Source organism: Salmo salar, chromosome 10 (assembly GCF_965601325.2).
Source record: "Salmo salar chromosome 10, fSalSal1, whole genome shotgun sequence".
Taxonomy (NCBI): domain Eukaryota; kingdom Metazoa; phylum Chordata; class Actinopteri; order Salmoniformes; family Salmonidae; genus Salmo; species Salmo salar.
The window spans coordinates 24,489,963-24,634,141 of record NC_138300.1 but is presented as its reverse complement, the minus strand read 5'-3'; the positions used below and the strand labels follow the sequence as shown (position 1 = coordinate 24,634,141).

The window sequence follows — 144,179 nt, the reverse complement described above, 5'->3', positions numbered from 1 at the left end:
CCTACCCACCTCCCCTCTCTCCTCCTACCCACCTCCACTCTCTCCTCTCTTCTCCTACCCACCTCCACTCTCTCCTCTCTTCTCCTACCCACCTCCTCTCTCTCCTCTCTCCTCCTACCCACCTCCTCTCTCTCCTCTCTCCTCCTACCCACCTCCTCTCTCTCCTCTCTCCTCCTACCCACCTCCACTCTCTCCTCTCTCCTCCTACCCACCTCCACTCTCTCCTCTCTCCTCCTACCCACCTCCACTCTCCTCTATCCGTCTCTAGGTGAGAGTGCGATGAGGAGAGGAGCCAGAGAGTGAGGCGATGGGCTGCACCTCTGCTAAGCAGGTGTCGGCCGTGCCCAGCGATGAGGAGGGCCGGGGCAAGGCCTACAGCAACGGAGACCTCTTCACCGGTCAGTACACAGTACCATAAAGTACACAGTACCATAAAGTACACCCTCTACATTCCAGCCGCACCTGTAGCCCTCTCTATATACACCTTCCTGTCTAATCTCTCTCCACTCTATGGCAGCTGCTGACCAGGCTTCCTTTACCTGTAGAACATCTTCCCCATCTGTAGCGTGTCCCGTAGAAATAGAATTACACGTCTGTAGCGTGTCCCGTAGAAATAGAATTACACGTCTGTAGCGTGTCCCGTAGAAATAGAATTACACGTCTGTAGCGTGTCCCGTAGAAATAGAATTACACGTCTGTAGCGTGTCCCGTAGAAATAGAATTACACGTCTGTAGCGTGTCCCGTAGAAATAGAATTACACGTCTGTAGCGTGTCCCGTAGAAATAGAATTACACGTCTGTAGCGTGTCCCGTAGAAATAGAATTACACGTCTGTAGCGTGTCCCGTAGAAATAGAATTACACGTCTGTAGCGTGTCCCGTAGAAATAGAATTACACGTCTGTAGCGTGTCCCGTAGAAATAGAATTACACGTCTGTAGCGTGTCCCGTAGAAATAGAATTACACGTCTGTAGCGTGTCCCGTAGAATTACACGTCTGTAGCGTGTCCCGTAGAATTACACGTCTGTAGCGTGTCCCGTAGAATTACACGTCTGTAGCGTGTCCCGTAGAATTACACGTCTGTAGCGTGTCCACTCCACACACACTGGCCTGTTGGCTATGTTATCTGTGTTACCTCTCCTCTGGTCTCGCTCTATACCCAATCTCTATTCTACAAGGGCAGCTTAACTATTCCACCTTTTAGTCTGACTGTTTTTAAATGAGTACATCAGGCTATAGATTTTATAAATGAATGCCAAGTTGCTGACACAGAAAACATCAATATGTGTCATGTTACCCATCCTCTTCCTCCCTCCTACCCTGTGTGAATACTACTTGGTGCAGTAGCATCTAGGATAGCTGAGTGGTTTTGGTGTTCTGTCCTCTTAGTACTTCATGTTTTACATTTTACATTTACATTTTAGTCATTTAGCAGACGTTCTTATCCAGAGCGACTTACAGTAGTGAATGCATACATTTCATTTCATACATTTATTTATTAAATTTTTTTCTGTGCTGGCTCCCCGTGGGAATCAAACCCACAACCCTGGCGTTGCAAACACCATGCTCTACCAACTGAGCTACAGGGAAGGCCCAAAACAATAATGGTACAATTGTGCAACACATGAATACTGTATTTATGTGTTTGTTTATTTTCACACATTGGCCATAGATTAACACTACTATTAACTTTTTGAAAATGTGTTTCCGCCTGGTCTCGAACCGGGGACCTTTCGCATGTTAGGCGAACGTGATAACCACTACACTACGGACACTAGAGCTTGGACATGGAGAGAGAGGGTTAAGAAAGTGTATCTAGTTAACAGCATCAATTATAGCTGCTTGCTGGGCAGGCTGGGTGCTGTGGCTAGGATTAGAGAGATGGGATGAGGGATTAGAGACAGATTAAGAATTAGGAGCAACACGCTGGAATACCCACACCGGAAATGGCAGATGACGAGCCACGGGAGGCATCGGTCTGTTCTCCATCACTATATTCCTCCCTCCCTCGCTCTCTATCACTCTTTCCCTCCCTCTATTACTCTCTCTACGCCCTCCCTCTCTCTGTTGGACCCATAGTCATTGGTCTGACCTTTGTGCCTCTCTCTCTCCTTTTGACTTTCTTTCTGACCCTCCCCCTGTCACTGACCCTCCCCCTTGTCACTCTGACCCTCCCCCTTGTCACTCTGACACTCCCCCTTGTCACTCTGACCCTCCCCCTTGTCACTCTGACCCTCCCCCTTGTCACTCTGACCCTCCCCCTTGTCACTCTGACACTCCCCCTTGTCACTCTGACCCTCCCCCTTGTCACTCTGACACTCCCCCTTGTCACTCTGACCCTCCCCCTTGTCACTCTGACCCTCCCCCTATTAGTCACTCCTATTTTTCTTTTAAGGAATGGCTGCATCGTGACACTTGATTGGAGGAGGAAGGGAAATATTCTTTGAGAGAGGACGATGACGTGAATGAAAGATTCTCTTTTTCCCTTCTCGGTTCATCTATCTCCTCCTCCCTTTCCTCTCCAGGGCCTCACTTTCTTGTCTTCCTTCCTTCCTCTCCTTCTCTGTATTAAAACATCTCCCTTCTTCTTCTCCATGTCCTTCCCGGCTGTTCAACGACTCCCTCCATTCCGCTCCCCCTCCCTTTCCTTCCTCTCTCCCTTATCGCAGCATTGGGTCACGGCTCCCTGCCCTCCTCCATCCATCAATACCTTACTCACACAACAGGAAAGGCTGAGCTCCTTTACACAAACACTGGGGGAATGAGAGAAAATAGCAACACTTTCTGATTAAGTGTGTTGCCTTGTTTGTTTTAGCACGTCACTTGTTGTCTAGTTGCAGTTGTACGATTTGATTTGTAGTGGGCCAGACTGTTGTGAGTGGGTGTATTGGTTGTGTTGTAGTTTATATATAGTCGCTATGGGGCTATTGTTGAATGGACATTCAGAACTGCGACTGCAATATGAATCCTCACGCAGCTCACTACATCATGTAATTCAGGACGTATCTAACTGATTTTACACTGAACAAAAATAGAAACGCAACAATTTCAAAGATTTTACTGAGGTACAGTTCATCTAATGAAATGACTGAACTTAAATAAACTAATTAGGTCCTAATCTATGGATTTCACATGACTGGGAATACAGATATGCATCTGATGGTGTATTCAGATCCCTTCCCTTTCTCCACATTTTGTTACGTTACAGCCTTATTCTAAAACTGATTAAATACATTGTTTTCTTCATCAGTCTACACACAAATACCCCATACAGTGAAAACAGGTTTTTAGAAATGTTTGCTAATTTATTACAAATAAAATACCCCTTAATGACAGTGATAACAGAAATACCTTATGTAAATAAGTATTCAGACCCTTTGCTAGGAGAAAAGAAATTGAGCTCAGGTTCATCCTCTTTCCATTGATCATCCTTGATGTTTCTACACCTTGATTGGCGTCCACCTGTGGTAAATTAAATTGATTGGACATGATTTGGAAAGGCACACCCAGTTGACAGTGCATGTCAGAACAAAAACCAAGACATGATGTCGAAGGAATTGTCTGTAAAGCTCTGAGACAGGATTGTGTCAAGGCACAGATCTGGGGAAGTGTACCAAAACATTTCTGCAACATTGAAGCTCCCCAAGAACACAGTGGCCTCCACCATTCTTAAATGGAAGAAGTTTGGAACCACCAAGACTCTTCCTAGAGCTGGCCTCCAGGCCAAACTGAGCAATCTAGGAAGAATGGCCTTGGTCAGGGAGGTGACCAAGAACCCAATGGTCACTTTGTCAGAGTTCCTCTGTGGAGATGGGAGAACCTTTCAGAAAGTCAACCATCTCTGCAGCACTCCACCAATCAGGCCTTTATTGTAGAGTAGCCAGACGGAAGCCACTCCTCAGTAGAAGGCACACAACAGTCCGCTTGGATTTTTCCAAAAGGCACCTAAAAGACTCTGACCATGAGAAACAAGATTCTCTGGTCTGATGAAACCAAGATTGAACTCTTTGGCCTGAATGCCAAGTGTCATGTCTGGAGGAAACATGGCACCATCCCTATGGTGAAGCATGGTGGTGGCAGCATCATGATGTGGGAATGTTTTTCAGTGGTAGGGACTGGAAGAATAGTCAGGATTGAGGATAAGATGAGTACAGAGGGATCCTTGATGAAAACCTGCTCCAGAGCACTCAGGATCTCAGACTGGGGTGAAGGTTCACCTTCTAACAGGACAACAACCCTAAGCACACAGCCTAGACAACACAGGAGTGGCTTCGGGACAAGTCTCTGAATGTCCTTCATAGAGGTCGACCGATTTAATCGGAATGGCCGATTAATTAGGGCCGATTTCAAGTTTTCATAACAATCGGTAATCGGTATTTTTGGGTACCGATTTGCCGAATATTTTATTTTTTATAATGCTTTTTATTTTTTATTTTTTTTACACACCTTTATTTAACTAGGCAAGTCAGATTAAGAACACATTCTTATTTTCAATGACGTCCTAGGAACGGGGGTTAACTGCCTTGTTCAGGGGGGATTAATTTTTGCAACCTTGGTTACTAGTCCAACGCTCTAACCACCTGCCTTACATTGCACTCCACGAGATGAGATGATAGTTTCCGGATTCGACCATATTAATGACCAAAGGCTCGTATTTCTGTGTGTTTATTATGTTATAATTAAGTCTATGATTTGATAGAGCAGTCTGACTGAGCGATGGTAGGCACCAGCAGGCTCGTAAGCATTCATTCAGACAGCACTTTCGTGCTAATGTATTTGAGGCTAAATTGATTTTATTGATGTATTATATTAAGTTAAAATAAGTGTTCATTCAGTATTGTTGTAATTGTCATTATCACAAATAAATTCAAAAAGAAATCGGCCGATTAATCGGCAGCGGCTCTTTTTTTGGTCCTGCAATAATCGGTATCGGCGTTGAAAATCATAATCGGTCGACCTCTAGTCGTTCAGTGGCCCAGTCAGAACCCAGCCTTGAACCCGATTGAACATCTCTAGAGAGACCTGAAAATAGCTGTGCAGCAACACTCCCCATCCAACCTGACAGAGCTTCAGAGGATCCGCAGAGAAGGTGTGCCAAGTTTGTAGCATCATACCCAAGAAGACTCAACGCTGTAATCACTGCCAAAGGTGCTTCGACACAGTACCTTTTTTTCTTTTATACATTTGCAAAAATGTCTTAACCTCTTTTTGCTTTGTCATTATGGGGTATTGTGTGTAGATTGATGAGAGGGGTAACGATTTAATCCATTTTAGAATAAGGCTGCAATGTAACAAAATGTGGAAAAAGTCAAAGGGTCTGAATACATCCCAAACGCACTCTACCTTAAAAAAAAAGATGGGTGTGTGCATAAACAAAGTCACTATCTGGTGACCGTGCAGCACAACACATCTCCTTCACATAGACTTGATCAGGCTGTTGATTGTCGCCTGTGGAATTTTGTCCCACTCCTCTTCAATGGCTGTACGAAGTTTCTGGATATTGGCGGCAACTGGAACACGCTGTTGTACACGTCGCTTCAGAGCTATCTGGCCGGTACAGTTGAAAACGGGATTCATCCGTGAAGAGCACACTTCTCCAGCGTGCCAGTGGCCATCGAAGGTGAGCATTTGCCCACTGAAGTCGGTTACAACGCCGAATTGTAGTCAGGTCAAGACCCTGCTGAGGACGACGGGCGTGCAGATTTGCTGACAGTTTGTGCACAAATTCTTCAGTTTTGCAAACCCACAATTTCATCAGATGTCCGAGTGGCTGCTCTCAGATGATCCAGCAGGTGAAGAAGCCGGATGTGGAGGTCCTTGGCTGGCGTGGTTACATGCGGTCTGCGGTTGAGGCCAGTTGATCGTACTGCGAAATTCTCTAAAACAATGTTAGGGGAAGCTTATGGTAGAGAAATGAACATTTAATTGTCTGGTGGACATTCCTACAGTCAGCATGCCAATTGCACGCTCCCTCAACTTGAGACATCTGTGGCATTGTGTTGTGGCACAACTGCACATTTTATAGTGGACTTTTATTGTCCCCAGCACAAGGTGCACCTGTGTCATGATCATGCTGTTTAATCAGCTTCATGATATGCCACACCTGTCAGGGGGATGGATTATCTTGGAAAAGAAGAAATGCTCACTAATAGGGATGTAAACAAATGTGTGCAAAATGTTAAGCTAAATAATAAGCTTTTGCGCATATGTAAAATCTCTGGCTTCGTTTATTTCAGCATATGAAACATGTAATCAACAATTTACATGGTGCGTTTTATATTTTTGTACAGTATAGATTACGTGTGCATAAGAAACATCCTCTTTAGTCTTAAGCTGTAAGTAAAATGAGAGTAATAGTCTCTTCTAGTATGAGATCACATAAGCCCCTTTCATTTCGAAGTGGCTAGGAAAATAGTGGAGTACAGTGTTGTTACCTGGCCAGGCGGGCTTGCAGGGCAGTAATGATTCCTGGTCCGACATAGTATATTGTTAGGTAACCAACCCATTTTATTTATTTGAATGATACATCTCTTGATAAACTGGGTACATTTAAGATGGCATTAGCCTACTCACAATACAGGTGATTGCATATTCAATAGGAGTGTGTGCATTACATTGAGTTATTGAGCTTATTCTGACTGATCAGTTGAGTCAATGGTGCTACAGATGACAAACAATCTGTTTTGTCTTCCATGTGGGACTTACACTGAGTGGACAAAACTTTAGGAACCCCTTTCCATGATAGACTGACTAGGTTAAAGCTATGAACCCTTATTGATGTCACCTGTTACATCCACTTCAGTCAGTGTAGATGAAGGGGAGGCGACCATTTGAAGAAGGATTTTTAAGCCTTGAGACAATTGAGACATGGCTTGGGTGTGTGCCAGTCAGATGGTTAATGGGCATGACTAAATATTTTAAGTGCCTTTGAACAGGGTATGGTAGTAGGAGCCAGACGTACTGGTTTGAGTGTCAAGAACTGCAACGCTGCTGGGTTGTTCACACTCAACAGTTTCCTGTGTGTATCAAGAATGGTCCACCACCCAAAGGACATCCAGCCTTCTGGACACAACAGTGGGAAGCATTGGAGTCAACATGGGTCAGCATCCCTGTGGAACGTTTTCGACACCTTGAAGTCCGTGCTCCGACGAATATAGGCTGTTCTGAGGGCAAAAGGGGGTGCAACTCAATATTAGCAAAGTGCTCCTACTGTTTTATACGCTCTTGTGTATATTAGCGTACTGATCAACAACATTTGCATAGAAGCATCACTCCAGCATGTCACAACTGTATGGAAGGACATCATATAGGCACTGTTAGTTTGACAATCTAAATGAACATCTATTCAAGTGGGTCCAATGTCATGATTTGTGATCACAGATGCTTATTTTCAGTCATCTGTGATCTGGAAAAAGTATCAGCCAGGATGAAATTCAAAACAACTAATCTAGCCAGCTTGCTAGCATAGTAGCTAACACATCAGATGAAAGGGTTAGTTATCTGTAATCTTTGCTAACAGGTCACATAGCTTTCTGCTTAGCTAGCTAGCTTGCTTATTGCATGCATGTCCAGGCACGTCAGCACGAGCCTTATTATCACTGGATTAAACTAAACTGATACTTGCAACAGGAGTTGGATTTTGGTCAGTCTGTTAATCCGTTTCTCAGTACTGCACCTTTCTATTGGAGAACGAGCTAGCATGCTGCTGCTGGTCTTTCTATTGGAGAACGAGCTAGCATGCTGCTGCTGGTCTTTCTATTGGAGAACGAGCTAGCATGCTGCTGCTGGTTTTTCCCAAATCAAAGTTTATGTCGCCTGCGCCCAATACAACAGGTGTAGACCTTACAGTGAAATGCTTACTGACAGGCTCTAACCAACGGTGCAATTTTTAAGTAAAAAATAGGTATTAGGTGAACAATGGGTAAGTAAAGAAATAAAGGCAGTGAAAAATAACAGTAGCAAGGCTATATACAGTAGCAAGGCTATATACAATAGCGAGGCTATATACAATAGCGAGGCTATAAAAGTAGCGAGGCTATATACAGGCACCGGTTAGTTGGGCTGATTTGAGGTAGTATGTACTTGTAGATATGGTTAAAGTGACTATGCATATATGATAAACAGACAGTAGCAGTAGTGTAAAAGTGGGGGCGGGACAAAATGTAAATAGTCCGGATAGCCATTTGATTACCTGTTCAGGAGTCTTGTGACTTGGGGGTAAAAGCTGTTGAGAAGCCTTTTGGTCCCAGACCCAGCTAGACATTCCACGGCATCGTGCAGTGCTCGTGGCTCAGGCGGTGAGTGGTGACTGGCATAGCAGCAGTTTTGCTATGTAGATGGTCGATCGGCAAAGCCGATAGAGAAGGCCTGATAGACAAAAGGCCAATAGCGGCCCGATATATCGGCTCGGACCATAATCGGTCGTTCTCTATCAGACAGGGCAGGGTTAGTGTAAATGTTATGTCTGCTTCAGTCCTGTGGAGACAGAGTTTGAGCAGGGAGGGAGGGAGGGAGCCAGGCAGCCTGACCTGGCAGGGGCTCTGACTGGCAGACTGCAGAAAGGACAGAGTGACAGCCTGCCCTGACCACTCCACTCAGCCTGACTGGGAATGGACACACACTCCTGCTCAAACTGACACACACACTAGTTCCAACTGACACACAGCCACTCAGTCAGCTCTTAAAGGTCGACACAGAGCTCCAGCTCCTAATGAGAAACATGTCCACATTAGAGAATCAGTTTTTCTCAAAATAGAATCGCTTTCTCTGTCATTGTCCCTAAAATGGCCCTATCATCATCAAGACAAAGCAAGCAGCCCTGTCGCCTCTGTTTTCACCCCACCGTCTGTCACAGTCCGTGCCAGTGGAGACGCACACTCACTGACACACATCCACTTCAATATGGACAAATGTAGGCAACCTGGTCCCAGATCTATGTGCTTTAGCCAACTGCCTGTTATTGTTATTGTCATGCCATACAAGGACATACCTGGACAGATCTGGGATCAGGCTAAAAGAAGACAGATGAGAATAGATTTTTTTTTTTTTAATATCCATGCAATATAGTCATTTTCCTCTGTCCTTATAGGTTCATTCTTAATGTATTCATGTGCCCTTAATGTCTGCTCAGTGTTAGTCATGTTTCCTCCTGTTACCTGTCTCTGTTACTAAGCCACAGTGACTGATGGTTGATTCACGGTGTTGTTTGAGGTAGTGTGTGTAGGCGTGATCAGGCGGGCTGCTTCGCTCTGGCATGTTTACATTCCCCAGGCAGGAAGCAAAAGAGAACTACGCTTTCTTTCTCCTCCCTCTATCTCCATCCCCCGTCTCTCCTCATAGTTAGGCCTGTCTGCCCTCTAGGGTGTCTGATCTGATGTTGTCTTTCACACTGATGACGCACAGTGTGACACACACACACACAGGTGATACAGGTGTCAGGGAGGATGCTGCGTCTGAGGGACTGAAGCAGAGACAGATGAAGAGGATGGAGTGAGTGAGACCGTGTGAGGAGAGAGCGATGAATAGTGTGTGGGACGGTGAGAGGAGAAGGACTAGAACAGCATACAGACTGCAGAGACAATTCAAATAGACTGACTGTACATCCCAACCTCCCACTCCTTCCTATCAGTCTTATGAGTCTATTTCAGAGAGGGGGCCAAATACACAGAATCCAGCTGATGTGCGTGTGCTGCTTTATCAGAACTGTGGATATCTTCTCAGGAATATAGTTGCCTGTTTTTCTGTCCACTGTTGGGTGGGGTTTCTCTGTGTATGTGCAGGGCCACTCGTATGCAGGAGTAGTTTTATTTATCTAACTGTTCTCTCTGTTTTTCTCTCCGTACAGACGAGTACAAGATGAAGGGAGTGGAGGAGGTGAAGTACATGCGTGGAGAGGAGGACCGGGTGAACGCACGCAACCAGGAGAACCTGGTGAGAGAGGAGCGACCACACACACACACACACACACACGTAGTCTGACTGTTCATCAACACACAGAAAACACACCGTCCTCTTTGACATTCAATCAACACATGCAAACAGACAGCGTTTGTGCTAAATGCACCCGTCCACAGAAGCCCCCCCCCACCCAACACACACAGCCACGGTGCCTCCCGAGCAGGTAGAGACAACATGTAGGCCTGTATGGAATGTGGGAGTTTCACTAAAGGCTGTTTTAACCCCTTCCTTCATGGCCTATATTTTGTGAGCAATAGCTACGATTTATTCTTTCCTACAAACAATAAAATAACCCGGGGAAAAAGTGCACACCCTTTTGGATGAGGTAACGATTGAAGGAAAGGAATCAAAAGTCGAGAGGAATGAAAGTCCTACCCAACTATTGATTGATTTGTCATTTCAGTGTCTCTCTATTCCACCATTGTTGTGAATGTGCTGCCGTCGTCATAGTCACATTAGTTTCAACATATGCGACAGCTGGCTTAAAACATGCAGCAGAACAAATGTCATTTTCAGAAGTGACTTTTACTCTTTTTAGAAAGCTTAACGGGAACTACTCACAGGGGACTGTTTCTCACAGACGCACATTTTAATCCTGCCGAGTCAAAGTGCACACACACCAACAAATAGATTTATATCCATGAAATGCATGTAGTGAACATCCGCAGTAGCAGAGTGATCTGACGGCTGTGGAGAAGGCAGCTCCTAGTTTAAAACATGCTAGACCCTTGGCATGCCGTGCTCCTCCAACGCACAGCCAGCACCTCTAATGATCCAGGCCTGTGAGGAGGTTTTTCCCCTGGTCAGTCCCTTTTAGCATCCCAGCCAGCGTCTGGGTCCAGGCAAGAGCAGGGCAAACCAGGCTCTCATGCATGAGGCCTACATCTACATGGCAGCCTGTCTCTTCCCAGCACCAAGGCTCCAGCAGCAGGGGTAGGCAGCCTGTCTCTTCCCAGCACCAAGGCTCCTGCAGCAGGGGTAGGCAGCCTGTCTCTTCCCAGCACCAAGGCTCCAGCAGCAGGGGTAGGCAGCCTGTCTCTTCCCAGCACCAAGACTCCAGCAGCAGGGGTAGGCAGCCTGTCTCTTCCCAGCACCAAGGCTCCAGCAGCAGGGGTAGGCAGCCTGTCTCTTCCCAGCACCAAGACTCCAGCAGCAGGGGTAGGCAGCCTGTCTCTTCCCAGCACCAAGACTCCAGCAGCAGGGGTAGGCAGCCTGTCTCTTCCCAGCACCAAGGCTCCAGCAGCAGGGGTAGGCAGCCTGTCTCTTCCCAGCACCAGGGCTCCAGCAGCAGGGGTAGGCAGCCTGTCTCTTCCCAGCACCAAGGCTCCAGCAGCAGGGGTAGGCAGCCTGTCTCTTCCCAGCACCAAGGCTCCAGCAGCAGGGGTAGGCAGCCTGTCTCTTCCCAGCCTTAGGGCCACAGCTGGGCCTGGTAACTCTTACCTCCCGCCACAGACCTGTCAGTCCCCTTAACCATAAGGACACACAACACAGCAGGGGACGGATGTTTCCAACCTTAGGGCCCTGGCTGGTAGGGCAGGGAGATGTTCTCCCCCCAGGCCTGCTACATGGGCAGATTGGGGTTCGGGGGGCTCTGTGTATAGTGTCGGGGGTCAGAACTATGAGCTGATCTGTGTGTTTCAGGAGAAGACCTCTTTACAGTACAGGGGGAAACCGCACAAAGAAGGCTCTGGAGCCAACGCCAACAGGACAAAGTGAGTAATAATGAAATGTGGTATTGATGTTACCAGCTAGTCATTGGTGTTACTTAACAATCACTGCTGCGCTTTTTATATGTATTCATAAATGGTATCAGGCAGTGTGACTAAATCAGTGTGTTATCGCTGTAGTGGAGCTGGGAGCTGAGTGGCTAGTGTCTTTTGTTTCCAGACATGTATTGTGGCTCTGTTTCTGTTTGGTGACATTGTGAGTGGATTAGCATGGGTGCTGGAGCTGTATTTAGTTTGCATTTGGATTATAGACCTTTGTTGGGAGTACTCCATAAAATGATTATTCAAATTCCTCCACAACCACGAAGGCTCTTGCCGAAGCTGGGGTTTAGAACTGTGTGTGTGTGTCCTGTGTGGGGGGTGTAATGGAAAATTCTAGTGGTGTGTTTGTTGCCTCCCGTTTCCTCCCCCTCTAACTTCCTCCTTCCTTTTCTTTCTCCCTCCCTCGTTCTCACTTTCTCTCCCTCCCTCCCTCGTTCTCACTCTCTCCCTTTCTTTCACAGTATCCACACATCAGAGAGCCAGCAGGAGTTCTTCAGGATGTTGGATGAGAAGATTGAGAAGGTGAGGGGGGGTAGAGCGGGAGGGACCAGCCAGCAGGACCTGAACATTTTAAAGAGACAGTCTCCTGTGAGATTGGGGGCTGCTAAAAGCCAACTCTGACAGGAAGGAAATACTTCAAATTGAGATACATTCAGATTAGGACTTTAAAAGACTACTTTAGTCCTATCAACTCACCCTTGTCTTATCTAACGTCTCCATTTATCCTACGGCGATGCTATCTGTCCTGCCTCATCACTCTCTTCTGTCTCATCTGTGGTGTGCCCACAGGGACTGGACTACTGTTCAGAGGAAGAAGAGGCAGAGGATGGGACATAGCAAACAAGGCCTGACTCAACCCCCTACAGAGAGCCTCCCAGAGTGTGTGCGAGTGCATGTTCGTCTGAATCAGTGTGTGTATGTTCCACTGCCTTTGTATGTGATTCTGTATGTGTCTGTGTGAGCATGTAGGTTTTTGGTGTGTGAAAGAGCGATGGATAGCTATTCTCAAAGACTGTTGCCCCCCTCTTGGCTGTCGTCCCATTGGGCCCCTGAGTGGATTACTGGAGGGAGAGACGAACGAGGAGACATACAGACAGACATGTGGACTCACTACCCTGCAGGACTATGGAGAGATGCACATGGAGACAGACAAACGGACATGTGGACTCACTGCCCTGCAGGACTATGGAGAGACCCTCCCCTCTATCCCAACTACCACCCCAGTGAACTGTACTGTGGTCCCTGGTCCAGCTTTGTGTATACCACCCCCTCATCACTACAACATGGAGAAGGAGGACGGACAGAGGAAGAATGAGCCTTACGGCAGTCTGGGAGACACCCTCCTGGCTTCCACCCTCCATGGCCCTGACTACTGTGCTTTGCCTGTGAGGAGCAGAGATGTGGATAGAGAAAGAGGGGTGCTGGGGAGGGGGTGGTACTTCCATAACCCCCATCACGGAGGCTCGCTGCTGCAGTGGGCCAGAGAGGATCCGAGAGAGGGAAGGGGTAGGGGGAGGGAGGGAGGGAGGGAAAGAAAAATCTAGATATTTTAATAAGAGAAAGAAGAGTCAGTGAGTGGCTTATTTTGAAATTCTGAACTCCTGCCTTTTTGAAGGACTTTTTTATTATGTTGATCCAGTTCATTATTTTTGGTTTATTTTAATGTTTTTTTTTTTAAATTATTATTATTTGGCTTCTATCATAGTGCATCACCTCCTGCAGGCTACAGCTCTATAGGTCAGAGTTCCTGTGTCACTACACCTGTCCTCTTAAATATACCCTCAACGCTAATATACCAGACCCTGGCTATGTGAAACACACTCCACTTCATATTCATAGATGCAGACACAGAAGTGCACACTCATACTTTCAGATACACACAGACAAATGCAGATAGACTCATACACACACATATGCCATTGTATTCCTGTCGTTCTTTAGCCGCGTGTTATGTAAGTATGTTAATAGGCTGTGATGTTGAGGGTTTTGGGTGAATGTTGGAACCAGCAGCTGTGGGTTTCTGCTGCTGGACTTCTTCATGTTCACTTGTTGTGTTTATTACTCTTTCCTCTGCATTGGTAGCCCAGCCTCCACTTCTCTTCAACTCAGCAGTATTGATGCTTACTGGCAGCGTGGAGTCACCCTCTGTTGACACACACACACACACACACCGCCTTTTCATGGAAGTGAGAAGTGAGATTTAAAGGAAAAGAGGTGTGGTTGCCTGGGAGACAAAGCCCTGAACGTTCTTCTGTCATCATTACTGGATCGTTCCTTTTTCATTTGATTTTCAGTACTTTTTGTTTTTCTATTAAAAATAAAAACACAGGAGCTGTTCATCTGCTGTGTGTATCTATCAGTGGTGGAAAAAGTACCCAATTGTCATACTTGAGTAAAAGTAAAGATACCTTAATAGAAAATGACTCAAGTCAAAGTCACCCAGTAAATTACTACTTGAGTAAAAGTCTAAAAGTATTCGGTTTGAAATATACTTAAGTATCAAAAGTAAAAGTATGAATAATTAAAAAATTATTAAGCAATTATTAAGCAACCCAGACTGCACAGTTTTTTATTTACAGATAGCTAGGGGCACACTCCCAACAGTCAGACATCATTTACAAACGATGCATTTGTTTAGTGAGTCCGCCAGATCAGAGGCAGTAGGGATGACCAGGGAGGTTCTGTTGACAAGTGTGAATTTTACAATTTTCTGTCCTGCTAAGCATCCCAAATGTAAGAAATACTTTTGGGTGTCAGGGGAAAATGTAAGGAGTAAAAAGTACATTATTTCCTTCAGGAATGTAGTGAAGTAAATGTTGTCAAAAATATAAATCGTTAAGTACCGATACCCCAAAAACCTACTTAGGTAGTACTTTAAAGTATTTTTACTTAAGTACTTTACACCACTGGTGTCTATCTGTGTGACTCAGAGGTGGTATGTGGTTAACAGTTAGAATAAGGAAAGTCGTTTCATGCTGACATCACTGTTGGATTGAAGAGTCAGTAGATTTTCCTCTGGTACTGTTCCCAAAGCCATGTTGCAGTTTACACAAGTGGAGTGTAGACACGTTCTGGTCAAGACTGATGCTTTGTGCCATCTGGTGGTTGAATATCAGAATTACACCTGAGGCGTCATGAATTACAAAGCCTATTCAATAGGGCTGGGGGACCTCACGATACGATATTATCACAGATACTTAGTTGCCGATACGATATGTATTGGGATTCTCATGATTCTATATGTATTGTGATTTGATACTGTGATTTTTATTGCGATTTGATGTTCCAAAAATATGGCTTATGTCTGCTGCAGAGAGGCGAGAGACCCATGCGCAAACGAGTTTTGATCAATCATTGAAATAAAAGTGCTGAAAAACGTTTGGAGAACAAGCTATGAAGGAAAACTACTGGAATTTTCGTGCAGGTACAGCCAACTAGCGCAAAATGAATGTGATTGTCAAGACGATACGATATACAGTGGCAAGAAAACGTATGTGACCCTTTGGAATTACCTGGATTTCTGCATAAATTGGTCATCAAATTTGATCTGATCTTTATCTAGGTCACAACAATAGACAAAGTGCTTAAACTAATAACACACATTGTTTTTCTTGTCTATATTGAATACATAATTTAAACATTTACACTGTAGGTTAGAAAAAGTATGTGAACCCGTAGGCTAATGACTTCTCCAAAAGCTAATTGTCAGGAGTCAGTTAACCTTGAGTCCAATCAATGAGACGAGATTGGAGATGTTGGTTAGAGCTGCCTTGCCCTATAAAAACACTCACAAAATTTGAGTTTACTATTTACTAGAACCATTGCCTGATGTGAACCATGCCTCGAACAAAAGAGATGGAAGAATTGTTGACTTGCATAAAGCTGGAAAGGGGTTACAAAAGTATCTCTAAAAGCCTTGATGTTCATCAGTCCACGGTAAGACAAATTGTCTATAAATGGAGAAAGTTCAGCACTGTTGCTACTCTCCCTAGGAGTGGCCGTCCTGCAACGATGACTGCAAGAGCAAAGCGCAGAATGCTCAATGAGGTTAAGAAGAATCCTAGAGTGTCAGCTAAAGACTTACAAAAATCTCTGGAACACATTAACATCTCTGTTGACAAGTCTATGATACATAAAACACTAAACAAGAATGGTGTTCATGGGAGGACACCACGGAAGAAGCCACTACAGTCCAAAAAAAACATTGCTGCTTGTCTGAAGTTTGCAAAAGTGCACCTGGATGTTCCACAGCGCTACTGGTAGAATATTCTGTGGACAGATGAAACTACGGTTGAGTTGTTTGGAAGGAACACACAACACTATGTGTGGAGAAGAAAAGGCACAGCACACCAACATCAAAACCATCCCAACGGTAAAGTTTGGTGGAGGGAGCATCATGGTTTGGGGCTGCTTTTCTGCCTCAGTGCCTGGACTGCTTGCTATCATTAACGGAAAAATGAATTCCCAAGTTTATCAAGACATTTTTCAGGAGGCTGTTAGGCTGTCTGTCTGCCAATTGAAGCTCAACAGAATTTGGGTGATGCAACAGGACAACGACCCAAAACACAGAAGTAAATCAACAACAGAAGAAAATACACCTTCTGGAGTCCTGACCTCAACCCGATTTTGAGATGCTGTGGCATGACCTCAAGAGAGCAGTTCACACCAGACATCCCAAGTATATTGCTGAACTGAAACAGTTTTGTAAAGAGGAATGGTCCAAAATTCCTCCTGACCGTTCTGCAGGTCTGATCCGCAACTACAGAAAATGTTTGGTTGAGGTTATTGCTGCCAAAGGAGGGTCAACCAGTTATTAAATGCAAGGGTTCACATACTTTTCCCACCCTGCACTGTGAATGTTTACACGGTGTGTTCAATAAAAACATGAAAACGTATCATTGTTTGTCTTATTAGTTAAAGCAGACTGTGTTTGTCTGTTGTTGTGACCTAGATGAAGATCACATTTTATGACCAATTTATGCAGAAATCCAGGTATTGCCAAAGGGTTCACATACTTTTTCTTGCCACTGTATATTGTCAAAAATAATTCCCCCCCATCACCACTATTCTCACAACTATCGATAGCTAATAACATTATGTTAGAGATCTGAGGCCTTACCTTGAGTCATTAGTGGGTCACTGGGATGGATTTGTTTAATTTGGAAACCAGTTCAGGCTTTGAGTGTTAGTTTATAGTGCTACTGTTCTTCATAAGGAGCTGGAGCGGATCACTCTCTCACACACACACACACACACACTCACACTCACATTCTCGCTCACAGGGGCACATATAATAATAATAATAATCAGCAGCCACTGTACAGCAGCACAGAGAGAGTCCCAGTGGGCCAGGTTCTCACAGCCAGCCAAGGGAGAGAGGGGGAGTGACAGAGGCTGATGTTGCCTGTTAACCTCAGACAGGAATATGGGCAAGACAATGTTATTTCCACAATGAGGTAAGGACCCAATAAACCCCTCCCTTCCCTTGTGAGTGTGCACTCATTAGGGTACAGCATGTTCTAGCAGTCTGGCTGAGAGGTTTAAGCCCCAGTTTGCAGTGTGTTGCACACCTCTCTCTCTCTCTCTCACACACACACACACACACACACACACACAGTTACTGGAGGTTTATCATCTGGAACTGTGTGTGGACAAGGGGCTACTGGTTCTGTGAGCCACTGTGAGATCCTAGTGGAAGTAAGTGATGGAGCGGTGCCTGGCTAGGGGAGGGGCTTTATGATGATTGGCAGGCTCTAGCTCTGCCCCCATTGGCTGGTCTCTCTCCCAGTGAGACTGCTGGCTCCGTCTAGTCAACGCTCTGCTCTGCCAGCATGACTTCACTCAGCTATTACTCTTAACCTAATCCAGCAGCTTCTAACTCTCTGCCTTTCTCTCCATTTCTCTCCTTCAACCCAACTTACACACCCGCAGACAGCTCTTAGTTCCTGGCTCCATCTCCACTGCAGTAGCTGTCTCTGCCTCTCCAACTGTCTCCCAATTTGTTTGTAAAGCTTTGTGATGCTGATCCATATGATTACCAAGGCCAACACCCTTCCGATCAGAGGAGCCACAGTTACAGATGCACTATAATGGATTAAAATGCATTGTCATTCAATGCTCTTCACATGGGATGTCGGAGAACTTGCGTCATACACTTCCAGTATGTATCAGTAGCGTTCTCCTGGGAATAGTGCCTGTCATACAAGTACTGTATCTGCTTTACATGATTAGGGAGGGAGCCGTAACATCCACTTTAGTATAGTGCACATAGCCCCTACTGTATGTACAGCTGTGAGAGGAGAGGAGGCTGTACGTGACAGGCTACTTGTGTCTGAGTCTCTCCTCTACCCTCTGACCACATGGAGTGTTTTCTTCCACCATCTGTGGCTGAGAGCCCCGGAAGAATGAAAGAATGGGACTTCAGATCCCCCCCTTCTCCCTCCCCCTCTCTCTGTGTGCACCGGCCACACCGAGAGCTCCTTCTGCTGGGCAGCCTGCTCCAGTGATCTTTCATAAAACACACTTGGAAGCCACAAACAGAGAACAGACATATTATCCTGTTTCTGTGGGCATATTTTTCTGTCCAGCTTGTGAGCAATGGTTGGGTGTGCATAATTCCTCTCCTCTCCCCCCTGCTCTAGTGGCTCCATCACTCTGATGGACAGGCAGGCAGACGGTTCTCCTCTCAACCACACAGAGAGATTTATATAACCCAGCTCATTGGTATTATAATCACACTACATGCCTGTCTACTGAAATCACTTGGTTTGCACTCAATTGTGTGAGTCATGTTTACTGAATGTTAATGTTTGTAGACTTACAATATTCAGTGCTCTTGCAGAATTGTGCTATGTTTTCAAGGGAAACATGAGATTTATTTTAGGGAAATAAGACACATTACTGCCATGCCAACTTCTAACCATCCATTAATTACATTTACAAAGCTATGAGAATCTACCCTGCTATTTTGAGTGGCTCTGAAATTCTGGTTTTGACCACAGTTTAGAACATCATAAGCTTGGCAGTAGTCAGGATGGAGCAAGTTAGAATTAGTCTCCCGTCCAGACAAAATGGAACTATGCATTTATCCCAAACAGAAGTGAAATGACAGCCGTTAATGCAGCTCTGCATTTACAAAGGTTGAAAAGGACAAAGGATTGCATGTGAAGTACTGTGCCTTCGGAGGGTATTCAGACGCCTTGACTTTTTCCCCATTTTGTTATGTTACAGCCTTATTCTAAAATGGATTAATTAAAAAAATCCCCAGCAATCTACACACAATACTCCATAATGAAAAAGTAATTTATTTTAGTAAATGTATTAAAAATAATAAATATAAATACTTTATTTACGTAAGTATTCAGCCCCTTTGCTATGAGACTCGAAATTGAGCTCAGGTGCATCCTGTTTCCATTGATCATCCTTGAGATGTTTCTATAACTTGATAGGAGTCCACCTGTGGTAAATTCAATAGACTGGACATGATTTGGAAAGGCACACACCTGTCTATATAAGGTCCCATAGTTGACAGTGTATGTCAGAGCAAAAACCAAGCCATGAAGTCAAAGGAATTGTCCGTAGAGCTCCTAGACAGGATTTTGTCGAGACACATCTGGGGAAGGGTACCAAAAAATGTCTGCAGCATTGAAGGTCCCCAAGAACACAGTGGTCTCCATCATTCTTAAATGGAAGAAGTTTGAAACCCCCAAGACTCTTCCTAGAGCTGGCCGCCCGGCCAAACTGAGCAATCGGGGGAGAAGGGCCTTGGTCAGGGAGGTGACCAAGAACCCGACGGTCACTCTGACAGACCTCTAGACTTCCTCTGTGGAGACGGGAGAAACTTCCAGAAGGACAACAATCTCTGTAGCTCTCCACCAATCAGGCCTTTATGGTAGAGTGGCCAGACGGAAGCCACTATTCAGTAAAAGGCACATGACAGCCTGCTTGAAGTTTGCCAAAAGGCACCTATAGACTCTCAGACCATGAGAAACAAGATTCTCTGGTCTGATGAAACCAAGATTGAACTCTTTGGCCTGAATGCCAAGCGTCACGTCTGGATGAAACCTCCCTACGGGGAAACATGGTGGTGGCAGCATTATGCTGTGGGAATGTTTTTCAGCGGCAGGGACTGGGTGACTATTCAGGATCGAGGCAAAGATGAACGGAGCAAAGTACAGAGAGATCCTTGATGAAAACCTGCTCCAGAGCGCTCAAGACCTCAGACTGGGGCGAAGGTTCACCTTCCAACAGGACAATGACCCAAAGCACACAGCCAACACAGGAGTGGCTTCGGGACAAGTGTCTGAATGTCCTTGAGTGGCCCAGCCAGAGTCCGGACTTGAACCTGATCGAACATCTCTGGAGAGACCTGAAAATTGCTGTGCAGCAATGGTACCCATCCAACCGGACAGAGCTTGAGAGGATCTGCAGAGAAGAATGGTAGAAACTCCCCAAATATAGGTTTGCCAAGCTTGTAGCGTCATACCCAAGAAGACTAGGCTGTAAGAAGACTCTAGTCTGTAATCGCTGCCAAAGGTGCTTCAACAAAGTACTGAGTAAAGGGTCTGAATACTTGTGTAAATGTTATATTTCAGCTTTTAATTTGTAAAACTTGTGCAACATTTGCTAAACCTGTTTTTGCTTTGTCATTATGGGGTATTGTGTGTAGATTGAGGGGGAAAAAACTATTTCATTAATTTTCTAATAAGGCTGTAACGTGACAAAATGTGGAAAAAGTCAAGGGGTCTGAATACTTTCCGAAAGCACTGTATGTAAGTAACCACAATTACAAAGGAAATGCTTTGGGGTGAAATTGAGACCATATGGTAACTTTTCAGAGTAGGTTAGGAGGTATCCCACTGGGCACAAACTGGTTGCGTCAGTGTTGTTTCAACATAATTTGGCAAAGTATTGTGACGTGGAAAATACATTGATAAAGGTCATCAACTGTTTTCAGGGTGAAATTTCAACCCCAGGATTATGTCCTCATGGTAATACATTTTCAACATAGATAAACCTTGTATAACATACTGTATGTTGAATTTGTACCTTTGAAACAATGTCAGATCTGCAACGATATATATCCACTATCAGAAAAAAAGTTAGGTTGGGCAGCGCCTACTTGGGGGGGTTCAGTTATCCATTTTGGTCTCCCATCCAGGGTTTTAACCAAGCCCAGCCCTACGTAGCTTTGATATTTGTCACTGACTACTACCCATGTTCTATGGTGAAAGTTATTATTGAGATATCTCATAACTAAACAGATTCACCGTTACTATCAAAGTAATTCCAAAGGGTAGGTTAAACAGAGCAAATTAAATGTAACCATACTTTATACGTCATATCATCAATGATACTATTTAAGTCTATATAGCATTTATAGCGTTTATATATAGCAAAGTCATCAACAGCATTTGTTCAACCCAGGGTTCAACTAAAAATAGACTACATATAGGCTTAGGGTTTCAAGCTTTGGTTGATTTCTAATTTAATATTCAGGTTAATAATTAACATGTTGGATTCACCTCTCCATCGCAACCAAAAATCAAAGTGCCATATAAAGTCCAAAGAAGAAGAAGCCTGAAGGAGGAGAGATTACTAGAAACAAACTTTTACCCTTTTATCTGTGGATTAATTGTCAGAGTAGAGGACCTTGTGCATTTCAGGTAAAATAACAACCCAATGTTTATATCCTAGGACAAATTATCTAGCAACAGCAAGCTAGCTAGCTAACGAAATTGCCATAAATGTTTTCTTATCAACCTGTCTCCAAATTAATATAGTTGGTTCAAAGTTTGTTTTGGTATTTCAACATGCGTGTCCTGATCGCGTCTGGTGTGGGGGGACAAAATCAACATGTGCGCGATGGAGCAGGTCGAAAAGCGTTAAACATTTATGGCAATGTAGCTAGCTAGCTTGCTGTTGCTAGCTAATTTGTCCTGGGATACAAACATTGGATTGTTATTTTACCTGAAATGCACAAGGTCCTCTACTCTGACAATTAATCCACAGATAAAAGGGTAAAAGTTTGTTTCTAGTAATCGCTTCTTCTTCTTTGGAATTTATATGGCGGTTGGCAACCACCTTTAAGGTGCATTACCACTACCAACTGGGACTTGCAGAAGCGTCATTGGTCACAAATAGAACCAAGTTCTATTTTAGCGCCTGGCTATGCAGAAGCTCGTTGGGTGCAATGATTGAATAACATGTATGTGTAAATTGATTTTGCAATGCTCGCGCACGTGACGCGAGCGGTGTGATCAGCATGTTAGGCTACTGTGTGAAGGAACATGGATGGATTCCAACCTCTTCTACTGTCTCTATAGGGGCACTAGAGGGAGCTAGGAGATTGACCTTGCTCAGCACAATGGACAGACAGACATTTCTACTTAATACTCCTGTCCAGACATCATTCATCAGAAACATCCATCCAACTATAGGGTTAATGGTAATGTACACTCATTAGAACATTTCAATCAAGAATAAAAACATCAACAGGTGGCTTCACACTTATGCAAATAAGCAGAGGGCTGAGTTTAGTCAGAGGGTGAGATTGGCTGGGTGTCTCTGTCTGTCTGTCTGTCTGTCTGTCTGTCTGCAGCTGGGACTGGAACTGATGTCACTGATGACTTCATGGTACTTAGAGAACCCTGCTGCTGCTGCAGCTGCACCATCCAAGAAACAGTCAGTCAGAGAGGAGGAATGGGAAAAGAATGGAAATACAGAGGGATGGGGAGAATGAGGAAGTGGGGAATGGAGGCATGCAGACGGGCTTGTGCAGAGGAATTATGTACCATACATGAGAGCAGGAGAGGAGTTGATGAAACAGCAGATGGAGGAAGGCTAATGTAGAAGACAGCCATAACGTGGTAAAATTGGTTTGAGTTTCGATATTCGGACATTCAAACGTCAATAGCTCAAAAAAGATTTGAGCTACATACAGTACCAGTCAAAAGTTTGGATACATCTACTCATTCCAGGGTTTTTCTTTATTTTTACTATTTTCTACATTGTAGAATAATAGTGAATACATCAAAACTATGAAATAACACATGGAATCATGTAGTAACAAAAAAATTGTTAAACAAATCAAAATAGATTTTAGATTCTTCAAAGTAGCCACCCTTTGCCTTGATGACAGCTTTGCACACTCTTGGCATTCTCTCAACCAACTTCACCTGGGATGCTTTTCCAACAGTCTTGAAGGAGTTCCCACATATGTTGAGCACTTGTTGGCTGCTTTTCCTTCACTCTGCGGTCCAACTCATCCCAAACCATCTCAATTGGGTTGAGGTTGGGTGATTGTGGAGGCCAGGTCTTCTGATGCAGCACTCCATCACTCTCTTTCTTGTTCAAATAGCCCTTACACAGCCTGGAGGTGTGTTCGGTCATTGTCCTGTTGAAAAACAAATGATAGTCCCACTAAGCGCAAACCAGATGGGATGGTGTATCGCTGCAGAATGCTGTGGTAGCTGTGCTGGTTAAGTGTGCCTTGAATTCTAAATAAATCACTGACAGTGTCACCAGAAAAGCACCCCCACACCATCACACCTCCTCCATGCTTCACGGTGGGAACCACACATGCGGAGCTCATCTGTTCACCTACCCTGCGTCTCACAAAGACACGGCAGTTGGAACCAAAAATCTCAAATTTGTACTCATCAGACCAAAGGACAGATTTCCACTGGTCTAATGTCCATTGCTTGTGTTTCTTGGCCCAAGCAAGTCTCTTCTTCTCATTGGTGTCCTTTACTAGGGGTGCAGCAATTCGACCATGATGGCCTGATTCAAGCAGTTTCCTCTGAATAGTTGTGCCCAATAATGTTTTACCATGTTTTGTGCTGCTACCATGTTGTGCTTCTGCCATGTTGTGTTGCTACCATGCTGTGTTGTCATGTGTTGCTGCCATGCTATGTTGTCTTATTTCTCTTTTTATGTGGTGTTGTGTTGTCTCTCTTGTCGTGATGTGTGTTTTGTCCTATATTTTTATGTAATTTATTTATATTTTAATCCCAGCCCCTTTTGCCTTTAGGTAAGCCGCCATTGTAAATAAGAATTTGTTCTTAACTGACTTGCAGAGTTAAATAAAGGTTATATAAAAATAAAAAAATACATATGTGTTATTTCATAGTTATGATGTCTTCACTATGTCACGTCCTGACCATAGAAAGATGTTATTTTCTATGGTAGAGTAGGTCAGGGTGTGACAGGTTTTTTTTCTATGTTTTCTATTTCTATGTTGTCAGGGTCTAGTTTTGTATTTCTTTGTTGGGGTTTTGTTTGGGATCTCCAATTAGAGGCAGCTGGTCCTTGATGTCTCTAATTGGAGATCATACTTAAGTAGGGTTTTTTTTCCACCTGGGTTTGTTGGAGAGTCTTTCTGAGTTAGTGTATGTTTCTACTCTGCGTCACGGTTTGTTGTTTTTGTTTGTTCAGTTTATTGTGTATGTATTGCAAAGTTTCACAGTTCAAATAAATATGTGGAACGATAATCACGCTGCACTTTGGTCCGCTTCTCCTTACGACAACCGTGACAGAATCTCCCACCACCAAAGGACCAAGCAGCGTGCCCAGGAAAAACAGGAATGGACCTGGGAGGAAATTCTGAACGGGAAAGGACCCTGGAGTCAGGCTGGGGAGTATCGCCGTCCGAAAGAGGAAATTGAGGCAGCTAAAGCGGAGCGACAATATTACGAGGCCCTATACCAGCCACGAGGCAAGTGCGAGAGGCAGCCCCAAAAAATGTTTTGGGGGGGTGTGGGGGCACACGGGGAGATTGGCAGAGTCAGGTTGGAGACCTGAGCCAACTCCCCGTGCTTACCGTAGGGAGCGAGTGACGAAGCAAGCACCGTGTTATGCGGTGATGCGCACTGTGTCGCCAGTGCACATTCACAGGCCGGTGCGATCTGTGCCCGCGCCCCGCATTTGTCGAGCTAGGTTGAGCATCCAGCCAGGACGGGTTGTGCCAACTCTACGCTCGAGATCTCCAGTGCGCCTCCACGGCTCAGTATATTCTGTGCCTGCCCCATGTACCCGGCCTCCAGTGAGTCTATTCAGCCTGGTACGCCCTGTGCCTGCTCCTCGCACTTGCCCTGAGGTGCGTGTTACCAGTTTGGCGCCACCTGTGCCAGCCCCATGAATCAGGCCTCCAGTGCGCCTGCCCAGTCCGAGGTGTCCTTTTCCTGCTCCCCGCACTCGCCCTGAGGTGTGTGTTACTAGTCTGGCGCCACCTGTGCCAGCCCCACGCATCAGGCCTCCAGTGCGCATTCCCAGTCCGGAGCTTCCGGCGACAGTTCCCAGTCCGGAGCTTCCGGCGACAGTTCCCAGTCCGGAACCTCCTGAGATGGCCTGCAGTCCAGAGTCTTCAACGACGGCCTGCAGTCCAGAGTCTTCAACGACGGCGTTCCCCAGTCCAGAGTCTTCAACGGCAGCGTACTGGGGGGTACTGGGGGATACTGTCACGTCCTGACCATAGAAAGATGTTATTTTCTATGGTAGAGTAGGTCAGGGCGTGACAATGTAGAAAAAAGTTAAACTAAATAAAAACCCTTGAATGAGTAGGTGAGTCCAAATTTTTGACTGGTACTGTATATTTTTTAATAAATGTTGGAATCATTTTATTTAAGAAAAAAACAAAGGCTGTGCAAAACAACTCTCCATATAAGGAATACATGAAAGTTGCAACGAGGTTTCTAAGTCATGTGGGTAAAGAGCTATTGAAATTATATACTTTCTAATATTTATATAAAATTGTGTAAAACCAAAGGCTGTGCGACGTGTGTCCCTTCTCTTTGAAATATACAAAGTTGGTTTGAGGTGCCTAGGTCATGTGATCAAGAAGATCTTGACATTTGAAGTAAAAAAATTAACAAATAAATGAAGGTATCAATTTTTTTTTTATAAAGGCCGTGTGACGTATGTCCCTACCCAGTGAACATTCCAACGTTGGTTTGAGGTGTCTAAGTCACATGGTCAAGGAGCTATTGAATTTTTTATAAATATATATTTTTAAATGTTGGAATACTTTGATGAGGAAATGAAAGGGTGTGCAATATGCCGCTATATGTAAGAAATAACAATTAAAATGAGGTTGCTAAGTCACATGGTTGAAGAGCAATTGACGGTTGAATATTGTGATCAAGCACTTTGAAGGTCCCAAAATAGTTGCATTGACGGTGCGCGAGGCTTACTACACCGTTGCCGTGTGATTATGAAACTCGGATCGGAATCTGGAAAATAAGACCTGTTCAATGTTTTACACTTATTTTCCTTCATAGAGAGCCTAACCTGAGGTATGTAGCTAAAATCGTTCGTGAGCTATTGAAGTTTGAAGGTACGAATGTCTGGCAAATCCTGAAAATCAAACCAACTTTACCACGGTGACAGCCATGCACAAGCAGTCAAACCACATGTTGTTACAATGATCTGACATTACAACCACACAAGAGTAGTTACACATTTATACACATATTTCCCTCAGAACAGCATACAGTTTATGCATTGTGCATACATAGACTTGAACTGGCAAACACAGTATTGTGAAATATACAACCATCTTTGCACTTCATAAGCCAGGTATTATGATACCTGGCAGGTACAATTTTCGTTCTTCTTTCACCCAACATTATTTAATGATAATAGCTTATTGTGTCTAGGCTATCAGTTTTATAGCACAGAAAGCTTCAAGCTGCTGGATTTGAGTAAGGAAATGTATTATTTACTTACTGAAATAATGTTATTGGCCGTGTTTGGAGCCACCTCTTCTCTCTGTGCTGTTGCACCTGTTAGAATCCCCATTATGTTTTATCAGCCCCTGTCCTGCCTATGTAGCCTAGTCTCCAAGAGAAAGCAGGAAAGCTGTAGGAGAGGTATATGAACGTTTTGGGGAGCAGCCGACTGGGAGGAGGTAGACAGGAGATAGACAGACCCCTCTCTCTCCAGTGGAGGCTGCTGAGGGGAGGACAGCTCATAATAATGGCTGGAACGGAGCAAATGGAATGGCATTAAACACTCGGAAACCGTGTGTTTGATGTATTTGAAACCATTCCACTGATTCCGTTCCAGCCATTACCACGAGCGTGTCCTCCCTAATTAAGGTGCCACCAACCTCCTGTGCTCTCCATGGTCCATACACTCCATCCCCTTCCCTTCCCTTCCTACCTTCTTCGCTCCCTCCCACAATCGCCCACTCTCATATTCAGTCGCGGCAGAACTCATGTTGGGATAACGGTGTTATCTGGGAATGATGCCGGCGGTTAGAGCCGTGGGAATCGGACTGCTCTGCGCGATGCTTGTCGCCCTCATGCCGGGTGGCATGTCGGACTTGGTGACTCTGGTGCAGGACCCGGTCCGACCCGAATCGTCACTGCTGATGCCAAAAGTCATGATCGCCATTCTGGCTCGCAACGCAGCGCACAGCCTGCCGCACTACCTGGGCTGCATCGACAGGCTAGACTACCCGAAGGAGCGGATAGCTATCTGGTGAGAAACGCAACTAACTTTTTAACATCTTTATTCCAGTCAAATCGTCTACAATAGCCTACAGCAGGGATCATCAACTAGATTCATCCGCGGGACCATTTTTCTTGAGCGGATGGTCGGGGGTCGGAACATAATTACAAATCATTTCTAGACTGCAAATATTTCACAAAAACATAATAATTTCAAACCTTGCTTACATTTGTATACGATCATGTGTCTCTCTATTATGCGTGTTTTGTTTTTTTTACAGTATTTCATGTCCATTTGTTTACAGTATTTTATGTCCAATAATATATATATATATATATATATATATATATATATATATATAGTGTATGTGTGTGTGTGTTTTTTTTAAAACAAGATTTGCTCAGAAAACTTGGGGAGGCAAATAAAACCACCCACCGGCGGAGGGCCGCCAGTTGTGGCACGCCCGCGACAATTCTTGCTTTGCACTTTACTATGGGAAAAGGTACACACATATAAGTAACATAGAGCTTATTGTTGTCGGTATGGTGTCGGTATTATAATGAGAACCTCCTGTCCTGTCCACGTAAAGAACAGATACGCTGCTGTCAGCGTGAACGAGACCAGGTGCTGCGTTTTACAATGCCCTCTCCACGCGTGTCTGCTGGGTTCTTAATTGCATGTTAGGAGTAGATGAATGGGCAGAGCATGTTGTTGACGGTGTTTTTTATTATTATGCACACACTGCAGAAATCAGGGGGCTTAAAACAGCAGCCAGGTATGGGGGGATGGGGGCCCCTATCGCCAAAAGTCTCCATCATCAATTCTCCATAGGCAGTTACACAGGGGTGGACTTGGATAACAATTCGGCTCTGGCATTTTATCCACACCTTTTGTGCTGTTTATTTGTCTCTGAATTTTCTCTGCTGTCACTGTGCATCTTCTTGTTCTCTGTCTGCCTGTCTGCTTAAGCCTTAAACATTATAAAAGCCAAGCTGTCTTTTAAGGTGTCAGCATGCTTCAGTTCTGCTGGCGGCTAGCCAAAGTCGGCTAAGTGAACCAAACGAAATGTGTTCGTATACTCCCTTAAAAGACATTTGCTTGAAAAATTAGAAAAAAGCGACAATAGTACTGTTTGTCCATTTTGAGACGCTGTAGCCAGTATACACTTCCTCTAAATAATCAGAATTAATCTAAGACAACTCAATAAATCTGTCATTCATTTTGATGTTTTTGCAGAGGAGATCTTAGTTGCGCTATTTTAGATCTAACTAAGATGTTTGGGGCACCATTTCGAAATAAAGAAATGTCTCTCATTGAAGGACAACAAAGACTTTACTGAAGAATCTATATTGTTGACCAATCACTGACGAATGGGCGTAGACTTCAGCTACTGACTTCGGCTTGCCTCAAGAAAAAATGTAATGTGCCCGAACAACCAAAAAAAACCTTACCGAAGTCCAAAACGAACAAAAATGTCACAAAATGTCATCATAATATATGCACAAACTCTTCCCGACTGTTTCGGCTGGGAGGCATGCAGACGCCTTTGGGCTACAGTGCCTTCAGAAAGTATTCAAGCCCCTTAACTTTTTCCAAAACATTTTGTGCTACAGCCTGAATTTAAATGGTTTAAATTTAGCTTTTTTTGTCACTGGCCTACACACAGAACCCCATAAGGTCAAAGTGGAATAATGTTTTTTGATATGTTGGTAAATTAATTAAAAATGAAAAGCTGAAATGTCTGGAGTCAATAAGTATTCAACCCCTTTGTTATGGCAATCCTAAATAAGTTCAGGAGTAAAAATGTGCTTCACAAGTCACATAATAAGTTGCATCACTCTGTGTGCAATAATAGTGTTAAACATAATTTTTGAATGACTACATCATCTCTGTACCACACACATACAATTATCTGTAAGGTCCCTCAGTGAATTTCAAGCACAGATTCAACCACAAAGACCAGGGAGGTTTTCTAATGCCTCACAAAGAAGGGCACCTATTGGTAGATGGGTAAAAATAAATAAAAAAACAGACATTTAATATATCCCTTTGAGCATGGTGAAGTTATTAATTACACTTTGGATGCTGTATCAATACACCCAGTCACTACAAAGATACAGGCATCCTTCCTAACTCAGTTGCAAGAGAGGATGAAACCGCTCAGGGATTTTACAATGAGGCCAATGGTGATATTAAAACAGTTACATACTTTAATGGCTGTGATAGGAGAAAACTGAGGATGGATCAACAATATTGTAGTTACTCCACAATCCTAACCTAATTGACAAAGTGAAAATAAGGAAGCCTGTACAGACAAAACACTGTTTTGCAATAAGGCACTAAAGTAATACTGCAAAAAAATGTGGCAAAGCAATTCACTTTTTGTTCTGAATACAACGTGTAATGTTTGGGGCAAATCCAATACAACACATTACTGAGTACCACTCTCCATATTTTTAAGCATAGTAGTGGCTGCATCATGTTAGGGTATTCTTGTAATCGTTAAGGACTGGGGAGTTTTTCAGGATAAAAAATAAATGGAATGGAGCTAAGCATAGGCAAAATCCTAGAGTAAAACCTGGTTCAGTCTGCTTTCCACCAGACACTGGGAAATGATTTTACCTTTCAGCAGGACAATAACCTAAAACACAAGGCACAATCTACGCTGAAGTTGCTTACCAAGAAGACAGTGAGTGGTCTTGAGTGGCCGAGTTACAGTTTTGACTTAACCCAACAAAATGCCACAGATGTCTCAAGTTTTGAGGGAGCGTACAACTGGCATGCTGACTGCAGGAACGTCCACCAGAGCTTTTTCCAGAGAATTGAATGTTAATTTCTCTACCATAAACCGCCTCCAACGTTGTTTTAGAGAATTTGGCAGTACGTCCAACCAGCCTCACAACCGCAGACCATCTGTAACCACACCAGCCCAGGAGCTCCACATCTGGCTTCTTCACCTGTGGAATTGTCTGAGACCACCACCCAGAAAGCTGATGAAACTGGGTTCGCACAACCAAAGAATTTCGTCACAACCAGTCCGAAACCGTCTCAGGGAAGCTCATCTGCGTGCTTGTCGTCCTCACCAGGATCTTGACCTGACTGCAGTTCGGCGTCGTAGCCGACTTCAGTGTACAAATGTTCACCTTCAATGGCCACTGGCATGCTAGAGAAGTCTGTTCTTCACGGATGAATCCCGGTTTCAACTGTACTGGGCAGATGGCAGACAGTGTGTATGGCGTTGTGTATGGTGTCGTGTGGTCGAGTGATTTGCTGATGTCAACGTTGTGAACAGAGTGCCCCATGGTGGCTGTGGGGTTATGGAATGGGCAGGCATAAGCTAAGGACAATGAACACAATTGCATTTTATAATGAGAATGCACAGAGATCCCATGATGAGATCCTGAGGCCCATTGTTGTGCCATTCATCCGCCGCCATCACCTTATGTTTCAGCATGATAGTGCATGGCCCCATGTCCCAAGGATCTGTATAGAATTCCTGGAAGCTGAAAATGTCTTAGTTCTTCCATGGCCTGCACACTGACCAGACATGTCACCCATTGAGCATGTTTGTGATGCTCTGGATCGACGAGTACGACAACGTGTTCCAGTTCCTGCCAATATCCAGCAACTTCGCACAGCCATTAAGAGGAGTGGGACAACATTCCACAGGCCACAATCATCAGCCTGATCAACTCTATGCGAAGGAGATGTGTCACGCTGCATGATGCAAGTGGTGGTCACACCAGATACTGACTGGTTTTCTGATCCACACCACTACCTTTTTTAAGGGATAGTATCTGTGACCAACAGTCATGTGAAATCCATAGATTAGGGCCTAATGATTTTATTTCATTGACTGATTTCCTAATGTGAACTGTAACTCAGTAACATCTTTGAAATTGTTGCATGTTGCATTAAAATTTTTGTTCAGTGTAAGATAACTCAAGAAATCTGTCATTAATTTAGACATTTTTGCAGAGGAGATCTTAGTTGCGTAAAACTAGCAATAACCTCACAAAATGACATCATAATATATGCACAAACTGTTCCGGACTGTTTCAGATGAGAAGCATCTGTGTTAACTACTATTACAGGGCTCCAGACTAACGTTTTCCCCTAGTGTCACTGGTGCCACTAACTTTTACAGTGTTTGACACCAGCCCATGAGTAATCCTCTTATAAAGTCATTCATTGTGCTTTATTAAGAAGTATAATAAATAGACTACTGAGGTATTCAATAAATATGTTGTTTTACCTAGCACGTTCCAAGCAAGATATTTTGATATACAACTTAATCAAGTGATTGGAGATGGGGAGAGAGTAGACACTGAGTGGCTCTGACAGCGGCACAAAAGGTGGGTGCTCAACGCACTGAGGAAGTGATGCGTAAAGTGCTGTGGAGAGAATCACGGGAGAGACGAAAGGTCTGGATGACTAGTCTACAGGGACAAAGAAAGTCAGTGCACAAGCATGTGGAGAATGCCCATCACATACCTATTTTGTTGCACATGGAAACTTTTAAGAGGGACTTGATAGTTTAATGCGTTTTCTCTGTTACTCCCAGAATTGGAGTCATCGCCAGTGGGATGCTTTAGTCTTTTGTTTACCACTCATCCTTTCAAGGCTTGCTTTTGTTTGCAGCTTTATGTCTGTCTGTTTCTCATTGAGAACACTTCCCAACACACACACACACACACACACACACACACACACACACACACACACACACACACACACACACACACACACACACACACACACACACACACACACACACACACACACACACACACACACACACACAAACAAATATCTACCCTGGTGTTTTAAAATTTGGGAACAGATTTCCTAAATTCAACTTATTTTTTGCTGAATTACGTTTTTGGCCTGCGGGCCGTCTGTTACTGACCCCTGCCCGACCCCTGCCTGACCCCTGCCTATAGGATGTGCCTGTTGCTGCTGCATTCTACTGTCTGTCTGTATTGTTCTCCTGAATCTGAACCAATGACTGTAAAGGTCTCAGTATATCTCTGCATGCTCTCAATACTGACTGCCAATGAGAAGTTTTTGGCAAAGAGACATTTATTGGGTGGTTGAGCAGCCTAGATGTTCAGTGTTGATAATGACTGTACCATGAAGAAGAGTTTTTTTAAGTATGAGAATCCACGATCAGCCCCTTCGTTTTGAAGAGGTTATTTTCCTGGCACCACTCTGCCAGGACCCTCACCTCCTCCCTGTAGGCTGTCTCGTCATTGTTGGTAATCAGGCCTACTACTGTTGTGTCATCTGCAAACTTGATGATTGAGTTGGAGGCGTGCGTATCCACAGTCATGGGTGAACAGGGAGTACAGGAGGGGGCTGAGCATGCACCCTTGTGGGGCCCCTGTGTTGAGGATCAGCGAAGTGGAGGTGTTGTTTCCTACCTCCACCACCTGGGGGCGGCCCGTCAGGAAGTCAAGGACCCAGTTGCACAGGGTGGTGTTCAGACCCAGGGCCCCGAGCTTAATTATGAGCTTGGAGGGTACTATGGTGTTGAAGGCTGAGCTATAGTCAATGAACAGCATTCTTACATAGGTATTCCTCTTGTCCAGTTGGGATAGGCCAGTGTGTAGTGCAATAGCGATTGCATTGTCCGTGGATCTATTGGGGCGGTAAGCAAATTGAAGTGGGTCTAGAGTGTCAGGTAAGGTAGAGGTGATATGATCCTTAACTAGCCTCTCAAAGCACTTCATGATGACAGACATGAGTGCTACGGGGCGATAGTCATTTAGTTCCAGACAGCTAGTCTGCGCATGCTCTTAGGACGAGGCTAGGGATGCCGTCTGGGCTGGCAGCCTTGCGAGGGTTAACACGCTTAAATGTCTTACTCACGTCGGCCACGGCGAACGAGAGCAGTCCCACAGTCCTTGGGAGCGGGCCGCGTCGGTGGCACTGTGTTATCCTCAAAGCGTGGAAAGAAGGTGTTTAACTTATCCGTGAGCAAGACGTCGGTGTCCACGTCATGGCTGGTTTTCCCTTTGTAATCCACGATTGTCTGTAGACCCTGCCACATACGGCTCGTGTCTGTGCTGTTGAATTCTGACTCCACTTTGTCTCTGTACGGACGTTTTGCCTGTTGATTGCCTAATGGAGGGAATAACTACACTGTTTGAATTCAACCATATTTCCAGTCACCTTGCCATAGTTAAATGCGATGGTTCGCACTTCCAGTTTTGCACGAATGCTGCCATCTATACATGGTTTCTGGTTTGGGTAGGTTTTAATAGTCACCATGGGAGCAACATCCTCTATACACTTCCTGATGAACTCAGTCACCGTGTCCGTGTATACGTCAATGTTGTTATCAGAGGCTACCTGGAACATATCCCAGTCTGCATGATAAAAACAATCTTGATGCATGGATTCCGATTGGTCAGACCAGCGTTGAATAGACCTTAGCATGGGTACTTCCTGTTAACACATTGACTGTAGTACTCACTCTGGAAAAACACTCGACCACTGCTACTCCCCCTTTCGGGATAACTACAAGGCCCTCTCCCACCCTCCCTTCAGCAAATCAGATCACAAATTCATTTTGCTCCTCCCTTCCTATAGGCAGAAATGTGTGATCTGATTTGCCAAAGGGAGGGCGGGGGATGGCCTTGAAGTTATCCCGGAAGGGGGAGTAGCAGTGGTCGAGTGTTTTTCCAGAGCGAGTACTACAGTGAATGTGTTGTTAGAACTTCAGTAGCATTTTCCTTAAATTTGCTTTGTTAAAACCCCCAGCTACAATAAATGCGGCCTCAGGATATGTGGTTTTCAATTTGCATAAAGTCCAGTGTAGTTCCTTAAGGGCCGTTGTGGTATCAGCTTGAGAGGGAATATACACGGCTGTGACTATGACTGAAGCGATTTCTCTTGGGAGGTAATACGGTCGGCATTTGATTGTAAGGTATTCTACGTCGGGTGAACAAAAGGACTTGAGTTTCTGTACGTTATCACAATCACACCATGAGTAGTTAATCATGAAACATACACCACCGCCTTTCTTCTTCCAGGAGAGTTCTTTATTCCTGTCTGCGCGATGTACTGAGAACCCAGCTGGCTGTATGGACGGGGACAGTATATCCGGAGAGAGCCATGATTCTGTGAAACAGAGTAGGTTACAGTCCCTGATGTCTTTCTGGAAGGAGATCCTCGCCCTGAGCTCATCTACTTTAGACAGAACATTAGCGAGTAATATACTCAGAAGAGGTGGATGGTGTGCACGCCTCCTGAGTCAGACTAGAAGTCCACTCTGAATACCTCTTCTCCGCCGTCGGTGTTTTGGAGCAGCCAATGGGATAAGTTCAATTGCCCTGGGGGGGTATGAACAAAGGATCCACTTCGGGGATGTCGTATTCCTGGTCGTAATGCTGGTGAGTTACCGCCGCTCTGATATCCAAAAGTTATTTCCGGCTGTATATAATAACACAAAAAACCTTCTGTGCTAATAATGTAAGAAATAACACACAAAAAAACTAAATACTGCAAAGTTGCTTAGGAGCTAGAAGCAGAGCTCTCATGTCTGTCGGCACCATCAACAATACATATACAGTATATGTATTGTATATGTGGTTATACAACCTAAATAATGCTAGGCAGTGAAAGCAACAGAATGGTAGAATTATGATTCGTGAAATAAAAGCTGATTGTGTGATTAAATGTGTGCTGGCCACAGACCCAGTGCTAGTGGCTGATTACTGGGCGGCAAGGCCCAAGGCTGTGTGTTTGTGTTGGGGCTGATGGGTAGAGCTTGCAACCTGCTCACCTTTCAGTTCTCCCTGCCCTTCCTCTGCGACTGTCGCTGTTCATGTGTGTATGTAGGGGCACATGAGAGTTTCAACTGGGTCATGGCTGGAGGAAGGGCAGTCTGTGTGTATGATAGAGACACAGAACAGATGGGATAACACACTCGCCACAGAAAGCTTCAGTAGTCTGAAAAGCAAATGGAGGTGTCTGTCTGACAGAGAAGACTGAGAGAGAGGTGAGAAAGACTCACACTGTAATGTGAAAGAATGCAGGGAATGGTTATTAGGAAAGAGGTAGACAGGGGGCGGAGGCAGGGTGGTTGGCAGGCTTGTGTTGAGAATTACACAGGGGCAGTGAGCAGGTTAGTAAAGTGAACCCACATTCCATCCATGCTCAAACAGTGTACCCTCCCCCCTCCCCTCCCTCCTCTGCCCCCAGGACAACATTGAGCTGGTTACAGGCCAACAACTGGACCCGGGCCTGGACCCAGGCCAGTGATTGGTTGATGGTATGTAACTCAGCCCTGTGATTGGTCACCAGGTCATGACTACGTGTTGTGACTGGAGGGAAAGGCTGAGCTCATCTTTGGGGCAGCGTTCAGGAGTAACTCAGTAGTCTGGAGCTGGGTCTGTGGGCTGTTTAAGTGCTTTCCCAGGTGGTGAACTGGAGGGAGAGATGGTTTGTCGATGTGTTTCGACATAGATCATGTCAGGACTGTGAAAAGACAACAGTTCCCAGAATGAACTGTATTGATGTGAAATAGCCTAATAGCAGAGAATTCCATGTGGTTTCTATGCTCGTATCCCCATGTTAGAGTATCATATGACATAACCCACTGCACAATGCACACACCAAGGAATCTGAACCACAAAGAAAAAATCTGAACCACACATCATGTTTTAATGCTACATGCAGATGAAAGAGAGTACCATCTAAACCATGTGTGCCCTTAAGCCTTAGGTATTATAGTGCTGTTAGCACAGATGTCACGCCCCCCTCGGAGAGAGAGACAGCTGCATGTGAGCTCTCACATTTTTACAAATTTTTACAAAATTATAGATTTGGAGTTAGATAAACTTGCATTTTTCGGCAGGTACATATGCAGGATGCTACCCTCCACAGCATGGTCTTCACTCCAGATCAAAACTCCAAACCTACAACCTAATTTTGAACCAAAATTAACCAGAGAGCTTACTGCTTCCAAGATTTCCCTTTTCCAAGCTATATGGAGGGTGCTCTAGCAAACAAACAGCAGAGACCTGAGGACACCATCCAACCTGGAACTGAGTGACTAGTGTTTGGTCTGATGCTATTTTGAAAGCCAAGAAGAAAAAGAAAAATGAAAAAAAGTACATTACAATGATATATTTTACTTTATAGAAACTGAATGCTGAGTTAATGCTCAATTAGCACTTAGGTGTGAAGTAAAGGGTATCGAGGCCTTTGGGTCCAACAAGTGGCAGGAGCCTTTGAAGCCCCCTCCCACTGTTCAAAGACCATTCACTGGCATTTTCTACAAGAAATCTTCTTCCAGAAATAAAAGCATCTCCCTACTCCCGTTGCATGCTGCACTGCTGCTTGGATTCCACCTGGCAATCTGTTCACCGTCTGCCCTGTCTCCCCCTCTCTGGTACAGGTACCCCCACCACACTCCCGAGCTTTCGCTCGCCTCCAGCACACACGCACTGTTGGGGCGAGTAACTCTGAACTTACAATGGCTAGCCGCAAGTCGTTATATATTTGATTTTTTTCTTGTGCATTTTTCTATTTTGCTTTTTGCCTCAGAACTCCTGCATACTTTGTTGACTACAAACTTTCTTTACCACACCGTGGGACAGACTGTTTGTTCCCACACTAGGGACTCTGACTCTCTATTGGTTACACAGACTTTTGGCCTCCCATCTTATTCTAACCACCTCTTGTTTTGTATTCATGTTACCTGATAAAATTGCTGTACAATATGATCTTGTTGCCATCTGATGCACATTCAGATGTCATAAATCAGCACTGCAGAGCTCTTCCTGTCCTATGCCGTGCCTTGATTGTATTACTGTTGATGATATCAGGAAATGTGCATGTACACCCTGGCCCATCTACTGTTGCAAGCCCCAATTCTGACTTGTGCTCTGATATCTGCTTCACTGATTTCTGCTCTCGTAAAAGCCTGGGTTTTCTGCACGTTAACACTAGAAGCTTATTACCTAAAATGGATCAATTGAAAGTGTGGGTTCACAGCTCCAATCCAAATGTGTTGGTCAGTATTGAGACGTGGTTAGGGAAGAGTGTTCTGAATACTGATGTTAAACTTTCTGGTTATAACCTTGTTTGGCAAGACAGATCTTCCAAAGGTGGGGGAGTGGCAATCTTTACCAAGGATCACCTTCAGTGCTCGATTGTCTCCACCAAGTCCGTCCCCAAACAATTTGATTTGCTGGTTTTAAGCATTAAACTTTCAAATAGCTCTTTGTTGACTGTTGCTGGGTGCTATCGTCCTCCATCAGCACCGGCCTGTATCCTACCTGCCCTAAGCTCTCTCCTGCCCCCCTTACATTAAGTCTGAATTTGTCCTGCTAGGTGACCTAAACTGGGACATGCTTAAACCACCTGACCAAGTCCTAAAGCAATGGGACTCCTTAAATCTTTCTCAGATTATTACCAATCCCACAATGTATGACTCCAAACACCCAGAAAAGGCTACTCTCCTCGATGTTATCCTCACAAATAATCCTGATAGGTATCAGTCTGGTGTTTTCTGTATTGACCTTAGTGATCACTGTTTTACAGCCTTGGTTCGTAATGGCTGCTCAGTGAAACGACCTGTGCTGATTTGTCATAGATGCTTGCTAAAAAACTTTAATTAGCAAGCCTTCCTTTATGAACTGGCCTATGTAAAATGGGATAGAGTCGAGGGGATCAAACTCTTATTTTTTGATATTTTCAGTGGTATTGTTAACAAACACGACCCCATGAAGATAATGAGAATTAAAAACAGGTTCAGCCCCTGGTTCGACCGTGATCTTGCAGAGTTACTCTACCTCAAGAATTGCATTTGGCGAAAGGCTCGGCACACACATACTCAAGCTGACTGGCTATCGTTCAGGCAAATGAGAAATAAGTGCACTTACGCTATCCAGATAGCCAAAGTTAGTTACTTTAAGGAGCAGTTCTCTCTCTGTGGGTCTAACCCCAAGAAGTTCTGGAAAACAGACCTGGAGAATAAACCCTCAGCCTCACAGCTGCCCATGTCCCTTAATGTTGATAATGTGGTTGTTACTGACAAGAAACACATGACTGAGCTCTTTAAATCACCACTTCATTAAGTCAGGATTCCTATTTGACTAAGCCATGCCTCCTTGCCCGTCGAACATTTCCTCATCTCCCATCCCTTCTAATGCGACTATACCTGATGCTTCTCCATCTTTTTCCCCTGCCCGTTACAAAGTTTCTCCCTGCAGGCAGTCACAGAGTCCGAGGTGCTAAAGGAACTCCTTAAACTTGAACCCAGAAAAACATCTGGGTCAGATGGTTTAGACCCTTTCTTCTTTAAGGTTGCTGCCCCTATCATCGCCAAGCCTATCTCCAATCTTTTTAACCTGTCTCTCCTTTCTGGGGAGGTTCCCATTGCTTGGAAAGCAGCCACGGTTCATCCTTTATTTGAAGGTGGAGATCAAGCTGATCCAACTGTTATTGGCCTATTTCTATTTTGCCCTGTTTATCAAAAGTGTTGGGAAAATGTGTCAATAATCAACTGACTGGCTTTCTTGATGTCTGTAGTATTCTCTCTGGTATCCAATCTGGTTTCCGCTCAGGTTATGGATGTGTCACTGCAACCTTAAAGGTCCTCAATGATGTCACCATTGTCCTTGATTCTAAGCAATGTTGTGCTGCTATTTTTATTGACTTGTCTCTGTGGGGTCTTTGGCCTGATTTGCTAACTACCTCTCTCAAAGAGTGCAGTGTATAAAGTCAGAAAATCTGCTGTCTCAGCCACTACCTGTCACCAAGGGAGTACCCCAAGGCCCGATCCTAGGCCCCACGCTCTTCTCAATAAACATCAACAACATAGCTCAGGCAGTAGGAAGCTCTCTCATCCATTTATATGCAGATGATACAGTCTTATACTCAGCTGGCCCCTCCCCAGATTTTGTGTTAAATGCTCTACAACAAAGCTTTCTTCGTTTCCAACAAAGCTTTCTCTACCCTTAACCTTTTTCTGAACACCTCCAAAACAAAGGCCATGTGGTTTGGTAAGAAGAATGCCCCTATTCCCACAGGTGTTATTACTACCTCTGAGGGTTTAGAGCTTAAGGTAGTCAGTCGCCTCATACAAGTACTTGGGAGTATTGCTAGAAGGTGCACTATCCTTCTCTCAGCACATATCAAAGCTATAGGCTAAAGTTAAATCTAGACTTGGTTTCCTCTATCGTAATCGCTCCTCTTTCACCCCAGCTGCCAAACTAACCCTGATTCAGATGACCATCCTACCCATGCTAGATTACGGAGACATCATTTATAGATGGCAGGTAAGGATGCTCTCGAGCGGCTAGATGTTCTTTACCATTCGGCCATCATATTTGCCACCAATGCTCCTTATAGGACACTCTATACTCCTCTGTAAACTGATCATCTCTGTATACCCTTTGCAAGACCCACTGGTTGATGCTTATTTATAAAACCCTCTTTGGCCTCACTCCCCCCATCTGAGATATCTACTGCAGCCCTCATCCTCCATATACAACACCAATTCTGCCAGTCACATTCTGTTAAAGGTCCCCAAAGCACACACATCCCTGGGATCTCCTAGAATTCCATTGTGCTGTGTAGAATCTTGCTGGGAGTATAGAACCTTGATCCACCTCCGAGTGCAACTGTGGCACCTCAGGCCTGATAGTAGTGTGGGGTCTGGAGGGGTATCTCATGGTTTTAATTCTTCTGTCAGGAATGATAGCAGTGTGGGATCTGGAGGGGTATCTCATGGTTCTAATTCTTCTGTCAGGCCTGATAGCTGTGTGGGATCTGGAGGGGTATCTCATGGTTTTAATTCTTCTGTCAGGGATGATAGCAGTGTGGGATCTGGAGGGGTATCTCATGGTTTTAATTATTCTGTCAGGCCTGATGGCAGTGTGGGATCTGGAGGGGTATCTCATGGTTCTAATTCTTCTGTCAGGCCTGATAGCTGTGTGGGATCTGGAGGGGTATCTCATGGTTTTAATTCTTCTGTCAGGGATGATAGCAGTGTGGGATCTGGAAGGGTATCTCATGGTTCTAATTCTCCTGTCAGGGATGATAGCAGTGTGGGATCTGGAGGGGTATCTCATGGTTCTAATTCTTCTGTCAGGGATGATAGCAGTGTGGGATCTGGAAGGGTATCTCATGGTTCTAATTCTTCTGTCAGGCCTGGGGATGAGGGCCTTGGTTTATGTCTTTTTGACCATGTCAGGAGATCCTTTGACATTTTTGGGAGTGTTTTTTTCACAGAAAGGAAAGGGGGAAGAAGACAGGATAAGTTTTTTTGAATTTGAAGCAGACAATTGGGGCTTTTGTGAATGTAAATGATTATATCAGATTTTTTCTCTCTTGGTTTCTCTGTATCATCTTCTCCCCATCTCTCTCTCACTCTCTCTCTCTTTTTCCCTCTCACTCTTTCTCTCTTTGATTTGATTTCCCTCTCTCACTCTGTGCATTAGATCATATCACTGGCACATGGCTGGTATGTGAGTGTGTGTTTAATTATCCTCAGTGCTCTGGCCCAGTGTCAGTCCGTTGGGGTCTGCATGTGGTGGTGTGTGTGTGTCTGTTTCTACTCAGCTGGCCAGTACCCTGCCTCTCCTTCTGATTCCCATTACCAATCCCATACCAAATTTCCCATCGCCTTGGGCTAGACTTATGCTTAGGGAGTAGCTCAGTGTCACAGGAACTACATTATTCACACAACATAACATAACATCCTTCTAACTCACTCAACATAATATGAACACACACACTCCTGATATGATTTATACACACCATTCTTACCTGAGGAGTGTTAATACCAGTTGTTCCCTCATAGAACCTGAGAGGATATGGGACTGTTCCCAGACCTATGTCTGACATCAGAGAAAACAGCTCCATGTCCCCTGCCAGGAGTTGTGGCTGTACTCAGAACATCCTGGGCCATGTGTTAGTGGATCCCCAAAGGAGAGCTGAAACAGAGCAGAGTGCTCAGTTAGAAGGGCCTGTTAGCATGGAAGTGATTGTCTCTTGCCTAATAGTTCTGGAAGCAGCCCAGCAACAATGGATCTGGCCAATGCTGAAATAAACTGCTATCCAGACAAAGTATTTGATTTCTCTTCAGAAAGACAAGAAAATACATGAGAGAGAGAGAGAGAGGTGTTTTGAGGGATGTAATGATGACAGGACAGTGGCCAGAGGAGCTCATACCATTTTAGCCCAGTCAGTCTGCCTGTCTGTGTGTCATCATCCTGTCTTAAACACTGAGACACACTTTACTACCGCTGTTCATGCTCTCTCACTCTCTATCCATCCCTCTTCTATCCCCCCCGTCTCTCTCCCCCTACCTCTTTGCTCTCTCTCTCTCTCTCTCTCTCTCTCAGTCGATCTGTCTTTCTTATTGTCCCTGATAAGCAAAGTCATTGTGATTGTATAATTTACTATCAGTTTGAAATGATCTAGACAGGACTGAGTAGGTTATTCATCTAGATGTGCAGTGAGACAGAGGTTAGGGTTTTCAGAAAGCATATTAAGATGGATGAGAGCGTTTATGCTTCAGAGTGATAGTGACAAATACACTGAGTGTACAAGACATTAAGGAGCACCTGCTCTTTCCATGACATAGACTGACCAGGTGAATCCAGGTGAAGGCTATGGTCCCTTATTTATGTCACTTGTTAAATCCACTTCAATCAGTGTAGATGAAGGGGAGGAGACAGGTCAAAGAAGGATTTTTAAGCCTTGAGAGAATTGAGACATGGATTCAGAGGGAGAATGGACAAGACAAAAGAGTGCCTTTGAACGGGGTATGGTAGTAGGTGCCAGGTGCACCGGTTTGTGTCAATAACTGCAACGCTGCTGGGTTTTTCACACTCAACAGTTCCCATTGTGTATCAAGAATGGTCCACCGCCCTAAGAACATCCAGCCAACTTGACACAACTGTGGGAAGCATTGGAGTCAACATGGGCCAGCATCCCTGTGGAACGCTTTTGAATCTTTGTATAGTCCATGCCCTGATGAATTGAGGCTGTTCTGAGGGCAAAAGGGGAGGGTGCAACTCAATATTAGGAAGGTGTTGCTAATATTTTGTACACTCAGTGTATATTTCAAAGCTGTCTGTGTATTTCATGTGGGTGACTAAGTGTGAGAAATTGCATGTTAGGGAGCAAGGCATTCAATGTGTGTAGAAATCGACAGTGTGAATTTATGGATGAAAGTGTGTAAAAAGTATGCGTGGGTAGCCCAGAGGGCAAGAACACAGAGAGTCTTCTGACAGATGATATTTGCAAGTTACCTTGTTTGGCCTGACTGAGAGTGTGTATGGATAAGTCATGTGTGTGAGGATGAGGTGCTGTATAGGCTCTAAGGGGGAGGAGCATGGGCCATTCTGCCGTGTGTTGACTGTGAATGTTCTGAGGAATTTGGCTAGTAGGTCTCACCCAGCCACCCCTCCCTGCCAGGCCAGCATGCGTTGCCTCAGCCACGTCAGCCTGGGGAGGGGAGGGCGGCTACCTATCCTTAACCCCGACGCTAATCACCGGAATTGCAGTTAATAGTTTAAGTATCTATAGCCCATCACTAGTTCTTTCTGTCTCAGGGCTGCTGCAGTGCTCTACTAACTCCAAAGATGATCTATTATATTGACAAGATAGTCAAGTGACCACTTTAACAATGGAAATACATGTCCTCAAAGATGGCGGGAAGAGGCCAGACCATTCTGGTCTATTAGATAGCAGATACACTTGTAAACAGCCACAACTCCAATATGAAGTTGTTTTTCAAGTTGACGAAATGCCTGTTCTGAGGAATTCGGCTAGTAGGTCTCACCCCCCCCCCCCCCCCCCCCCCACACACACACACACACACACACACACCATTTAGACAGAGTGATGCATATCTGTTAACACTAGTTACAGTACGAGGGTATGTCAAAGCAAGATACATTAGAAGGATTTTAGGCCTCGTTACTTTCACTGAAGTGTTTGTTGAGTGTTTTTGGACCAGGTGTGACCCTTCTGACCCCTCCCATTGATCACTGTCACTGTCAGCTAATCATACCTTCCTCACTGATGATGGCATAGCCAGTCCAGGTGGGACCCATAGATAAAGGAGAGAGGGATGGAGAGAGAGAAAGAGAGGGGAAGGATGTGTAGGTGAAACCTAGGAGCATGTGTTGTCCAGATGCATATCATAAAGAAAGAAAGCAGAGATGCAGTGCTCCGGGCCTGAAGATAATGAGCTGGAGAGTTTCTGGAAACTTCCAAGAGGGCAGCGTGAATGAATAAAGTGAGAGATGAGTGAAAAGAAGGAGGGTGGGACCAGTGTTAAGTCCAAACCCTCAAAGCCTGGATTGTTAACCCTTTACACTCGTACTTGTATACGGGTTGAAAATGGCAGATTTGGGCACTGAGAAGCTGTACAGTAAAATGCTATAAATGGCTCTGCGCTTCACAGCTCTGTATGGGTTTTGACTGACGGCTGTTTTGAACTTGATCACTCCATGCGACAAGAAGTTGCCCCCATCCCTCCCACTAATTGGGCAACTTTTGCAAATGTTTTGTTGTCTGAGTGAGGAAAATGCTCTAAGTCAAGAGCACTTCACATTTCCATATCATAAAACTCATCTCATATACAGTGTCAACGTTTATGATCAATATGTGTGATGACATGGTGTCATACCCTGGGTTGTTCTGAACAGAATGAGCCTATGATTGTATATTGTGAAGAACATTCGCCATGGAACACGCACCTGAATTAACTCATGACTCCTTTCTATGCGCACCAAAATGACGATCTGCTTCTTTGAATTGCCCTGTGAAAGCCTAACACTGTAAGATCATTTTTAAAACGTAGCTAGTCATGTTGGCAATAGAACAAGCTTTGAAATGATGCTCACCTGACCCAGACTGAGATTTAAAATGGCCGTTTTTGGATTGCGTAAACAACAACCATAATTGTGTGATGGTGGGGATAGTGTTGTGTTCAAAACAACTACAAGTGTGCTTGTTGAAGACTCTTCTTTGAGTCATAAAAGTGCAGTGAAATGACTTAGGAACTGTGCACACGATGGAGAGGTTTGTGACCACTTGGAGTCCCCAGTTAGTCCTCTCACTCAAACCCTTGTCATTTTTTCCCCTTACGTTTCACCTACCTCACATTTTCCAGGAATATTCTTATCGTGTTACTGAATGTATCCAGAGTATTTTCAGATTTCGTTATCAACAAATACGGTGAAAAGTACAGTAAATGTAAAATGCACATATAAATCAACAGTGTAATGTTTGTATTCAGTCTTGTGTCAGGTGAACTCTCCTCAACTTCGGTCTAATAATTTCCCCATAATCTCCAAACTGTTCTCTTGTAATTTCTACCATGTGTCTGCATATGCTTTTCATATTTCTTCTGTCAGAAACATGTATATTTAGCCCTATCCATATAGGCCAATTCCCACTAGTGTAAAGGGTTAAACACCTACAAAACATAGCAGGAGTTGACACTTCAACACTCTCTCTCACATGTACAGTACACACACATTCATAGAAGCGCTAAGACACGGGCACTATGTGCACTGATAAATACACTTTAAGATATACACAGTATCCCACAAGCACATTCATTTTTTCCATTCGCACATCATTGCCATTGACTTCCAGGCTTGGCTGCAGTGCATGTGAGTGTGGTTAGGGGGATGTGGGGATGACCAGGCAGCCTGGGAGACAGGGGACACACAGGGACTCAAGCTGCTGCTCTGTACACTCCCTGGCTGGGGAGAGGAAATTGAGAGGCCTGGAAAGGATAGATCCTCCTGGAAACAGGACATGCATGTGTGGAATAGGAGATGGAGAGAGGAGATGGAATGATGGAGATTCACCTCAAAAAACTGTAGGAAGAGACACAAAAGTGAAAGATAGACATCTCAGGCTGTGTGCCTGCCTATCCTCTGCCTGTACCCCCCCCCCCCCCTCTCCTGTGAGCTGTGTGTTAAGGCTCAGAGGGGCTTAGTGAAGAATGAAGATCAGTCAGAAACCTTCAACTGCTATATGGTTGAATAGGCTCCTCCTAGAATTGTGTTAACATTTTAGTGGGGAATGTGGAAAGCAAACCTTAGTGTGGTCATCTGTTTGTTTGTGTTTTAATGAGCATGGTGAGGAATTTACTAAATAGGTTTACTTTTTCCTAAGGTATGAGATACAATCCTTCTGACATATTTGTCAGTGTGACCTCACTGACTCGTATAAGGAATACGACAAGGGAACTAAGTAATGACACTCAAACACATGCTCCAGAATGCGCACTCGCAGAACACACACACACACCTGCACATACACGCATCCTCATATACAGAACATATCCAAGCTCCTCTGTTTTGGACCTTTTCACAGATCCACGCCTATTCAAATCCCAGAGCTATGTCTTTCATTTGAAAAAGTCATGTACCAACATATGTATTTCCTGCAGCAATTTTGTGGTTGAAAAAACATGTAAAAGACAGTGCACATGCACATGCATTCATTACCTCCAAGTCAGGTGTTTTTACCTTAACAGCTTACGCCCACATACCCATTCATGTGCAAACACACCCACTCGCTAATTTCATTAAACCTCTCTTCCCATGTCTCTGCAACACACACACACACACACACACACACACACACACACACACACACACACACACACACACACACACACACACACACACACACACACACACACACACACACACACACACACACACACACACACACACACACACACACACACATACACACACACACACACACACACAAACCACTGCTGACATTACCATACAACATGTACAGTGCATTCGGAAAGTATTCAGACCCATTGACTTTTTCGACACTTTGTTACGTTACATCCTTATTCTAAAATGTATTAAATCATTTTTTCCCCCTCATCAATCTACACACAATGCCCCATAATGACAACGCAAAAACACACACAATCCTGTCTCAGAGCCCTACGGACAATTCCTTCAACCTCATGGCTTGGTTTTTGCTCTGACATGCACTGTCAACTGTGGGACGTTATATAGACCGGTGTGTACCTTTCTGTATACCTCCTTACACAGGCTCAAACATGAACGAACACACACACTGGGACACACATTGTTAAAGGGCTGTTATTAACCCCATGATTGCCCCTGTGGTTCTTCAGGCCCACGTTCTCTCTCCAGCTGGACTGGCGCTGTCTGTCTGGAAATCTGTTAGTGTCTAGCTGTTAATACGAAGTCACAACTGTCTGCTGAGAAATCTCTCTCTCTCTCTCTCTCTCTCTCTCTCTCTCTCTCTCTCTCTCTCTCTCTCTCTCTCTCTCTCTCTGTGTGTAATGAATTCTCTCTACAGTGTTATCTCACGGTGGACAGTGTTAGCAGCGGTTTTGTAAAATGTGTACACTGCTATCTCTGGTCTGTCTGCACTCCAACATAGTAGGGTGAGAGTTTGTCTGGAGAGGTTATGGCCGGGAATATTACAGCCAGCAGTGGAAAACTCCAGTGTGTGTGTGTGTGTGTGTGTGTGTGTGTGTGTGTGTGTGTGTGTGTGTGTGTGTGTGTGTGTGTGTGTGTGTGTGTGTGTGTGTGTGTGTGTGTGTGTGTGTGTGTGTGTGTGTGTGTGTGTGTGTGTGTGTGTGTGTGCCAGCAGTGGAAAACTCCAGTGTGTGAGTGTGTGTGCCAGCAGTGGAAAACTCCAGTGTGTGTGTGTGTGTGTGTGTGTGTGTGTGTGTGTGTGTGTGTGTGTGTGTGTGTGTGTGCCAGCAGTGGAAAACTCCAGTGTGTGTGTGTGTGTGTGTGTGTGTGTGTGTGTGTGTGTGTGTGTGTGTGTGTGTGTGTGTGTGTGTGTGTGTGTGTGTGTGTGTGTGTGTGCCAGCAGTGGAAAACTCCAGTGTGTGAGTGTGTGTGCCAGCAGTGGAAAACTCCAGTGTGTGAGTGTGTGTGCCAGCAGTGGCACTGCGACCTCTAAAGATACACTGGCCTCGCTCTCTCTCTATTGACCTTTCCTCCATTAAGCACATACTGTATTAGGTGCAGAGAGAGAGGGAAGCAGGTTAGATTTACTTGATTATGTTGAAGTTGTACTATAGATACCCTCTCAAGGTCATAGGCTATTACTGTGAGGCCACAACTCTGTAGAAGTGATAGTGTGATAGCATGGGTGAGAAAGAGAGGGTGAGTGTGTGACAGAGTTGGGGTAGGTGTGTGTAAGGACAGGCAAACGGTGTGCAGACAGTGGCAGCAGTGTCAGTAAGGAGGGTAGAGGTGTTCCAGCTGCAGTACTGTACTGTACACTCTGGCCTGTTTGTTTGTTGCTCTTTTTACTCTCTGTGGTTTGTGCTTACAGCCTTTCCACCTTATAGCTTTCCAAACTGTCTGCCAGACCTGATTTACACAGGACACTGTGTGTGTGGGTGTGTTCTGATCATACACACAGTATATCAGCTATGTTGCTGTATCATGTCGACACATTACCTTGATGTGTTATGTAGACACTCTCATCATGGTTTTTTTAATACTGGAGTGGGCTAAATCAGGGTCAAAGTGTTTCTTGGTAGTCTTAAACAAATCTACTTTCAAACAAACGTGTACACCTCATACACATGGTTCTAAGCATAAAAAAAGAAGACACCTGTATCATGTCAGATATAGAGTTTAAATGTATTCAATTTCGAGTTTGCATCACAATATTACACTTTATATTACACAAGCCTGAAATATAACAAAACCGTTTGACATAGAAACACCACATTTTCTGCAGTTTTTTTTAAATAATGAAAAATATGAATAACGCTCCACCTATGAGGCCACTAGAGGGGGATTTGGTCATTTGACTGCAGGAAAGGGCTACAGTGAGATGGTACTTCATTACCTTGTTTGTGCATTACGTTGTGTTAATATAGTGTCCCATAATATGTTGTGTCTCAGGGCAGCGACAGACCACAGTGTGGACAACAGCACAGCCATGCTGAGGGAGTGGCTGAAGCAGGCTCAGGACCAGTACCACTATGTGGAGTGGAGACCTATGGAGGAGCCCAAGTAAGTGTACTTTACCCCCTCCCAGCCAACCTCCCCTCCCCACACTCAGAGCATCTCACCACACCATCTAGTCTGGTTCACATTCTTTCATTTTCTACATCTTTGAAGTTCACTGCTCATCAGTGCATGGTGAATATGAGACACTGAAAGTGAAGCTCTTTGTCCTGCCCTCAGGTCATATACTGATGAGTGGGGGCCCAAGCACTGGCCTCCGTCCCGCTTCAACCATGTGATGAAACTGAGGCAGGCTGCTCTTAAGGCAGCACGGGAACGCTGGGCAGATTACATACTGGTGAGACTCAGTTCATAATATACCTATGAGATTACATTTATGTCATTTAGCAGATGCTCTTATCCAGAGCGACTTACAAATTGGTGCAATCACCTTATGATATCCAGTGGAACAACCACTTTACAATAGTACATCTATATCTTTTTTTGGGGGGGGAGGGTGGGTTAGAAGGATTACTTTATCCTATCCCAGGTATTCCTTAAAGAGGTGGGGTTTCAGGTGTCTCCAGATTACATGTGTTACATTTCAGTGTAACATTAGTTATTATTGTATGTGAATGATGACACCTGCTTTCTGTCTCTGGTTTCATGAGACTGTATACCTGCAATACTAGATGTTTGTTAGATTACATTCTGTGTGTTTATGCGGTATCCTGCTCTGTCTCTCTCCGTATCTAGTTTGCAGACGGTGATAACCTGCTGACCAACCCAAAGATTCTCAACCTGCTCATGGCTGAGAACCTGACTCTGGTAGCTCCCATGCTAGAGTCACGCTCTCTCTACTCTAACTTCTGGTGTGGCATCACCCCACAGGTAAACAGCCTAATAGAGACCCCATCATTACTCTCTTTGTCACCTCTTCACTTTGGCAATTAAAGTCATTCCAATTACCATTTGGGACCTCATAGCACTCTGTACCCCTAAGCCCTTCACATTGTAAATTCTCTCTCTGTCTCCTTCTATCTTCATCTTTCTCCCTCTCCATTTCTCTCCATCTCTCCCCCAGGGTTACTACAAACGTACCCCTGACTACCAGCCAATCAGGGAGTGGAAGCGTCTGGGTTGCTTCGCTGTACCCATGGTGCATTCTACCTTCCTGCTGGACCTGAGGCGTGGCGCCAGCAGGGAGCTGGCCTTCTACCCCCCTCACCCTGACTACAGCTGGGCCTTCGATGACATCATGGTGTTCTCCTTCTCTGCCCGGCAGGCAGGTCAGAGTTCAACACACACCCCCACCCCCAATCGCCCCCCATCTCTTCAACCCCGCCACGTGTGGTCACCATGAGCCTGTCCAGAAACCAAATCCTAGTCCATGTTATTGGATGTGTTGTAAAACATAGCCCTCACACTATAGCAACCCCACCCACACACCAACTGTGTAAGCTTAGAGTCATATAGCCTGGTTCAGAAACATCTGCTAGTACTGAATTGTGCTGAAGGCATGTTTTACAAAATAACCGATCAGGTGTTTAAATGTGGGAAACAAGGCAGGCTGGGTAATTGACACCAGATGTGTGACTTAATTACTTGACTGAATGTGTGTAATTATACAAGCATTTCGCTACACCCGCAAACACGTGTATGTGACCAATATCACTTGATTTGATTTATTTGTTGTGGCTAATGATCGGTAGAGTACAAGCAGAACTATTACACACATAACAGGAATGCACAAACACGTGCTAAAAACACAGTAATGTCACACACTCACATCTCTCTGTCTCTCTCTCACACGCATGCACACACACACGGCCATGTTGTTTAAGTGTTTCTTCCATTTGGTTAGGGCATTAAACAATTCAATACAACCATTGACGTGCTCTAAGCATAGATAATAACCATCTGAAATGCTACAGGAATATGATGATGACCAGTGACCACAGAATGATACTGATCATGAGTGATTGAACCTGTCAGATATTGAGTTCTTAGTTACCTTTCAGAAGAGGCCCTAATACCCACAAATGGTACATGTTATTGAATGAATATGTAGACATGGTATGTATGTACACTAAAGTGGCTAAGTTACTTAGACACAAAACCCTAGTTGTCCAATAGGCCTGCGGAAGCCAAAGTAAACCGAATTGAACTCGCCAAAACCATACAACTACTCCTGTCTACACAAAAACAAATACAATCCTTCAAAACACGACAACAGAGAGCGTGATTCGGCCACAGAGGATCACCAGCCTCTCCCAAAAAATTGCTCTGGATTGCTTCAAATCACAAGGCCAGGACATTGTTGTATATATTCCGTCAGTTGTATTCCGTCAGTTGTATATCCTTGTGCTTACTGTATCTTCCTTTAAATACTGTGGTTATATGAGACATTGTGTATGTTTAGCTGTGCGAGTCTGTAGGCTGTCTACCAGCATGTACTTCGGCGATACAATCATGGTAGTGTTTGTGTATAGCAGTGTTTGTTTCCAGATGTCCAGGTGTATGTGTGTATCAGTGTGTTTTTGATGAACTCTGTGTGACTGTGTTTGTTTCCAGATGTGCAGATGTACGTGTGTAACAGAGAGCACTATGGCTTCCTGCCGGTTCCTCTGAAGGCCTCGCAGAATGTTGACGACGAGAAGGAGAGTTTCACACACACCATCGCTGAGGCCATGAGTAAGCACACACACCTATGACAAACACACACACCCCTCTCTAAATAACACAGTCCCCTACAGATGGTCCACTAACACTGACCCAGCCTTAACCCTGAACTTAACCCTAACCCTTAAGCCAAAACCTATCCTTAACCCTTACGCTTATCACCGGAATTGCAGTCAATAGTTTAAGTATCTATAGCCCATCACTAGTTCTTTCTGTCTCAGGCCTGCTGCAGTGCTTTACTAACTCCAAAGATTATCTATTATATTGACAAGATAGTCAAGTGACCACTCTAACAATGGAAATACATGTCCTCAAAGATGGCGGGAAGAGGCATTGACTATTCCAGTCTATTAGAGAGCAGATACACAATCTGGGCGTCAGTTCATTCTGTCGTGATGCCTTCATCCGCACAAAACAAAACATTACCGTTGACTACAGTACTCGTGTCATCTAGTTCTTAAGAAAATGATTTCCAATATGAAGTTGTTTTTTCAAGTTGACGAAATGCCACTTGCGTCCATTTATATCAGTGCATTCGTTATAACGACACAGGGCGAGACCCAGATACAGACACAGGAGGCAGATGGTTTGAGTCTCTGATATTTATTGAGCAACAAGGGGCAAGCAAGAGGCAGGTCGAGGACAGACAAGAATTTATAACCAGGTCAGAGTGCAAAGGGTAAAGGGCGGCAGGCAGGCTTGAGGTCAGAGGCAGGCAGAATGGTAAGGCAGGCGGGCTCTGTGTCAGGACAGGCAAGAGGGCAAAACCGGGAGGACTAGAAAAAACAGACAAGAAAAAACAGGAACTCGGAAAACACGCTGGTTGACTTGACAAGACGAACTGGCAACAGACAAACAGAGAACACAGGTATAAATACACTGAGGGTAATAGGAAAGATGGGTGACACCTGGAGGGGGTGGAGACAATCACAAGGACAGGTGAAACAGATCAGGGTGTGACAGTCCAGCAGCGGTCCGCTTGTCGACGATACCTGGAGTTGGTCTTGAGAAGAGCCGCCTGAGGGTATGTTGACTTCCTGTTCTTGCTCAGGGAAGAGCGGGGGCTGATTCCCCATTCGAGTGCTCCATGGGTGAGTCCACTGGCCGAACAGGGAAGAGTGTTCCCGGGCATACCCCACCCAGACAAGTTGTTGGCTCCAGGTAGTGGGGTTGCTTGAGACGAGGCACCGTAGTGTTGTTTCCAGGTCATGGTTCGCTCGCTCCGACTGGCCGTTGGACTGGGGATGATATCTGGAGGACAGGCTGGCCGACAACCCAATAAGGGTGCAGAACCCCTTCCAGAGCCGGGAAGAGAACTGAGGACCCCGGTCGGAGACCACGTCCACTGGGAGTCCATGGATCTGGATGATGTGCTGCACCATGAGCTGAGGGTAGTTTGGGGAGAGGAATGAAATGGGCGGCTTTGGAAAACCGATCCACTACTGTCAGGATGACGGTGTTGCCATCAGACGGAGGAAGCCCAGTGACAAAATCCAGAGAAATATGGGACCAGGGGCAATGAGGAACAGGCAGTGGTTGAAAGAGGCCCAGCGGAGCTTTCTGCAGAATCTTATTCTTGGCACATACCGTGCATGCAGTGACTAAGGCAGAGGCATCAGGAACCATAGTAGGCGACCAGAAGCGTTGTCAGAGGAAGGCCAGGGTTTGACAGGAGCCAGGAGGACAGGTAAGCCTGGAGGAATGAGCCCATTCCAGGACCTGGTACCGGGCCGAATCAGGGACAAACATCCGGTTAGCCAGGCCCCCTCCAGGGTCCGTTTGGGACCGTTGTGCGTTGCGTACCAGGGTCTCAATACCCCAGACAACTGAAGCTGCAAGGCATGAGGTAAGGAGGATGGTCTCAGAGTCAGTGGGTGTGGCAGCGGAACTGTACAGGCGAGAGAGAGCATCTGGCTTCACATTCTTAAACCCTGGGCGGTAGGAGATGGTGAAGTTGAACCTGGTGAATAACAGAGCCCAACGGGCCTGTCTAGAGTTAAGACACTTGGCTGTGCGGAGATATTCCAAATTCTTATGGTCCAAACCAAAATGGATGTTCCGCACCTTCCAGCCAGTGCCTCCACTCCTCCAGCGCCATCTTAACCGCCAGAAGTTTGTGGTTACCTACGTCGTAGTTTCTCTCAGCGAAGTTGAGACGATGGGACAGGAAAGCACAGGGATGGAGCTTTTGGTCCTGGGCAGATTGCTGGGACAGGATGGCCCCCACTCCAACATCAGAAGCATCGACCTCAACCACAAACCGACGAGATGGGTCCGGATGGACGAGGATGGGGACAGTAGTGAACCAATGCTTAAGATCCACAAAAGTCCTGTCAACCTCTGGGGACCATGTGAACGGTACCTTGGGAGAAGTGAGTGTAGAGAGGGGAGCCGCCAGGGTCCTGTAGCCCTGGATGAAGCGGCTGTAGAAATTAGCAAACCCCAGGAAACGTTGCAGTTGCACTCTGGACGTGGGTTGGGGCCAATGCACCACCACTCTCACCTTTTCAGGATCCATCAGGACATTTCCTTCAGCGATGATGTATCCCAGAAAGGAGATAGTAGAGCGGTGAAACTCGCACTTCTCAGCCTTCACAAACAACTGGTTCTCCAGGAGGCGCTGAAGGACTTGTCGGACGTGTTCTTGGGCAGACCGGGAGAAGACAAGGATGTCGTCGAGGTAGACAAACACAAAACAATGCAGAATGTCACGGATCACATTGTTGACCAGGGCCTGGAAAACAGCAGGGGCGTTGGTGAGCCCAAACGGCATGACCAGATACTCATAGTGTCCACTGGCCGTGTTGAAAGGCATCTTCAACTCGTCCCCCTCACGTATCCGAACGAGATGGTAGATATTCCGAAGGTCCAACTTGGAAAGATGGTAACCCCCTGGAGAGGTATGAAAGCAGAGGAGAGGAGTGGCAGGGGCTAACGATTCTTAATCGTGATGTCATTGAGGCCCCAGTAGTCGATGCATGGACGCACGGTCTTGTCCTTTTCCACAAAGAAAAGTCCTGCGCTGGCAGGTGATGCAGAAGGATGAATGCTCCCAGCACCCAGAGAGTCCTCAATGTACTCCTCCATGGCCTTGGTCTCGGGGCCGGATAGGGAATATAGCCGACCTCGAGGCGGTGTGGTGTCCGGGTGGAGGTCAATGGCACAATCATAGGGACAATGTGGAGAGGTAGCACGAGCCTTGTTGAATACCTCCAAGAGATCATGGTACTCTGTGGGAACAGTAGAGAAATCCGAGGCTTTACTTAAACCCCGAGGAGGACGTCTTGGGGGCGGCTGCGCCGCTTTAAGGCAGTGGGAGTGACAGAATGGGCTCCAACCTAGGATTGAACCCGTGGTCCAGTTAATAACGGAATTGTGCTTTTGAAGCCAAGAAAATTCCAACATAACAGGGACGTGAGGGGATTCAATGAGGAGAAGCTCCTCATGTTTTTTAATGGTGGCTCCCTGCAGGGAGACAGCGTGACTGAGCTGGTCTACATCTGCTGGGTTAGTCATGGCCAGTTCGTACTATAACGACGTAAGGCGAGACCCAGATGCAGACACAGGAGGCAGATGGTTCGAGTCTCTGATATTTATTGAGCAGCAAGGGGCAGGTCGAGCACAGGCAAGAGTTCATAACCAGGTCAGAGTCCAAACGGTACCGGGCAGCATGCAGGCTCGAGGTCAGGGGCAGGCAGAATGGTCAGGCATGTGGGCTCAGTGTCAGGACAGGCAAGAGGTCAAAACCGGGTGGACTAGGAAAAACAGGAACTCGGAAAACACGCTGGTAAGCTTGACAAGATGAACTGGCAACAGACAAACAGAACATTGATTACCTAACCATCACGAAACATCTATTCAATCAAATAAGCCTCAAGTAGGACATTTTTTGTTGACCAAATTTGACACTGACCACAATTTCTCACTTCGTGGTCTTATTGTCATGGGCAGACTAAACCCTCTCGCTTCGCCTCTTCCAACTCTAGTTCTTTCCTTCCTCCCTCAGCATTTCTCTCGCTCATGATAATGGGAAACAAACCAGTTTGACCCTAGAGGAAATACTCTCTCTGATCCCACTCTGCTATATTAACTCTAACTCCTGTTTCTACAGTTGATCACAACATAGCACCCTCAGAGTACCTGTACAATCCCGAGATGCCGCAGGACAAGATGGGCTTTGATGAGGTACAGTAAGACACTGGCCCTGACTGTTTAGAGCAGGGGTGGGCAGTATACAGACCCGGCCCACGAGACCATTCAATCTGGCCCGGAGGAGGTTTAAGTATATATATATATAGACACACATTTGTGGGGGAATTATTATTTGGGGTTAAAAAAAAACTACCCAGGTGTAAAAGATTCTGGGAATCGGGAAGCAAGTGCAGGTGGAGAGTTTAATAATAAACGGAACAATACAATAAACAAGAGTAGCATACAGACATGAAACACAGTCAATGCTGCCTGGGGAATGAACCTAAGGGAGTGCCAGATAAAGGGGAGTTAATGAGTGAGGTAATGCAGTCCAGGTATGGCTCATGAAGCGCAGGTGTGTGCAATGATGGTTGCCAGGACCGGTGGTTAGTAAACCGGCAACACCGAAGGGGGAGGGGAGGAGCCTGAGTAGACGTGACAGTAACCCTCCCAGAGGGACAGCCCCGAGGACGAGGAGCGGGCTGGTCCAGGCTGTGAAGATGGAAATCACGGCTAATGTTGGGATCAAGAATGTCCTCCAGCGGAACCCAACACTGCTCCTCTGTGCTGTACCCCTCCCAGTCCACCAGGTACTGGAGCCGACCCCCACAACGTTGGGAGTCTAGTAGGGATCTGACAGCATAGGCGGGACCTCTTGACGTCCAAGGGGGGCGGAGGGGTGTCGTGGAGGACAGCATCAGCCAGGGGACCAGGATCCACCGGCCTGAGAAGGGAGACATGAAAAGAAGGTGAGATACAGTAGTCACTGGGAAGCTGTAACCTATACGTCACCTCGTTGACCCTCCGGAGAACTTTGAACGGCCCCACAAACCAGGGGCTCAGCTTCTTGCGGGACCGGCTGATAACCCAGGACACAGTGGAAGGGAGTAAGCCCGGTGGAGGAGTGACGTAATGAATTCTGGGCGTATTCCGCCCAGGGAAGGAGTCGGGCCCACTCCCCCGGCCAGTCCTGGCAGAGACTCCTCTGGAACCTCCCCAGCTCCTGGTTCATCCTCTCCACCTGCCCGTTGGACTGAGGTCGGTACCCGGAAGTGAGGCTGACTGAACCCCAGTTACTCCATAAAAACCCTCCATACCCGTGACGGGAATTGTGGTCCACGGTCAGAGACGATGTCCTCTGGAAGGCCATCGTGCCAGAAAACCTGCTGGAACAGTGCCTCAGCGACCTGGAGAGCTGTAGGGAAACCAGAGCGTGGAATAAACCGGCATGATTTTGAAAGTCTATCCACAACCACCAGAAGGGTGGTGAAACCGTCAGAGGGGAGATCGGTAACAAAGTCAATGGACAGATGAGACCAGGGAAGGAGTTCCCCTGCTGGAGCGTGCCGGACGGGGACTTAGTTTGGGCACACACAGAACATGAGTTGACGTAACGAACAACATCCTGCGCCAAGGTGGGCCACCAATACTTCTCGGAGAGAGATTGAATAGTACGGGTGATCCCAGGATGTCCAGTGATGGCAGCTGTGTGTGCCCAGGTCAACAGCCGCTCCCTTATCCCCGTGGGAATGTAGATGCGCTCAGGAGGATAGGTAGTGGCTGCGGGTTCCCTCTCCAGAGCCTGGCAAATGTCCAGATCTACGTCCCAGACCACAGGGGATACGACTCAAGAGAGATGGCAGGTCCTCCGGCATTCGGGTGCCCAGTCCGTGATTTTAATTTTCGACCATGAGATGGTGGGTTTACGGCATTGGAGCCATGGGAGGCCGAGGATGATCTTGTGAACTGGAGCACTAATTGTTAGAATGGAATGTTTTCCTGATGAGTGGACTCCACAGTGAGGGTGAGGGGTGTGGTGATGTGTGCAATGGTTCCGGATCATAGTGATCAATTATCCAGGGCTTGAACAGGAAACGGAGAGGAGAGTGGGTATGAGGTGATGTTGAGAGAGGAGGCAAGGGCCTGGTCAATAAAGTTACCCACAGCACTGGAATCCACTAGCACTGTAGATTGACACAAGGGTCTGGCAGAAAATGATGCAGATGGGATACACACAGCTGCCCCAGGAGGTAGAAGATCACATGACCGTCTCTCTACTCTCGTGGATCCCGAGTTAGGATATACCGGAGAATGCTGAAGCTGGTGCCCTCCTTGATCACAATAGGGATAGAGCCCCAGCTGTTTCCGTCTACGTCGTTCAGCCACAGGGAGGCGTGTGACCCCTACCTCCATGGGTTCAGAATCTGATACAGAGTGGTCACTGAGGGAGGGAGAGAACTGACGAGGGTACCGATGCTCCCAATGTAGGTTGTCCAGACAGATGGCCATCGCGATGAGTACGTCCAAGGAGAGGTTGTCATCTTGACATGCCAGTTCCGTCTGGACCTCCTCGTGCAGTCCTCCTCTGAATAGCGTACAGAGCGCCGGCTCATTCCATCTGCTGGCTACTGCTACAGTCCGGAAGGTGAGTACTCTGCAGCAGTCTGGTCATCCTGACATAGTTGGAATAGGTGCCCACCCCCCTCTCTGCCCTCCGGTGGATGATCGAAGATACCTCTGAACAGAGCCATGAACCCTTTATACGAATCCAGCTCCTCCTCTCCTTGACAGCCATAGCCCACTCCAACGCCCACCCAGTCAGCAGAGAAATAACCGTGGCATCCTTGGACCTTTCAGTGGTTGGGGTTCCCATCTGTTGTGCAAAATAGAGGGAGCACTGGAATAGGGAGCCACGGCATTTAGATGGGGTTTCGTCATATCCATCTAGGAGGGACAGAAGGGCATCGCTGACCTGGGCGGACTGTTACATGGACTGGTGTGCTGGCAGAGTATTCTCCACTAATTGAAGGCAACACCTCTCTGGTATGTTCGAGACATTGAAGACTGAAGCACATCTTACATAGCCTTCCCCAGTTGCACCAGCTAGTCGTGGTGTTGACGAAGTAGGTATCCCTGTTCATCAACCATCTGGAAGATGTCCTGATTTCCTGCTGCTTCCATTTGTTGAGGCAGTATTCTGTAACGGAGACGCTGGTAGTCGGGAAGCAAGTGCAGGTGGTGAGTTTAATAATAAATGGAACATGGCACAATACAAGAAACAAGAGTAGCGTACAGACATGAAACACATAGTCAATACTGCCTGGGGAATGCCAGATAAAGGGGAGGTAATGAGTGACGTAATGGAATCCAGGTGTGCCTCATGATGAAGCGCAGGTATGCGTAATGATTGATGCCAGGTGTGCGTAAATATGGTTGCCAGGACCGGTGGTTAGTAAACCGGTGACGTTGAGCGCCGGAGGGGAGGAGTGGGTGTAGACGTGACACCAGGCCACTCCTGAACATCTGAAACCAGATAGAAAGTATGTAGAAATTATAATGGAACTACAAGTTTTCAAATAACTGCCCTTTTTTCTGGCCCACAAATTGCTTTTGCAAAACAAATAGGTCCGAAAAAATTCTCTGCATCCCTTCACTTAATTCTGAGATCCCAATGTGGCCCTCGAGCCTAATTTATTGCCCACCCCTGGTTTAGAGGAACTATTTATAGTGATGTGACATTTATTTCTCCCCCTCCCTTTCCTGCTCTTACTTCCTGTTCCTTCATCCATTACCCCCGTGTCTCTCCCCTTTTTTCCAACTCAACTTTCCTACTCGGATTACTTCCCCTCTTCCTCCTGATTGCTCACTCCCTCTCTCCCCCTTCCTTCCCTCCCTTCGTTTCAGATATTCCTGATCAATCTGAAACGTCGTCTGGACAGGAGACAGCGGATGTTGAGCACCATGGCCTCTCTGGGTCTGCAGGCCACCCTCACTGACGCAGTGGACGGCAAGTAGGTCTCTCTCACACACACACGCACACGCACACACACACACAGGACTGCATAGCTGCATGGGACACTATGGTTTAAATGAGTTCTCTGTTCATCGATCACAATCCCTCTCTTTCTCTCTCTCTCACTCTCCTCCTCTCTCTCTCAGGGCTCTGAACTCTTCTCAGCTGCAGGCGTTGGGTATAGAGATGATTCCAGGTTATAAGGACCCGTACTCTGGCCGTGTTTTAACCAGAGGAGAGATAGGCTGCTTCCTCAGCCACCACTCCACCTGGGTACAGGTACGCTGAACTAACCATACTATCCTTACGATAGATGGATGGATGCAGATCCCCTATCCTCTCAGTGGTTGTGTCCTCTTGCGGATTTGTGACCTCAGACCTATTCTCTGTGCTGTTGTCAGATGGTGGAGCGTGGTCTTTCCAAGGTGCTGGTGCTGGAGGATGATGTGCGCTTTGAGCCCAGGTTTAAGAGACGAATGATGACCATCATAGAGGAAGTAGAGAAGGCCCAGCTGGACTGGGATCTCATGTAAGAAATAAGTCTACAAGTAGCATTGTTATGATGTGTAATTCTACATTTTGGGGTTATGTATAATTCATTCCATCTATCGTTCTCTCTCTCTCGCTCTCTCCTGCAGCTATGTTGGGCGTAAGCGTATGCAGGTGCACCAGCCGGAGCATTCGGTGGAAGGGGTTAATAACCTGGTGGAGGCTGACTACTCTTATTGGACGCTGGGCTATGCCCTGTCAGCGCAGGGTGCCAGGAAGCTGCTGGCTGCTCAGGCCTTCAGCAAGATGTTACCTGTCGATGAGTTCCTCCCTGTCATGTTCAACAAACACCCCAAGTAAGTGACTGGCTGACACAGACGGGGACAGGTAGGGGGTCAGACAGAGGGACGGACAGACAGAGAACGGACAGGAGAACCGACGGGGACAGACAGAGGGACAGGGAAGTGCATAGAAAGACTGCTAGAGACAGAAAGACAAACAGACTCGTATTGAGATACCATCTGCATGAAGGACAGACTTACTTCAGCATCTACATTTATAACAGCATTTACATTGTAAGCAGAGGAGTGCAGAAACAAACACGGAGAAGATGCAGACAGAGTCACTTTTCGACAGTCAAAGTCAGACAGACAAACACAGAGACTAGAAACAGACTAGACAATCAATTACAACGAAAATGAAGTGTGACGCACAATAATGCATACATAGGTTTAAAAATACATGTGTTTATATAGCCTCCATATAGACTCTATGGTATGGTGAGTGCTGTTTTAGAGGTACACCAGCATGTCCCCGTCTTCCTCTTCTTTCTCACTCACTCATTCTCTTCAACACCTTTCCCCACGCCATCTCTCTCTTGCCTCCTCATTTTCTCTTCCTCTCTCTCACTCTCTATTCATCTCTGTCTCCCCCTCTCTCTCTCCTGTATGGAGTGGGTCCCTTACCCACAGGCCATGGAAAGTTCCCAAGGATCAATGGGTAAGGTGTCCCTCGTAGGACACACAATGGTTCCCTATCTGTCTGCTTCCTCCTGGGGGAATCCTGCTCTACCCCTCTCTCCACCTCTTAGCCCCGTCTCTGTCTCTGACACCCTGCCCTCTGCCTCTCCTTGCTCCCCTGCCCCTTTTCTCTCACCTCTCTCCTAACCCTCTCCGCCCTTTCCACTCCCACCTCTTTTTCCCTCACTCTTCCTACCCCTCTTTGCATTTTCCCCTCTGTCCTCCCCTCTCTTCCCGTCTCTCTTCCTCTCCCTCTCTCTTTCCCTCACTCTGGTTCTCCGAGGAATGTGGGTCCGGAATGGTTCTTCCTGCTACTGGTGAGAGGGACAGGATTCCCATTGATCCAGAGCTGAGCATGGGGGTGGGGAGAGATGGACAGGGAGAGACTGTGTGTGTGTGTGTGTGTGTGTGTGTGTGTGTGTGTGTGTGTGTGTGTGTGTGTGTGTGTGTGTGTGTGTGTGTGTGTGTGTGTGTGTGTGTGGGGGGGCGTGCGTGCGTGCGTGCGTGCGTGGGGGGGATAAAATTCAATTAAATGAAATCTACTTTTATTTGTCACATGCTTTGTAAACAGGGCCCATCCCAACAACGCAGAGAGAAAAATATATACAAAATAATAACACAACAAATAAATACACAATGACTAATGAATGATAACTTGGCTATATACAGAAGGTACCTGAACCGAGTCGATGTGCAGGGGTACGAGGTAGTTGAGGTAGCTATGTACTGTACATATAGGTAGGGGTAAAGTGATTAGGCAACAGGATAGATAATAAACAGTAGCAGCAGCGTATGTGATGAATCAAAAGGGTCATCATATATGTCAATACAGATAGTCCGAGTAGCAATTTGGTTAACTTATGTCTTGGGGATAGAAGCTGTTCCGGGTCCTCTTGGTTCCAGACTTGGTGCATCGGTACTGCATGCCATGAGGTAGCAGAGAGAACAGTCTGTGTCTTGGGTGGCTGGAGTCTTTGACAATTGCTAGGGCCTTCCTCTGACACCGCCTGATATAGAGGTCCTGAATGGCAGGGAGCTCGGCACCAGTGATGTACTGGACCGTATGCACTACCCTCTGTACCGCCATGCGGTCGGATGCCAAGCAGTTGCCCTACCAAGCAGTGATGCAACCAGTCAAGATGCTCTCCATGGTGCAGCTGTAGAACCTTTTGAGGATCTGAGGACCCATGCCAAATCTTTTCAGCTCCCTGAGGGGGAAGAGGTGTTGTTGTGCCCTCTTCACAACTGTGTTGGTGTGTGTGGACCATGTTAATTCCTTAGTGATGTGGACACCAAGGAACTTCAAACTCTCGACCCGCTCCACTACAGCCACGTTGATGTGACGTTTCCTGTAGCCCTTGACCAGTTCATTTGTCTTGCTGACGTTGAGGGAGAGGTTGTTGTCTTGGCACCACACTGCTAGGTCGCTCTCTTCTGTCGCTGAGCGATTAGTGCTCTTTGAGGTCGGTTCCGTTTCGGTTCGATTATTGAAAAATTATCAAGATTTTCAATTTTGGTTTCAATCTTCTTCTTTTTTACACTAAATGCATTTTGTGGGTTGAGAGCTGTAACAACACAGAATAGAACAATGAATAAAAGTCCTATGGTAGTGGCTGCCCATCACTTATTAATCATCAGTTATTCAAAGTACTTTAATAAAATATTTGTTGTGTATTTTACATTTGTTTTATTTGATGACTATATTATTTCTCAGATCTATAGAGCTGCTGCCTGTCTATGCTGTCTGACAAAATACCTATTTGGGGTAGTTACTCACGAAGAAACTGCTCTCTATCCCCTCTTGATCACACATTCTTCTTTCCCTTATGTAGCAGGCTTAAAAGAAACACAGACCGGACAAGTAGCCATGCAATGGATTATGGTCATTGTAGTTAATTATAAAGTTTTATGCGCTAAACTACAGTATGTAGAACTACAGCATGGCCTGTTGGAAACTACAACTCCCTACTACATCGCACAGTTCGGGAATGATCTGATTTATCTCTAGAGAAACTGAGCACAATGTGCTCCTTGAGCTCAAAAAAAAAAACTGAATGAAATGGAGTTCAAATAATCGAACCGACTTTGGTCAATTAGTTGTTTAAAAATGGGAAAAATAACCGACATTTCAGTTAACCACTCAGCACTACTGACCTCTCTATAGGGTGTGTGTGTGTGTATCCGTCTGTGTGTCTGTGTATCCGTGTGTGTGCGTGTCTGAGTGTGAGTATGAATTACTATGTAAATACAGACCACAGCATTTGTTTGTGTGTGTGTTGAGAGAGAGAGAGCACAGGAGAGGGAAAGAGAGGGAGTGTAAACACACAGTCAGCAATGTGTGTAGTTGGTAAACGTAGGTTGTGTAATATGTGTGGGAAATTTCAATATGTGAGTATCTGAGAGAGAGAGAGAGAGAGAGAGAGCGAGAGAGAGAGAGTGAATGAGTGTGAAAGTGGGTTAGGGATGCCCTGCAGTTTCTGCTCTCCCTCTGCCTGCTCTGTGCTGACGCTGGGAGAATTAAACACTCAGACTAAGTCTCTCTCAGGGTTCACCTCCCTGGGCAGAAATTCAGGCATCAGGTTACACTCTCTTTGAGTGCTGACACTCAAATGGCCACAGGGGGGGCTGACCTCCACCAGCTGACCTCTGGCTGACAGGGCCTGATTGATTGAAGTGGACGTGTCACTCCTCTCCCCTCTCTGTACCCATGTCACTCTCTGGCTCACTTAGATTAATGTTTTTATTTATTTAATTTACCTTTATTTAACCAGGTAGGCCAGTTGAGAACAAGTTCTCATTTACAACGGCGACCTGGCCAAGATAAAGCACAGCAGTGCGACACAAACAACAACACAGAGTTACACATGGAATAAACAAACATACAGTCAATAATACAATAGAAAAAAAGTATTTATACAGTGTGTGCAAATGAGGTAGGATAAGGGAGGTAAGACAATAAATAGTCCATAGTGGCGAAATAATTACAATATAGCAATTAAACACTGGAGTGATAGATGTGCAGAAGATGCGTGTACAAGTAGAGATACTGGGGTGCAAAGGAGCAACTTTGACCAGGTGGTGCTGAATTACCATATATGAGCCTCTCCTTTCTGTGCCCCTGTATCATTCTGCATGGTGCACAAATGACAGATTACTATGTCTTCCTCCCTCCTTCTATGTGTGATAGTCTCTGATGTGTCAATGAACCCTCCTCTCTTTCCCCTTCTCTCCGTCAGTTCTGACTTCATGTCTCACTTTGAGCCTCGGGACCTGAAGGCCTTCTCTGTGGAGCCCCTCCTCCTGTACCCCACCCACTACACAGGCGAGCCGGGCTACGTGAGTGACACAGAGACCTCCACCATCTGGGACGACGAGGCCACCGCCACCGACTGGGACCGCCTGCACCAGCACGACAGGAAGACAGAGCAGCAAGGCCGCATCCACACCGTGGCTCAGAACAGTGTGACGGGAGACTCACCTCCGCCCGCCGCCCGCTCCACACGAGATGAACTCTGAGAAAGAAGAGAGAGAGACTTGTAGACGTGTTTTTGCACAGACACACACACGGACACACACACACGGACATTCACATTCACACACTGATGTGCATACGCATGCACACACACACACTCACACACACACACACACACACACACACACACACACACACACACACACACACACACACACACACACACTCCAACTGGATACACAGTGAACTACTCTGCTCAGTGCTTTTTCTCATTGGCTATCTGCTGTCTACTAGCATATTAGCAGGCTGAGATGTGAATCCCATTGGATGCCTGGTGAGGGGCGGAGTGGTCTGTGCACTGAGGAAGTGGGCCCAGGACCTCAGATGTATTTATTCCCCATGCGCTCTACAGTCTGACACACACACACACACACACACACACACACACACACACACACAAACAAAAACACACACACCAAACACATACACACACACAGTCAGAGAGAGACCTTGCAGAGACGCAGAGAGAAGGACACGGGGGACCTGAACACCCACACCATGCAGGGACGATGTGAGAGAGAGAGACAGAGACTGGACGACCTGAGACTGCAACATGTGGAAGACAGATATTGCTGTTTGCAGTACAGAGATAAAACTAACAAACCAATGTTTATTGTATTGTTAAAAAAGGAGGATTATTGTAATTTAAAAATAACATGTGGTTTATGGGCAGCCCAGGGAATAAAGGAATCTTACAGCTGTCTGAAATGACGTGTGTGTGTGTGTGTGTGTGTGTGTGTGTGTGTGTGTGTGTGTGTGTGTGTGTGTGTGTGTGTGCGCTAGTGTGCATGCAGGCTGGTGTTTGTGTTTTTCCATGATCTGAATTATACCCAGGAGTGCTGTCAGTTGATATGATGTCATATCACTGTCACTACCAGACACACTCAACACATGTACATACACACTCATACACACATGCAAGAGCGCACACACACACTGTCACAATCATTTGCCATTTGATTCTTTGTAAGAAGCAGGTCAGGGATGATGGAGGACAGTGTTCCCCTGAGACAGTCCGCCTGTGAACCTGTAGATACTGTTGTAGCAGTTAGCAGGCTGTGTTACACACAGATCAGACTACACTCATCTGGGTTTACACTGAGCTGAGCTGAACCTGGCCTTTCATCTAACTGGAATGGTGGTGCTCCAAATCTGTGTTTTCATTCACTCTGCAGTTTGTTTGTTTGATTTGGACATATCTCCTGCTATCATCTCTGTTATGGCTACAGGGTTTGAAACGACTATGGTGTAAGGTTTTGGTCGTGTATTGCTGTTATTTCAATTGTATCACTAACCTAAACTACCGCACTGTTCCCACGACCTTGTCATGTCAACCTTACTGTCTGTAGCATAGACACAGCTTTGGTCGACGGCAGCATTTCACTCAAGAACACGATTCATGTACAGTAAATCCCATTTAGTTGGTGGCCACAGTTTTTCGGGCTCTAGTCATAGTCAAAGCATGTTCACTGTATGCATGTACAGGTAGACACTCAGATCAGTATTCAGTACACTATGTTCTATCCCACGGTGTGCACCGTGGTCTGGTTATAGGAAATTCCTCTCTGGGTTTTACTGTTCCTGTCCGTAGAATCAGTCATTGAGGCTCAGACCTGCATGGGGAACAGAGGAAGGGAGAGAGAGAAGAGGAGAAACTGTCCAGAACGGAGGATTTTACGAGACACATGAGTTCCATAAAGAGACAGGCAGGTTGGATATGGAGAAGTCTGCCTCTGAGCCGTAAATACCTCTACTGCTGGACAGGAGGATGATGAGGAGGCCACAGTAACCTACAGCACCATATCAGAACCACACCTCTAACCATACACAAACAGTAGCTAGCTATTATGAGAGTCAAGTGTGGTGTTTGTTTGCCTGAGTGATTTAACTAACAGCAAAAATACCTGTGAACATGTTGATATTCTGTCTGTCTGTGTTGACATTGTCCCTGAGTCTCAATCTCCTTCTGTTAAAGTAGAAAGAGAGGCAATGTCGCCACCTGCTGGTCATGAGCAGGTGTTGAATTTGGAAATCCGAGGTGGAGGAGGAGCCCCATTTGACAGGTTGGAGTTAGGATTGAGTCATGTTGACTGTTATCCTCCATGTCTCTCCACACTTTCCTCTTGTCCTATGTCCACACCCTGGCTCAACTCTAACCCTAACCCTGGTTTATTTAAGCAATAAGGCCAGAGGGGGTGTAGCATCTGACCAATATACAACGGCTAAGGGCTGTTCTTATGGATACCACATATTGCCCATATACCACAAACCCCCGAGGTGCCTTATTGCTATTATTAACTGGTTACCAATGTAATTAGAGCAGTAAAAACATTTGTTTTTTTTGGGTCATACCCGTGGTATACGGTCTGATATACCACGTCTTTCAGCCAATCAGCATTCAAGGCTCAAACCACCCAGTTTATAATGTACTTTTGATCCTACTTTTTATCTGGTTGTGAGTGATAATGCAAATTTCATTGATTAGAGTTATTACCTGAATGCAAAGGACAACCAGCCAGGGGATACCGATGGTACAGAAGGGGAATATCTGACTAAATCAACAACGGCTTGGCTCATTTAGTAGGAGTCCCCTTTTCATTCAATGACCAATGACCATAGAGTACAAGGTTGAATTCTGTTTATTAAAATACTTTGGTTCACTCTCAAGCTGTAGTAATAAAGTGCTGTCAGGCAGTACACGTGAAGATACTCACCCCAAAGACACAGGAACACAGGCACACATACACATACACGCAGATAGACGGCCGCAGATAGACGGCCACAGAGGACGTAAGATAGAGAGGTGCAGAGCGGCACTGCAGCTGTTAGTGTGAGTCAGTAGTTCAGCACTGCAGCTGGAGAGGGAGCACGACGGGAGAGATAGTGTGTGATTGCTGTACTGTGTGTAAGTGTGTACGTATGTGAGTGTGAAAGCAAGAGATAAAGCTGGGGTCGAGTGGTTCTGATTTGCTGCTGCTGCTGCTGGACAGAGGCTGAGGCATCACGGAGATGTGTCAAACGACAGTAGACGACAGAACAGACACATGATGGAGTGCGAGAAAATGAAGAGACTATATCTTTAAGAGATTTCCCTCCATCTTTCTCTCTCTCTCTCTCTCTTTCTGTCCTCCTCTATGCAGCAGAGCACATGATTCTAGTGTCTCTCTAATGGAGGGATTCTGCACACGCACTCAGGTAGGAAATACTGCTGACCACACACACTGAGTTATTACCTTTCTCTGTGTATATGTTCATTTAATATCACCACCAAATGACTTCATAGTTTAGTTTGGAGTGGGCAGGGTATGGTTGTAATGAGATTGGTAGATTTGAAATATTAATGTGTTCAGCTTTATAAATAATATGTTTGTATGGGGAGTTGGAGAACTGGCCTGTCTGCTTTTCTACATACTTGAGCTGCATTTGTTTGTACATATGTGAGGGTGTTTGTGCAGTATGCGTACATGTACAGTACTTTAGGGGGGTGGCAGGGGGGAGTGCAGAGAGCGATAAAGCATACCTAACATTCGTTTGCTCAGATGAAGTCTGCAATATTCATCAGTCCCAGTCTGTTCTGGCACATGCTTTCCCCTGCTTCTCCTCCCCTCTCCCCTTTTTCTCTCTTCCTGTTCTCCTCGTTTCCCCCTTTCCACTTCTCTCTACTCTGTCACTTCCCTTCCTTTCTCTCTCTTTCTATTTGTTTGCCCTGTGCTGCACCCCGCCCGCCCCTCTCTCTTTCTCTCTCTCTCTCTCTCTGTTTGTTTGTCCGGCTATAGGCTGCAGTGCTGAGCTAGGCTGGGTAGGGATGGGGCTGTGTAGTATTCACCAGTGTGCTCCAGGACCCTGTGCCCCTTTGAGCATCAGACGCACGCACACATGCAGAGTCCTCCCACCTCTCACCCTCCTGTCCTCTAGCCTCTAGCGCAGTGCCAAAACAGGGTGCATCTACATGGGTAGGCAGACATGAATGCAGGCAAGTACACACTCACAGCAAACACAAACAGAGTATACGGAGCACACAATGCAAAACACAGCTGACATCAACTCCATTCATTATTGTTGGATAAATATTATGCACACGACTCCCCTGCACTATTTTCTTCTGGATCTTCTTCCTCTTTTCGAGTCTCTGTGTTGGGACTGACTGACTGCTGTTCGCACTTCCTTCTCTACCTCCTGCACTATCTCCACCAGATGCCCAGGCGCCCGCAGAGAGAGCAGGAGGGAGAAAAACCCAGAGGAAGAGGGAGGAGATTGGGGTTGGCCCCTCCAAGGTGGAGGCATCCTGACATGTCTGACCACATTGATAGGGTGAAGATAGGCTGGGAGGGGGCATTAACTACCCTAGGGTGGGGTGTGGAGATGCGCATGGATGTGTTCAGGTGTGGGGGAGGGAGCAGGTTGAGAGCCTGGGGAGTGTGGGTTCTCTCCACAGGCTCTGTGTATGTCCTCAGTGGGAGGTCCAAAAGGCAGGGCCTATGCCTGTAGTAGCTGAGATGTGAATTGCATTAACCCTGTCCGCTTCTACCCTCTCAGGCAGCAGGGGGAGCTGTAGGGCCGACGGTGGGACATCTCTAACAAAACACCTTAGCAGATGCCCCCAAGCAGCTCCCGAGTTGGGGCTGAGGGTGAGGACAGCCAGGCTGCGGAGGCCTGTTTGATTGTCCAAACTGTGGGTCTGGCTGGGGGCTGTGTGGTAGAGCTGGGAGAAGAGCAGGTCCAGGCGCACCCAGGGATAGCGCAGCAAGAAGGAGATCAGGGTCTGGGAACACTCCTGGCACGGCATGTAGTTACTGTACAGCACTTCCTCACACACTTCTAGTACTGAGGACAAGTAGCTGGGGAGGCACACACAAGAGCCTTGCAGTAAATGCATACAATATCGACATTGCTACACAGTTTGCATTGAGAGTATGAGTGACAAACTCTGACTCACCCCTGATGGTCAAACAGCAGGGGCTCAGGGTGTTGACCTTATGCAAGACAGTTGCTAGCCTGGCCCCTCTGCACTAAGGTCCCACTGGGGCCCCATAGCTCATAGAACAGCAGCAGGGCCCTGGCCCCCGAGGGCCCCATGTGGAAGCCAAATGTTTCACAGAACTGGGAGTAGGACACGGCTGCCTCTGCCCCTGTCAGGATGTGTTGGGGGCACTGAGGGCAGTCAGGAGAGCTGGACGCTGCCTGATAGTCACTCATCACACTGACCTGCAGGGGGCAGTACACACAGACACAGTGAAAATCTTCCATGTTAACAAGTGTTGTACACGAGAACATCATGTTCACCACTTTACCAGCATATATGCACAACTAAATGTGTGGGAACAGCAGGGCATATCTATTGCAGTGTGTCTGTTGAGAGACAAATGTATTCTATGTAAATGGTCATTGTTATTCACCAAAGGGAAAACAGATTTTTCTTTAAGATGTATTGTAGCTGCTGAGGGGCATATAGCTGATTATTATTATGTAAGATGTGATATTCTTGCGTAACGGGGTGAAATTACTCAGTTATGCCAGAGGAGAGGAGAGACTGGGCTCTTGACTCAGTTGATTCATGATGAGTAACAGCTTCACTGGAAGGAAAGTAGAGACGTCTCTACAGAGCAAACATGACCCCATTGGCCCCATGTGGGTATTTGGTGGGCAAGGTGGACACAGACTAGCCCACACCAGCCCAAAACAGACCAGCGTACAACAGCACAACACGGTCCACACCAATCTCAACACAGGCTAGCCCACAACAAGCCCACACCAGCCCAACACAGGCTAGCCCACAACAAGCCCACACCAGCCCAACACAGGCTAGCCCACAACAAGCCCAACACAGGATACCCCACATCAATCACACATTAGCCCAACACAGGCTAACCCACACTAGCCCAACAGGGGCTAGACCCCACTAAGCCCCGTACAGGCCAGCCACCACCAAGCCCAGCTAGAAGAGGGGGCTCATGGGGGGGGGGGCACCCGGCCAGCCACCCCGCCCGCTAGGGGGGCTCGTGGGGGTATGGTGTGCACACAGGCCAGCCACCACCAAGCCCAGCTAGAAGAGGGGGCTCATTAGAATATTTGGGGGTATGGTGTGCACACAGGCCTCGTTCCAGTTTAAGTGTTCTGTTGTGTGGTGCCCAATTTTTTATCTTGGACACCAGGAATGATGAAGTCTTTAAAACAAGTGCTTGTGACATACAGTACCGTCAAACGTTTGGACACACCTACTCATTCAAGAGTTTTTCTTTATTTGTACTATTTTCTACGTTGTAGAATAATAGTGAAGACACATTAGTGAAGACATCAAACTATGAAATAACACATCATGTAGTAACCAAAAAGTGTTAAACAAAACAAAATATAGTTTATATTTGAGAAATCTTCAAAGTAGCCACCCTTTGCCTTGATGACAGCTTTGCACACTCTTGGCATTCTCTCAACCAGCTTCACCTGGAATGTTTTTACAACAGTCTTGAAGGAGTTCCCACATATGCTGAGCACTTGTTGGGTGCTTTTCCTTCACTCTGCGGTCCAACTCACCCCAAACCATCTCAATTGGGTTGAGGTCGGGTGATTGTGGAGGACAGGTCATCTAATGCAGCACTTCATCACTCTCTTTCTTGGTCAAATAGTCCTTACACAGCCTGGAGGTGTGTTGGGTCATTGTCCTGTTGAAAAAAAAATGCAAACCAGATGGGATGATGTGCCAGGACAGCGAAGTCAATCACCACCTTCCGGAGACACCTGAAACCCCACCTCTTTAAGGAATACCTGGGATAGGACAAAGTAATCCTTCTAACCCCCCCCCCCCCCTAAAAGATTTAGATGCACTATTGTAAAGTGGTTGTTCCACTGGATATCATAAGGTTAATGCACCAATTTGTAAGTCGCTCTGGATAAGAGCGTCTGCTAAATGACTTAAATGTAAATGTAAAATGTATCATGCTGTGGTAGCCATGCTGGTTAAGTATGCCTTGAATTTTAAATAAATCACTGACAGTGTCACCAGCAAAGCACCTCCTCGCCATCATACCTCCTTCTCCATGCTTCATGGTGGGAACCACACATGCGGAGATCATCCGTTCACTTACACGGCGGTTGGAACAAAAAATCAGAAATTTGGACTCATCATACCAAAGGACAGATTTAGACCAGTCTAATGTCCATTGCTAGTGTATCTTGGCCCAAGCAAGTCTCTTCTTCTTAACAGTTTCTCTTGTAAAAATAGCAGAGTGGTGTTTTGCTGAGCTTGGTGGAGAATAAGTGTACCTGGCCTTACTGAGGAACCCTGTGGTGCAGCTCTGTTATTTACAAAACAAAATGGCAGGGCTGTTGTAGCAGGAAAGCAGTGGGTAGAGTAAAAGATAAGAGAAATTAAATGGGGAAAAGAAAGGAAATACTATTGGTTTCTAAGAAACACAGTGCTTCTTCTCTTACTGTGTTTCTGTCTGCCTCCATCCTTTTTTCTCCTCCTTTGTCCTTTTCTTCCGTCACTGATCCAGAGATAGTGTAGGCTCTGTGTCGCACTGTCCCCTCTGTGTCTGTCTGGTAATGTGCAACACTTCCTTCAGTCTTTGTCATCCACAGCTCTTCAGACAGTCACTGTGTAGTCATGTGAAGAAGTGTTTTGTTTTCTGCACGGCACTGGCCGTACCACGTACCATGGCCACTCAAGGGCACTGGAGTGTTTTGTGTAAAGAGTTACTGTTGGGAAGGACACCCTAAATACTCTATTTGTCTCTGTTTATACAAAGCTGAATAAGTAATATGATTTTGGCATGGCGAAGACTCTCTGAATAATTGTTATGAAATCAGACAAGGAAATTTGAGATGTTTTTGCTCTCTGTCGCACAAGATACATGTGAAATGGTAATATGATACAAAAAAAGTATGTTTATTTTACTTCTCTGGTATTTAATTTGGGTTGTATACTCATAAGATACACTGTGCTGTGAGTTGTATCAGCAGTATCTGCTGTGTGTACTGCGTGTGAGTGTGTGAGTTTATTGCGTGTGAGCTGTGTTGTGAGACTTGTGGGTCTCTCTTTCCCTCAGCTGTGTAAAATTGTGTAGGCTACACTATGAGCGATAGAGAGAATTGACAGGAAAGAGAGAAGGAGATAGCGGGAAAGAGAGTAAGTATTGGAGTGTTCTGCTTTTTCTTGGGGGGAAAGAGTAGAAAAGTGGAATGAACAACAGAAAAAGGAAACGAGGGGGGAGGGGAGAGGAAGAGAGGGGGGATGCCAGTTCACTAGAAGTCCAGAAGAAATCTGACTTTAGGAGCGACCAGGCTGACATTGTATAGTGATTCACTCACTATTCCTACCTCTGTCATCTCATTCATACAAAAACACATTGAACTCTGACCAGACTTGGGTTGATTCACTCTCATTGGGTGTGTCAACGTGTGTTCGGTAGAATGTACAACCCCTGTCATGTTACCACCAGTACTCCGAAATCAAATGGCAATAACACTACAAGGACAGTTCAACTTCTATTATCCAGAGGTTACAGTTACTGTGCTTCAGGGAAGTTGATGTTTTAGGGGATGAGGTTACAGTTACTGTGCTTCAGGGAAGTTGATGTTTTAGGGGATGAGGTTACAGTTACTGTGCTTCAGGGAAGTTGATGTTTTAGGGGATGAGGTTACAGTTACTGTGCTTCAGGGAAGTTGATGTTTTAGGGGATGAGGTTACAGTTACTGTGCTTCAGGGAAGTTGATGTTTTAGGGGATGAGGTTACAGTTACTGTTCTTCAGGGAAGTTGATGTTTTAGGGGATGAGGTTACACTAGCTAGCTAGGCCTTACCTCCACTCCATGGTAGCACAGAGTGAATGGATATGTCAGATTCCACCAGATTGCATGTGAGTGTGTATGTGGTTGAGTTAGGAAACCGTTACTAACTAGGTCGTGAGTGAATTAGTGATGACTGGTGTGTGTACAGGAGTATTTAGAGGGGTGCTCCGGATGTGTTGATGTTTCTACAGTGGCTGCTGATTCACCTGAGGACAGGATGTTAGGCCTGAATCCAAAGCTTTGGCAACAATCGGAAGCAACTTTCCTCACCCTGTGTCCTATTCACTGTTGCAACCAGGCATGGCGGTCTGAGTGTAGGCCTACGTGTGTGTGGTGTGTGTGTGTGTGTTTGTGTGTGAGCGGTGCCTGGTCCCAGATAATCCTCCTCAGCAACGGCTGTGTTTTACACATGACTGACTCTCTTCCCTACTGCACACGCTCTCTCTCTCTTACACACACACACACACACACACACACACACACACACACACACACACACACACACACACACACACACACACACACACACACACACACACACACACACACACACGCACGCACACACACTCACACGCACACGCACACACGCACGCACACACGCACGCACACACACAAACACAAACACACACACGCACTCACACACACACACACAGACACACACACACACGCACTCACACGCACACACACACACACACACACGCACGCACACACACAAACACAAACACACAGACACACTCTCTCTCTCTCTCACACACACACGCACTCACACGCACACACACAAACACACAGACACACGCTCTCTCTCTCTCTCTCTCACACACACACACACACACACACACACACACACACACACACACACACACACACACACACACACACACACACACACACACACACACACACACACACACACACACACACGCACTCACACGCATACACACAAACACACAGACACACGCTCTCTCTCTCTCACACATACACACACACACACACACACACGCACTCACACGCACACACACAAACACACAGACACACACTCTTCTCTCTCTCTCTCTCTCTCACACACACACACACGCACTCACATGCACACACACAAACACACAGACACACACTCTTCTCTCTCTCTTTCTCTTTCAGTCCCTATTAAATCCTATTCTCCAACGTTATCCATTTATGACCATTTGAACCTTGCTTCCAGTCTCAAAGGGCATCATCTGCCACTTTTTGTTGAGTGTTGGTTAAGAAACCAGTAGAATTAGTAACTGCTGAAGCACAGAGCAGTTAGGGTTGTACTGTTACTCTCAGATCTCTGGGACAACCCAGACCTCTATCATACTTTAACATAATCTGTGTTACTTTTCTCATAATGGCTGTGACTATGGAGCTTAGTGGTTTGAGTGGTGTATTAATTTTGGCTCAGGTACCACATAAATTAGGCCATCCAAGTTAACATCATGGAAAACATCCATTACAATGTATTGTAAATCCTGACATCCTCCTTCCATAACATCAACCTCCCTTCTCTCTTTTCCCGTCTTTCATCCACATTTTTAGTGACTGGATAGTTAAGGGGCTTATCCTAAGCTCCTCCCACTCTTGGCTGAGACAGAGGGAGCGAGGGAGAGAAGGAGAGATAGACAATAGAATTGAATCACTCATTTGGTCAGAGCTGGTAGGCTACAGCCAAGCTCCACACACACTGAGGGGAAAAGAGAGAGAAGGAGTGAGTTTAAAGGAGAAGAGAAAGAGGAAACGGTGTCAGTTGGAGAGGAAGCCTCACTCACACCTCCAGGAACATAGCGAAGAGGGAATTGCAAGACCGGAGAGACAGCAACCTAGCCTGGGAGCAGGAGGACTGACCAGCCTACTGAACCACACAGGCAGAGAATATAACAGAATAAAACCTGAGCCCTTTGGGTACAGAAGACCAGGGACAACACCCACTCTGAGCCAGTGGATCCACAACAACATTCTACCACCCTGATCCAGACACTGAGGAACCAGAGATCCAGAGGAACCCCCAACAGCACCCTCGCGCTGCCTTCCAGAGTAGAATATGTCCTGCCAGCCCAGCCAACAGTGCCGCTGAGCCGCTGGGGCACCATGATATCCCACTACCCTCTGGCCATCCTGCTGCCCTGGCCCCCCGGCCCCCACGGACACTGTTCCGACATGGAGGCCTCTCTGCTGGATGGGGAGGGGGGGGTGGCCCTGCAGAGGTACCAGGCTCGATCACCAGAGAGCAGCCCCCGACACTGGGTCAGTCACTACCGGAGTGTGTGTGTGTGTGTGTGTGTGTGTGTGTGTGTGTGTGTGTGTGTGTGTGTGTGTGTGTGTGTGTGTGTGTGTGTGTGTGTGTGTGTGTGTGTGTGTGTGTGTGTGTGTGTGGGTGTGTGCGTGTGCGTGTGCGTGTGTAGCTGTCTTTCGTGTACCTTTCTCTGTGTGTCTCTGTCTATGGTGGGAAACATTGTTTCACACTTTCTGCTGTGTCCTTCCAGTACGATAGACTGGTCTTCTCATCTGAAGTGGGTCTATACATTTTCCTGCTCTGTCTCGCTGTCTGAGTTGTCTCTGTGTTCAATCTCTCAGTGATGCTGTGTTCAGGTCTGCAGGGCCTAATTCGAGGAGATACGTTTTGGTAGTTTCATTGTTCGGGCTGAGGTGTGAGAGAGACACTGTACAAAGGGATTCAGGAAATTGACAGAAAAGTAGACGATGGCAGACCATTCAATGTCCACAGTCTTTAGTGTTCTAGAAGGAACAGTCCAATGTGATTGTGTACAGTAGTGATGGCAGATGGCAGACAGACAGGGGGACAGCTCTACCTTCGCAGAGAAGTGTGACCTGTACTTCTGCTGAGCTCTGTTTATTCCTCAAAGGTCAATCTGTGTGGTTGTGGGGATTCTGAGGAAATGGAGGAGGGAAAGAGGGGAGGAGAAGAAGGGGGGTTGTTGTTGAGCGGGAAGCGAAGCCTCGTCTCTAGCCCCTGTCAGCAGTTCTGCTGCACAGAAACATGTAGGTAGTGCTGACCGCTGGTAACACACGGTCTCTCTCTCTGACCACTCCTGACCGCTACTGACCTGCTGAGTGGTCATCCATCCATTCAGGGAACCTGCATCACTGCTGCCTTCCACACAGTTTAAGTTCCAACTACCAAGAAGTGGTTACATCAGAGTCTATCAGCCATGTAGCTGGAACATGAATCATGGTTGTGTTTACATATGATGTACTATTAGTGTGTGTTTATAGAGAGGTAATAACAGTTTATTAACCATGTCACTTTGAGTGTTTGCATGAGGGAGATGTTTTGTGTATCTATAGTGAGCCCTGAATCTTTTGAATCTGGCATTTACCTAAACATTGTTGATGTGGTATCTAAGAATAGAGGTGTTTGGGTGGTCTGTGTATGCAATGTAGATACGGCAACTAGTAGTAGGTCTGTGCCTCAGTACTAAAGTACATAGTGTTGATATGGTGAATATGGATATAATCTGAATGGAGGTCTGCATGTGCTCAGTGAATATAAAGTGTGACATTGTGAATGTTTGTGATGGTCCTCCACTGGTCCTCTTATCTGACATCCTGGCTGACGTCTCTTCCCGACTCGCTGGACAGTTTCCGCCCATTGTTCCCCGGACAGAAAGGCCAGGCCGGACGTCAGGCCTCTCCCACTGACCACTGCTCACACAGATTCCAAACATACATATTCCAAACATACATATTCCAAACACACAGATTTGTGATTTCACACGAAATAATAATACACACACAGATTTTGTGTACATACGCACATGTACACAATCACAGTGTGTAGGCTAGTAGGCCTAAGCTCGTTTTGACATTGACACACCAAACAATGAGCCTATGTGAGTTAAATGCAGTCTGAATCGTGTTTGTTTGATTGTTTGTCAGAGAATGGCCAACCTCACTGTACTCTGATAGTACACTCTGTTTCCCTATATTAGACTATCTCCCCCCTATCTATTCACACTCTGTTTCCCTATATTAGACTATCTCCCCCCTATCTATTCACACTCTGTTTCCCTATATTAGACTCTCTCCCCCCTATCTATTCACACTCTGTTTCCCTATATTAGACTATCTCCCCCCTATCTATTCACACTCTGTTTCCCTATATTAGACTCTCTCCCCCCTATCTATTCACACTCTGTTTCCCTATATTAGACTCTCTCCTCCCTATCTATTCACACTCTGTTTCCCTATATTAGACTCTCTCCTCCCTATCTATTTGAATGTCACAGGTACATTTAGTATTTCATTTTTTCCTCCTGTTAGTGGTTACAAGAGAAGAATTACTCCAATCTTACAGACTACAGTTACATAACATTTATGCCTGTTATGCATTTATGTCCAGTAGAACTTTGAGACTTTGACAGTTCTGCTCCCTTGGCTTGTGAAGCATTGTTGTAATCTATCTGTGTCCCTCCCTCCCCCTCCTCCTCTCTTCTCCTCTTCTTAATGATCGCTTACAAAACCAGGCCAGCCATAAAGTAAAGCAGTGATTGAACTAATGTGTTTTAATGGCGCTGTTATGTGGTCCTGTGGTCTGTGGATGATGGCCGTCAGGTTCAAAGTGCAGGTCAGAAAGAGAGATGTAATGCTGAGGTGTCCCTGTTCCACGTTACTGGGGACTTAGAGCCTCATAAAGACAGATAGAGCTGCCTCCTAGCTCCTGGCTCCTGGCTCCTGGCTCCTGGAAGATGATACTGTGATCTGTTTTTCCACTCACAGCCACAGAGAGTGTAACAGAGCAGTTTGGTGATAAAGCACGCAGCTCAATAAACTAGAATGCAGGCGATATTCAACAAAACCCAATGACTGGTAATAAACCAAGCAGGGCCATTCGATAGTGGGCCTTTGAAATAGCAGAAGCAATAGCAGACCACGAGAGTAAATCCACAATGATGATGTGGTTTCCAAGGAAAAATAGAAAAGCTGACCAAGCAGTCCTCCTTCCCGTTTTTTCTTCTTTTCTTCCACTTTTATTTTTATGTGACGTTCAAATGTTTCCTTTCTAGCTAACCTTTCATTTCTTGACAGTCATGTGCCATTATGACACGACAATGGAGTTGGGTATGTTATGGAGTCATTTATTATGACAAAGAGGAGAACTGAGGTTGTCTGTAAAAACACTGCCATTCAACAAACCTCCCATTGCTACAGTCCGGGGAAGGAAACTGACACTTGATTGTCCTAAATAGAACTGTCTTTCTGTGTTGACCCAAAAGTACAGAAAAAGGCTGACTCCTCCAGTCACATAATTTACCAATTTACCAATTGTGCTAGTATGTGTTTTTTTTTGCGTTATTTGTAACTTATTTTGTACATAATGGTTCTGCCACCGTATTTTATGGTAAAAAAGAGCTTCTGGATATCAGGACAGTGATCACTCACCTCGGATTAGACAAAGATTTTTTCTTCAACAAGCAGGATGTACTTCAGACACCCGACAAGGCCGAAATCCCCGTCATTGGCAAGAGAGCGACAGCAGGTACAGAGGACACATGGCGGGGTGCCTTGTAAGGATACGCCGACGGCGAATGGGAAATCTGCCTTTACTATCAGTATTACTTGCAAACGTACAATCAATGGACAATAAATTAGATGAGGTACGATCACGAATATCCTACAAACGGGACATCAAATACTGTAATATTTTATGTTTCACCGAATTGTTGCTGAATGACGACATGGATATTCAGCTGGTGGGATATACGCTGCACCAGCAAGAAAGAACAGCACACTCCGGTATGACGAGGGGGCGGTCTGTGCATATTTGTTAACAACAGCCGCTCACCCAGAGGCGGCGCTCCAATTGGCCAGGGACTTTAATGCAGGGAAACTTAAATCCGTTTTACCTCATTCCTATCAGCATGTTAAATGCGCATCCAGAGGGAAAATAAATTCTAGATCACCTTTACTCCAAACACAGAGACACGTACAAAGCTCTCCCTTGCCCTCAATTTGGCAAATCTGACCATAATTCTATCTTCCTGATTCCTGCTTACAAGCTAAAATGAAAGCAGGAAGCACCAGTGACTTGGTCTATAAAAAAAGTGGTCAGATGAAGCAGATGCTATACTACAGGACTGTTTTGCTAGCACAGACTGGAATATGTTTTGGGATTCTTCCGATGGCAATGAGGAGTACACCACATCAGTCACCGGCTTCATCAATAAGTGCATCGAGGACGTCGTCCCCACGGTGACTGTACGTACATACCTCAACCAGAAGCCATGGATTACAGGCAACATTCGCACTGAGCTAAAGGGTAGAGCTGCCGCTTTCAAGGTGCGGGAAGCTTATAAGAAATCCTGCTATGCCCTCCGACGAACCATCAAACAGGCAAAGCCCCAATACAAAACTAAGATTGAATCGTACTACGCTGGCTCTGACGCTTGTCTTATGTGGCAGGGCCTGCAAACTATTTCAGACTACAAAGGGAAGCACAGCCGCGAGCTGCCCAGTGACACGAGCCTACCAGACGAGCTAAATCACTTCTATGCTCGCTTCGAGGCAAGCAACACTGAGGCATGCATGAGAGCATCAGTTGTTCCGGACGACTGTGTGATCACGCTCTCCGTAGTTGACGTGAGTAAGACCTTTAAACAGGTCAACATTCACAAGGCCGCTGGGCCAGACGGATTAACAGGACGTGTGCTCCAGGCATGTGCTGACCAACTGGCAGGTGTCTTCACTGAGATTTTCAATGTCCCTGATTGAGTCTGTAATACCAACATGTTTCAAGCAGACCACCATAGTCCCTGTGCCCAAGAACACTAAGGTAACCTGCCTAAATGACTACAGACCCGTAGCACTCACATCTGTAGCCATGAAGTACTTTGAAAGGCTGGTCATGGTTCACATTAACAACATTATCCCAGAAACCGTAGACCCACTGTAACGGTCGTCGTGGTGGATGGACCAAGGCGCAGCGGGTTGAGTGCTCATATTCACTTTATTAGAACACTTAAGAACAAAACAAGAAAAACAAAACAAACGACAAACAGTCGTGCAGGTAACACACAGCTATGCAACGAACAACCTCCCACAAAACCCCATGAAAACAAACTCCTAATTATAGGACCTTCAATCAGAAGCAACGATAACCAGCTGCTTCCAATTGAAAGTCCAACCCCAATAAACTAAACATAGAAATACAATAGACTAGACAGAACATAGAAATATACTAACATAGAACAATTACAAAAAAAAACGGAATACATAAACCAAACACCCCTCTACATACACACACAACCCGAACCATATAAAACAAATACCCCCTGCCACGTCCTGACCAAACTACAATAACAAATAACCCCTATACTGGTCAGGACGTGACAGTACCCCCCCCCCCCCCCCCCCCCCCCAAAGGTGCAGACCCCGGATGCACCTCACACAAAAAAAAAAAAATAACCCCCCAAAACAAAATAAATCCCAAAATTACATGGGAGGGAAGGGCGGGTGGCCACCATGCTCCTACACCATGCTCCTACAACACCCCCCTTTCCCCAATACTCCCCCCTCAGGAGGTGGCTCAGGAGCTGGACGCAGACCCCGCTCCACCCCTGGCTCACTCCACTCACACAATGTCTCTACAGCGATGTCCCTCTCCGTCGACCCCGGACTGTAGAGCGACTCTAGGAGCTCTGGACTGTAGGGCGACTCACTCGGTTCCGGACTGTAGGCAGACTCACTCGGTTCCGGACTGTAGGCAGACTCACTCAGTTCTGGACTGCACACTGTTGCCGGATACTCTGGACGGGGCACTGTCGTCGGACACTCTGGACGGGGCACTGTCTTCAGGAGCTCGAGACTGGGCTGACGTACTGGAAGCCTGATGCGTGTGGCTGGTAGTGGAGGTACCAGCCTGGAGACACGCACCTCAGGGCTAGTGCGGGGAGCCGGAACAGGCCGAGTTGGAAAGGGCTGACGCACTGGAAGCCTGATGCGTGGGGCTGGTAGTGGAGGTACCAGCCTGGAGACACGCACCTCAGGGCTAGTGCGGAGAGCAGGAACAGGCCGAGTTGGACTGGGCTGACGCACTGGAGGCCTGGTGCGTGGTGTTGGTATTGGACATGCCGGACTAGGGATTCGCACCTCAGGACCAGCACGAGAAGCAGGAACTGGAAACACCGGGCCATGGGTAAGCAATGGAGGTCTGGAGCGCACCTCTTGCACAACCCGTCCTGGCTGGATGGTAATAGCAGCCCTGCACGAGCAGAGTGCTGGTACAGGGCGAACTGGGCTGTGCAGAGGCCTGATGGTTGCCGTGCGTAGAGCAGGCGTAGGGTTGCCTGGGCCTAGGAGGCGCACTGGTGGCCAGATGCGCTGTGCAGGCATCCTCCTTCCAGGCTGGATGCCTACTCTAGCACGGCACTTGCGAGGGGCTGGGATCGCTCGCACTGGACTGTGCGTGCGCATGGGCGATATCGTGCGCACTACAGCATACTTTGGCACTCTTCGCTCCAAATGCTTCCCATAATAAGCACGGGGAGCTGGCTTAGGGCTCACCCTTGGCCCAGCCAAACTACCCGTGTGCCCCCCCCCAAAACAGTTCTTGGGGGTGCCTCTCGTGCTTCCCCATCGGCGCGTACAATGCCTCATACCGGCGCCGTTCCGCCTTGGCTGCCTCTATCTCCTCCAGTGGGCGACGGTATTCCCCGGCCTGATGCCAAGGTCCAGCCCCGTCCAGAATTTCCTTCCATGTCCAGGTTTCCAGATAGTACATATAATTCTTCACCTGCTGCTCCTTCCCCCGCTGCTTGGTCCGTGGTAGGTGGGAGGTTCTGTAGCGGTCGTCGTGGTGGATGGACCAAGGCGCAGCGGTTTGATTGCTCATATTCACTTTATTAGAACACTTAAGAACAAAACATGAAAAACAAGCCGAACGACAAACAGTCGTGCAGGCAACACACAGCTATGCAACGAACAACCTCCCACAAAACCCCATGAAAACAAACTCCTAATTATAGGACCTTCAATCAGAAGCAACGATAACCAGCTGCTTCCAATTGAAGGTCCAACCCCAATAAACTAAACATAGAAATACAATAGACTAGACAGAACATAGAAATATACTAACATAGAACAATTACAAAAAAAAACGGAATACATAAACCAAACACCCCTCTACATACACACACACAACCCGAACCATATAAAACAAATACCCCCTGCCACGTCCTGACCAAACTACAATAACAAATAACCCCTATACTGGTCAGGACGTGACACCCACTCCAATTTGCATACCGCCCAAACAGATCCACAGATGATGCAATCTCTATTGCACTCCACACTGCCCTTTCCCACCTGGACAAAAGGAACACCTACGTGAGAATGCTATTCATTGACTACAGCTCAGCGTTCAACACCATAGTGGCCTCAAAGCTCATCACTAAGCTAAGAATCCTGGGACTAAACACCTCCCTCTGCAACTAGATCCTGGACTTCCTGATGGGCCGCCCCCAGGTGGTAAGGGTAGGTAGCAACACATCTACCACGCTGATCCTCAACACTGGAGCCCCTCAGGGGTGCATGCTCAGTCCCCTCCTGTACTCCCTGTTCACCCATGTCTGCATGGCCAGGCACGACTCCAACACCATCATTAAGTTTGCAGACGACACAACAGTGGTAGGCCTGATCACCGACAACGACGAGACAGCCTATAGGGAGGAGGTCAGAGACCTGGCCGGGTGGTGCCAGAATAACAACCTATCCCTCAACGTAATCAAGACAAAGGAGATGATTGTGGACTACAGGAAAAGGAGGACCGAGCACACCCCCATTCTCATCGACGGGGCTGTAGCGGAGCAGGTTGAGAGCTTCATGTTCCTTGGTGTCCACATCACCAACAAACTAGAATTGTCCAAACACACCAAGACAGTCGTGAAGAAGGCATGACAAAGCCTATTCCCCCTCAGGAAACTAAAAAGATTTGGCATGGGTCCTCAGATCCTCAAAAGGTTCTACAGCTGCAACATTGAGAGCATCCTGACTGGTTGCGTCACTGCCTGGTACGGCAACTGCTCGGCCTCCGACCGCAAGACACTACAGAGGGTAGTACATCACTGGGGCTAAGCTGCCTGCCATCCAGGACCTCTACACTAGGCGGTATCAGAGGAAGGCCCTAAGAATTGTCAAAGACTCCTGTCACCTCAGTCATAGACTGTTCTCTCTGCTACCGCATGGCAAGTGGTACCGGAGTGTCAAGTCTAGGACCAAAAGGCTTCTCAACAGCTTTTACCCCCAAGCCAAAAGGCTCCTGAACAGGTAATCAAATGGCTACCCGGACTATTTACAATGTGTGTGTCGTGTCGTGTGTCCCCCCCATCCCCCCCCATGCTACTGCTACTCTCTGTTTATCATATATGCATATTCACTTTAACTATATCTACATGTACATATTACCTCAATTAGCCTGACTAACCGGTGCTTGTCTATAGCCTCGCTACTGTATATAGCCTCGCTATTGTATATAGCCTCGCTACTGTATATAGCCTCGCTACTGTTATTTTTCACTGTCTTTTTACTGTTTTTATTTCTTTACTTATCTATTGTTTACCTAATACCTATTTTTTACTTAAAAATTGCACTGTTGGTTAGAGCCTGTAAGTAAGCATTTCACTGTATTCACCTGTTGTATTCGGCGCACGTGACAAATACATTTTGATTTGATTTGATTTTATATATTGCAGACCCATTTACTAAATATATTTTCTTCAAAGTACACCTCTTTGTTGGCATCCTATTAATTTCACACTCTTGGGTAGCATCTTGCAAGTCTAGCTAGCTGCTCCATGGTTCACACTGTATTATGGGTCCTGGATTAATTGGGGCATAGAGAAGTTGTGTAGAGTCAATAGTCTGGCTATTGTCCCTGTCATCCTCCAGTCCAGGCCTGGGCATCACACATCACACCAGAGGGTCAGATCACTCAACTGGGGCAGAAACTCATCAGACCATAGGGGCACAAGGCAATATGGTGCCCCCCTACTGGTGACACAATTCTGAGTGGTTTTGATACTGTAGCAGCTGTGTGTGCATGTGTGAGGGGGGGTCGATGTTGATCACACACATTTGGATGGGCTTCAGGCTGCGGATGATAGTGGTACAGTGGCTGTAGGCTGTGTAAGCACACTAACCTTTTTTAAATCAAATAGATGTACTAAATCATGCACACGCAAACAAAACCTGGACTGCACACCACAAAAACCCCAGCCCCTGGCAGCTTGTGCAAGAGGACTGCGGTAAACAATGTGAGCCCCCCCCCTCCCCACAACACCCCAGCCTGATCCCAGTCATGTGTCCCAGCTTACTGCGTGTTCTGCCTGAGCAGGCAGACTGTGTGTGTGTGTGGTGTGTGTGTGTGTGTGTGTGTGTGTGTGTGTGTGTGTGTGTGTGTGTGTGTGTGTGTGTGTGTGTGTGTGTGTGTGTGTGTGTGTGTGTGGAGGAGAGGGTAGAGAGGGGGCCGATGTCCAAGTGGGCAGTGCAGGGTGGTGTACTCAGGACAGTTATTAATATGAATGGTCAGCACTAGTGCAATCTGGCATGTCAGCATCTCACCCACTTGTAGTCTGAACCCTCAGGCCATAAAATGTTTGCAGATCTAGCGTGTCCATTTCTAGGTTTTCAATATAGAACGGAGTGAGTGGTTCTATGCATCCGTGGGTGTTCATCTCAGCAGAATTGTAGTGCTACAGTAGCTATGAGAAACAGATGGCTCTGACTGTAACAGGAGGCCAGACAGGCAGACCCACACTTCTTAATTAGGGCTTATAGGCAGGGGGTCAGGGGTGGGGATGGAGGGCTACTGGGGATACCCCAAGTTACCGTAATGTCTATAAGACATGGCAGTACAGTGTGAGTCATCATAAAACACAGCCTAGAACTGAGGATTATCCTTGTTTTGGTGCCGAGGGCGGCTCAAGCCTATTGACCCCAGATGAACACTGTGGAACACTCCGGATCAGCCTGTAATATTGCCTCTCGGAAAGCTTTGGATAGGCCTATAAGTTGCCTTTAGGCACATATCTAGGATCAGCTTAGGTGGGGGAAAATGTAAAACTGACCTCAGTATCTAGGAGCAATTTCATCTTACTCTTCTCTGGGCAGTTCTAGGATCAATCTGTATAAGCCATGATGTAATGTTGTCGGTGCTCCCAAAGACCTCTGTAAGACACTGCAGCCCCAGCTGGTGGCCATCCAGAGGGAGGGGATGGGCTCTCAGTGTCTTAGTGGGGTTTACTGGCAGTGGTGATGATGTCATTCCTCTGGAGTCTGGCCGGCTGTATGAATCACTATGCTAATGAGGCCAGGAGGCCACTGATAGAGCCTCACACAGGGCCTCACAGGGTAACAATGGATCAGAGACCTCTCCCTGACCGAGTCTGTAATACCTACATGTTTCAAACAGACCACCATAGCCCCTGCGCCCAAGAAAGCGAAGGTAACCTGCCTAAATTATTACCCCCCCCCCATAGCACTCACGTCAGTAGCCATTAAGTGCTTTGAAAGGCTGGTCATGGCTCACATCAACACCATCATGCCGGAAACCCTAGACCCACTCCAATTCGCATACCGCCCCAACAGATCCACAAATGACACAATCTCAATCGCACTCAAAACTGCCCTTTCCCACCTGGACAAAGGGAATGCTGTTTATTGACTACAGCTCAGCGTTCAACACCATAGTGCCCACAAAGCTCATCACTAAGCTAAGGACCCTGGGACTAAACACCTCCCTCTGCAACTGGATCCTGGACTTCCTGACGGGCCGCCCCCAGGTGGTAAGGGTAGGCAACAACACATCTGCCACGCTGATCCTCAACACAGGGGCCCCTCAGGGGTGCATGCTTAGTCCCCTCCTGTACTCCCTGTTCACCCACGACTGCGTGGCCAGGCACGACTCCAACACCATCATTAAGTTTGCTGATGACACAACAGTGGTAGGCCTGATCACCGACAATGATGAGGCAGCCTATAGGGAGGAGGTCAGAGACCTGGCCGTGTGGTGCCAGGACAACAACCTCTCCCTCAACGTGAGGAAGACAAAGGAGCTGATCGTGGACTATAGGGGGGCCAAGCTTCTTGCCATCCAGGACCTATATACCAGGCGTAGTCAGAGGAAGGCCCAAAAAATTATCACAGACTCCAGTCACCCGAATCACAGACTGTTCTCTCTGCGACCGCACGGCAAGCGGTACCGGAGCACCAAGTCTACATTTACCCCCCCGGGAAATAGCCTCATTTTTAGTACATTATATTTAGTACATATTTTCTTAACTCTATTCATTGAACACCTGTTGTATTCGGCGCATGTGACAAATACAATTTGATTTGATTTTGAGGAGGAAAGAGGAGGAGAGAAGAAGACGGGAGAGAAAGGGGGGAGAGAAAAATGAGAGGTGAGGCGAGAAACATGCACTACAGGGAGATTGGGGGAGACAAGAAGAGGGGGGAAACATGGAAAAGGGGGGGGGGCAACTCAAGAAGATAGGAAAATAGTGGAGAAACATGAGGGAGAGAGCGAAGGAGAGGGTAGAAACATGGAGGAGAGATATGAAGAGAGAGGAGGAACATGAGCAAGAGAGTGGAAACTGTAATCTGCATGGCTGAGAGGTCACAAGATCTGTTGGACCAGTTCCTGACCTGTTAGTGGGCACTGACTGTGCCCTTTTTTAAATGTATTTTTTTATTTCACCTTTATTTAACCAGGTAGGCTAGTTGAGAACAAGTTCTCATTTACAACTGCGACCTGGCCAAGATAAAGCAAAGCAGTGCGACACAAACAACAACACGGAGTTACACATGGAATAAACAAGCATACAGTCAATAACACAATAGAAAAAAAGAAAGTCTATATACAGTGTGTGCAAATGGCGTGAGGAGGTAAGGCAATAAATAGGCCATAGTAGCGAAGTAATTACAATTTAGCAAATTAACACTGGAGTGATAGATGTCCAGATGATGATGTGCAAGTAGAACTACTGGTGTGCAAAAGAGCAAAAAAGTAAATAAAAACAATATGCGGATGAGGTAGGTAGAGTGGATGGGCTATTTACAGATGGGTTATGTACAGCTGCAGCGATCGGTTAGCTGCTCAGATAGCTGATGTTTAAAGTTAGTGAGGGAAATATAAGTCTCCAGCTTCAGCGATTTTTGCAATTTGTTCCAGTCATTGGCAGCAGAGAACTGGAAGGAAAGGCGGCCAAAGGAGGTGTTGGCTTTGGGGATGACCAGTGAGATATACCTGCTGGAGCGTGTGCTACGGGTGGGTGTTGCTATGGTGACCAGTGAGCTGAGATAAGGCAGAGCTTTACCTAGCAGACTTATAGATGACCTGGAGCCAGTGGGTCTGGCGACGAATATGTAGCAAGGGCCAGCCGACTAGAGCATACAGGTTGCAGTGGTGGGTGGTATAAGGGGCTTTGGTGACAAAACGGATGGCACTGTGATAGACTGCATCCAGTTTGCTGAGTAGAGTGTTGGAAGCTATTTTGTAAATGACATCGCCGAAGTCGAGGATCGGTAGGATAGTCAGTTTTACGAGGGTATGTTTGGCAGCGTAAGTGAAGGAGGCTTTGTTGCGAAATAGGAAGCCGATTCTAGATTTAATTTTGGATTGGAGATGTTTAATATGAGTCTGGGAGGAGAGTTTACAGTCTAGCCAGACACCTAGGTATTTATAGTTGTCCACATATTCTAAGTCAGAACCGTCCAGAGTAGTGACGCTAGTCGGGCGGGCAGGTGCGGGCAGCGAACGGTTGAAAAGCATGCATTTGGTTTTACTAGCGTTTAAGAGCAGTTGGAGGCCACGGAAGGAGTGTTGTATGGCATTGAAGCTCGTTTGGAGGTTAGTTAACACAGTGTCCAAAGAAGGGCCAGATGTATACAGAATGGTGTCGTCTGCGTAGAGGTGGATCAGAGATTCACCCGCAGCAAGAGCTTGGCCTTGGGCAAGGAGCATGACATTTAAAGCTGCAATATGTAACTTCTTGGGAGACCTGACCAAACTCATATAGAAATTTGAGTTGTAGATCTGTCATTCTCATTGAAAGCAAGTCTACGAGGCGGTATATCTGTTCTATGTGCGCTATTTATACGATTCCTATTCTTAAGTTTTGTTTTTGAGTCTTTTACTTTCTATTTTGTACACCAGCTTCAAACAACTGAAAATACAATATTTTTGGTTATAGAAAATATATTTCACAGCAGTTTAGATGGTACAATGATTCTCTACACTATGCAATGCCAATGAAATTAGGGGAACTATTCAAATTTTAGCAACCAGGAAATGGCGGAGCAATTTCTGCATTTTGCACCTTTAACTTTGATTGCTCAGCTTTTAGGTTTTACAAAGCTATAGAAGATCATAAAGTCATAAAAACAACCAACTCCTCTGGCGTTGTGGCTCCTGCACGTTGCATCGGATAAATTCACCATCTTACATATATACCACTCCCTACTGGATAGTGTGGTAAAAACACAAACACAGGCACACACACACACACACACACACTGATCTGCATGCGCGGACAGTGTAAATTACACACAGACACATATAGCAGGACACATGGCCCACCCACACACAGGCACAAAGTGTACCTGCCATAACGTAGTCACAATAGTGACAGTAGTAGTGGGAGTAGAGGCTTCGGGGAAGTGATCCCTCCCTGTGTCTCACAGACAGACAGACAGACCGGCATTGGATGCTGACAGGACCTTCCTAGTACTGCTTGTTATGTAATGATGCAATGACAGAGTTTCCACTGGAATCTCTGGCTCTAACAGCTGCCAATACCTTAATAGTGAGGATGAATCTTATTTTTTGCTCATATCAGGCTAATGAAAGGCCATCCTTGTAAATAAGAATTAGTTCTTAACTGACTTGCCTAGTTAAATAAAGGTTCAACTTAAAATTTCCATCCAGCTTGATGTACAAAATATAGTAATTATTCCTAAATTCCCTCTGAATTCCACTAATTATTGTTTTGGTTTAATCTCTTCTGGCTTAAATGGCTTCTTCTGGCTTAAATGGCTTCTCTATGAGCTCTATGAACTCTTTATGACACGAGCACATGCGCTTACACACACGCACACAATCATACACACACACACACAGCTCTGACAACATCCACTAAACAGTACAGTACACTTTCTCTGACAATGACCTCTTGATCCTCTTCACTTAACCAGAGCAGCTTCAAACCATCCTGAACAGTCTGGCTGTCTGATCTGCAAAACCCTCTTGGCTCTGAGATGGATAGTTAGATCCCTATAGTGCTGTACTGAGTGTCTCCTCTCTTCTCTTCTCTTCTCTTCTCTTCTCGGCTCTTCTCTTCTCTCTGTAAGTGAGTGTTCTGATGCAATCCTGTCCCCTTGATGTAGAGTTTTATGGTTCCTGTACTTTTCTTTTCATCTCCTGTCCTGTCCTCTCCTGTCCTGTCCTCTCCTGTCCCATCCTCTCCCGTCCTCTCCTGTCCTCTCCTGTCCTATACTCTCCTCTCCTGTCCTGTCCTGTCCTGTCCTGTCCTCTCCTCTCCTCTCCTCTCCTCTACTCTCCTGTCCCTCTGTAGCAGTAGTAGTGTTTTATGGCTCTAGCCCTGCCAGCCCCACCCGTCATGTATGAGGACAGCAGGCTCTGTGGAGTCGGGAGGCTGCAGGCAGGAAGTGGGAGATTTCCTGGAATGTGCCTTTTTCCCCACAGTGGTGCAACAACAGCACCGTGCTCCTCCTGTTTTTGTCCGGCTCCACTCCGCGCTGCAGCTCCCTGTCCTGGTTTTGTTGAGACAGAGGGGAAGATGGGGGGGGGGTAGACAGGGGTCCCCCAGAGGGAAGGCTGGCAGCCGGGGGTCCAGGGGTCCAGCCAGGGGGAGAGCTGACCCTTCTGTGCAGTCCCCCAGTCTGTGCTATGATATTGGAGATATATTTTATCCCAGAACTCAGGAAGAACAGCACCCCTCCTCCGGCCCCCCAGACAAACAAACCTCCTTTTCCATAGAGACATGCTCCAGACTATAAGATCTGTTGGAGCAGCAGTAGGATCTTAGTACTGTAAATCAACCAGATATATGGCTTTATTTAGTATCCCCAGCAGCTGTGCCAACACAAACAGTCTCTTATTTAATCTGAACAGTGCAGCACCAAACTCCGTAGATTGCACCAAAGATCTTAGCCCTCTCTCTGCATCCCAAACCAACTCCTTGTGAAATGGGAGATGTGTGCACATCGGTCCAGTAGAGTTGAGCTGTGCCTGTCACATTTGTCAGAAGGAGTATTGTCGCACAGAAGGATGACATCACTCACCTCTGAGAGCAGCACAACAGTCCCGGGGGGAGAGCCAGGGGTCACAACCTTTCCCACTGCCTGTTAATGCTTCCCAGAGCCCTGGAGACTGATGTGGATGGTGGGGCAAGCCAGCCTGGGAACTGGCCTCCAGCCAGGCTACACAGGGCTTCCCTGGACCCCTGGCCCTCCAGGCAGGCAGCCTCTGGCCTCTGGCCCGGCCTGCAGCCAACCTGGACTGGGCTGTTTGGGGAGCAGTGACACCATGGCTGGCCTGTACGTCTGTGGGCACCGACTGACACTGTGTGTGACGTTTGGTGTGATGCTGTGTGACGTTGTGTGTTACATGGGCCTGTGTATGAGAGTCAGAGGACACGGGTCAAGGCATGGCCAGCCTACTCTCCTACAGAGGGCTTCCATTGTCCACTGGAAGTCTAGTCCTACTGGTGCAGTACATGACTCACAGTACATTGTGTGGGCCTTGGTGGCTGAAGTTATTACATGAGACATACTGTTATTGATCATCCTAATGACTTCATAATAACTCTCTAAATGTTTGACCACCTGCTGATTTCTATCTCTCCACTGACAGTGGTTGACAGTGGTGGAAAAAGTACTCACTTGTCATACTGGAGTAAAAGTAAAGATAACTTAATAGAAAATGACTCAAGTAAAAGTGAAAGTCACCCAGTAAAATACTACTTGAGTAAAAGTCTAAAAGTATTTGGTTTTAAATATACTTAAGTATCAAAAGTACATGTAATTGCTAAAATATACTTACGTATCAAAAGTCAAAGTAAAAAGTATAAATCATTTCACATTTTTATTATTTTTTACAATGTATGAATAGCCAGGGGCAGCTCCAAGCATTTGTGTTTAGTGAGTCTGGCAGATCAGAGGCAGTAGGGATGACCAGGGATGTTCTCTTGATAAGTGTGTGAATTGGATCATTTTCCTGTCCTGTTAAGCATTCGAAATGTAATGAGTACTTTGATTGTCTGGGAAAATGTATGGAGTAAAAAGTACATTATTTTCTTTAGGAATGTAGTGGAGTAAAAGTAAAAATTGTAAAAAATATAAATAGTAAAGTACAGATATCCCAAAAAACGACTTAAATAGCACTTTAAAGTGTTTTTACTTAAGTACATTTAAATTTACATTACATTTAAGTCATTTAGCAGACGCTCTTATCCAGAGCGACTTACAAATTGGTGCATTCACCTTATGATATCCAGTGGAACAACCACTTTACAATAGTGCATCTAAATCTTTTAAGGGGGGGGGGGGGGTTACAAGGATTACTTTATCCTATCCTAGGTATTCCTTAAAGAGGTGGGGTTTCAGGTGTCTCCGGAAGGTGGTGATTGACTCCGCTGTCCTGGCGTCGTGAGGGAGCTTGTTCCACCATTGGGGTGCCAGAGCAGCGAACAGTTTTGACTGGGCTGAGCGGGAACTGTGCTTCCTCAGAGGTAGGGGGGCCAGCAGTCCAGAGGTGGATGAACACAGTGCCCTTGTTTGGGTGTAGGGCCTGATCAGAGCCTGAAGGTATGGAGGTGCCGTTCCCTTCACAGCTCTGTAGGCAATCACCATGGTCTTGTAGCGGATGCGAGCTTCAACTGGAAGCCAGTGGAGAGAGTGGAGGAGCGGGGTGACGTGAGAGAATTTGGGAAGGTTGAACACCAGACGGGCTGCGGCGTTCTGGATGAGTTGTAGGGGTTTAATGGCACAGGCAGGGAGCCCAGCCAACAGCGAGTTGCAGTAATCCAGACGGGAGATGACAAGTGCCTGGATTAGGACCTGCGCCGCTTCCTGTGTGAGGCAGGGTCGTACTCTGCGAATGTTGTAGAGCATGAACCTACAGGATCGGGTCACCACCTTGATGTTAGTGGAGAACGACAGGGTGTTGTCCAGGATCACGCCAAGGTTCTTAGCACTCTGGGAGGAGGACACAAGGGAGTTGTCAACCGTGATGGCGAGATCATGGAACGGGCAGTCCTTCCCCGGGAGGAAGAGCAGCTCCGTCTTGCCGAGGTTCAGCTTGAGGTGGTGATCCGTCATCCACACTGATATGTCTGACAGACATGCAGAGATGCGATTCGCCGCCTGGTTATCAGAAGGGGGAAAGGAGAAGATTAATTGTGTGTCGTCTGCATAGCAATGATAGGAGAGACCATGTGAGGATATGACAGAGCCAAGTGACTTGGTGTATAGCGAGAATAGGAGAGGGCCTAGAACAGAGCCTTGGGGGACACCAGTGGTGAGAGCGCATGGTGCGGAGACAGATTCTCGCCACGCCACCTGGTAGGAGCAACCTGTCAGGTAGGACGCAATCCAAGCGTGGGCCGCGCCGGAGATGCCCAACTCGGAGAGGGTGGAGAGGAGGATCTGATGGTTCACAGTATCAAAGGCAGCAGATAGGTCTAGAAGGATGAGAGCAGAGGACTTTACACCACTGGTGGTTGACTATGTGTACAAATACATAAACAGTGGAACAGTTGTTAACTATTCTCACACACACACCCTATTCACATAAACAATACACAGTCGTGACTGCATCTCCAGCCTTCTAGTATTGTCTCACTGGAACAAGGACTATCTGGTTTAAAGGGCCAATCCTTAGTTGAAACAATAACAAAGCGTTACCCCACCTCTGTTTTGGTTAAAAGCTAAAGGGTGGGCCTGGAGAAATGTAACCACTCATATTCATGGCCAGAGCTAGGACTGACCATCCAAGATATACACATTATAGTTTCAAGCATGTTTTGGGGTTTCTGATGGCGTTTGATAGTTGAACTAAGCTCATGAGGCAATTATAAATTATATTCTTCAATAATCAATATGTATATATTATTAATGAAAGTCCAAAAATGGATGAAGGAACTTCAGATTGACCCTTTAAGCTTTACACACAAGCATGCATGCGTAATATCAACGAAAATCTCGACGGGCACTAAAATACTATCTTAAATTTACTGTCAGATTGTATCTTTCACATAATGTTCTTCCTGAAAATGAAAAATCTAAAGAAAATGGTAACGGGATGGGTTATTGGGAGGACCGCGAGTGCAGTGGGCGGAGCTCAGCCATTCAACAGGGGGCTGAGGAAGAGGGGAGATTGAAAGAGAGGAGGACGACACAGACAAGAGAGCTGTGACGGATTGTGTAGTGAAGAAAATATTTTACAGAGCAGGACCGCACCGTATGTCGCTGGGGACTGGAAACATGTATTGCCTGGGTTGATTGTTTATACCGTGTTCTGATGCAGTCCCCGGATCATGAGGGAAGCGCTGACCATGAGATTCGCCTGCAAAGCTAAGATGGTAAAAAGAAGTTCCGCTGTTTCCGTGCTGCAGACTGTTGCTTTTGTGGTTTGAGAGTCAGCTTTCAGAGAGGCTGGAGAGGGAGGGGGTATGCTTGGGAAAGTAGCGGATAAAGGAAAGAAAGAGGGGGGGCGGCGGGGGATGAATTTGAACATTGAGTTTTAATTGTTTTCTCTCCCTCAACGCTCTCGTGGTGCACTTTAAATGGTCTGTATCGCCTGCGCGTAAACGTTCTGCGTAAAGACGCGGCCGCGCTATGGAAATGTAACTAGTGTCCGAATAAATATGATACCATTCGTTTTTACCCATAGAAATGAAAAACTTTTGTCTCTGAGCCGAGAGTGAAATGGTAGAACAATTGCCTTGGCCCTGGGGCGTGAGCTCCTTTCACGGGTCCCTGCAGCTGCGTCTGGAGCAAGCACAAAGCCTACGGATCAGCCCAAAGACTTGACACCGTTGTTGTTATCTTGAGCGTATTGTTTTCACTTGGCTCAACACTAGTGTTCTGTGATGTCAGCAGAAGCGGGTCGGAGACAGACTGTTATTTGCCCGAGTAAATAGTCAATTCTGTAGTCGGCATCCTTCTCCGCTGATTTGGAGCATCCTTCCAAACTGAAGCCTGTCCAGCAATTATGAAATTGGAGTTAGTAAACAAGCCATCTTCTGTTTATATCCTGGAGTCATTTATATGCCATGTAGTCTCTAAACTCATTCCTATTCACAACCATGTTTATCTCAGCTTTTGTATTATAGGCCTATTAGATGACACACTGAGCTGGGTCCTTTTAGAGGCTAAAATGTCCCCTGTGACAGAATAACTTGTTTGATCTCTCTTTTTATAACTCCCACCCGGGGCCTTTGGTACACCATAAGCTCCAACTTGGTCCACAAAGCAGGCAGGCCTTTAAACCCCAGTCTGAAAAACATTTCTGCCTGGCACAAAGAGCAGGCTCTGTGCAAACTGTGGACTCAGCAGGCTGGGCCACAGAGCAGAAATACCTCCTGCTATTGTTTTGGAGTGGACTGGACTGCATAACTCACTGAGTGAAGTATTTATCTCGCAGGCAGAGAGGCAGCACTGTACAGGAAACGGATGGAAAATACAGACCTTCTGGCCTGTTTTATCTCCTGCACTCAGTTACTCCACTGTGGCCCTCTTTCTCTCTCTATACCAGAGCCCATTGCCACCCCACACTGTTAATCAGTGCCTGACTGATTGTTTGGGGTGGGTTCCCTGCATGGCCCTCTGTGCTGTGTTTTTGTTAGAACCCAAACATCCACCCACAACAGTCCCGGGCTAAGTGCCACTGGCCTTAAGAGCTGGCGTTTTAAGCCTGTTAACGGCCAGCCGTAACCTTTGACTCTAGCTGCCACCACTCTGTCTGGGGAGGGAGTGGATATTGCCATTGTCCTGTTATGGCAGCGGTGGAAAGTGAGAGTTTGGACTTGCTGGAGTGCTTCTGTCCTCTAAACAGCTCCTCTTTATGGGATTGAAATTCGATCTGGTCACCGTTACACTGCATGTGGCTGCCTTCCTTGACTGGGCAGATTTGAGTGAACTGCAGTTCTGTGTGTGCTCTGCATAGCTGAGAGGCAATATGGATTCAGAGCCAGAGAGTAGACTACATTGTGTGTGTGTGTGGAGCAGTGAGCAGTACATGTACTGTATTTCCACCAGTTCCAGGCTCTGGGAGGGAGGCTTCAGGTTGAGCCAGTCTCAGACAAGCAGGCGATCTTTTATTGTCTTTAGTCTACAGACAGTTCTCAGCTTTAGCGCTCATCTCCTGCGCTCCAGTGGCCCTCTCCAGCTCTGACCTCCGCTCTCAGAGAGGGCGAAAGGTATGGGGGTGAGGGAGACAGTCTCTCCTACTCAGTGGCACTCAGCTCAGTATGGGTTTCATTCTCTATCTCTTTCGCTCTGTCCTTGAGTCATAACAAAACTCCTCCTCTTTTGTTTCTAGACACACTTCTTTTTAAATGTGATACATTTTGCTACAGTTTTGGTTTGTTCAGCTTTGTTGTGGTCCTGTGTTCTAGAGGAGGGTTTGTCTGTGTGTCAACAGCTCAGTACGGAAATAAATGTATGAAATGTATGCATTCATAAGTCGCTCTGGATAAGAGCATCTGCTAAATGACTAAAATGTAATTATGTCTCTCCCACAGAGCTCGGTGCAGGACTGGGGGGAGGAAGTGGAGGAGGGAGCAATATACAACGTGACACTGAAGAGGGTCCAGATTCAGCAGGCTGCCAACAAGGGAGCAAGATGGCTGGGGGTGAGTGGACCACTCTGCTCTTTCACTACAACACACTGGTTGAAAGCACGCAAACTTGAGAACTTGTGAGAGACTTTATCAGGCTCAAACAATAACCCTGATCAATGCATTATATCTATAAACAGATTGAATCTTTCCATTGGAGAATTGATTATATAATCACTAGTTAACATGGCAACATAGGACAGATTGAATCACTTTGCAATTATATAAGTCTATAGTTCTTTGTGAAAGGAGAGGGTTACAATAATAGTTTCGTGGATAGAGCTTGTCTGTTTCATTGTAAGATATGCAGTAATGTCAATTTGCAATCACTGGGTGTTTTAACGTTTAAACTGTTGAATTCTCCCATTTTTGCCAACACCCTGCGCAGGCCATATAAAAACCTTTACACAAATAGCCTACTCAACTGTTTGTCAAAGTCATGTGATTTCCTGATTTACCAGTTCCATAGAGAGAGAGTACTCTGGTGCCCAAAAGCCTGTTTTAGCACTGGCAGCGCCATTGAGGACTTTTACAATTTTGAAGTAGTCAACTGGGAGGGACTTCCTATGGGTTAAGGAAGAATCACAAAATTCCATCCACATCATCAAGAGGGATCAGCCAATGAATTATACTCATGAATTATAATCAATTATACTCACATTCCATAACTGCAGGTGGCAGTAAAATGCCAACCTTGGCTTTATACCTGTTCAAACGGCACATTCCAGGTGGCAGTATGCACCCTTTCAGTTTGTATACCAACTCATAGAAGTAGCAGAATAAGAAAATGTACTACTTCAAAATGGAGATGGCCACAATGCCAATGCTCTAACAGATGCCATAATGAAACAGGTGCAATGTTGCGTCCTCTAATTATCTCTGTCTGGTTCTAATTAGGTCATTCCATGTCATTTCAGCAAGCCTTGACAACCACCATCTCAGATTATTCTGAAATTGTTTCTGTAGTTAGAAACAGATAAGATAAGCATTCCGGAAACATTATTTTGTTGAAATATAATTTGATCTCTGATAAATGAAGCTAATTGATTGCATCTAAATTGTCCATTTTAATTTATAGGATTAATGTAATATTCTATAATTATAGTACCTAACATCTGATTTGGACCAAACCTTTTTCTAACAATGAGTTAGACATGAGGAATCCAAAGAAGTGGTCAAAAGCCATCCACGGACGCCCAACACCCCACGCCAATCTCACCCCAACAACAAGTATATAGTATCAGTTCTCTGTTTGACAACTAGTATGGAGCTCAGAGTATTGTTTTTTTCCATCCTATGTAATGTATTCTCAGTGAATTTGTCCCACCCCGCCTGTTCAGACAAATGAGTCATTAAAGTCACTGTTTAAAATGCAAACTTTTTTGAATGTTTGTCACAAATCCAATGCAAGTCAATGGTACTTATGTTAGCATTTTCTTGCAAATCATCCTAAAGTATCTAGCAATAGATTGTGTAACTCAAGGATATTGCTTACAGATTTTTGGGATATGAATTGCAGAAATGCTAATATAGTTACCATTGACTTGCATTGGATTTGTGCCACAAATGCCAAAAAGCAACCAAAGCATGGGTTGCTGTCATACCTGGCCCAAAGACTGCTTACAGGGTAAGAACACAATATAATGTGTGTATGTAATGTATGTAATGTATGTATGTATGTATGTACGTATGTATGTAAATGTTGTGATTTGGGTGAACTATCCCTTTAACAATGGGGGATTCTTAAAAAAAAAAAGCCTAATAGCAGGAACAGCACCATCTAGTGGTCAGAACCTGGTATTATCAGGATGTAGGATGGGACATACACCCAACAACTTCAATTACTAATTTCTCTCCACAGGGGAAAGAAACCATCACCAAATTCACTGAGAAGTCATGACATAGGATTAAGAAACAATACTCTGAGCTGCAGTGGCATACTACTTGTCAAACATAGAGAATTGATACAACAGGCTATTGACCACCTCTTTTGAGTCCTCATGTCTTACACATTGTTAGAAAAAAGTTAGGTCCAAATAGGTTGGGTACTATAATTTTTGAATATTGAATATTATATGAATCCTATAAATTAAAATGGTCAATTTGTGTGCAATCAATCAGCTTCATTTCTCAGGGAACAAATTATATTTAAAAAAAAAATAATTTAGCAGGAATGCTAATCATATGTGTCTAACAACAATCTGAGATGGTGGGTGTTGAAATTGTCTTTCTTGTGCTTTTTGAAGTGGAACGACCCAACTGCCACCACAATTCTTCTTTCCCTGCATGTTGCATCCTGTAAAAGCAAAGCATATGGATGAGAACAACTACCCCACATTATCATATGGCAGTATACATTTAGAGTGCTTGTTTATTGTAGCCCCTGAGTGGGAGGGAGTGGGAGTTCTGTATATGCGAATGTATGAGTAAGCTAGTGAAAACAAGACTATTGTCTGTTCTGTTGATTGTCTCTTTGTGGTTGTTGGTGATTGTAATCCCTTCATTTCTTTAGTGGCAAAGCAAGATGATGTAAACAGCGAGCCACACTGGCGCTTTGTTTACTGTTGTGGCACTGCCCATGGAGTGCCATCTGAAGAAATGCTATACAAATGTGAATGTATATGTTTGGTACTTGACAGTCAGTACATTTGTGGTGAGATTTTGCCGGAGAGCAGTACTGACTTTGAGAGTGGAGAGCTACTGTGAGTTGAACTGAGTCTGCTGTCCTCTTTGCCTCCCTCTCTTAGCCAGAGGACAGGGTGGAGGAGGGGTGCTCCACTCCGTGATTAGAAGCAGATTGGAGAGTTTCCTGTTTTAGTGAGCTAGCAGCACCAAATATCTCTCTTCTAATTCTTGTCCCAGCAGACACAATACTCATACCCATCTGCTTAAGAATTAAATATAGGGTGCCTTTGTCTCAACACCTCTGTCTCTCCCTCCATTTCTCTCCCCCGTTCTCATCATTCTAATATCCTTGGTTCTTTCAATCTTGTCTGATCACAGGCGGAGGGGGACCGGCTGCCCCCTGGCCACACAGTGAGCCAGCTGGAAACCTGTAAGATCCGGAGTATCCGGGCGGGAACGCTGGAACGGCTGGTGGAGACCCTGCTGACGGCGTTTGGGGACAATGACCTCACTTACACCAGCATCTTCCTGTCCACGTACCGCGCCTTCGCCAGCACACACACCGTGCTGCAGCTGCTGTTGGACAAGTACGTCTGGGTCTGGGGGCTGTAGTGTACAGCAGAGGCTGGCAAGTCCTGGTCCTGGTGGGCCCAAGTGTGTTCAGGCTTTTCTCCCAGCCATAGTGCTATAAGACCTGGTTCAAATAATTTAGCTAATCAACATGGTTTTTATGAGGTCAATTGTATGTATAAGTGATGGGCTGTGACACACTGTGACTGAAGAACACTACCGCTCTACATTGAGAGGCTAAGGAAACTTATTGGTCTCACTTCTTTTACAGACTGATGGTAGACATTGGTGCTGAAATGTTATTTTCTCTTGTTTTCTTTCTCAGATATGGAATTCCAGAGGATAGTGAAGGACAGATGGAGCGATGTAGACCCTCTGAAACCAAAGGAGCCGTTCGAACGTAAGATTTCTCAACATCTCCTACTTTCTTAGTCTGTCTGTCTTTGCTTACTTTCCATATGGATTCAACCCGAGTTGTTACTGTGTAGCTCCTCAGTCTGCCTTTCCCTCTGTCAGCAGCAGCTTGCTCCCAGCAGGCTTCCTTGACTTTATCTCTGCTCCCCTTCCCTCCTCACCCTCAGTGCCCTGGCCTCCATCCTTCGAGTCTGGCTGGACCAGTGTCCAGAGGACTTCCAGGAGCCTCCATCTTACCCCTGCCTCCACAGAGTCATGGCCTATCTACAGAGGGCCCTGCCTGGATCGGAGCCCATTCGTAGAGCCCAGAGTCTACTGGGGCAGCTACAAGCCGAGGCCAGTCTGGATCCAGACTCCGAGGGTGGGTGAAGAGTCTAAGATATCTAGTTAATTAGTACTCTATCCTCCCTCAATTCTTTAGTCTTTTTATCTATGTCTCTATCCCTCTCCTTCATTTCTCTCTATTTCTATCTCCACCTCTTTCTCTCCATTGGGCGTGTGTGAGACACACTTGACCCTCTTCTCATGCATTGAAAAAAGTAGGCCTGCTGCTTTCATTTTCTGATGAATACAGTGTATGTTCAGTGTGTTAACTTTTCAATTGTGCCTCCAAATCGGTGCATATGCACCTGCAATTCTACAGTTGAAGTCGGAAGTTTACATACACCTTAGACATATACATTTAAATTCAGTTTTTTCACAATTCCTGACATTTAATCCCAGTAAAACTTCCCTGTCTTAGGTCAGTTAGGATCACCACTTTATTTCAAGAATGTGAAATGTCAGAATAATAGTAGAGAGAATTATTTATTTCAGCTTTTATTTCTTTCATCACATTCCCAGTGGGTCAGAAGTTTACATACACTCAATTAGTATTTGGTAGCATTGCCTTTAAAATGTTTAACTTGGGTCAAACGGTTTTGGGTAGCCTTCCACAAGCTTCCCACAATAAATTGGGTGAATTTTGGCCCATTCCTCCTGACAGAGCTCGTGTAACTGAGTGAGGTTTGTAGGCCTCCTTGCTTGCACACGCTTTTTCAGTTCTGCCCACAAATTTTCTATAGGATTGAGGTCAGGGCTTGTGATGGCCACTCCAATACCTTGACTTTGTTGTCAAGCGCCCCCTCAACATGATGCTGCCACCCCTGTGCTTCACAGTTGGGATGGTGTTCTTCGGCTTGCAAGCCTCCCCCTTTTTCCTCCAAACATAACAATGGTCATTATGGCCAAACAGTTCTATTATTGTTTCATCACACCAGAGGACATTTCTCCAAAAAGTATATTTTTCCTCATGTGCAGTTGCAAACAGTAGGCTGGCTTTTTTATGGCGGTTTTGGAGCAGTGGCTTCTTCCTAGCCGAGCGGCCTTTCAGATTATGTCGATATAGGACTCGTTTTACTGTGGATATAGATACTTTTGTACCTGTTTCCTCCAGCATCTTCACAAGGTCCTTTGCTGCTGTTCTGGGATTGATTTGCACTTTTCGCACCAAAGTTCGTTCATCTCTAGGAGACAGAAGACGTCTCCTTCCTGAGCGGTATGACGGCTGCGTGGTCCCATGGTGTTTATACTTGCGTACTATTGTTTGTACAGATGAACGTGGTACCTCCAGGCGTTTGGAAATTGCTCCCAAGGATGAACCAGACTATTGGAGGTCTACATTTTATTTTCTGAGGTCCTGGCTGATTTCTTTTGAGTTTCCCATGATGTCAAGCAAAGAGGCACTGAGTCTGAAGGTACTCCTTGAAATGCATCCACAGGTACACCTCCAATTGACTCAAATTATGTCAATTAGCCTATCAGAAGCTTCTAAAGCCATTACATCATTTTCTGGAATTTTCCAAGCTGTTTAAAGGCACAGTCAGCTTAGTGTATGTAAGCTTCTGACCCACTGGAATTGTGATGCAGTGAATTATAAGTGAAATAATCTGTCTGTAAACAATTGTTGGAAAAATTACTTGTGTCATGCACAAAGTAGATGTCCTAACAAACTTGCCAGAACTATAGTTTGTTAACAAGAAATGTGTGGAGTTGTTGAAAAACAAGTTTTTATGACTCCAACCTAAATGTATGTAAACTTCCGACTTCAACTGTATATCATAAGCGTTGTAACTGCAGCACCTTCACCCGGGAGATCCATAATTTTCCTACCACCACATTGTGAACTGCAGCAGATTGAAGCTTGTGATTGGTTTAGTGAGGGTCCAGGACCAAGCCGATTGGATGCGCGTTGGTTAAAAAAAAATGTCCCTCACGATTAGCGTGGAGCAGCCTTTCTATTGGGGCACCACGGCAGACTGGACAGGCACGTTTGTTCTCCGCTGATCAAAGTTTGTGAACAACATTTTCAGAACTGCAGCATGGCAAATGGTAGCTCTGTTTTCTACACATAATTGTCAACAAGTGAATTTTCTGTCACTCCTGTCACAGAATGTTTCCTTTTGACAGCATGTGATAATATAGCTTAGCCTACTATAGTGATTGAATCCACCACTTGCATGAGCCCAAATCCATATGCTACATTATTTACTTTGTTTGGTCGTTAGCGATTTAGCACACGGTTCATTAGGCTGTAACAATGAAAAGGCGGCGTTCAGCAGGAATCTTGGTAAGGTGACTTGATTTGTATGTATTATAAACATTATTTTGCACAAATAAATTGTGAACCCAAATGTGTAAATGATTGTTGTGGGGGGACAACAATACATTGAAAGATAATTTGGGTTTGGTGTAGGGGCGGATTTAAGCTATGTCCTCTTGTCTTCAGGAGATTTTAATCTCCGTTTTAATTTATTTTGACTTTTACAATAGCTGCTGTAAGTCATTAGAACAATTACCATCCCCTACAATGGGCTAAAAATGATGAGACTGCGCTATATTGAAATGCCCCTTGCCTCAAATATTCTGTTTTGTCATTTTAGTATTGTGCACAAGATGGTAGACACAAATGGAAAAGATCTTGCCTATGTAGAATAAGATGATAGCAAGGTTTTGCAAATCAGCCTTATCCACCTGAAGATTGATATTCATGAGCTTTTTCTTGAATGTGGGGTACTGTGCAGAAATCAAATGAAGTCACGTTAATATATTGAAACCCCCAGTTTTTGGGAAACATAGATCAGGGGTGGCCAACCCCCTTGGAGTGATACTTCTAGGCAGGATTTTCTATGGTCCTATTTTAAAGGGATAGTTCACCCAAATGAATGACATATTTACATGTTTGTTTCTTATGGAGTGGTTAGTGGTTAGCCACTGCCGCCAACCATTGATATTAGCGTTTTCTTTTCTTTTTTTGGTATTTTTCACCCCTTTTTTTCTCCCCAATTTTGTGGTATCCAATTTGTCTCATCGCTGCAACTCCCGTACAGACTCGGGAGAGGCGAAGGTCGAGAGCGATGCGTCCTCCGAAACACAACCCAACCAAGCCACACTGCTTCTTGACACAATGCCATCCAACCCAGAAGCCAGCCGCACCAATGTGTCGGCGGAAACACAGTACACCTGGTGACCGTGTCAGCGTGCACTGCGCCCGGCCCGACACAGGAGTTGCTAGTGCGCGATGAGACAAGGATATCCCTGCCGGCCAAACCTGGACGACGCTGGGCCAATTGTGCGCCGCCCCATGGGCCTCCCGGTTGCGGCCGGCTGCGACAGAGCCTGGACTCGAACCCAGAATCTCTAGTGGCACAGCTAGCACTGCGATGCACTCAGGAGGCGAGTATTAGCATTTTCTAACCAAACACCAATGTAAGTCAATGTTACCCAGCTAGCATACTCTAAATTCCATGCCCAAATAATCTCAAAGTAACTTCAAACCAAGTCATCGGGTTTTGAGTGTGTATTTGTGGACTACAGGAAAATGAGGGCCAAGCATGCCCCCATTCTCATCGACGGGGCTGTAGTGGAGAAGGTCAAGAGCTTCAAGTTCCTTGGTGTCACATCAACAACAAACCATCATGGTGCAAACACGCCAAGACAGTCTTGAAGAGGGCACGACAACCCCTATTCCCCCTCAGGAGACAAAGATTTGGCATGGGTCCTCAGATACTCAAAGTTCTACAGCTGCACCATCGAGAGCATCCTGACTGGTTGCATCACCGCCTGGTATGGCAACTGCTCGACATCTGACCGGAAGGCGCTACAGAGGGTAGTGCTTATGTCTCAGTACATCACTGGGGCCAAGCTTCCTGCCATCCAGGACCTTTATACCAGGCAGTGTCAGAGGAAGGCACAAAAAATTGCCAAAGACTCCAACCACACTAGTCATAGACTGTTCTCTCTGCTACCGCATGGCAAGCAGTACCGGAGTGCCAAGTCTATGTCCAAAAGGCTCCTTAACAGCTTCTACTCCCAAGCCATAAGACTGCTTGACAGCTAATCAAATGGTTACCCGGTCTATTTGCATTGACACCCAACCCTTTTTTTGTTGCTGCTGCTACTCACTGTTTATTATCTATGCATAGTCATTTTACCTCTACATACATGTACATAAACTCAGCAAAAAAATAAACGCTCCTTTTTCAGGACCCTGTCTTTCAAAGATAATTTGTAAAAATCCAAATAACTTCACAGATCTTCATTGTAAAGGGTTTAAACACTGTTTCCCATGCTTGTTCAATGAACCATAAACAATTAATGAACATGCACCTGTAGGACGGTCATTAAGACACTAACAGATAACAGCTTAAGCAATTAAGGTCACAGTTATGAAAACGTAGGACACTAAAGAGGCCTTTCTACTGACTCTGAAAAACACCAAAAGAAAGATGCCCAGGGTCCCTGCTCATCGGCGTGAATTTGCCTTAGGCATGCTGCAAGGAGGCATGAGGACTGCAGATGTGGCCAGGGCAATAAATTGCAATGTCCGTACTGTGAGACGCCTAAGACAGGGAGACAGGACGGACAACTGATCATCCTCGCAGTGGCAGACCACGTGTAACAACACCTGCACAGGATCGATATATCCGAACATCACACCTGTGGGACGGGTACAGGATGGCAACAAAAACTGCCCGAGTTACACCAGGAACGCACAATCCCTCCATCGGTGCTCATTGGCTGAGAGAGGCTGGACTGAGGGGTTGAGGCCTGTTGTAAGGCAGGTCGTCACTAGACATCACTGGCAACAACGTCGCTTATGGGCACAAACTCACCTTCACTGGACCAGACAATGAGTCGCGGTTTTGTCTCACCAGGGGTGATGGTCGGAATCGCTTTTATTGTCGAGGGAATGAGCGCTACACCGAGGCCTGTACTCTGGAGCGAGATCGATTTGGAGGTGGAGGGTCCGTCATGGTCTGGGGCGGCGTGTCACAGCATCATTGGACTGTGCCTGCAATGACAACAAGCGATCTCAATGCTGTGCATTATAAGGTAGACGACATCCTCCCCCATGTGGTACCCTTCCAGCAGGCTCATCCTGACATGACCTTCCAGCATTGCAATGCCACCAGCCATACTGCTCGTTCTGTGCGTGATTTCCTGCAAGACAGGAATGTCAGTGTTCTGCCATGGCCAGCGACGAGCCCGGATCTCAATATCATTGAGCACGCCTGGGACCTGTTGGATCAGAGGGTGAGGGCTAGGACCACTCCCCCCAGAAATGTCTGGGAACTTGCAGGTGCCTTGGTGGAAGAGTGGGGTAACATCTCACAGCAAGAACTGGCAAATCTGGTGCAGTCCATGAGGAGGAGATGCACTGCAGTACTTAATGCAGCTGGTGACTTTTTTTTTTCTTTTCTTTTTTTGCTGAGTTTATTACCTCAATGACCTCGACTAACCTGTACCCCCGTACATTGACTCGGTACCGGTACCCCCTGTGTGTGTGTGTATGTATCCTCGTTATTTTGTTACTTTTCTTTCTTTATTTAGTAAATATTTTCTTAACTCTTATGTTAACTGCATTGTTGGTTAAGTACTTTGCAAGTAAGCATTTCACGGTAAGGTCTACACCTGTTGTATTTGGTGCATGTGACAATGATTAGATTTTTTTTCAAACTGTACGAGAATCTTGAATAATAATAAAAAAATAACAATTATTCCACCCTGGTCATGGGCCTAAGCCATATGAAAATATGTAGAAATGCAGGAAATGAACTTTAACCACGGCTATGGGTTGGAGCCAATGACATTCACGAAAGGAGATCGCACTCCAAGCTATCTCCAAAAGTTGGCAGCCCTGCCATTATGAATGAAATCATTTGATCATTTCTCCTCTTGGTAGGTTTCTCTGGCGGTTTCCATGGCAACAGCTCCTTCTGCCTGGGTGAGGATGAGGAAGTGGAGATCGAGGTCCAGGAAGACTTCCTGTCATTTGATGCAGATTTGGTGGCTGAGCAGCTAACCTATATGGATGCGGTAAGAGAGGCTGAGGGAGGCTGGGTGGGAGTATGGGCTGCCAATGTATTTGAACAATATAGGATAAATATACATTTTAAAGTAACTGTCCAGTATTACCATATTTCTATGAAATACGAAATATAAATAATTATAATACGAGTGAAGTAGTTTTCCTTGTTAAAAATGCTAATTAAGTAGGTTATAAATCAGCTTTTCTGTGTTGTGATGGTGTGTGCGGACCCCCAAAAAATATTAATGAGAGTAGACCGCTGATTTGGCCAGCTCAACCAATGAGCCAACATGACTTCATGTTCTATGAGGAAATAGCAAGCATTTTTATGATACAATTTTTGAGGTGAGTTTTTATTTAAGTGTTTTTGTTTTTTGTTTTTTTTGCCAATTTATGCTTTGGCCACATACGATATAGGTCAACAACAATATTTTGGTATGCGTTAACAGAATAACTTTTTTGAAAGTAATATTTTCACTGGACAGTTACTTTAAAAGTTTGAATGCTAATAGTCTCATTGTTTGTCTGTTTCCAGTTGTTGTTCAAGAAGGTGGTTCCTCACCACTGCCTGGGCTCCATCTGGTCCCAGAGGGATAAGAAGCAAAACAAGCACAGTGCTTCCACCATCCGTGCCACCATCACCCAGTTCAATGCTGTGGCAGCATGTGTGGTCAGCACCATACTGCACCGACGCCAGATCCGCCCGCACCTCAGGGCACGGGTCATCCAGCGCTGGATAGACATCGCTCAGGAGTGTCGCATGCGTAAGAACTTCTCCTCGTTGCACGCCATCGTATCTGCACTGCAGTCCAACCCACTCTACAGACTGAAGAGGGCCTGGTCCTGCGTGCACAAGTGGGTCTTTCACAAGCTGAATGCATATGAACTGATCAGTCACTCACAACTCATGTGATAGAGTTCTTATGCATTCCCAATTAGTTCTAACCTTTCTCTGTCATTTCCACAGAGACGGCATCTCTACGTTCGAGGAACTATCAGACATCTTCTCAGATCACAACAACTACCTGACTAGCCGAGAGCTGCTAATGAGGGTGAGACTCTGCACTGGGAATGCCTGCATACCAGACATTGTGGATGTTGAGGAAGTGGTTAATTGATGATGAATTGATTGATTTTAGTAGTGATTTGATATTTACACAATCTACTCTTTCCCCTACAGGAGGGCACCTCTAAGTTTGCCAATCTGGAAGGCTGTGCTAAGGAGCACCAGAAACGCATTCACAAACGACTCCAGCTGCAGAAGGAAATGGTGAGCAATGGAGCAAGTTACAAGCCACTATGAGTTTGCGGCCCTGTTTGTTTCCATTTCAGGAAGGGGGTAAAAGTGAGTAGCTTAGCTGTGCCTGCTGAGTGGTATGTTTTAACCTATGCTTTGTCTCTCCTCCCAGGGTGCCATGCAGGGGACGATACCTTACTTGGGCACCTTCCTGACAGACCTGACCATGTTAGATACTGCTCTGCCAGACCTAGTAGAGGTGAGCCTTACTATCATCCTACTCACTCCTTCTGTTTGGTTGTAGAGACTTGTATGTTGTGACCACTGTTTGCAACTACAGCATGAGTTTCCATGAGTATGTGAGGAATTAGTTTGGCAGTTTTTGGAGAAGTCCACTGCTGTTTGTCTAGCCAGCCCCGCGTGGGATGAGAGTTCAGTCTTTCAGTGTCCTGTGTCTTCTGCAGGGTGGGCTCATCAACTTTGAAAAGAGGCGAAGGGTGAGTGTCATTTTCAACCTGTTCTAAACCACTAATTAGGTGATTAGGAAAAGTCATTAATGTTGGTAGTGTCAGCTCAATTGACATGATTGACATTGATCTCTCTCTTGCAGGAGTTTGAGGTGATAGCTCAGATCAAGCTGCTGCAGTCTGCGTGTAACAGCTACTGTCTGAGTGCTGACTCTGCCTTCCTGCGCTGGTTCAAGAGCCAGCCCCAGCACAGCGAGGAGGAGAGGTACAAACATCATCAGTCATTCACACTATATATCACCACCACATCAGCTCTTGCTATCCTCTCTTTTTGATTGATTCTCAGGCTAAGTGGACTGGTAGCAGTGATGTCATGATTCTTTTCGGTTTCTCTTGCAGCTATGCTATGTCTTGTGACATTGAAGGAGTAGGAGACAGCAGTCCTACTTCACCCAAACCTCGCAAGAGCATGGTCAAGAGACTTAGCCTGTAAGCACACTCTAGAGGAATTCTAACATATACTGTACTTGATATTTTGACTTACAATACATCTACCCTGAATAATATAGACATTATTGTAATGGTGTAGAATTCTACAATCAGTTGTGGAGCCTTTGCCGTAATATTGATGTTTTAACAGAATTCCATTAAATCATTGTTTATATTAGATCTGACAGATGTTGGTCCTTTTTGTTTTGTGATGTTTTTTTGTTGACTTTTTTCTCTGTCAGACTGTTTCTGGGTGGAGACTCCTCGGCAGTGAGTTCCCCGGTGAGGGAAACACCTCGGTCGCCCCCTACTGGCAGCTCTGGGGAGAGCATGGACTCAGTAAGTGTGTCGTCTAGTGACTCCAGCCCTTCAGAAAGCGAGGGCATGGCCATGACACCTATACACACCTCCGACACTCAGCAGAACAAGGTATGGCACTAAGATACTTCACTTTTTTTTGCCTTGATACATTTTGTTGTATTTAGTTGGTGGGGGTTTTGCACAAGCCCTATTGTTTTATTTTCTTTCTATTCTGTATTTTGTTTACCAATGTGTGCAAATAAAGTTATAATTCTATCCAAAAGGTTGGCAATATGAAGGTCGAATATGTGCTAATTACTGTGCATCATCTGTGTCTCTCCAGTTGTCCGAGTCTTCTTCCTGTACTTCTCTGCACTCCATGGACACCACCTCATCCTCAGCCAGTGTTCCAGTGACCCCGGCCTCTCCCTCTCTCCCTGGGCCACCCTGCATGCACCGTCGCTCTGTCTCCCTGACACCCATGTCCCCCTCCTCCCCCCTGCCCCCGGCCTACAACACCCAGGCCCAGGACGCCTGCATCATCAGAGTCAGCCTGGAGCAGGGCAATGGCAACCTCTACAAGAGCATCCTGGTACGTCTCATGTTAAGATGTGAGATTATGAAAAAGGTGTTTCAAAAGTGACGATTCATCCTGATTTTGATTTAATTTTCATATTAAAATATGTTGTTTCCTCCCCAGTTGACGAGTCAGGATAAGACTCCAGCAGTGATCTCTAGAGCTGTGACCAAACACAACCTGGAGAGTGAGCCTGGGGAGGGATACGAGCTGGTGCAGGTCATCTCTGACGAGAGAGGTACAACATTCTCCCTGACACTCTTTTTAGCCTTTGAGTTGTGATGATAATGTGAAAAAGTCATTTAAAAAAATAAAAACGTCCTTTTTCAGAGCTGGTGATTCCAGACAACGCCAATGTCTTTTACGCCATGAACACCTCAGCCAATTTTGACTTCCTGCTGCGTGTGCGAGGCACCGCGGGGAGGCCGGTCCAGCTGAGAAGTCGCTGCGCCTCCACACTCCCCCGCGCCCAGCAGCGCTCCAGCCTGTCTCTGCGCCTCAGCAAGGTCACACTGTGACTCCCAGGACAGGGGCACAAGGACTGGAGGGACCACAGACTGGAGGGGGTGGGAGACTGAGAAGGACCAGGCATGTGGGAGTGAGTTGAAGTCAATGAGACTCTGAGTACCCTATTCCCAAAACCCCTGTCCCCAATCGGACCCCACCTCTCAGTGCCCACATACATCCCCCAACTCCAGAAGCAGCCTGTGGCCTTCCAATCCCTGTCCCTGCCACCCCACCCCCCTATGGACTATTATGGATGTGTAGTGGGACTTCAGTGCCATATAGAATATAGATGCCTTTGGCAGAGCGAGACAGTGCCCCCCCCCCCCCCCCCAACCCTCCGCTCTCCACATGAAGAGGTTTTGCACACGCAGGAGGAGTGACTCCTGCCCTCCATCAGTATTCAGCTTTTTTATCAACTCTCTTCTTTCCTGTGATGCCTGTTATGTTTCCCATTCGGAGGGAGATGGGAAGGAGAGTGAGACTGCGATGTCCAGTCCTGTTGCCTTTATTATTGATGATGAACTCCTGTGTCAGTGTTAATCTGGGTGACTGATTGACAGGAGCTGTGTGATGTCAATATCTTTCTTCTTTTGTTTCCTTCACCTCATTATGTGCACTGTGTGTAACACACCGGACTGCGCCTCTAATATTCTGAGCTGTGTGACGAATACCATTATAGAGGCATTCTGATAGGTTCCTACTTGGTTTTAACAAGTCCTTTCCTTTTGAAATTGCTTAGCTGTCCTATCTCATCTGTAGGGTGTAGTGACACATAGGATGGGTCTCTATGTGAGGCCCAGATTGAGCGGCCTGCCGCGCTGATTAGCAGTCCTGATAGAGATGCACTTGTTGGTGGCTAGGTGACGTCAGGAGGTGGGAAATAGGTGGAATGAGTGACCTGGTCTTCTTCTTTTCACTTCTGCACAAAATGAAGTATAGTTTTGTTTTCCTCTGATTTGTTTTTTACAGTGCAGAATAAAAAAGTATATGTATCAAACTTGGAGAGGATTCCAAAGGAGAATGATCTTAAATTATATGTGAATTCAGATTGTCAGAAAAAAGCCAGTGCCAGATTTGCTGTGCTGCATTTGGAATCGTGACAGAGGGACAGACTCCCGCTCTAGTGCTCAGTGGGTGCACATTACATTAATGAGTACTGGGGCTTATTCAGGAGGGTGCAGGGTTAAGGTCTATCCGCTGAACACTCCGTCACTTATCATGTGCACTTGGGTGGAGTCAGATTTTTTTAGAGCAGCACCTTTTGTCAACATGATACCCTCGCCGGTCCATATGTTCCTAGACCCCCGATTTTATAAACATTCACAAGGCTGCAATAGCAGAGATTTTCTTGTCTTCCCATTTGTGATAAAACAAAGAATCACATTGAAAACTACCACTGTTGGCTAATTTAAAAGAAAACCAACTGCATTTTTGAATAATAGCTAAATGTAATGAACGTTTCGGTTTGTTTTACGTTACCTCATTTTGTGCCTGCCAGTTGGCTGTAGGCTAAAAACAGCAAGCAAGCTAGCCTTTCCATCTTCCCACATCTTCCCAATTTATAATTAAATAAATTCCCTGGCAAATATTCTTATACTTGCCAGTGTAACCTACAACATTATTCCAGTTTAATCTGCTGCTTGAATGTATTCGCTCCCATATCAGCTAAAAATAGAATGTCATCCTTTTTGCTCATGGAGAAAAAGCACATGGCTAGCAGCTATTTTACCATTTAGAAATAGCCTTAAATCAAGTAATTACTTCTAAACAAAATATGTTTTGTGGGGGGATTCAAATAAGGCTATAATGTTTGGTTTGTTTGAACAGTCGCTGAGATTATATTTAGTTATCAATGCACAATAGGCTACTTTAGTTCATAGCATCAGATCACTTTTGTTTTCACGGATTTATAGCAAAACTGGTGCTTATTTCTAGAGCAAATTGATCATGTAGAGTTAATTATTTAGTGAAACCAGTGGTGTAGCGAAGGGTAAATGTTTTGCGGGAAAATTAATTGAACGTATAAGGAGCTTTACTTTTCACTGCAACCCCACTTTTTTTACCACTACATCAGTGTGTGAAACAACTGTGCCAAAAGAGAAAGGAACAAAATCAAATTTTTGGGGGGTTCAATTTCAACCAAGTGAGTTTGGTTGTAAAATACAGCCTCATTATCTACACAACAGTGCCCCCACCCTCACAAAAGGAATAATATGTTGCATTTCAACATTTTTGTGGAGAAAATCGGCGTAGCAAGCGACTAGGCAGGCTTACGTACTACAAGGAGCCGCCCATTTTTGTGGTGAAAAAACGACATTCAAGTACTGCGTTGCGCTCCGTTTGCGTAAACGTTCAGATGGAAATTGTCATTCAGAATAGGCAGTCATGTCTGCTCTTACAACATTCTCAACATTGTAGCCCCCTGTGCACCGAGCCTCAGCCAATCACTCACTCCCAATAGTTTGAGTCACAGACGATATGAAAAAAAAAAAAATCACACCATCCCACACTATGACACTAACTCAGTTCCTCCTGAGCCCAGGCCTCTACACACACACACACCTCCCACTTTAACAGAAACCCATACCGGTTCCCACACACTGCCTAACCAGCATTAACACCACCACCCCATCTGTCACACACACACACACACACAATGCTCTCCCTACTGTGCCATAAATACCTATTCTCTCCTTGCACACGGTGGTTATGGCTATAACACTCGTTCTCTAATACTGACATTCTGGCCATCTCACTGAGCGCAATGTACTGGTCTGTTATTGGTCATACTAAAGGCTGGGCAAGGTTTACTCTGTGGTCGATTTCCTCCTATCTTGATTCTCATTCAGCACTTGTGATTTTTCTCATGAACTTTGTGTACTTCTTCACTGCCAAAGAATTCTCTACCTAAATAAATTATTATCATTACTATGATTGTCTTTTTGTTTGACCTTGAACAAAAAAGATTTCCAGAGTTGAACGATAGTTCAAATTATTATTCTGGTACAAACTATTAATGGGTTATTACTCTGTAAATACCATTTAACAATATACTTGGTCATTTCTTTACCATAAAATGTTAGAATGAGATGACAAGTAACTATGAAGTCCTGTAAAGCTAGTGTACCATATCATTTGTAAATCGTTTAAGACATTTCTACTGACTTCAATGCGGTCATGACCTCTCCTCTCGAAGCTACGTCCTGCTCATGTGCAATTTCATAGAAATTCATTGACAAATGTGTTTTAAAGGATTTTGAGCAAATTATTTAACCCTAAGAAAATATACATAAATACCCTAGAGCCAAGTCGATAAAGAGTATACATGGAAATCTAATACGCAATATTTTTGTTTGTCGTCAGCGAATAAGATAATTCAGTGAACATATTTTCATTGTTGAGATCACCTCCATGAAAAATAAATATGCTTATTTTGAAATCAGTTGGATATGTTCAGAAATACAATACCAGTCAAACGTTTGGACACACATACTGATTTCAAGGGTTTTTCTTTATTTTTGACTATTTTCTACATTTGTATAATAAGTGAAGACATCAAAACTATGTAATAACACATGGAATCATGTAGTAACCCAAAAAGTTTTAAATCTATATTTTATAGGGTGTGCAAAGCTGTCATCAAGGCAAAGGGTGGCTACTTAGAAGAATCTAAAATATATTTTGATTTAACACTATTTTTGTTACTACATGATTCCATATGTGTTATTTCATGGTTTTGCAACAGTAAAAAGTGAGACATTTGCAGATGTGCACTTGAGCAAGGCACTTAACCCTAATTGTTCCTGTACGTCACCCTGGGTAAGAGTGTCGGCTAAATGACTAAAATGTAAATAATGGTGCTCTGCAAAACAAACGTTAGAGGTGCATGCTGCCCCCTAGTATACTGGGGTTTGTGGTCAATCACAGCTTATAGACTTTCGAATAAAAGAAAACAAACATTAAAAAAAAAAATCTTACCTAATCATGTGCTACTAAGACGATACAAAAGATCCCTACTAACTTATAACATTTGGCCTCACCTCTACCCAATGGGGCATGAATATAAATTGTATCTTGTTTTAAAGCCCTCTTGGCTACTTGGTCTTCAATTAAATGTCCTCCCACACCTGAATGGGCTGGGACCCAGTAGCACTACTACACCCAGTCTCTCAATTCTCCATAGCAGAGTTAATGCTTCCAATAGTAGATCACTCCTATTAGAGTTACCAGAAGATAAACTACACAGTACAAAGAATCTAAGCTAGAGAGCCACTACCATTGGCAACAGTCAGCAGAGTGTACAGATGGTCCATCTGTTTGTCTTTTCTACATATCTGCACATCAAATTCAGGAATGTAAACTCCTGCTCCTGTGTCCACTATCAGGATCCTAGGAACCATCTGTAAAAACTGGTAAATAAGCATACAATCTTCTAATGTAATTTTCAACCAGTTCTCTTATCAGGTATTCACAAACTGGGCTATGTGTACCCTTGGGTATGCGCAATGCCGTTGGGGGTATGCCAAATAAAAATATGATTAACATTTTAAAAAGTATATATTTTTTTGTTTTGTTTAAAAAAAAATCTTCACATTCAAACAGTCCATTGTATATTTTCCAACGGGACTATACATTTGGGTGAGGTTTTTTTCTCGCCTGAGTAGCCTCGTTTCACTGCCAAAAATAACATTTAAACCATCTAGTGTTCAGCGAAATAACAACACAATGTCAAATACAGGTAGCCTAGTCAAATAATTAACATCCAATCACATTAACCGTTATTCTCTCGCAGGAATTCCACTAACGGTCCGTATGTAGCCAAACATAGCTCCTGCTCATTCTGTTTGCTCGAAAATGGTTAAAAAAGTAAGGCCCGCATCCATAGAGACACATACCAGCTCTAGTGGTAGTATTGCTACTACCAGCAGTACTGCACCTGTCAACAACACAAGTTGGTCTGCTTCCACGAGCACAACCACTGCTAGCATCAGTAATTCTACATTTGTTGTTAGCCCAGCTAGCATGGACACTGACAGTTGTGAATCTGATGCAGCCGAAGAGCTACTGCCCCCTTACCCGGGAAAGCACCGAACAGACAGGGACATTGGACCATCGAAGAGGCGCAAATATGAGAACTACATTGAATTGGGGTTCAATTATACTGGGAGTAGTGCCTTTCCTCCGCCACAGTATGTTGTATGTGCAAAAGTACTATCTCACAGCTCAATGAAACCTTCACTCTTGCGCAGACATTTAGAAACAAATCATGGCAATTTGACAAATAAGCCACAGGAGTTTTTTGAGCGAGAATTAAGACGACTTTCGAGTAGTAAGACATGTATAAAAGCAACAGATACCATTAATAAGAAGTGGCTAGAAGTGTCTTATATGGTGAGCTACCGAGTGGCTAGGACAGGCAGGCACCCTACTATTGTGGAGGACTTAATTCTTCCTGCTGCCACGGATGTGGCTGGAACAATGCTGGGGGAAAAGGCCCAAAAAACTATACAGACATTGACTTCATCAAACAACACTGTTTCACGACGCACCAGTGACATGGCAGGAGATGTTTTGAAACAATTACTGCTTTGCCTACAAGCCAGTGAATTCTATGCGTTACAGCTGGATGAGTCAACAGACGTGGCGGGCCTGGCACAGCTCCTGGGATATGTCCGTTACGTTTATGGGGGGTCAATTAAGGAAGACATCCTCTTCTGCAAACTACTGGAAACCAGGACAAGAGGAGAGAATATTTTTCAAGTACTGGGCAGCTTTGTGACATCAAATGGACTTTGGTGGTCAAGATGTGTTGGTATCTGTACTGATGGCGCAAAAGCCATGACAGGGAGACATAGTGGAGTGGTAACGCGCGTGCAAGCAGTTGCTCCCGACGCCACTTTGGTACACTGCAGCTTTCACAGAGAGGCTCTTGCTGCCAAGGGAATGCCTGACAGCTTGAAAGACGTTTTGGACACTACAGTTAAAATAGTTAACTTAATTAAAGACCCCTGACCTCTTGTGTATTTTCTGCACTATGCAATGATATGGGCAGCGACCATGTAACGCTTTTACAACATTCAGAAGTACGCTGGTTATCAAGGGGCAAAGCATTGACACATTTTTTTTTAAATTGAGAGTTCAAGTTTAAAGTTTTCTTTACTGGCCATAATTTTCACTTGTCTGACCGCTTGCATGATGACGAGTTTCTCACACGACTGGCCTATCTGGGTGATGTTTTTTCCTCGCCTGAATGATGTGAATCTAGGATTACAGGGACTCTCCGCAACTAAATTCAATGTGCGGGACAAAATTGAGGCTATGATTAAGAAGTTGGAGCTCTTCTCTGTCTGCATTTACAAGGACAACACACAGGTCTTTCCATCGTTGTATGATTTTTTTGTTTGCAAATGAACTCAAGCTTACGGACAATGTCAAATGTGATATAGCGAAGCACCTGAGTGAGTTGGGTGTGCAATTACGCAGGTACTTTCCCAAAACAGATGACACAAACAACTGGATTCGTTATCCCTTTCATGCTCTGCCTCCAGTCCACTTACCGATATCTGAACAGGAGAGACGCATCGAAATTGCAACAAGTGGTTCTGTGAAAATTGAATTTAATCAGAAGCCACTGCCAGATTTCTGGATTGGACTGCGCTCAGAGTATCCTGCCTTGGCAAATTGCGCTGTTACGACACTGATGTCCTTTGCAACCACGTACCTATGTGAGTGTGGATTCTCGGCCCTCACTAGCATGAAAACTAAATACAGGCAAAGACTGTGTTTGGAAAATGATTTAAGACTGAGACTCACGCCAATACAACCCAACATTGCAGAGTTATGTGCATCCTTTCAAGCACACCCTTTTCATGAACCTGTGGTGAGTTATTCACGATTTTTGATTAACAAATAAGGTTTTATATGTAAGATGGTTAAATAATGAGCAAAATGATTGATTATATTATTATTTGTGCCCTGGTCCTATAAGAGCTCTTTGTCACTTCCCATGAGCCGGGTTGTGACGACAACTCACACTCCTTATGTTTAAGAAATGTATCCTATAGTGTGTGTGGCAGGCTTACAATGATGGCAAAAAAACTACATTTGAGAGTGCGCTGACCCTGGTGCTAGAGGGGGTACACAGCTGGAGGTTGAATGTTTGAAGGGGTACGGGACTATAAAAAGTTTAGGAACCACTGATTTCTGACCAATCTTTTCTCTTATCCACCAAGGTTAAATCAATAACAGATGCCAGGAGTAACCACAGAGGGACATCCCCTATAACCACAGAAGGCCCCACCTCCAACTCCCTCATTCCTCAGCAAGCTTTTCAACTATGCAACCAGATCCACTGCCTTGTTGACTAGCGTACTCCTAACGTTTGTCTAGAACAGTGGTATTCAGTCGGGATCGCGGGGTAACGGCAGTGGGATCGTCCAAAAATAAATAAGAGTAAAGATTCTTGTATGGGACAATATACAAATGTTTTTGAGAAAGATAATTGAAAAATAACATTTTATTGAGTAAATATATTTATTGGTTTCTTTCCATTTTGAAAATGTAATGAATTGGTTATTTGTTGATGTAAAAATCAAAATGTACCGATTTTAAGGTTGTGTCGTTAGATTTGGGAAGGGGTCGCGAGATATTCTTGCGAGAAAATGGGGTCCCCTGAAATTCTGGTGAAAAAAATTGTGTCCCTGCTGAAAAAGTTGGAATAGCACTGATCTAGAACAATACCAGTGGGATGGCCAATCTCACAGCCTTTCAGTCTTGGGTGATTCTGGAACTTCGAGCACTTTGTCTTTCAGAAATGAAAACTTATTCAAACACCATTTTACCAGTATTGTACTTCTCTTTGATTTGTCTAGAAACTAAATCTGATAATGGCTGCAATCATACTATTCAGGAATTTATATATTTTAGTAATTTTTCCCAGACAGCCATAGACAAATATAATTTCCATCACGTCATTAAACATCCATTTTAGTTGAAAATCAAATATCATACAATTGATTTATAATGGATATGTTATACATTTGTACATGAACTTGTATTGAATATTATTTGAAGTGATTTTTAAGGTTTTCCTAATATTGATAATTCAACACAACGCCTGAATGTAGAAACTTTCCTTGGTGACAGCTGAAAACATTTATTTATCATGAAAAATAATATATTTCAATCCAACCTTTTTGTGAGATTACAATAACAACTGTATGATTTCCATATCTAAAACAAATAAATGTATGTAAATTATACATACGGTACTCATTTACCTAAAAAATATGGATTGTGATGGAAATGACAAGGTGTGGTGGAAATGACATCTATGTAAAAAAAACTAAGTAATCAACATGAAAACAAAGTGAAGTGCCTGGATTTCACTGGTGTATTTACACAGGTAGTTCTCTGCAAAGTCAATATGCACAATGATCTCCTCTTTCAGCAGATTCTCTTTTAATTCTCTGTTTGGAGTATTGGTGTCGAATGTTGTACACGTGTTTCCCCAACTTATCTTTCAATCCTTTGGAGAAGTCCTCCAATAGAATCTGCAGTGTGCCACATACCTTTTCTTTTACTGTCAAATGTACAGTGAACTTCTCCATGTTTCCCTCTCTCTCTTCTCTCTCTCTTCAGCTTTGTTTTTCCACTCAAACCACCATGTCTGCTCACCAGCATCAACGGTAGATCTTTTAAGCTCTTTTGCTTGGCAAAGGGAGCACTCTGTGTACATGCACTCTTTCTTCAGGTTCTCACAGCACAAAGACTCAATAAGGTTCTCATTGTTGCTGCAGCTGATCACTTTGTGATGCTGTAGTTTGTCCACCATGAACTGGAGGTTGGCGTGGGTTTTGCAGAGGCATGTCTCCCTATCCTGGACTGCTGGCTTGACAACCCAAAAAGGACGTATTTTGCACAATTCACTGTAGGAAATTACAATTTCTGAATATTCCCTCTTAAACTTCTGATAAAGGTTCTGAATTGTGCCATTCAAGAAGCGCTTCTGCTTTTCTTTTTTGTTCCTCGTTAGTGTGTCCTTTTTCCCTGTTGTTGCTCTACTGTTGACATCACGTTCATTGAATCTAGTGATTTTCTCTTCTGTGGCTGTGCTAATTATGTTACACTGATTTTTCCTGGAGTATTTAAGATTTGTTGGCCTGTTTTCATTTGCCCTCATTGCTTTTGCTGAAAATCCAAATTCTCTGTTTGCGGCTTTGACCAGACCATACTTTCTCAGGATGTTGCCTCTGAGCATTTTTGAAGCCACTTGTTTGTCCTTGGCACTGCAAAAAAAAATTATACTTTTGTTTTAACTCTGCAATGATGGCATTTTGAAACAATAAAATCCTTCTCAAGTTCTTTGGATTTCCCTTCATTTGGTGTTTTGTCTTTGTCTTTGGGGAATCTTGTCTCTCCATTTTGTTCATCTGTCGATCATACCTTTTTTTGTATTTCTCAGCTTTCCGTAAAGCATTATCAAGTTTGACATTTGTCATAATAAGATCTCTGTATGCTTTTGAGCGACCTCTTCCAACCTTTTTCCTTCCAGCAAGTATTAGACTTCTCATTCCTGTTGCAGACGATGAGGAAGGGGTATCAGGGCGTACATCAGGGCAGGTAAGTTAGGGGCAGGTATGATGGCCTCATGTTCTGGCTGCAGGTCATCTGGTGACTGAGGTGGTGTGTTGCCTGATAGGTAGGTCTCCATTGCAACTGTTCTCTTTAAAGTCTGTCTTCTATTCCGTTGGTTGCATTTCCGTTGCCATCTCTTGTTTCTTTGTTCTCGCTTTGTGAGCTCAGAGATAGATTTCACTTCTCCCTTCTCTTTTTTCTTCGTATCTCTCCCTGTCTTTTTGCAGATGTTCCTGGTATTGTATAGGATCTTTTTATTTTTTATATATATATGTATGTCTGTGACCTCTGTGCTGTTTTATGCGGCATCTTCAAAAAATAAAGACAAATACTACTTAGTTTTCAACTTGTGCACACCTTGGAGCATTTTGTAGATTAAATCAATTTATAACATGATTAAATAAGCCTAAAGTAAAAAAGAAAATAAAGTTAAAATGAATAAGATAATCGATTTTTGTCGTTTCCACCACACTTAAGTTTGTGATGGAAATGACTGTGATGGAAATGACACTTCTACAGTTTCTGGAGACAATTGTCAGACTGCTTAGCATGCTTTGGTTAGTATTACAGCTAGCACATCGTTTACACTAAATATATAAAATATTTCAAAAAATCAAAGGTTCTACCACATATTAAAGAAATTATAGCCTGTTTGGAAATGACTGACAATTAAAATATTCTCTACACAAGCAATATTTACCTCGATTTTTCTTCAACTTCTGGACATCACATCTGGAACAACTGTCCACTGTAGCCATGTGCTTCAGTGTCACAATATGTTTCCATGGTAACTAAATTAACATTCTCTTGAAAAAACTTTATTAATAAGGAATTTGTCCTCAGTGGTGGAAATGATACCACTCCCAAAGGACCGGTATATTTTGTGTAAAAAAAAATATAAAGGGCATACTCACAATAAATATTGATATAGATTTTATTTAATTGACTCTTTCTGTAGTACATAATATTATATAATGTGTAATTATTAATGTTTTCTCATAGAAAAACATAGTAGAAGCTTAAAAGTCTGAGTCTGGGAATAGGGCAAAATAGTGAATTTGAGGTGTAAAATGCATCTGAAAAGTAGCTAAAATACTTGATAGAGAGGTGTTTAAATAAGTATGGGGTGATTCCAGTGGGAACTTAACATACAAATATTTGTATTTGTTTTATTTTTTATAAAAATAAAAAAAAAGATTGACGCGAGGACATAGAAGTGCCCGTGGTTGCAGAATCCCCCTCTTACCCAATATGCTAGTGACAGTTTTCTATCACATGTCCAAAGGCATTTCACCTGCCTCAACTAGTAAGGCACTTACAGGTCTTGATTTGAATGATGATGAGTGATAAAGATATAGACGCACAAATATCATCCCCCTCCCACCCCAAAATGCTAATCTCCCCTGTTAGTGTAATGGTGAGAGGTTAGCATGTCTTGGGGTATGATATTTGTGCGTCTAACTTTCTCACTCATCATTATTCGCGATTGATTCAGGACTATCTGCAATCAAGGAAATGTTTAGAAACATATTCTATTCTTATTTACAATAAAAGTGACTCTAAAATGACACAATACATTATTTACCGTTAATTTCTATTGGCCACAAAATAATCTGAAACACAACCTTAAACAAACAGCAAATGTCACAAGCTTGATGAAATCATTGCGTGCTAGGAATATGGGACCAAATACTAAACTTGTGACCACTTTAATACACATAAGTGAATTTGTCCCAATACTTTTGGTCCCCTAAAATGGGGGGGGACTATGCATAAAAAGTATTGTAATTTCTAAATGGTTCACCCGATATGGATGACAATACCCAAATTAAAGCTGTCAGTCTGCAGTTTAGCCTCATAATAATTGTAGAATTTGACATCCAAAGTGCTGGACTACAGAGGCAGAACAACAACAAAATGATCACTGAATAATTACAGAGGGCACTGTATACAATGTTGTCCTACGTCATACTTCCGGGTCTTGTCCCCTAATCTTTTGAATTGGCTTGACGATTATGTCATCAAATTTGTGAAAACAAGGTAATTTAAGATATATACAATTATATTCCTGTTTGAGGAATTTACTTCTGCCAAATAAACTTTTTTCCTATTGTATACCATTCAAAAAGCCTACAAAAGTTCAAAAACTACAAGGCTATTTCCTGGAAAACGACACATCACTTTAAAAAATACATCTGATGTGCCCTGCAACAGGGTCGGCTGTGGCTCAATAATTTTAACTTGAGTCCACAATCCTTTCCTCATGTCCTTTCCTCCATGAGCGCTGATCTGGCAGAATATGCCAGGTGGCAGCAAGATGGTCTATTCGGCCATCAGTATCAGTGACATTAATGGAAAATATTGAGGCACAGCCTATATGGACTTAATAAAATTACAAACATCTTGCATTAATTTATGTAAAGAATGTATGAACAGTTCTGACTGCTCTGTCTAGCAAAAAGGACACACTTGCTATTTGCAATAGTAGTAGCAGTACTATTACTAGTAGCAACCTGCTAGTTGCATGTCTAAGTTAACATGGATGCATGGATTGTCCATGTAGACTGTATAAGTGCAAGGTGGTGACAGTGGGTGTGATTGTACTGCTACAGTGGGTCACTCAGTCTCTAACTTCCTATTGTGCTGTTTGCAGCCTGGCAGAAGGGGAGTGCTGTTGCATCTGCCTTAATCTCTGTGCCAAACGATAAGCGCATTTGTGGGAGAGAGACTGTGTGCTCATGTATGTAGCCCATTGAGAAGAGTTGGGAGAAGTGTGCGTGTGTGTGTGTGTTTGTTTGCGGGAAGGGGGAGCAGCGCTTAAGTCCCATCTGGCAGTGCTACATCCCCCTACTCTTCATCCTAGCCTGCGAAGAGAGGTTGGACAGACTGAAAGGGCTTGTACTACAAAAATAAAACAGACAGATTATTTTAATATTTTTGTCACAGATAAATAGCTAAGCCTATTTTTATGGGCTCCCCATTCCCCAATACAATGCCCTGTCACCTGGTCACCCACCAGCCGTATATGTATAGCATCTGGTAGACTAGTCCTCTGAAACCTGATCCAACACTCATTCTGTTCTTTCTTCAGAGCATGCCAAAGCTGAATCACAGAGATGAAAGGGAAACTGGTGAATAGAGTGGACTTTACCTTTCATTTACAGAGAGCTGTGCTACACCAATGGGGTAAACATCATAGAAATTAAGTCAGACATGGAAGTCAAATTTGATCAATTCATTATTTTATTTTCTAAGATGTTTTTTTTTGGGGGGGGGGGGGGGTGAGGAAAACAACATTTTAAACTAAATATAACAAAGTTGTAAATAAACAATGCATAACTGGATACAATAACATACCAACCCCCATCATCCACTTGGATCCTAACCCTCAGCAAAAAAATAAACAATCAGCAAACAATGTAATATAGTAAATACATTTGAATAAAAAATACATTTCTATAACTTAGTTTCTTAAAACAAAAGCTCTGAATGTGTGTCTGGAACTCCCAATACTCGAAGTACAGTCCATCATCTGCTACACACACTCCTATCTCAGGCCACCCAGACACACAAATCTGCTGTATTGCTTGTATTCTCCATACAATCGTCCATAATAGGGAGTAAACACGCTTAAGCTGTCCCAAACCAAACTATAAGCAGCTTGAACAAGAGCATATCCTGGCTGATTCAGGGCGTACAACTTTTGTTCCCTAACTGTTTATGTGGTGATGGACAATAAACCCAAGTACTATGGGTGATGAAGGACTTTCTTTGGTTCTGATGAACATACCAATATAAGAGCTATGCTTTGTTCAAGACAGAACATTTACTGTTAAAATTTGGTTGCTGTGTACAAGTAATCCTGACTCCCCCAAAACCCAATCCAAACAAAGGACCTCCACTATCTTGTGAGTGGTGGTGGACCCTGTATGCCAGAGAAGTTGGGCATTCGGTCGACGTTCACACCATCGGTCAGAAATTGTGGAATCTTAAGTCTGTCTGAAATAGTGTGGCAACAGTAGGAAGTGAGTGAAAAGGGCTAGTTGGAGCTGAAAAGGGAGCCTGCTGGAAATAAACCTAGTGAATAACAAATTAGAGCACATCCTATTCCATAGCTCTACTAGTGTTATAATGAAGTGTTATTACCCCTAAAATGAAGCAAAAGAGCAACCAATCAAACATGCAACATGACACCAGCAGAGAGTACTGTACATCACTGGATCCATTCCACTGTACAGCGTAAAATAACATGTGACTGTTACATTTCCCCTCAAACTAAGCAGCATTAATGTATACAATGGATGTGGAGGGTTTGACCCTTTTCAATCCATTTGATTCTTATCTTTAGCAGCAAGTTCAGTTAATACTCCATCCACCCAACCAGCTTAATCTCAACTGACCTGACCCAATTTACTATGCGAATGGCCATTACCAGCATAAGCCTTGTAATTTACAATGATTTTGTGTTTTTAGAGGGATGAAATAACTAAAGTGAAATTGAATATGTACAACTCTGTAAATCACTTACAAAGATGTTAAAAAGCCTTTGGAAAACATCCCATATAGAAACCCAGTAAGAGGTGAATTGAGTTCCGTGTGAGTAAAGACCAACTAATGCCTCCTTAACTCAGAGAACGTGGCAGGACTTAGTTTGTGTTCTAAAGGTAAACTCACATGTCCATAACATCAATTGCAGTACAACTACTGTAGAATATGGATCAGGGAGTGAAACATGAGAGTGGTTGCCGAGTTAGAAATCAATCACGTCTTAAAGAGATGTTAGCGACTTAATGATGCTTTTGAAACAATTAATTTGGCAGAGAGGTTTTGGACTTTAGCCAAAGCAATATTCAGCAACTTTTTTTAAATGATTCTTGCTCTAATCACTTTTTAGATTAAAATTAAACCATGCTTAATAATTATAAAAACTTAAAAGATGTATGTCTATTGAAAGAAATGATTCATAGACATGGACTATTAATCGGACAGCTTAATTGTAAATGAGACAGAGAGGAGAGAGGAAGAGAGAGGAAGAGACAGGAGGAGAGAAAGAAGAGAGGAGAGAGAGCAAAGAAAAAAAGATTCCACATGAAACATTAGCAACTAACCTGCTTTCAAATAGGACACAGTTATACTCATACGTCAACACCACAGGATTTATAAAGTAGTGGCTCAGTGTCATCGTTGTGTTAGAAAAGAGAAATACACACATTCCCCATCCAAATTAAATACCAAAATGTCAGTGCTCAAAACAGACTTTCATTACTCAATGATTTGCCCATGTTAGGGTTGTTAGTTAAAATTCAATCATGTGTAAACATCTCAGAAGAGGATAAACAGTACATGTGTTTAAAACACCTAGCCTGTTTGAGGTTGTTTTTGCCTGGGGTAATAGAGAGGGGCTTTAGACAGACAGTAATAAAACAGGCAGAAGGTAGAGAGCCCTCCATGCCTGGGGTAATAGAGAGGGGCTTTAGACAGACAGAAATAAAACAGGCAGAAGGTAGAGAGCCCTCCATGCCTGGGGTAATAGAGAGGGGCTTTAGAGAGACAGAAATAAAACAGGCAGAAGGTAGAGAGCCCTCCATGCCTGGGGTAATAGAGAGGGGCTTTAGACAGACAGTAATAAAACAGGCAGAAGGTAGAGAGCCCTCCATGCCTGGGGTAATAGAGAGGGGCTTTAGACAGACAGTAATAAAACAGGCAGAAGGTAGAGAGCCCTCCATGCCTGGGGTAATAGAGAGGGGCTTTAGACAGACAGTAATAAAACAGGCAGAAGGTAGAGAGCCCTCCATGCCTGGGGTAATAGAGAGGGGCTTTAGAGAGACAGAAATAAAACAGGCAGAAGGTAGAGAGCCCTCCATGCCTGGGGTAATAGAGAGGGGCTTTAGACAGACAGTAATAAAACAGGCAGAAGGTAGAGAGCCCTCCATGCCTGGGGTAATAGAGAGGGGCTTTAGAGAGACAGAAATAAAACAGGCAGAAGGTAGAGAGCCCTCCATGCCTGGGGTAATAGAGAGGGGCTTTAGACAGACAGTAATAAAACAGGCAGAAGGTAGAGAGCCCTCCATGCCTGGGGTAATAGAGAGGGGCTTTAGACAGACAGTAATAAAACAGGCAGAAGGTAGAGAGCCCTCCATGCCTGGGGTAATAGAGAGGGGCTTTAGACAGACAGTAATAAAACAGGCAGAAGGTAGAGAGCCCTCCATGCCTGGGGTAATAGAGAGGGGCTTTAGACAGACAGTAATAAAACAGGCAGAAGGTAGAGAGCCCTCCATGCCTGGGGTAATAGAGAGGGGCTTTAGACAGACAGTAATAAAACAGGCAGAAGGTAGAGAGCCCTCCATGCCTGGGGTAATAGAGAGGGGCTTTAGACAGACAGTAATAAAACAGGCAGAAGGTAGAGAGCCCTCCATGCCTGGGGTAATAGAGAGGGGCTTTAGACAGACAGTAATAAAACAGGCAGAAGGTAGAGAGCCCTCCATGCCTGGGGTAATAGAGAGGGGCTTTAGACAGACAGTAATAAAACAGGCAGAAGGTAGAGAGCCCTCCATGCCTGGGGTAATAGAGAGGGGCTTTAGACAGACAGTAATAAAACAGGCAGAAGGTAGAGAGCCCTCCATGCCTGGGGTAATAGAGAGGGGCTTTAGACAGACAGTAATAAAACAGGCAGAAGGTAGAGAGCCCTCCATGCCTGGGGTAATAGAGAGGGGCTTTAGACAGACAGTAATAAAACAGGCAGAAGGTAGAGAGCCCTCCATGCCTGGGTAAATTCTTGCACTGTCCAAGGGGCGGGAGGTGGACTAGATTCTCTGACCAGGATTAATGACAGGTGACAGAGACAGAAAAATAGGAAAACAACTAAAAGACAGGGCTGCCGAGCATCCAGACAAAGTCGCCCCAAAAGGTGAAGGATCATTCATTCTGAGAGCCCAGCCATCCATTCCTCCTGACCCACTTAGACCCAGGGGAACAGAGGGGAACCAGAGGAGGGTTGGAGCCTGGAGGCGGTGTGGGGCTGTTCAGGCGTGCTGTGCGGCCAGCTCCTGGCCAATGAAGCGGCGCAGGCGCTCCAGGTACTGGCTGTACAGTTCGATGTCGTTGTGTCCCGCCCCCTCCACCCAAAGTGGCTCCACGGCCTTGGGACAGCGCTCGAACAGAGCCAGACCGTGGGAGAAGTCGATCACCTCGTCCTCAGTCCCGTGGATGATCAGCACCGGTGACGTGATCTTAGACACCTTCTCAATGCTGACAGAGACACAATGGGCAAAGAAGTTAGTGACTGGGGATAAGGGAAGCAAAGGTAGTCCCTAGACGGCAATGTACGATAGGAATTATGTAACAACATTGTTATAACTAATGGGCAAGTATGTTCTTAAAGAGTAACCGTGGATAGAAAGCATTGTACAGTCTGTTCTAGCATGGCCAGTTAGTGCAAAATGCCCTGCAGCTGTGAGCACTGAGCAGCAACTGTTCTCTAACAGGTAGAGGGACAAACAGGACAGGAAGGGGAGAATAATGAGAACACAATCCTGCTGCATGTAAATGCATCTCCCAGATCAACTCCATCTGCTAGTTCAGATGGAAGAGAAAACTTTCAGTCCTCCATCCCCCACATAACAGCAAATACAGATCTGAACCAAGCTAGTATCACATCACTTGGAGTCCACTCTGACTAGATGGAGTATTGAGTATGGGAGCTGAGTGTTGTGTGGGCTGGGGAGTGCCAACTGGGCAACAGGCACAGGAGAACTCAGGAGGGTGGAGGAGAACACCGGAGGCTTTCACCACAGATAAGAGGCATCCCCAGCTCCCTCCCCACCACCTACTCTACTCCCACACTGCACTGCCTGGTACTGGAACTGGACTGTAATGGAATCCTATTCAGTGAACCAGCATGTGATCCTAATGGTTCAGATACCACACGACCACATTTGACATAATAACGGGTGATGATATGACAAATGACTGGAGGAGTCAGTGTTTCTGACACCTGCTTATGATCTGATGCAGAGCGAGAGATGACTCAGTTATGTAGTAAGGCTGATTCCCCAGGGAGGGAGGGAGGAGGGAGAGAGGCTGAATAATAGAATACGTGGAAGCTATGAAAGAGATTGCAGCTCTTCTTTTAGTTGGACAGAAATATTTTGCCACTGACATTTCTAGTTCTATAATGATCTGCTAATCTTGACAAGTCTGCAATGATGTGAAGATGGAGACAAGAGGAAGGTGTGGTAGATGACTCACTTGGGAAAAGCATCAAAGCAGTAGGTCTTCTTGGTGTCTGGGAAGGCCACCCGCATGCCAGAGGTGAGGGGGGAGTGGAGCACCACAGCGGCACACTCATACCGTGATGCCAGGTCGACCGTGGGAACGGTGCCAATGCTTTGCCCATACAGGATTATGTTCTCTGGGCTGATGCCATATCTGATCACAACCAGGAAGAGAGTGGAATAAAATACAATAATGTCAAGGAAATGCTTGTAGTGGCAAACGATTTGAACATAAATCACTCCTATGAAACCTAAACTGTGATAATATGGAATGATAATATATATTTTTATCACATAGATCCAGGAGTTGACGGGTAACAAATGTCTGCAAACATGGCACGCCTAATACAAAAACCAGCTGTAGCCCCATATCTCTAACATCCAGCCAAGGGCAGCCGTTGATAGCAAAGCATCCCATCAATCTAATGAGACAGTCCATTAGCTGCATGAGCCCTTCCTGGTGTGAAATTACTCCACCCACACCACCCCTCCTCCTCTCTCTGTAAGGTGACATCTCCCACACTGACTGCGTTGTGGCGGTGCCGTATGTACCGTGTGCGCAGGGCCTGCCAGGCGGCTTCAATGTCAGCGTAGAGGTTCTTCTCGGAAGGCTTGCCCGTGCTGACACCGTAGCCGGAGTAGTCGTAGGAGAAGATGTTGCAGTTGATGCGTGTGCCCAGGCCGATATAGAAGCTGCTCATCTGGCCCATGTCCACCGCGTTGCCATGGGAGAACAGCACTGTAAACCTGGTGAGAGAGGCCACAGAGCAACGACTAGGTTAAAAAGATGGATGCTACCATAGCCGCAGGAAGATGTTTTGAGTTGAGGGTGCAACCAAAAGCCAAAGCCAATGAAAAGAGGGGAGACACAAAGATTGAACAATATTAGGATGAAATATAAATAGGCTACAGTACTACAGGCTACTTAATAAACTATCGAGTGGCACCGACCCAATGATGAAGATAGCATAGGCTACTCACCGGTGATGGCTAATATTCCTATGCTAAAGATGTAGAGTTGTTGTGAAAACATTTGGTAGTTTCTATAGACAGATTAGTCTACTATTTTCAGCAGTAGGCATTTGCTTTATAAACTATGTTTTTCCCACGATTGTATTTAGAAATGTGCAAAAGGCAGATTATAGCTGTTCACTTGCAGCCACAACCACAAAAATAGAATCCATAGAACGGAGGTTCGGATTCAAGTCATGACTGGCAACCATTGTGAGTGTACCCATGAGTTTACCAGTCAAATTGCCAGGGTTAGAGATTCCAAAGCCATTCTATAGATTATATTTCTATGGCTGCATAGCAACAAGTACTAGGCGCTGTCTGCCCAAATTGCGGCTCTCTGGTGTTTTGAATGATTTTGTTGATGTCTGTAGGCTACAGACAGAAGTAATTAGACTATATAATTTTGGCAAATGCATTTAAATTTATCAGAGGGCGCTGCAGCACCACCAACACCCCTATTTCCTGCGGCTATGGACTCTACCTGGTATTTTTACCTATCCTAACCTGTATTGTGTGAACAGCAGATTTCCATTGAAACCTCAGGAATTACCTCTTTGCATGGGACATGAATGTGCTGTATAAGGTAAATTGGTTATGGCCACAGACTTAAGAGAGGACTAGTTCACTAAGTTTGAATCAGGTCTTCTTGCTTGTTCTGTACTACATGAATAATAGGGTTGCTATAACCCAGGCATTATCCATGTGCTTTATATTCATGAATGTGAGCTGTGCTCCCTAAAGCAACTGGATACTCTCTATTCTTTAAATAGACTGGGCCTCTCCCATACAGTAAGGTATATCTTTGCTCTTGGGCGTTTTGCTCAAAATGTGACCCTGAACAAGGAAGACGATATTACATTGCATGCGTGACACTGATATTACTGAAGTGTAATAAGACCCAGTCCATGTCTTTGCAAAGCAATTTAGTTGATTACTGAACGCCACAACTAGAGAAACAATTTTGCTACCTGAAGTCATACAATATGAAGACATACAGAGGTATAAACTCAGCAAACCAGACTATCAAAGACCAATTGACAAATCTGACAAGACCACAGGCAAACATTTTAGCATAAATTGGGGTAAGAATAAGTAGAATGGTATTTGTAGGTCAAAAGAGAAGGCCTAAACAAATGAATGCCGAAAGCAGGAAGAGGACAGATTTGAGATAGCCACACACAATGAGGATGCCAGTACAGGAAGTAAGGAAATAGGACACAAGGGAGTGGAAAAATAATGGCATTACAAAAAGACGAGAGGTAAAGGGGCAAGTTCATCAGAGGAAGCGGGACACATGGTCAGACAAAAAGACCTAAATGAGCCAAGGTACATGCACGTGCACACACACTGTTCTGCGCGACTAACCTGGCAGTGGGGGCACAGCGGATGTACATGCAGCCCACTCGATTGCCACGGCTGGAGCGGCTGAAGAACACTTCTGTAGCATCCAGCTCTCTCTGGGAGTACTGAAACTCAGCTCGTTCTGTCAGGTGGAGCTTCCATTTTCCCTCTGCAGGACCAGTGCTGCCTGAACCCCCTACAGCTGCTCCAGGTACCCCTCCCCTGGATCTCAGCCCCGCAGACCCTGCTGTCCCTGGTGCCGCAGACCCATCGAGGTCCGGCAAGAGGGAATATGTAGGCTCAGGAGGCAGGAAGGCAAGCTTGGCGGCAATACGGCTCGGACAGGGAGGGCAGCAGAACAGGCAGCATAGCTCACTGACAGATAGGCCATTCATTTTCTACTGTGGGGGCAAAGACGACATTGTATGTTGATCTGATTTCAAAACAAAGGAGTACAACAAAATGTGATATGCAAAGTTGTATTTACAATTACACTACTGTTCAAAATGTTCAGAAATACTATATGTAGTTATCGTCAATTCTAACTAACAATAAAACGAACACATTTAAGGTTAAAAAATAAAAAAGTTCTGCCTACCTGTGAGAGGATATTTGCAAAAAAATGAACTATAACACATGCAAAAATCAACAATTGATCCAAAGCCAACCCCTACTCTCCAAAGCAAAACATGAAAGTTTTCCTGTCAGCAAAAATCTAAAATTAAGACGGTTGTCTGAAAATGTTATTTTGAAAGTAGAATCAGGTGATTATGTAGTATAGCTGAAGTCCACATGAAATCCATATTTCCAAGTATTCTGTTATTATTGAGGTGTTTTCGTAGTGATCGACTTAATCATTGTTGGAGAGAATCGAATAAAGTTAACTTCAGCCAACACTGGGTATGGCTTCCTGTTAGCTAATGACTAGCTAACTAACTAATGAGCAACTGTGACTCTGGATAGCTGAGGCCCCCACTCTGTTTACATCTCATATCGCATAGCCTAACAGTAGCTTTACATCTCATTGCGCATAGGCCTAACGGTTTGTTGAGAAGTATTCCACTATAGTTAGCTGTAGCTGGCATCAACAATATTGACCTTCTACTGCTAGTACAGCCAAATGATTCAAAGCGTAAAGTCGTGCCTGCAACGGAATAAGTAAACACATCCCGGCAATGCTAATGACGACACACACAAACAATATTATTTTTAACTACAAAAACCAAACCCAAGCTTAATTTTCGACACATTTTCTATCGCTAAGTAGCCAGCTAACGTTAGCTAAATTAGGTCACAGAAATGTATCAGCTAAGCAGCTAGCATTGGGTGGCTAGCTAGTTTAGTTATCCAGACCTGAAAACACCAATTTTAGGAGGACAGTCATTTGTGGACACTGACGCAAATATATAGCCTGGGAACCAAAGAAAAAAAAACAAGCGTCACGAATATCCGTTTTGATAATCAAATCGGTTTTTAGTGGTTGAAATGATTAGCAGCTACTGTCATTTATTAATCCATTGGATGTGCAGTGTTTTTTCATCTCCGGAAATGACAGGGACAGGACGTGACGGAGAGGGCAGCTTCCAATGGATAAGCAGGGGGAACTTCGTAACGTTATCAAACAGATTACAATGTACAGTATAATTTTTAGACCTCAATAGATACACTCCATGAGCAATGTATCCCTATTGTTTCTCTAACTACCAGATCAGATGGGCTGATGACATGGGAATCACTTACCATGATATACAATCATGACATGTGAGTCACTTAATGTTCAATTTATTCAATTGTTTTTTTTAATCTCAAATTAATCCTCTTGTTGATTTAAATTAAAAAGTATTCCTGTGTGGAGTGACAATGTTATCTTTGTAAGATACAGTTTGCTTGTAAAGATCCATTGACTCATTCTTAGGACTTCATAAGGAACTGCCATGAATCAAGGTCTACTCTTGAAAACAGTAACCACACTTGAAGGAATGAAGGAAGCAAGAGGGCTTGGGAAAGGTTGGAGGAGGAGACTGACTAGCAGCTCTGGCATTCTTCTGGTGAGAAAATATTTCCTGTAGTGAGGTACAAAGGAGGGGGGAGGGGGGTTCTGGAGTTTTACCATTTCTCTGGAAAATAGTTGTCAGCATATTTTCACTATCTTTTGTTGTTGCATGGACCTCTTCCAGCACATAGAAGTTAGAAGTTATGTCTCCTAGGTGATATATGTATAGTAAATGCAACTCAACACACATAAAACAGATGAAAGGCAAGGTATTCGATCACCATTAATGGTTGAGTGTTCCATCTCCAAAACAGAAGTCACATCTATGAGGTAAATGACAGGAGTGGTCAGCATTGAAGTCACTAGACCCGGGCTTTGGTCTCAGCCCCGAGTCTTTTGCCCTGCTGGGATGGTGTAAAACAAGCTAGGCTACACTCCAAACATAAGCGCTGGCCTGCCATGCACTTTTAGTGTGTACTTTAGGAGGGGGAGTCAAAGTGATTTTCCAAAGTGATTTTTGATTCGTCCAAATAAATTATATTTTGGCGCACGCGGGCAACTGTTCATTCTCTGGGGGAGAGAGACAAAGATGAGAAGGAGAACCGGAGGTAAACTTTGTTAGCTTGCTATTATTATAGCCCATGAGGATGTTATTCAGAGTTATTGACCTCACAGTAAGCAAGATTTGAGTCATTCACATTTCAAGATGTTGACTCAAAAGCTGCACTGACAGATAACAATAAGCTAACTAACTTATGTGAGGGACTACCCAGTCTAGATAACATTAGAAGTGCTGCTTCATTAACAACCTAACACATTTTATGAGTAGGGTTTTGACAGTTCAGTTATAGATTAGATATCTGGACACTGAAACCAACTGCTGGAACTCTGTTCACCACCCGACAAAGTATCATTAACTTACCAATTATTGTCTAATCAATTACTGTCCAAATATGCTAAAAATGACTAATAAACTATCTAGTTAACTTAAGGCTAACATGACGTTAGCTACTTTTGGTAAAGGCAGCTCAATTAGCTAGCTATCTGTTGAAAAACCAAAGCTGGATAGCTGAGTTAATTTTTTTCTCAAATTAATTTATAGAAGATGGACATACGGAATTCCTTGAGAAAGAGGGCGAGGGATGCAGCTTATCAAACACAGACGGTTGTTGTATTTGCAGGAGTGGAGGAAGAGGAGAAGCGAGAGGCGTTACTCGCCCAAAATCTGTCTCTTCAACCTCACACACACAAATGGGGAAACAGCAAACTACTGTTCTAGGAGAATTCCATATTGAAATATTCCTGGCACAGAATAATTCTTTTTCGGGATAATTTTTTGGGGAACTGATGCTGTGAGACGGCTCTCAGCGCAAGATATTGTCTTTGGACTGCAATATTTTTCTTTGGCCTCTGTGTATTTGCTAACTCTTTGTGTGGTGTGAAATGCTGCTGAGGGATCAATGCTGGGTGACTGACAACTATGGAAACATGTGTGTTCATGGCCACACATTAAGATATAGCAAACTGGAGAGAGAGAGACACAGATGCATGTGAGCTTTCACATATTTCAACATGTTTTTTAGAAAATTATAGATTTGGAGTTAGATAAACTTGCATTTTTCAGGCAGGGACATTTGCAGGATGCTACCTTCCACAGCCTGGCAGTCCAACAAGTGGCAGGAGCCTTTGAAGCCCCCTCCCACTGTTCAAAGACCATTCACTGGCATTTTCTACAAGAAATCTTCTTCCAGAAATAAAAGCATCTCCCTACTCCCGTTGCATGCTGCACTGCTGCTTGGATTCCACCTGGCAATCTGTTCACCGTCTGCCCTGTCTCCCCCTCTCTGGTACAGGTACTCCCACCACACTCTCGAGCTTTCGCTCACCCCCAGCACACACGCACTGTTGGGGCGAGTGACTCTGAACTTACAATGGCTAGCCGCAAGTCGTTATATATTTGATTTTTTTCTTGTGCATTTTGCCATTTGCCTCATGACTCCTGCATACTTTGTTGACTACAAACTTTCTTTACCACACCGTGGGACAGACTGTTTGTTCCCACACTTGGGACTCTGACTCTCTATTGGTTACACAGACTTTTGGCCTCCCATCCTATTCTAACCACCTCTTGCTTTGTATTCATGTTACCTGATAAAATTGCTGTACAATGTGATCTTGTTGCCATCTGATGCACATTCAGATGTCATAAATCAGCACTGCAGAGCTCTTCCTGTCCTATGCCGTGCCTTGATTGTATTACTGTTGATGATATCAGGAAATGTGCATGTACACCCTGGCCCATCTACTGTTGCAAGCCCCAATTCTGACTTGTGCTCTGATATCTGCTTCACTGATTTCTGCTCTTGTAAAAGCCTGGGTTTTCTGCATGTTAACACTAGAAGCTTATTACCTAAAATGGATCAATTGAAAGTGTGGGTTCACAGCTCCAATCCAAATGTGTTGGTCAGTATTGAGACGTGGTTAAGGAAGAGTGTTCTGAATACTGATGTTAAACTTTCTGGTTATAACCTTGTTTGGCAAGACAGATCTTCCAAAGGTGGGGGAGTGGCAATCTTTACCAAGGATCACCTTCAGTGCTCGGTTGTCTCCACCAAGTCCGTCCCCAAACAATTTGATTTGCTGGTTTTAAGCATTAAACTTTCAAATAGCTCTTTGTTGACTGTTGCTGGGTGCTATCGTCCTCCATCAGCACCAGTCTGTATCCTACCTGCCCTAAGCTCTCTCCTGCCCCCCTTACATTAAGTCTGAATTTCTCCTGCTAGGTGACCTAAACTGGGACATGCTTAAACCACCTGACCAAGTCCTAAAGCAATGGGACTCCCTAAATCTTTCTCAGATTATTACCAATCCCACAAGGTATGACTCCAAACACTCATTCAGGCAAATGAGAAATAAGTGCACTAAATCTATCCGGAAGACCAAAGTTAGTTACTTTAAGGAGCAGTTCTCTTTCTGTGGGTCTAACCCCAAGAAGTTCTGGAAAACAGTTAAAGACTTGGAGAATAAACCCTCCTCCTCACAGCTGCCCATGTCCATTACTGTTGATGATGTGGTTGTTACTGACAAGAAGTACATGGCTGAGCTCTTTAATCACCACTTAATTAAGTCAGGATTCCTATTTGACTCAACCATGCCTCCTTGCCCATCCAACATTTCCTCATCTTCCACCCCTTCTTATGCGACTAGCCCCAACGCTTCTCCCTCTTTTTCCCCTGCCCCGCTGCAAAGGTTCTCCCTGCAGGCAGTCACTGAGTCCAAGGTGCTAAAGGAGCTCCTGAAACTTAACCCCAAAAAACCATCTGGGTCAGATGGTTAAGACCATTTCTTCTTTAAGGTTGCTGCCCCTATCATCACCAAGCCGGTCTCTCCTTTCTGGGGAGGTTCCCATTGCTTGGAAGGCAGACATGGTTTGTCCTTTATTTCAAAGGGGGAGATCAAGCTGATCCTAACTGTTATAGGTCTATTTCTATTTTGCCCTGTTTATCAAAAGTGTTGTAAAACTTGTCAATAATCAACTGACTGGCTTTCTTGATGTCTGTAGTATTCTCTCTGGTATGCAATCTGGTTTTCGCTCAGGTTATGGATGTGTCACTGCAAGGTCCTCAATGATGTCACCATTGCCCTTGATTCTAAGCAATGTTGTGCTGCTATTTACTGACTTGGCCAAAGCTTTTGATACGGTAGACCATTCCATTCTTGTGGGCCGGCTGAGGAATATTGGTGTCTCTGAGGGGTCTGTGAAGGCAGGGCTTTCTCCTATAGAGCTCAATTTTTATGGAATTGTCTGCCTACCCATGTGAGAGATGCAGACTCAGTCTCAACCTTTAAGTCTTTATTGAAGACTCATCTCTTCAGTAGGTCCTATGATTGAGTGTAGTCTGGCCCAGGAGTGTGAAGGTGAACGGAAAGGCACTGGAGCAACGAACCACCCTTGCTGTCTCTGCCTGGCCGGTTCCCCTCTCTCCACTGGGATTCTCTGCTTCTAATCCTATTACAGGGGCTGAGTCACTGGCTTACTGGTGCTCTTCCATGCCGTCCCTAGGAGGGGTGCGTCACTTAAGTTGGTTGAGTCACTGACGTGGTCTTCCTGTCTGGGTTGGCGCCCCCCTTGGGTTGTGCCGTGGCGGAGATCTTTGCGGAGATGAGTCTTCAATAAAGACTTAAAGGTTGAGACCAAGTCTGCGTCTCTCTATACTCGGCCTTGTCTCAGGATGGTAAGTTGGTGGTTGAAGATATCCCTCTAGTGGTGTGGGGGCTGTGCTTTGGCAAAGTGGGTCGGGTTATATCCTGCCTGTTTGTCCCTGTCCGGGGGTATCATCAGATGGGGCCACAGTGTCTCCTGACCCCTCCTGTCTCAGCCTCCAGTATTTATGCTGCAGTAGTTTGTGTCGGGGGGCTAGGGTCAGTCTGTTATATCTGGAGTATTTCTCCTGTCTTATCCGGTGTCCTGTGTGAATTTAAGTATGCTCTCTCTCTAATTCTCTCTTTCTCTCTCTCGGAGGACCTGAGCCCTAGGACCATGCCTCAGGACTACCTGGCATGATGACTCCTTGTTGTCCCCAGTCCACCTGGCCGTGCTGCTGCTCCAGTTTCAACTGTTCTGCCTGCGGCTATGGAACCCTGACCTGTTCACTGTGATTACTATTATTTGACCATGCTGGTCATTTATGAACATTTGAACATCTTGGCCATGTTCTGTTATAATCTCCACCCGGCACAGCCAGAAGAGGACTGGCCACCCCTCATAGCCTGGTTCCTCTCTAGGGTTCTTCCTAGGTTATGGCCTTTCTAGGGAGTTTTTCCTAGCCCCCGTACTTCTACACCTGCATTGCTTGCTGTTTGGGGTTTTAGGCTGGGTTTCTGTACAGCACTTTGATATCAGCTGATGTAAGAAAAGCTATATAAATACATTTGATTTGAATTTGGCCTGGTTTGCTAACTACCTCTCTCAAAGAGTGCAGTGTATAAAGTCCGAATATCTGCTGTCTCAGCCAATGCCTGTCACCAAGGGAGTACCACAAGGCTTGATCCTAGGCCCCACGCTCTTCTCAATTTACATCAACAACATAGCTCAGGCAGCAGGATGCTCTCTTGTCCATTTATACGCAGATGATAGTCTTATACTCAGCTGGCCCCTCCCCGGATGCTGTATTAAACGCTCTACAACAAAGCTTTCTTAGTGTCCAACAAGCTTTCTCTACCCTTAACCTTGTTCTGAACATCTCCAAATCAAAGGTAATGTGGTTTGGTAAGAAGAATGCTCTTCTCCCCAGAAGTGTGATTACTACCTCTGAGGGTTTAGAGCTTGAGGTAGTCACCTCATACAAGTACTTGGGAGTATGGCTAGACGGTACACTGTCCTTCTCTCAGCACATATCAAAGCTGCAGGCTAAAGTTAAATCTAGACTTGGTTTCCTCTATTGTAATCACTCTTTCACCCCAGCTGCCAAACTAAGCCTGATTCAGATGACCATCCTACCAATGCTAGATTACGGAGACATTTATAGATCGGCAAGTAAGGGTGTTCTCGAGCGGCTAGATGTGCTTTACCATTCGGCCATCAGATTTGCCACAAATGCTCCTTATAGGACACATCACTGCACTCTATACTCTTCTGTAAACTGGTCATCTTTATACCCGTCGCAAGACCCACTGATTAATGCTTATTTATAAAACCCTCTTAGGCCTCATTCCCCCCTATCTGAGATATCTACTGCAGCCCTCATCCTCCACATACAACACCCGTTCTGCCAGTCACATTCTGTTAAAGGTCCCCAAAGCACACACATCCATGTGTCGCTCGTCTTTTCAGTTCGCTGCAGCAGGTGACTGGAACGACCTGCAACAAACACTCAAACTGGACAGTTATCTCAATCTCTTCATTCAAAGACTCAATCATGGACACTCTTACTGATAGTTGTGGCTGCTTCGCCTGATGTATTGTCTCTGCCTTCTTGCCCTTTGTGCTGTTGTCTGTGCCCAATAATGTTGCTACCATGTTGTGTTGCTGCCTTGCTATGTTGTCTTATGTCTCTCTTTATGTAGTGTTGTGTTGTTTCTCTTATCGTGATGTGTGTTTTGTCCTATATATTTTTGTATTTTTAATCTCAGCCCCCGTTCCCGCAGGTCTTTTGCCTTTTGGTAGGCAGTCATTGTAAATAATAATTTGTTCTTAACTGACTTGCTTAGTTAAAGGTTCAATACATGTTTTTAAAGTGAATAGATTGTGTTTACAATAATTATTTAGCATCTTGCTAACATAGATGGTTGGCTGATGTCACGAAAACGATGTGCGCTGTTCTATGGGGCATAAGTCAGCCTGTTGTGATTCTGGATGGCCAGATTGCTAGCAAGAATGACACTGCCATGTGGGGAATCATAAATGGCTTATTTCAGCATGTTTCATGTTATTGATACCATGTCTTGTTTTGAGGTGTTTTGATTGATTTCATGTCAATGCCACTATTGCTAAAATTCACTAGGTAGCTAACCAAAAATGAACAATGTTGTTTCAAATACAAGTGGTCATTGTGCAAATGTATGTTTTCAATAAACATTGGAGACTAAATATGTGGCGGGTAAGACAGTTGAATGTTAATCAAGTTTAAGATTGAGAGAACTGCTTATCATTAAGGAATATAAATTATCCCAGATTTGACCGTTAGCTCAATCTAGGTAAAAAATGATTGGCCTGCTGTTCAAAGTGTGTGTGTATTGCTTCTGTGTGTGTTGGTCTGTTCAGAATACTCCGTATTGCTACGGCACTGATAGTATGCCATCTCTGTAATAATGTAGGAGATCCAGGAAAGCAGAACTTCAGACAGCAAGGAAGAGGGGAGCAGACAGGACAGAGTGAGTACGTAGAGAGAGGGGAGGCCCACACGTGAAAAACATGGCATATTCCTCTCAAGCCAGAGAAAGTAGTTATTGCTAAACTTTACCTCTCAAAAAAGAAAGATACCACTTCTGACATGTCCTGTGTGTATAAACTGTTAAACCCAGATATGTTGAAAAAAGACGTGCTGGCGCTCACCCAGAGAATTATTTTATGTAGAGGTGTTGACTAATGGCGATTAAACTATAAGCTATAAAAAAAAAAGTTGCACACTCTATATATACTGCTCAAAAAAATAAAGGGAACACTTAAACAACACAATGTAACTCCAAGTCAATCACACTTCTGTGAAATCAAACTGTCCACTTAGGAAGCAACACTGATTGACAATAAATTTCACATGCTGTTGTGCAAATGGAATAGACAACAGGTGGAAATTATAGGCAATTAGCAAGACACCCCCAATAAAGGAGTGGTTCTGCAGGTGGAGACCACAGACCACTTCTCAGTTCCTATGCTTCCTGGCTGATGTTTTGGTCACTTTTGAATGCTGGCGGTGCTTTCACTCTAGTGGTAGCATGAGACGGAGTCTACAACCCACACAAGTGGCTCAGGTAGTGCAGCTCATCCAGGATGGCACATCAATGCGTGCTGTGGCAAAAATGTTTGCTGTGTCTGTCAGCGTAGTGTCCAGAGCATGGAGGCGCTACCAGGAGACAGGCCAGTACATCAGGAGACGTGGAGGAGGCCGTAGGAGGGCAACAACCCAGCAGCAGGACTGCTACCTCCGCCTTTGTGCAAGGAGGAGCAGGAGGAGCACTGCCAGAGCCCTGCAAAATGACCTCCAGCAGGCCACAAATGTGCATGTCTCTGCTCAAACGGTCAGAAACAGCCTCCATGAGGGTGGTATGAGGGCCCGACGTCCACAGGTGGGGGTTGTGCTTACAGCCCAACACCGTGCAGGACGTTTGGCATTTGCCAGAGAACACCAAGATTGGCAAATTCGCCACTGGCGCCCTGTGCTCTTCACAGATGAAAGCAGGTTCACACTGAGCACGTGACAGACGTGACAGAGTCTGGAGACGCCATGGAGAACGTTCTGCTGCCTGCAACATCCTCCAGCATGACCGGTTTGGCGGTGGGTCAGTCATGGTGTGGGGTGGCATTTCTTTGGGGGGCCGCACAGCCCTCCATGTGGTCGCCAGAGGTAGCCTGACTGCCATTAGGTACCGAGATGAGATCCTCAGACCACTTGTGAGACCATATGCTGGTGCGGTTGGCCCTGGGTTCCTCCTAATGCAAGACAATGCTAGACCTCATGTGGCTGGAGTGTGTCAGCAGTTCCTGCAAGAGGAAGGCATTGATGCTATGGGCTGGCCCGCCTGTTCCCCAGACCTGAATCCAATTGAGCACATCTGGGACATCATGTCTCGCTCCATCCACCGACGCCACGTTGCACCACAGACTGTCCAGGAGTTGGCGGATGCTTTAGTCCAGGTCTGGGAGGAGATCCCTCAGGAGACCATCCACCACCTCATCAGGAGCATGCCCAGACGTTGTAGGGAGGTCATACAGGTACGTGGAGGCCACACACACTACTGAGCCTCATTTTGACTTGTTTTAAGGACATTACATCAAAGTTGGATCAGCCTGTAGTGTGGTTTTCCACTTTAATTTTGAGTGACTCCAAATCCAGACCTCCATGGGTTGATAAATTGGATTTCCATTGATTATTTTTGTGTGATTTTGTTGTCAGCACATTCAACTATGTAAAGAAAAAAGTATTTAATAAGATTATTTATTTCATTCAGATCTAGGATGTGTTGTTTAAGTGTTCCCTTTATTTTTTTGAGCCGTGTATAAACTCCTAGTAATTTATTGGGTAAATCAATGTTTCAGCATCACTGTGCCTTCTTCAGGGTAATGTCACGAATGCTTGAACCATGTTACATGTAATCTTTTGGTTCAACCATAATGCATAATAAGCATCATCAACAGGGGGAACATATTGGGTGTACACTGATGGGCTTTAGAAAGAATATAGCCATTTATAAGACTTGTTCATAAGAGAATTGTTCATAAGAAGACTGAGATCAAAGTAAACTCTCTTTTATGAACAAGTCGCTAATAATAATAATAATGCAAAATTATCGGAACAATTTGATATACTCATTCATTGCAGCTGCAGTGCTGGTTGTAGCGTGAGTGGACGTAGGGAGAACACACATTTTATGGCTTATAAAAGTGTTGAGCAAACAAAGGTACTCATAAAAACAATGTTTTTGCTTTATTTGTTGAGTCTCTCTCTAGTCGTGGTTTTAAAAGTTTTGACATTCAAGGTTTCTTTTTACCATCTATGGCTCAGAGAAACTTTGCACTGCAGAAAAGGGGATCTGAGCGGCGAGCTGTAGGCCAACAGCTGCACATTATTTGCTCTCTGGGCTGCTGAATCAAGTGCACCTCACCTACCGCCAACAGCGTGAAAGGAATACAAAAAATAAGAATGCAACACTTTATCATTGGGTTTTTTTACAGAAAAGTTTGGTGATCGACTAGGAATGCCTTGGAGATCGACCAGTCGGTGACCATTGGTGTAAACCCATGTCTCAGTTAAATGTAATCGACGTAACCCAAAAAAGCAATTATTTATCATGAGGGCCATAAATAATAACTAGTAATGATGCATACGCAAAGGTTAAAATCTCAACTTTCTGGTAAAAATAGTTATACATTTCTGAGGGATAGTCACTTGAGGACACAAGCTCAAGTACACAGTAAAAATGAAATATTTTATATTTCTTATCCAACAAAACAATGAAAATGGTTGGAAGTGACATATGCTTTTTAAATATAGCATAATCACATTTTAAAATGAATAACTAATATTTCACCTTAACTGTAAAATACATATGTATGTTTAGTGTTAAAGAAAATTTGAATATTTTCTAAAGGTCTCTCTTGATCAAAACGTCTGCCCCCATCACTGTTAATGTCTCACAGAGCTCTAGCTTGGCTTCCTGAACTCACCTTTCATCTGATTTTATTTAACTAGTCAAGTCAGTTACGAACAAATTCTTATTTACAAAACGCTGGGCCAATTGTGCGCCGCCCTATGGGACTCCCAATTTTGGCCGGTTGTGATACAGCCTGAATTCGCACCAGTGTGTCTTTAGTGACGCCTCTAGCACTGAGATGTATTGCCTTAGGCCGCTGCGCCACTCGGGAGCCCTCATATTAACCCTGTTCATCTATGACAAACGGAAAGTGTTTTGTTTAAAAATATGATCTATTTTAGGTTAATGACTATAAATCGATCTCTGAATGTCTACCATGATGAAACCACTCTACTGCTGCGCTACGATATAAGGATTGCAGGCATATGATTTGCCTGTGATGTAGGGTTCAGCCAGGAGTTTATGGACAGTCGGAAGAGCGAATTAAATGGTTGGAGGGGCATCCCAGCATGAAGTGGTTTCAGGTCTAACGTCCTACATCACACAGGCTCAGAAAAAAATACTGTTTCTGTGAGAACCAATTCAAGCCATTCCGATGTACGGTATCCACAGATCAATTTTTAAGAACATGTCGGTCAGACTTAATACAGGCTACTTACTGTATTAAGTGTTGTCCATTGAATACTGCAGGTGTTGGAAGGTAGTGATGTAATGTTTGACTTTTTATAGGATTAACCCTTCGAGAGGAAAGTCTGAACCCATGCGAGAAAAATGCTTTTGGCATTCCAGGGCTGCCTCTGCTTTACCAGATTTGTACTGCTTAACCTCAGTTGTACAAATAAATACAAAAAGTCAGTGTCAATTTAAAATAAACTGATTTTATTTTTTTATACTTCCTCTTACAGACCATACAGTCCTACATTTTAAAAACAAAAAATATATCTGTGTGACTGGTGAGCCAAAGGACTTCACTGCACTTCTGCAATTTCCTGCAGGACAGATCTACTACTTGGAACATTCTGGAACTCAATTATTGTCCACGCTATCATTTCTCATACATCAGTGAAATGAGTAAAGTACTTCACTGTCATTTATGGTTAATCAGTTCTGCAGTGACACATTGAGAAGATATTGCCAGATTTGGTCACTCATCGTCACGGATCAAAAGCTTTGTAGTAATGATCTCAAAATGCAGACAATGATTATGTTGTGCTACAAACAAGCTTCATGACATTGTTAAAAGGATCGTAGCCTTTTTTCCAATTTTTGCCTGAAATGACATTCAGGCAGTTAGATTTGGGTAGCTCAGGACTGGAAGCAAGGATATGCATATTCTTGATACCATTTGAATAGAAACACTTTAGGGTTCAAACTGTAGAATCAGTTCCTACATTTTAATATAAAAATTGATTTGATCAAACAAAACCACGCTATATTTTATCTCTGGGACCCTCAGGATGACAAAGCAGAGGAAGATTACTGAATCTAAGTACATTATTTACCTTCAGAGGTGAATGTATCAAATCAGTTGCCGTGATAAGTTTTGTTGTGCACTCTCCTCAAATAATAGCATGGTCTTTTTTCACTAATAGCTACTGTAAGTTGGACAGTGCAGTTAGATTAACAAGAATTGAAGCTTTCTGTCCATATAAGACATGTCTATGTCTTGAGCATGACGTTGTAAGTAACAAGGAAATTTCCCAACAGTCCTGCGGTGGGACACCGATCCTGTAGAGGTTTTAAAGTGCAACAGACTGAAATTGTAGTGGATGTTTTCGTAACATCAAGCGCCGATTCTGATCTGGTTAAGTTGATTCATTTACATACAATTGCAACGATCCAACAGGGGCTCCCGAGTGGCGCAGCACGTCTAAGGCACTAGACGTCCCAGTGCTAGAGGTGTCACTAGACACCCTGGTTCCATTCCAGGCTATATCACAACCGGCCATGATTGGGAGTCCCATAGGGCAGCGCACAATTAGCCCAGTGTCATCCGGGTCTGGCTTTGTTCTTAACTGGCTTGCCTAGTTAAATAAAGGTTAAATTAAAATAAATATTTTTAAGCCTAAAATAAACCCAGTGGACCCCACAAGGAAGGCTTCGTTTGGTCAATTCCAGAGCTAAAAATAGCTTGATAACCCTGTTGGTAACATTCAAACTGCTCACCTTTTTTAAATGCTGGGGTAGTTTGAGTATTCAAGGGAACTATCAACCTGCGAAGCATCACAATTGCAAAGAAGACAAATCAGCCAAACTGAAGGACAAGCCAACTCTGTTCCCTTGGCCTAAAACAGGGTATACTCATCAGGTAAACTCGAGACCACATCTCTGCCCTCTTTAAAGCCAGTTTACTGCATGCCCTTAAAACAGTAACATCACAATAGGGAATAAAACCTACAGCAAAGTAGTTTTTTTTATCTCAGACGGGAGTCTTGTCCATCATACGCATACCTCTTCTCAGGTGCCCTTCTTACATGGTATCACTGGCACTACACCATCTCCACTCAGATACTTTATATAGTGGGAACCTGAAGATCCAAGTGCCTAAATTCCAAATGAGAACCTAGAAGCCGCATCTCTTGCCACAGGGGCTTTGAGCTCCTGGCTTGGCTCAGCAACAGCCAACCTTGGTATTTGCATGCCAAGACTTTGAGCCATTTTAGACCTGTCCTTCACCAAGACGTTCTTTAACTGGCAACACTACACAGGCTAATGCTCCAATCACAGGTCCATCTAAATCCAGACCAGGCACCACATCCCCATAGGGATTTTTTTCTCTCTTAATCATATCACAAATCAACTTTTACCAGTTGAATGTTGACACACAAAATACTTTTGTATTACATTTGAGTTAAAAAAAATAATATATATATATATATATATATATGCAAATAAAGGTGATATCATTAAATATGCTCATATTTGCATAAGACATACATTTTTCTGGACAATGGACGAAGTCCGAATAAATATTTTTGTTAAAGATTCCAGTTGTGGGTCTTGGCCAGAGCCGATTGTGGATAAATACTTTATCCATCTTTCTATCTGTAAAATAATA

The 144,179-nt window shown here is 45.0% G+C and overlaps 5 protein-coding genes and 1 long non-coding RNA gene across 12 annotated transcripts in view; 4 read left to right on the top strand and 2 right to left on the bottom strand.

Moving 5' to 3' along the window:
- The window catches only part of LOC106613825 (uncharacterized protein C1orf21 homolog), a 42,425-nt gene extending 28,363 nt beyond the window's left edge, over positions 1–14,062 (top strand). For all 4 annotated transcript variants that reach the window (XM_014216475.3, XM_014216473.3, XM_014216472.3 and 1 more), the window contains 5 exons: positions 269–398; positions 9,844–9,929; positions 11,598–11,668; positions 12,187–12,247; positions 12,515–14,062. In XM_014216475.3, the coding sequence (XP_014071950.1) occupies positions 308–398; positions 9,844–9,929; positions 11,598–11,668; positions 12,187–12,247; positions 12,515–12,562 (357 nt within the window). In that variant the 5' untranslated portion in view covers positions 269–307 and the 3' untranslated portion in view covers positions 12,563–14,062. The remainder of the gene's footprint in view (positions 1–268; positions 399–9,843; positions 9,930–11,597; positions 11,669–12,186; positions 12,248–12,514) is intronic.
- Positions 14,063–26,890: 12,828 nt separating this feature from the next.
- On the top strand, positions 26,891–64,552 carry colgalt2b (collagen beta(1-O)galactosyltransferase 2b). The gene is made up of 12 exons (XM_014216471.3): positions 26,891–27,205; positions 48,094–48,204; positions 48,379–48,496; positions 48,895–49,029; positions 49,223–49,427; positions 50,713–50,832; positions 54,932–55,005; positions 58,696–58,802; positions 58,951–59,083; positions 59,206–59,333; positions 59,443–59,649; positions 63,549–64,552. Exons 1-12 carry the CDS (start codon positions 26,967–26,969, stop codon positions 63,826–63,828), a joined length of 1,857 nt encoding a protein of 618 aa, XP_014071946.1. The 5' UTR covers positions 26,891–26,966; the 3' UTR covers positions 63,829–64,552.
- A 3,633-nt stretch (positions 64,553–68,185) lies between these two features.
- LOC106613474 (putative deaminase APOBEC-4) lies at positions 68,186–69,049 on the bottom strand. Its single transcript, XM_082956590.1, has 2 exons — positions 68,830–69,049; positions 68,186–68,704 (listed from the first exon to the last, which is right to left on the bottom strand). Exons 1-2 carry the CDS (start codon positions 69,038–69,040, stop codon positions 68,295–68,297), a joined length of 621 nt encoding a protein of 206 aa, XP_082812716.1. The 5' UTR covers positions 69,041–69,049; the 3' UTR covers positions 68,186–68,294.
- A 5,212-nt stretch (positions 69,050–74,261) lies between these two features.
- On the top strand, positions 74,262–111,982 carry rgl1 (ral guanine nucleotide dissociation stimulator-like 1). 2 transcript variants are annotated; one of them, XM_045687537.2, is made up of 17 exons: positions 74,262–74,889; positions 95,424–95,534; positions 98,523–98,731; positions 99,040–99,114; positions 99,296–99,489; positions 105,352–105,485; positions 106,013–106,332; positions 106,445–106,529; positions 106,658–106,747; positions 106,887–106,973; positions 107,179–107,211; positions 107,325–107,446; positions 107,581–107,670; positions 107,913–108,099; positions 108,314–108,562; positions 108,671–108,785; positions 108,878–111,982. In XM_045687537.2, the coding sequence occupies exons 1-17, from the start codon at positions 74,734–74,736 to the stop codon at positions 109,063–109,065; spliced, it is 2,445 nt and encodes an 814-aa protein (XP_045543493.1). In that variant the 5' UTR covers positions 74,262–74,733; the 3' UTR covers positions 109,066–111,982. The 2 variants fall into 2 exon arrangements, with proteins under 2 accessions (XP_045543493.1, XP_045543494.1); XM_045687538.2 differs by lacking the exon at positions 74,262–74,889 and adding an exon at positions 93,028–93,260.
- Positions 111,983–123,832: 11,850 nt separating this feature from the next.
- On the bottom strand, positions 123,833–130,883 carry LOC106613821 (alpha/beta hydrolase domain-containing protein 17A-like). 3 transcript variants are annotated; one of them, XM_014216466.3, is made up of 5 exons: positions 129,917–130,883; positions 129,343–129,716; positions 127,516–127,710; positions 126,938–127,117; positions 123,833–125,938 (listed from the first exon to the last, which is right to left on the bottom strand). In XM_014216466.3, exons 2-5 carry the CDS (start codon positions 129,711–129,713, stop codon positions 125,713–125,715), a joined length of 972 nt encoding a protein of 323 aa, XP_014071941.1. In that variant the 5' UTR covers positions 129,714–129,716; positions 129,917–130,883; the 3' UTR covers positions 123,833–125,712. The 3 variants fall into 3 exon arrangements, with proteins under 3 accessions (XP_014071941.1, XP_014071942.1, XP_014071940.1); XM_014216467.3 differs by having other exon boundaries at positions 129,343–129,719; positions 130,672–130,883; XM_014216465.3 differs by having other exon boundaries at positions 129,343–129,719; positions 129,917–130,882.
- A 7-nt stretch (positions 130,884–130,890) lies between these two features.
- LOC145858576 (uncharacterized) lies at positions 130,891–137,900 on the top strand. Its single transcript, XR_014379008.1, has 2 exons — positions 130,891–131,079; positions 131,234–137,900. It is a non-coding gene; the product is annotated as an uncharacterized LOC145858576 (long non-coding RNA).
- The last annotated feature ends 6,279 nt before the right edge of the window (positions 137,901–144,179 follow it).

Bases quoted from the DNA above. Each gene is read 5' to 3' on its own strand.
- LOC106613821 (XM_014216466.3), bottom strand. From the start codon at position 129,713: ATGAATGGCCTATCTGTCAGTGAGCTATGCTGCCTGTTCTGCTGCCCT. The intron at 127,711-129,342 runs GTTAGTCGCGCA...CTCTCTCACCAG, and splicing joins CGCTGTGCCCCCACTGCCAG to GTTTACAGTGCTGTTCTCCC. The intron at 125,939-126,937 runs GTGAGTCATCTA...TGTCTCTGTCAG, and splicing joins TGCTTTGATGCTTTTCCCAA to CATTGAGAAGGTGTCTAAGA.
- LOC106613474 (XM_082956590.1), bottom strand. From the start codon at position 69,040: ATGAGTGACTATCAGGCAGCGTCCAGCTCTCCTGACTGCCCTCAGTGC. The intron at 68,705-68,829 runs GTCTTGCATAAG...ATTTACTGCAAG, and splicing joins GAGGGGCCAGGCTAGCAACT to GCTCTTGTGTGTGCCTCCCC.
- colgalt2b (XM_014216471.3), top strand. From the start codon at position 26,967: ATGATGCCGGCGGTTAGAGCCGTGGGAATCGGACTGCTCTGCGCGATG. The intron at 48,205-48,378 runs GTAAGTGTACTT...TCCTGCCCTCAG, and splicing joins AGACCTATGGAGGAGCCCAA to GTCATATACTGATGAGTGGG. The intron at 48,497-48,894 runs GTGAGACTCAGT...CTCCGTATCTAG, and splicing joins GCTGGGCAGATTACATACTG to TTTGCAGACGGTGATAACCT.
- rgl1 (XM_045687537.2), top strand. From the start codon at position 74,734: ATGATATCCCACTACCCTCTGGCCATCCTGCTGCCCTGGCCCCCCGGC. The intron at 106,748-106,886 runs GTGAGCAATGGA...CTCTCCTCCCAG, and splicing joins TCCAGCTGCAGAAGGAAATG to GGTGCCATGCAGGGGACGAT. The intron at 107,447-107,580 runs GTACAAACATCA...TTTCTCTTGCAG, and splicing joins CAGCACAGCGAGGAGGAGAG to CTATGCTATGTCTTGTGACA.